This window comes from Notolabrus celidotus, chromosome 16 (genome assembly GCF_009762535.1).
Source record: "Notolabrus celidotus isolate fNotCel1 chromosome 16, fNotCel1.pri, whole genome shotgun sequence".
Taxonomy (NCBI): domain Eukaryota; kingdom Metazoa; phylum Chordata; class Actinopteri; order Labriformes; family Labridae; genus Notolabrus; species Notolabrus celidotus.
The window spans coordinates 351,354-474,642 of NC_048287.1; the positions used below are offsets into that span (position 1 = coordinate 351,354).

A 123,289-nucleotide genomic window follows, 5' to 3' on the forward strand; every position below is an offset into this window, starting at 1 on the left:
TCTCTCTAGTCTTTTCCTCACCTCCAAAGCTTGCTGTTCATCCAGCAGCTTCTCACCCTGTTGTCTCCATGGTCTGATTTCCTTCTGTTCAGGAGGATCATCTCAAAGAAACAGAATATTCAGGGTAAGTCTGGATTTTATATAAAAAAAAAAAAGCAACGTATGCATACATTAAAAAGCCACTGCAGTATGTGAATTACCTGTTCCTCATAAATATGAAGAACACTCTGTAAAGTATATTCCTTCCTCCCAGCTTCCTTGACGGCCTCCTCCTCGTGGGTCTTGAAGTCTTGGAGACGGCTTTGAGGATCTGGTCCCTCTGCTGTTCCAGGTAGTGCATCTTCAGTTTGAAAGGAGGCCTTTATTTTAAAGAGGTGGATCTCTTCTCTTTTCCTCTTCCTGCTCTCTTTCAGTATTCTCCTTTACTTCTTGGTCCGGTCTCTCCTTCTGCTGCTTCCTCTCTTCTCTCCCTATTCCTCCTCTGCTTCTCCATTCTCTCCTGTCTTTCAAATTCTTCACTGTCCTGTCAGGTTGCCAAGACTCTGGACCTCTCTGCGTTGAACAATAAAACAGTCCACATCCTTAGCTTCTTTTAAATCCTCTCTCAAAAACCCCAGAAGAAGGCTTTCCTGAATCCTTGAATCATGATCTGTTGCTGTTTTTATCTGCTTTCTTTTGTTTGGCTGCATTTTGCTGTGAAGCACTTTGTAACTTTGTGTAGAAAAGTGCTATATAAATAAACTTGATTATCATTATTGTCTAATCTTGATGATGAATTTTCTATTGGCTAGTATATATAAGAATATAAATCCACAATCTCAACTGGAAACTTTTAAACATTTGGTATAACGCTAAGCGTATCATATTTGATAAATCTGTTTTTGAGACCTCTACATCATCAGTGTGATAAATTCTTTCAGTAGAAACCTGATGTATACAATCAGAGACATGCAGTGCACAGATAATCCACCAGGTGTGAGTAATTCATGCACCAGAAGGACGTCACCTGAGACATCCAAAATGTCAGCTGTGGATCAGAGACCCACTCGAGGTTTTTCAAGGATATTTTTACCAAGTTTGAAAAAGTTTGAAATTGTTCCTGAAACTTCAAGAGGAATAGTTACTGGATTGATGCAATGTTAAATTAATTAATATTTCATTACTTCTTTTATAGTCAAACTGTGTTGAAAATGTGTGTATCAAAATAGATACAGCAGGTATATAAGGACATTTATTTACTGTCAATCATCATTTTATTACATTTCATACATTACCGGTCGAAAGTTTTTTCAAGTTTTTTATTGAAAATGATGCAGTTCAATGTTTTATTGTGCTCTGAAATGAAAATATCAAACAAATAAACAATTTCATTTCAAAAATAAATCATGGAATCAATTCATAAACCAAACTGTAGTCTAAACTTTTGACTCATGGAAGTAGCCACCTTTGGCAGATATAACAGCTGAACACACTCGTGGCATTCTTTCTACAATAGAAATCCAGTATTCTTCAGAAAGTTCTCCCCAGCTCTGTAGCAGAAGCTCCCATGAATGTGTGGCACTTGTAGCTTGCTTTGCTTTTACTCTTCTGTCCAGTTCATCCCAAACCAGCTCGATGGGGTCTAAGTCTGGAGACTGTGCTGGCCACTCCATGTTTTCAAGCTTATCATCTTCTTCTTTTGTCCTGAGGTAGTTCTGACATAGCTTGGACTTATGTTTTGGGTCATTATCTTGCTGTAGGATGAATCCCTGACCAACCTGGTTCATACCAGAGGGCACTGCATGGTGCTGCAGAATGTTATGGTAGCTGTTTTTGTTCAGGATGCCTTTCACTCTGTACAAGTCACCGACACTGGATCCAGCAAAACAACCCCAGACCATCCCGTGTCCTCCTCCATGTTTGACAGTTCAGGAACCATCCTTTCGCCTACTTGATGGCGTACAAAAATCCTGCGCAATGAACCGAAGATTTCAATTTTCATTTTGATTCATCCATAACACCTCCTTCCATTCTTCAGTGGTCCACTGGCGGTGTTTCAGGGCCCAGGCATGCCTCTTTTTCTTATTCTGATGTCTTAGCAAAGGCTTTCATGCTGCAACTCAACCAGTCAAACCTGGAGCTCGAAGTCTTCTCTTCACAGGTGAAACTGAGACTTGCTTACTATGACCACTATTCAGCTGTGCTTGAAGCTGTTGTCCTGTGAGCCTCCTATCACACAAACTGTTGACTCTCAGAAACTTTTCTTCTGATTTTGTTGTGGCTTTGGGTCTACCAGACCTCCTCCTGTCAGAGTTTCCCCCAGTTTCTTAGTGCCGTTTGATGGTGAAGGTAACTGTACTCACTGACACCTTGACTTTCTTTGCAATGTCTCTGTAGGAAAGCCCTACATCTTTGAGTGTTATGATGGTCTGTCTCTCTTCCATTGTTAATTGCCTTTTTCTGGCCATTTCTAAAGCAACACACTACTTTCTGGGGTTCAAATGAGGCTCACGAGGGTATGGTACCACAGTGTGTTCCAACACTACTTTTATGTAGAAAGAGGCGGGTTGGAAGTAATCAAGGAAAGTTGGGACACCTGTAAGTAATTGGTAGCACCAACTTTCAAGGCTTGACTAACCTCAATTGCTGCAGAACAGCAACCCATTTCTTGTTCCCTGAAAAAAGTATATTCGTATAATTCTGAAATGTAGATTATTTTTTCAGTTTTGGGTAATCTTACTTTTTTTTTTTTTTTTTACCTCTGGCAGTTCACCACTTACCCTTGTACCATTTCAAGCTATTTAATGGACTTGAACTGCTTTGATTTCAATCGAAAAAGTGGAAAAATGTGGGTGTTCTAAAACTTTTGACCGGTAGTGTACATTATTCCATAAAGCAACATGCAGTCTTTTTTATTATTAAAGATTATGTTTACATGAGATAATGAGGTATATTTAGAGTATAAATTGAGATATTTATAATGTATATTGTATTTTTCTTTATGTAACCTGCTGTATCATGATGATTGATGACTGGTTGAATGTTGCCATGGCTCCCTAGTAAATAATTATCTTTTGCTCATTGATTTCCACTAAAAACTGAACAATTCAGAGAAGAAATATACAATAAATTAGGTTATTTTTGTTGTGTAGCAGATACAGAATATGTATGACATTGTCGTGCAATATGGAAAAAAAGTAATTTCTCTTATTGAATTTTCTTTGGGAATAATTTTGAAACTCAAAGTTTAAAAGGCTAAAAATGTTGCTTTTATATGTTTTAGTTTCAAAAAGTAGAAACTTTGAGCAAAAAATGTGCACAAAAATGCCTGATGTATCAAATATGATACAAATTAAAACTTGTCTATGAAAAGTGCTATTTAATTTTTTTTTTTTTTTTTTTACTTGTCAGAAGGTCCAATAAACACTCCAAGAATTAGAATTTTCTGACACTTATTTTCTGGTTCAGGCTTTACAGGGTTCATACATGAAGTGATAAGCTCAGTGGCTTCCGAGATCCTGAGACAACTGGTTTAACTGTGTGAGTCCGACAGAAAAGACCAGATACAGGAGGAGGTGGTATGAGAAATGGGACAGGGCCTCTGGCTCACAAGCCTGACTCTGTGGAGTCATGGAGCTGATGTTATGAAGCTCTATCGCCCTCTAGTGGTCTTATGTGCCCATTACAGCGAATCCTTATGTTGCTGACCATGGTCCTGAATGTTTCCTACACTTAGCTCATTCATGCACATTTGTTCATATTAATCATCAAACAGAAGGTCCATTCAATGAAATCTGATAACTGTACTGACTGAGTATTCTATGGCAGACCATGAAGAGCTTCATAATAGATCGGCCTTTCCTAAGCTTTAGTGTAGATTATTTAAGAAAGGAAGAAAGAGAGAAAGGAAGAAAGAAAGAGAGAAGTGGAAAGGCTCCCGTAACAGTACTTAAATGTCCATGGCTCCAGCATTCATATAATAGTAATAATAATAACAATAATAATAACAATAATAATAATAATAATAATAATAATAATAATAATAATAAAATGACAGTAACAGTAATAATAATAATAATAATAATAATAATAACAATAATAATAATGGTAATATTAATAATAATAGAAACAATAATAATTAGAATAATAGTAACAATATTAATAATAACAATAATGACAATAATAATAGTAATAATAGTAGTGACAATAACAATAGTAACAAATATAATAATAATAATAATAATTATAATAATAGCAACAATAATAACAATAATAATATTGAAAAAAATTATAGTAATAATAAAAATAATAGTAACAATAATAATAATAATAACCATAAAAATAATAATAGTAATAATAATAGTGACAATAATAATAGCAACAATAATAATAATATTAATAATAATAGTGAAAATAATATTAGTAATAATAAGAATAGTAACAATAATAATAATAAAATAATAGTAGCAACAATAATAATAATAGTGATAATAATAGTGACAATAAAAATAGTTATAATAATAATAATATTAACAACAATAATGATAATAATAATAATAATAATAATAATAATAATAATAATAATAATAATAATAATAATAGCAACAATAATAATAATAGTAATAATAATAGTGAAAATACTAATAATAATAGTAACAAAAATAATAATAATAATAATAATATTCTCGCCCGCTACACTCAGCCTTCTCACCCGCTAAGGTCAGCCTCTGAAAAGCGCCTAGTGCTTCCAGCACATAAGGCCTCAAAATCACTAGCTCGACTCTTCTCTTCTGTTGCCCCTAAATGGTGGAATGAATTGGTCAACTCCATTCGATCTGCAGAGTTAATTGTTGATGATGATAATGGAAGGTCTTAAATTGTTTGGTTGCTTCATTGTAGAAAAAATAAATAATAATAATAATTCCTTATTTACTTTGCATTTGCTTTTGCATTGCCTTTACACTGCTTGGCAGTACCTGCACCCAAATGGACTTGAACAGTAGATGGCAGTGTTTATAAATGTAGGCACTGCAGTTCTGTCTTGTAAACACAGCCGCTGGGTCACTTTGAATCCACAAGAAACCCCTTTAGAGAAACTAACCATCAGAATGCTGTTTTCTGTTCAGGAGCCTTCACTAATGTCGAGAGGACAGGGTTAGTGTAAAGACTTAAACATGTATGCTGTGTGTGAAAATGACAATGTGTGTGTGCGTAAAGAGGCTGCCTCGTGTATGATTAAACTCCAAATAGTGACCTGCCTCGCCGTCATGCTCGACTAAGCCAAAGAGTATGAGCGCTGCTGACCATGTTGCTACAGCAACCTGCGCTGCAGCAGAAAGTTGTCAGCTCCTGTGAGTGTATCTGCTCGTTAGAGTGAATATCTGTGTTTATCGGTGTGTTTGGCATCCAGTTCTTGGAAGACAGCCAGACCAGGGAAGAGGGCAGAATTTAAATGAAGGAGTGTGTTAAGCTGATGTATTCTGTCTGAGTGACAAACACTGTTAGCATTGCACGGCACCACTTCAGCATTGGGGATGATAAATGGAGTTCACACACTCTTCTCCCTGAGGTGGAGTGCTGAGTGGGCGTGTGGAGGGCCGGGGCCTGCAGAGAAGGGGAGGCTGAGAGGTTCAACCTCATGGCCCACGCCAGGTGCACTCCAGTGGAAGGGATGGGCTCTAATGGCAGTCTGCATGGTTCACAAACCGGACTGTATGGAGGGGAGCACTTCAGGGACTCTGCATGAGTGTGTGTGTATGTTTGTGTGAGTGTGAGTGTATGTGGGTGTGTACACTTGTCATTCCTGTTTCTCCCTCTCCTTCAGGCCACTATAGACACTGAATGTACGCCGTGAAACACAAAGGACATGTCAACAGTCTATCTATCTATCTATCTATCTATCTATCTATCTATCTATCTATCTATCTATCTATCTATCTATCTATCTATCTATCTATCTATCTATCTATCTATCTATCTGTCTATCTGTCTGTCTGTCTGTCTGTCTGTCTGTCTGTCCCTCCATGTACTCTCTCTGCTCTACGTTCACACTCCTTTGAAATAAATCTTCCTGGTACAGCTGACCCATGCTGATGGAGTAAAGGCAGCTGAGTAAGGTCATGCCACAATCTCCCCAAAGAAGAAGAGGATCGCCTCGATGCAACTCCAGGACAAGGACCTCAGAACAAGAACGCTGTGACTGCTGCAGTCCGATGATGATATAGCCTCTGGGAGTTATAGTATGTGCTGGGGCTTCAGGTGTAGCTAGTGGTTATAGATAAGGGATAAAGCAGTTCCTAGTATCCCGTAGTCCTCCGGGATGTGCTGCTTCAGGTCTCTGAAGACAGCCTGCTGTGAATCTGATTGGTGTTATGTCCTTGGACCTCTCTGCTGGTTATGAATTGTACAGTGCAAACACAAGGTCCAAGCAAAGGGTGATCTATAGGTGTACCTAGTACCAAAAAAGCTAGGGCAACAATCTTCTTTATTATTGTTTCATCACATCGGGTTAACCTGAACATGAAGGGAGGGTTGAAGTGGGAAGTAGGAGGGTCACTAGTGTTACACGTTGAAGAACAAACACAACAATGTAATGCTAGCAGAAGTTACGCTGTTCAAATGTCCCTCCCCGTGACCAGATGAGCATTATGCAGTCAGTTACTGTAACTTTCAATCAATCAATCAATCAATCAATCAATCAATCAATCAATCAATCAATCAATCAATCAATCAATCAATCAATCAATCAATCAATCAATCAATCAATCAATCAATCAATCAATCAATCAATCTATATAACGCCAAATCCTAACAATTTTATCTTCATCTCTTTCCAAACAGAGCAGGTCTGGACCGTACTCTATGTTCTATTATTAACAAAGACCCAACATCAAGACAGGATCAGATCCAGTCCCCTCTTACAGACAGGACTCAGTCTGATCTCATCTTAATCCACCATGAGCAGAGCACTTTGCAGAATTTAGCAAGTTACAGTAGCAAGGAAAAACTTTCTTTAACAGGCAGAAACCTCCAGCAGGACCAGACTCACATCAGTTAGACACACATCTGCTGAGACCTGAGAGAGAGAGAGAGAGAGAGAGAGAGAGAGAGAGAGAGAGAGAGAGAGAGAGAGAGAGAGAGAGAGAGAGAGAGAGAGAGAGAGAGAGAGATGATAGTGGGGAGACTGATAGTAGTAGTTGTAGCAGCTGGAGTCTGGCACGTCCACAGCAGCAGAGATCCAGAGGAACCTACGAGACAAGGGAGCTCAGGGACTCCAGAAAGGTCTATGGTTAGTAACTTTAATGGGACAGGCAGAGTTAAAGGAAGTGATAGAAGGAGAGGGGATCCCAGTGTCAGTTCCTCCAGCAGTTTAAGCCTATAGCAGCATAACTAAGAGCTGGTCCAAGCCTGATCCAGCTCTAACTATAAGCTTTATTAAAAAGGAAAGTTTGAAGCCTACTCTTAAAAGTAGAGAGGGTGTCTGCCTCCTGGACTTTGACTGGTAGATGATTCCAAAGGAAAGGAGTCTCATAACTGAAGGTTCTACCTCCCATACTACTTTTAGAGACTTTAGGTACGACCAGCAGGCCTGCATGTTGGGAGCGTAGTGTTCTAGAGGGTTAATAGGGCACTATGAGCGCTTTAAGATATGAAGGTGTCTGATCATTAAGAGCTTTGTAGGTCAGAAGAAGGATTTTAAATTCTATTTTAGACATTTAATCATCATTTTCTGCTCCTCTGTCTAGATGTCTTTTTCCACTCTTCATCTGTCACTGAGTGATTTTTAGTGAGAAACTTTTGCAAAGGAATAACATGTGTGCTGCAAAGTTATTATAGTTTAGCATTTTTCTTTGTGTTTTTAGTTTCAGTATTGGTTGTAATTAGTTTTTAAAGCAAGTTTGCTAGTTTAGTTTAGTTTTTATTAGTTTCAGTATTAGTTTTCATCTTTTTTGTAATGGGGTTAGTTTTCAGGGGCAAGGCAAGGCAGCTTTAGCGCATTTCATACACGAGGGCAACCCAATGTGCTTTACATTAAAACATTAAAAGCATTGGAAACATTCAGACAGGCATAAAAGAACACAATCAAAATGACAAATATAATGAAACAGAAACCCGGAAACTACAAATATATTAAAAGTAAATTTAAAATTAGCATTTAAAGTGAGTTACTCTTTTTCTCAGTGGCTTTGGTACATTTCTCAGATCAGATTTGAAATTCTCAAAACTACTTGTTCAATCTTCACATTATTGGGTCACTTGTGCACATCAAAAAAGCAGTTTCTCATTTCTTTGAACAAGTTGCAAATGCTTTGGTACATCCATGCAAATGATTCTGTACAATTCTCTGCTGTTTCCTTCATTATCAAGTGCTCATGTCATGTTGATCAAAATGTATTAGAATGGGTCTCTATTGAATAGTCTCACCCTCTTGAACATGGTTGAACATGTTGTCAGACTATGTCAGTCATGTTTCTGTACATCTCCATCAGACTTTCTTTCTAACTCTGTCCTGAATTGGTAAATTGCTCCCAGGTGAATCTGGACTTTCTCTAACGAAGGGACATGTGTGAAGCATTAGATCAACCAATGATCAACCAGTTTTCTGAAATAGCTCAAAGGTGCATCTCATGAACCATCAACTGGCAAGTATATATATAGCCGGAGCACAACACAATGTTACAATGTCTGACAATGGAAGGACAAGGAATTAGACTGGGTCAACAGCCAGAGAGAAGAAGAAGAGGAAGAGGAGTGAGGCTGTATGGTGGAGGAGTTGGGAGGCAGAGGAAGAGGCAGAGGACATCTGCGTGTTCCTGATGAGATAAGAGCCACACTTGTAGACCACGTTCTCAATCATGGGCTCACAATGGCCGAGGCTGGTCGAAGGATGCAGCCAAATGTTGGGAGACCAACTGTATCCTCCATCATTCAGACTGGGTGCTGTTTTTTTCTTTCTGTGTTGCAATGACATGGTCTGTCAACAAATTCAAGCACAAACAAATCTGGCTTCAGCTGAACCACGGTGCTCTTCAGGTCTGGGTGAGTGCACGCCGGCGCGTCTTGAGCTGCCGCTGCTCCCTGGCCTCTTTTAAGTAATTTTAAGTAATTTTAAGTAATTTTTTAAGTAATTTTAAGTACTTTTAAGTACTTTGGACGGTGGAATTGCTGTCTGACTGTCTGTGTGATTAACGAATGGTGTGGACTATTCGTTAATCCAGTCCTCGTATTGCACTACACGAACTGACATCCGTGTCTGTGTGTGTTTGGGCTAAGATTAGCCTACCTGTTGCCTCTGATGCTGTCACCTCCGCCGCTGTCACAGCTCTCCACAACCATGTGGACTATCTATGTGTGGCTTGTGCTCGCCTGGACTGTCCTGTCTTTTGTCCATCGTCCATCGACAGCACAGCTCCAGTACTCAGCTGCTGAGCTTTTTAACCTCCGCTTACACCCGCATGAGCCACCTCCACCAGCTCTGCTCCTGCATCCAGACATCCTTCATCTGCCTCGTCGGAAATATATTCACCGTGGCTCCCGTTGGAACTTTCAGTATGACAAATCCAACTCCATCAAATCATTCTGGTCTACTGCTCGACGTCCACCGAGGAACACTGGTCGCCGTGGTGCTCACAGTGTGTTAGCCCGCCTGGCTAAGTCGGCTACCACGGCTGTCAAACACAGCGTCACTGCTGTCAACCTTGGTCTCCTCAACATCCGCTCACTCATGAGTAAGGGGCATCTTGTGCAGGATCTTCTCGTCGACCGTAAGCTTGACTTTTTGTGTTTAACCGAAACGTAGAAGCAGCCAAATGACTTTGTTCAACTCAATGATGCTACTCCTCCAGGGTTTGTTTACCTTTCTCAACCACGTGTGTCTGGCCGCGGGGGAGGTCTCGCGATGATTTACCGCGAGAAGTGGAGGATAGCACCTGTGACTGTTCCTGTCTGTCACTCATTCGAGGCCACTATATGTCAGCTCTCTGGACCTACTCCCACTATTGTGGCCACTTTATATCGTCCACCAAAGTCCACCAAGGATTTTATCTCTGACTTTGCTGCCTTTCTGACACACCTCTCCACACTCTCACCAAACATAATACTTTTAGGGGATTTTAATATTCATATGGACAATGTAAATAATACCCTCACCAAAGACTTCACATCCTGTTTGGACAGTTTTGGACTTCAGCAATATATCAACTTTCCCACCCACATCAAAGGACACATTTTGGATTTAGTCTGCTGCTCAGGTGTCACACCGGTTGACTGCAAAGCCGATCCCCTCCCTGTCTCAGACCATATGATGTTGTCTTTCAGTGTCAATCTTTCACTTTCCAAATCCAACCCTCCACGCACTATAACTTTCCGTAAAATCAAGGACATTAACTTGGACAATCTATCTGCTCATATTGACAGCCTACCCAGTGTTGACAGCCTCTCTACCCCTGATGAATTGCTCTCCCACTACAACAACTCCCTCCATAACCTTCTCAATAATCTTGCTCCACTCAAAACCAGATCCAGAAATTTGATACTTTTAACTTGATATACATACTGTTTGTTTGTTTGTTTGATTGATTGTGTGTGTGTGTGTGCGTGTGCGCGTGTGTGCGTGTGTGTGCAAGCAAGTGTTTTTACAATGTGATGTTTTAATTGTGACCTGCCAAGGGACTGCAGATGTTAATTAGCTTTAAGCTAACTCTGGTACAATGCATCAGATGGTGACATTTATGTTAAATATTGTACATGGTCCCTTTACAAATAAATTGAATAAATAAATAAATAAATCTGTCTCATTTAGTCACACTGCTCCTTGGTTCACTCCCACTCTCAGACAGCTTAAAACAAAAGGACGCCAACAGGAAAGACTCTACAAGAAAACTGGTCTCACTGTACACAAGGACATATATTCAAATCATATTCTCCACTACAAAGACTGCATTTCCAAAGCCAAATCCATCTACTACTCTGGTCTGATCAGTACTAATGAAGGAAACTCCAAGGCCCTCTTCTCCCTCCTTACAAATATCACAAAGCCACCGGACTCACTTCCTCCTCACCTGGACTCCACTGATTTCTGTAACACTATGATATCATTCTTCTCATCAAAAATCAAACTTGTCCACCAACAGCTCTTACCCACCTCTGTTCCATATCCACCTGACCCAGTTCCCTCTGCCCCTACCCATTCACTCTCAGCATTTACCCTACCCTCAGTCAATGAAATATCCAAACTCATTCAACAATCCAAATCCTCAACCTGCAAATTGGACCCATTTCCTACTGTCCTTGTAAAGGCCACCCTCCCCTCTCTGTCCCCTCTCATCTCTGACATCATTCACTCCTCCCTTACCACTGGAATTGTTCCTTCTTCCCTCAAAACAGCCGCTGTAACTCCAATACTCAAGAAACCTGGTTCAGATCCCACCGACCTCAATAACTTCCGTCCCATTTCAAATCTTCCATTCATCTCCAAAATTCTTGAAAAATCAGTTGCTGCTCAACTCCATACCCATCTACTCTGCAATAATTTATATGAACAATTCCAGTCTGGTTTCCGTCCCCTCCATAGCACTGAAATAGCACTTATCAAAATCACCAATGACCTCCTCCTTGCTGCTGACTCCGGTTCACTATCCATTCTCCTTCTGCTTGATCTGAGTGTGGCCTTCGACACTATTTCACACATCATTCTGCTGAACCGACTCTCCTCCATAGGCATCACTGGTTTCATTCATACCTTTCAGGCAGCACTCAGTTCATTCAACTTAAATCATTCACCTCCCATCCAGTCCCTGTCACCACAGGTGTGCCCCAGGGCTCTGTCCTGGGGCCCCTGCTGTTCATCATCTACCTCCTCCCCCTTGGTCACATCTTCTGTAAACATCATATTCACTTCCACTGCTACGCTGATGACACCCAGCTCTATCTCTCCACTAAACCTGACTCCTCACTTCCACCTTCTTCCCTCACTGATTGTCTCCTTGAAATAAAATCTTGGTTCACCTCAAACTTCCTCAAATTAAACAGCAATAAAACTGAACTTCTTCTAATTGGCACAAAATCTACATTAAACAAACTCCATAACTTCTCTATTCTCATCGACAACTCGCCCTACTTCCCCTCCCCTCAGGTTAATCGTCTGGGTGTCATCCTCGACAGCACCCTCTCCTTCACCTCCCATATCAACCAAGTCACCCGGTCCGCCTACTTTCACCTCCGCAATATTAACCGTCTCCGTCCTTCACTCACTCCCCACTCCACCGCCATTCTTGTTCACAGCCTCGTCACCTCCCGTTTGGACTATTGCAACTCCCTTCTGTTTGGTCTCCCCCACAAAACCCTCCATAAACTTCAACTGGTTCAAAACTCAGCCGCCCGTATCATCACACGCACCGCCTCCATCCACCACATCACACCCATCCTGCAACAGCTCCACTGGCTCCCCATCACACACCGGATCAACTACAAAATACTTCTCCTCACCTTCAAATCCATACACAACCTCGCCCCTCCATATCTCTCTGACCTCCTCCATACTGCCACACCCGTCCGTACCCTCAGATCCTCCTCCTCCATCCACCTCACTGTCCCCCCTGCTCGCCTTGTTACCATGGGGAGCAGAGCCTTCAGCCACCTGACCTCTGTAAAATACTGACTCACTCCCACATTTTAAATCCAAACTCAAAACCCATCTTATTAGACTGGCTTACTCCATCTGACCACAACTCCACTGTCCATTCACTTCAAACTTTTTAAAATGTGTTTTATTTACTGTTTGCTATTTAAACTCTGTTTGTTTTTAATGTTGTAAGGTGACCTTGAGTGCCAAGAAAGGCGCCTATAAATAAAATGCATTATTATTATTATAAACAGTAAAAGCTTAAATGTGAATCTTGTACAGTCTCTTGCAATCAATCTCCCACATACACTAAGGTGTAACTTACAATTTAACTGTCATCAAATCTTAGCCATAGTTTACATCAGAGCGTCCCTCCAGAGTACACTGTTATATTGAAAACATGACTCAGCAGTTTGTCTTATCTGTACACAATGACACAAGGACTTGTCACTCTGATGGCACTGACATGTTCATTGACACAGATGTTTACTTTTGAGAGATGAACTCAGGATTTTGAACAAGATACTGGCTTTTGCAGGTAATCCATGGTGTTTTGCTATTTGTACCAATTGTTTTGAGAAATGCACTTACTGTTTTGCAAATGTCAAGGATGATTCGAGAAATGTACCAAAGCGACTGAGAAAAACTGTAAAATAGGCTAAGATAGGAAGGCAAATAAAAAGGTCTTAGTCTTTGATTTAAAAGAGGTGAGAGTTGGAGCAGACCTACAGCTTTCAGGAAGTTTGTTCCAGATATGTGGTGCATAACAACTAAACGCTGCTTCACGATGGTCTACTTTTTTGGTCCTTTAGGTTAGGACTCGAGCAGCAGCATTCTGTATGAGCTGCAGCCGTCTGAAGGACTTTTTATGGAGTCCTGTAAAGACCCCGTTACAGTAGTCTAGTCTGCTAAAGATAAATGCATGGATGAGTTTTCTAGCAGGTAAAGTGTGGACGTGTGCTTGCTTGTGCAACTATGCCAACTGAAGTGAAACTGGCAGAAAACAAACAAACAAAAAATTAATATCCACTCAAAATACTGAGTATATGTATGAGATTGACAAAGGCGAACACTAAAGATATTTTCTCTATCATTTTAGTTTATGTTACTTAGTTTTGTAAACTCACAATACAGTTGCAGTTAGTTATCATTTTTATGTCAGGCCTCGTCTTAAGTTTTATTTCAGTTAATGAAAATGTTTTTCCACCTCTTGTTTTTGTTATTTCATTAATGATAATAATCTTGGTATGCTGTCAGAAGCGGCCTTCTAATGAAGGTTTTCTCCTGTTATTGCAAACTTTGCACATTTTGAGTCACTGCTGTGGTTTAAAGTTTGTCAGGTGTTGGGGGCTGGCTCGGGACCCCAAGCAGTTGCCCGGCTTTAACTGTTGGAAAGCAGTGCCTCTGAAGGGGACAGCTCTCTACTCCACTTTGAAAAGATGTTCTCATGAATCCAAAGGGAAGTAGGGAAAGTGGGACGTGAGTGATCCAAAATATTCAGGTACTTCTCTTTTTTTATGACATTTTTTTATCGCTGAAGATATTCCAAAATAAAACACTGTTTTGTGGAATTAATAACACTGTATAGGACACAATGATTACTGAATAAAGTTCAGCCCTCTTATCTAGGGTAATGAGCCCTCTGGCAGCAGGTGGCTCAGTAGATTTCATCATGAAGGTTGTCACTCTTGGGAGAGGTGTAATTTGTTTTCGGCTTCCGAGTACTATAATCAACAATCAACTTCCTCTGGTGTTGCTAAACCCTGAAATCAAGCTGTATGTTTTATTTCTGTACTGTTGTCTTTATGAATTGTTTTTGGACTAGAGGTTTAAACCATTCTTACTTTGTTAAAGTAATACCCTCCTCAAATGTTACATTTTTTTATTGGTGATTACAGGATAGCACACACACACACACACACACACACACACACACACACACACACACACACACACACACACACACACACACACACACACACACACACACACAAACACACACACACACACACACACAGTGGGCAGCCCTCGTGTTCTGGAGATTTCCCTTCATCTCTGAAAATTCTTCCATATTGAAAGTCGTGTACTGATTCTTGCCAAGGACAGCAAGAATCAAGAAAGGTGCTGAGAGAGATAACAAGTGAAGGTAGATGAGCTCTCTCTTCTGCAGAAGACAAACACACACACACACACACACACACACACATGGTGGACACCTGTGTGTGTCCTACCACCTGAGGCTTCTTTGATTCCCGGTGTGCTTTAATCTGTACTGTGCTCTTGCCTGCCTTTGAAGTGAAAATCCATGTCACCTTGGCCTCTGGCTCTCCCCCTTTCTCTCTCTCTCTCTCTCTCTCTCTCTCTCTCTCTCTCTCTCTCTCTCCTTACACACAAACAAACCACAAATGACCACCATCTGCTATCTTTGTCATAGCTCATACAGGAGCCTGGCGCTTATTCATATATTCTCCTCTATTCTGCTGTGCTGCAGCCTGCAGGCGAGCTGGGCCTAAATTTACCCCAGCAGTTATTTTGGGGGGAGCAACATATATCACCGTCTGTCCTCTGTTATATATTTATGTCTGCAGGAATAGAACTGATTTCTAACTTTGTTCTGCCACAGAGGTCTTTTTATGGCAGGGGGAGAGCAGAGAGAAGTTTGGGTGAAGAGGATGAGGTCCATCCAACCGTGCATTATCTATACTGCTTATCTGTGAAGGTTCACAAAGGGGTCAGGGCTGATCCCAGCTGTCGTTGGGCGAGAGGCGGGTTCAACATAAACAGGAGGCCAGTCAGTCACAGGCTGACACACAAACACACCTTTGGACAGATTAGACTCACCATTGAACCTAGAGGGCATGTCTGTGTTAGTGTTGTAGTACTCAAGATCCGTCTTGGTCTCAAGACCGGTCTCCAGACCGGTCTCAAGACCGGTCTCAAGACCGGTCTCAAGACCAGTCTCAAGACCACATATTTAAAGTCTTGGTCTCGTCTCGGAATTGAAAGCATTTTTACCTGGTCTTGTCTCAGTCTTGGACTGGGCGGACTCCGTATTTTAAATCAAGACCGGTGGAGACCACCACTGATGCACTCTGTGTCCCTGTCATTACTGTACGACCTCCTACCTCTCCTGAGATCACAGGCAATATAAACCCTGTTTTAACTCTGATCAAAAGCAAAAGTTAAACTAATGATGGCGAAAACAAAACTAAGGATTCAAAAGACTCTGAGCGTGTCAAAAGAAAGGTAACAAAGACAAAACCAAACCTTATTTGTTGCTGTCAATTGCATTTAAAGCAAACTTAAATAAAATAAACAGAAGTCTTTTATTTTGTTAAATCTCATGATAATTTTTCATTGATATATATGGTCTTGTTCTTGTCTTGGTCTTCCCCTGCCTTCATGTTGGTCTTGCCTCGGTCTCGATCCCTAAATGTCTTGGTCTTGCCTCAATCCCTAAATGTCTTGGTCTTGCCTCGGTCTCGATCCCTAAATGTCTTGGTCTTGCCTCGATCCCTAAATGTCTTGGTCTTGCCTCGTTCTCTATCCCTAAATGTCTTGATCTTGCCTCGGTCTCAATCCCTAAATGTCTTTGTCTTGACTCAATCACGATCCCTAAATGTCTTCGTCTTGCCTAGGTCTCGATACATAAATGTCTTGGTCTTTCCTCGATCCCTAAATGTTTTTGTCTTGCCTCAGTCTCGATCCCTAAATGTCTTGGTCTTTCCTCGATCCCTAAATGTCTTGTTCTTTCCTCGATCCCTAAATATCTTGGTCTTTCCTCGATCCCTAAATGTCTTGGTCTTGTCTCAATCCCTAAATGTCTTGGTCTTGCCTCGGTCTCGATTCCCCAAATCTCTTTGGCTTGCCTCGGTCTCGATCCCTAAATGTCTTGGTCTTGCCTCGGTCTCGATCCCTAAATGTCTTGGTCTTGCCCCCGTCTCGATCCATAAATGTCATGGTCTTGACTCGGTCTCGATCCCCAAATCTCTTTGTCTTGCCTCGGTCTCAATCCCTAAATGTCTTGGTCTTGCCTCGGTCTCGATCCCGAAATGTCATGGTCTTGCCTCGGTCTCGATCCCTAAATGTCTTGGTCTTGCCTCGGTCTCGATCCCCAAATCTCCTGGTCTTGCCTCGGTCTCGATCCCTAAATGTCTTGGTCTTGCCTCGGTCTCGATCCCCAAATCTCCTGGTCTTGCCTCGGTCTCGATCCCTAAATGTCTTGGTCTTGCCTCGGTCTCGATCCCGAAATCTCCTGGTCCTGCCTCGGTCTCGATCCCCAGATCTCTTTGTCTTGACTCGGTCTCGATCCCTAAATGTCTTGGTCTTGCCTCGGTCTCGAGCCCGAAATGTCTTTGTCTTGCCTCGGTCTCGATCCCTAAATGTCTCGGTCTTGCCTCGGTCTCGATCCCTAAATGTCTTTGTCTTGCCTTGGTCTTGATCCCTAAATGTCTTGGTCTTGCCTCGGTCTCGATCCCTAAATGTCTTTGTCTTGCCTCGGTCTTGATCCCTAAATGTCTTTGTCTTGCCTCGGTCTCGATCCCTAAATGTCTTTGTCTTGCCTCGGTCTCGATCCCTAAATGTCTCGGTCTTGCCTCGGTCTCGATCCCTAAATGTCTTTGTCTTGCCTCGGTCTCGATCCCTAAATGTCTTGGTCTTTTCTTGGTCTCGATCCCTAAATGTCTTGGTCTTGACCTAGTCTCGATCCCTTAATGTCTTTGTCTTGGTGCACTCTGGTCTCGGACAAGTCTTGGTGTGGGTTAATGTGGTCTAGACTACAACACTAGTATGTGTACTGTGAGACAAACACACCTGAAAGAACCCGCTCAGAAAACATTCAGATCCCACACAGCTCAGCAGATTTGAATGAATGAGTGAATGAATCAATCTTTATTTGTATAGAGTCAAATCCAAACAAACGTTATCTCAAGACTCTTTTACAAACAGAGCAGGTCTAGACCACATTATGTCAAATTATGAACAGAGACCCAACACCAAGACAGGATAAGACTCAGTCTGACCCCACCTTAATCCACCATGAGCACCTCGCAGTATTTAGCTAGTTACAGCAGGGAGGAAAAATTTCAAAACTTTCTGCTTAGAGGCATCCAGTGGGTGGGGAGGGGCCAACAGGAGCCAGTTCCCCTGAAAAACTGAACCTGGACCCCCCTGTGCCCCCCCCCCCCCCCCTCCACACCAAACAAATATTATACAATAAAAAAAGCTTCAGTATCGCGCCGATGTTACAGGAGGAACACATGCGTATGTGGCACTTGGTTCCAGTCCCTTAAAGCGCTAAGGGACTCATGTTGAGTGTAAACAGCCAAACAGCTGCTGTCAGTCTGTATTTTGATATAGTACACAGTAGTATATATATGTCTAGTATATAGGGATGCACTGATGTTTTGCCAGTTTGTTCTCAGCCGGTCCTCGCCCTTCTTTTGTCAGGATTGAATGTGTCCCTCTGACAACACCCTTGGATCCAGCCTGCCCCCCCACAGTAAAATTGGTCTAGAAGCGCCACTGGAGGCATCCTGACATCCTCCCCACATGCTCCCAATGAGGACAACATGACTTCAGATTTTCATAGATTCAGTTTAAGCCTCTTCCACGATGGATGTGTCATTTATCAGGTTAAAAAAATACATGAAGTATTTCTTTTCTGAACCTAACTTCTCCTCTTCCTCCTTTTCCAGTTTTTTCTCCACTACTCCCTCCATCTTTGTATCTTTTCATCCCTCCACCTTCTCCATCAGTCTCTCTACAACTCCTCCTCCACTTCATTCCTCCGTCTGCATCTTCCTGTATCACTTCAGCTCTCTTTGTGTTTGTGAAAAAAGGTGTGTCCAGGGGATCAGCAGCCAGCAGCCGACCCTGTCCCCGTCGCTATGGAAACAGGGTAAGCTTCATGATTGTCATAGCAGGGAAGTGTGTGTGAGTGTGTGTGCTTGTGTATATGCTGAGTTATGAGGGTGTCAGGTTGTGAGCAGGTTGGGGGTATTTTGGAAAGATATCCACAAACACAGAGAAGCTTAAACTAAATGTTTCCTCTCATTTAGGTTTCTCGTCTGCACGGATGCACAGCTTGCACGTGCTGGCAAACAGGAGCTATGCTAACTGTTAGCTCTTGTATTAGTACGCCTGCTGAATTGATTAATATAGCATAAAACTCCACTGTAATAAAAAGAAAAAAGAAGATGGAGTAAAGTCGATGAGGAGTGTGCTTTTCGTGTTTTCAATAAGTACATTAAGTGTAAAGCCTTTTTGTTCTTGTCAAAGTTAGACCCCCATTAACTTCCCAGGGAACTGTCCCATTATACACACTTGATCTAACTCCAACGATCCCAAGAAGTTTTCAGCAAGAGACACAAGATTGCAGTCGGATGCCAGTGAAGACATTTCCATGTAAGAAAGATGTTTCAAAGATGCAAAATTGCGAGTAGGATGGTCCTCCCTGTCGTCACGCAGGTAAAAACATTGTCATCTTTTAATCTATAAGTGCATCTTAGGTCTACTTCCCTCTTACCTCCTCACCTACATTGCACAAAAGAGCTCAGGATCTCATAATCTGCGATCTCAGGATCTCTTATTACGATCTGCTCCGAGGGTCAGGCTGAACTTGGAAAAAGGCCTTCAGGTTTGCTGCTCCCTCGACCTGGAACGCCTTACAAAAGGATCTGAAACTCTGTGGTCTGATAACTTTAAAAGCTTTTAAGCGCTCCTTAAATGACTTGGAAGCTGATGCATCTGTCTGCAGATGTTTTGTTGAAATGTAACTCATGCGGTTTTTCTGGAGGTATTTGTTGTGTAGCTGTTTTATGCATCTGATATTTGTGTATTGTCTATTTGTAACTCTTTAACTGTGCTGCTGCCTCTCTTAGCCAGGACTCTTTTGGAAAAGAGATTTTTAATCTCAATGAGCATTTCCTGGTTATATAAAGGTTAGAAGTAAATAAATATAGCCATATGTTTACAGTGAGCCGGCCCACAGCAATTAATAACGTTACAATCTATTTTTTTCCTTTTGGGAATTCTGCACCCTCAGCCTGAATGTATTGCAGAATAACATGAAACTCAAGGAGCTGGTATCATTAAATGTTTTTACATCTACAATGAAAGACTTTGAAGCAGATTCTTTAGGATGCTGCTGTTTTAACTGTACCTGGTTACAGAACTGCCTCCTAGATAATACTCTTTCAAGGCCTTTTTCGACTAGAGGAACTTTACCCCTGAACTACGTGCGTTTCGACCGGTGGACCCAAGGTTTAAATTTAGTTCAGGGGTAGATAATCTCCCCCTAAAAAGCCCCTGCTAGGGGGGTAGTACTCTTCAAAGGTCCCGGGACTTCCGGGGGCGGGGGCTGCAATGCTGAACGTGTCTGATTGGTAGATTAACCTCAGTGTTTTTATTCCACCCCCGTCCACAATAACATCACACACATCTGTGATTCACTTGATTTCTCTTTCTTTCATTAGTTTTTATTTGTTCTATCTTTTTTGTATGTGTGTGTACTTTTCAAAAGAAGAAGCTGTGATTCTCTTGATTTAGCAGCTTGTAACAGTAGTCTTCTCTCAGCCCACCGTGAATGCATCTCTCTTCCCGGTGTTCCGCTTTTAAAAGTGACCCTGTAAACTGGAGACCTTCAGCTGAACGTGTCAGTGTTTGTGGAGTTTACACAGCTGTTGAAACACAGAGGGAGTTCCTGGGAATGCAAACTAGTTTAGTTTTTATTAAGATTTCAAAATATCCTCATCAGATATTTAATGATCGTCTAAAGACGTTTATGAGGGATGCATCCGGCTGAAAGTCTCCAGTTAACAGGGTCGCTGTTTAAACCAAAACACCGGTCGATCTCTGCCACGGCTTTTTGAGTTCAAAAGGATTTTAAAGCCGTGTTGAAACGTCTTTGCTACTCGCGCTTATCTCCTCTCACGTGTTGATTCAGTGAATCCATCTGTGATGAAATACAGCACCATCTAAAACAGACCAGCTGAGTCTCTTCATGCTAACAGGCTAACTGTTGTGTTGCTCAGAATGATACCTGCCTGTCCGTCTGCTTCTGTGGTGTCATCTGTGATGAATGGCATTCCTCTTTGTTTTACTGCCCTCTACTGGTCTGGTGGTGTAGTGCATTTACTTTTTTTCTGTCCATACGTCACTGGCCTGATTTACACAATCTACCCGGGACTTCAGCCCGCGGTCGAAACATAGACAACAATGGGGGCACAGGAACCTTTTAGTTCAGGGTAAAGTAGTTCCGGCGGCTAAAAGACCCCGGAATTCTTGGTCGAAATGCACCTTCAGTGAGAAATGTTGTGTTTGTAAATTGTACTTTGGTAATAATAAAAGGACCATGTTTGAAACGTTCCAATCAATCAACCTGAGAGTAAAGAATGACCTTTTTACCTTTTTACTATGTAGTTATATCCCTTGTCCTTGATCTTAATCAGCTTGTGGCCACGTATGTATCACTTTGTTTATCTTGACATGCAGAGATGTTGTTTTTAATAATCAGTAGGAGCGTTTTATTACAGTCACAAACTGTTGATGTGTTAACAGAAAAACATCCCAGTGATCAGAGTACATATTTTGCTCTCTACACCTTCATGTTACCATTAATCTGGTGGCTCATCTTAAGAAACGATCCAAGCTGAGCGCCAGATAATGCCAGCAGAATCAGCTGCATTTTTTGTCTTCCACAATGTTATCCTGTCAATCTACTGCGTGATGAAAAGGGGGTCTGCTAGTGTGTTTCAACTGTTTTTTAAATCCCTGCATACTTGACCACTGAATACATGCTTACACACTACACACAAATGTTCCTTTAATGTGGCAAAACGTCACCAAAGTGTGTGCGTAACCGAGCGTACTCAGCTAAGAGTGGAGACATGGGATAGGACCAGTAACTCTAACTAACTAGTGTACATTGCTACCCAAACTGGCCTGAACTAGTCCTTAATGCCAGACAAAGGGTTAATGGTGTCACCCACATCCTCTCTGAACGAAAGGTGTAGCAGCAGTAATGCAGGAGAGCACTGTGTCTGCTTGGATAGTGTATGACACAGCCCCTCCCCCTCGTCTTGATCATCACCACAGATAATTACAGATGTGTTGGACCATGTCTTCCTCCACCCTTTCCCCCTCTTTTTGATCATCCCTGTTATTCCTTTCTTCCCATGTGAAGTCACTGGTGTGGAATCGTTGTCTGATTTGAGGTGATCGTCATGGTTGCTAACCCTCCCCACTTTTCCTCCTCTCCATCTCTCCCTGCCTACTCTCTTTTCTGTCTCTTTTTTGATTAAGCGGTTCAGTGCCCAAGGTGGTACATCCATTGGTCTGCTAAAAGACAAGGGTCATTAACACCAGAGAACTTCATCTACAGAGTCAAGGGTTATTAGTCGTCTGGAAAGAGTTCTTACAGTAATATGAATTACTAATCCAGGATGCCTGAGGTCATTTTCAATTTTAAAGCCAGTGCTAATATTAGTTATTGTGTCTGCTGGTGTGAATAGATAGTAGTTTGTAAAATGTGATGATCAATATAGTGGAAAACTCACTTCCTGTAGGGAAGAGGATTAGGGCCACCAGAGAAATAAAAAAGATAGAATTTTTGAGAAAGAAAACTCTGAAAAAAAAACTTAAAAAAAATTGAGATAAAAGATGCAAGGATATAGAATCTATATCCTTGCATATGCCCGCTGAGGTGAATTTCATGTTAGATAGTGCAATTACCTCCTCTGCAAAATTGAAACATGTTTTCTTTGTATTCTTTTTTTTTGTCCTTTCACCTTATGATTGATAAGTGAAGATTTTAAGCTAATGAGAAGAGAAGGTGAGAGTGAAGCCTAGTTTAACCTTCCTCTTGTGTTAGCTTGCTGTCACCATCTCCTATGTTAACGGGTAAGCTTTGACCCATGTCTTAGATCAGCTGTAAAATACACTAAAAACAATTTACTATCATCCAATTTGTTTCTCATCTCTTGGTTACCTTGTCAGGCTTCCTTATCCATGAAAATATTGGTTTTAATATTTTTGGTGTGGGCCCCTGGGCCTTTTGTTTCTCAGTATACCCCTTGATTTCCATTAAAAAAATGGTAAACTGAACCTCAAGAGAACCATATAAACAAATTAAAGGCTGTTGTGTTACCTGACTATTACTGAGGGGTATTAATACACATCCCTGAAATACATTTGTTTTCTTTCTTTTTCATTTTACTATTATTAACTATAGTAACATCTATGGTGTTGTGGGTCAATTTCGACCCATATATAATTATATGGGGTAAGACTACTGTCAGAAGATTTGTGTGTACACACATACAAAATCATGCATATTTTTAAAATGCATGCATGCCAGTCTGTAGTTGTGCATAAATAAAAAAAAGTGTAAACTTGTTTGAATCAAATCATATGCACAACAATGTATTGTGTGTTTTCTCTGTGAGAATACAACTTGTGAAATTACAACTAAACAAAATTACAAACACGGATTGCATTTTTGCAATTGCGTTTCCTTCATCATGAATACGAATCTGACAACCGAGACAGAACTGTCAAAACTACGTCACGAGGTAACAGGCATTATGCATCGAGAGGAAGATAACATCGATTCTTCACACTGCGCATGCGTCGTGAAACAGCGTTGTTTTGATGGGACGGCGGCAGAATGAACAGGGAGGAACGTACTCAGGTAAAGTTTATCCATTTTTAAGTTGTTTTAACAAAATGTCGAAGCGGTGGCACTAAAGTGGCTCTAATATTCTCTGTGAGCTAGTTTTTGTCTCTAGATAAGTAATTTCATCGATTTCTTTATGCTGTGCAGTTAGCAGATATCCTCAAGGCATGCATGCATTTTAAAAATATGCATGATTTTGTATGTGTGTACACACAAATCTTCTGACAGTAGTCTTACCCCATATAATTACTTCAAGAAAAAGGCAAAAAGGCATTTTTGCATGCTGCAAATTGTAGATTTGCATGCTGCAAGTCGAATGACCACTGAAATGAGTGAATTGACCTCACAAGTCTGGATATGCCCGTCTTTGTTTGTTTTGTTTTTGTGCAGGTATACTGGAAAACAATGCAAAATGAGAATCCCCTAAAGCTCATATGATTGGGAAATGAGCTGGCTGTCAGCGTGTTGACTGACAGTGCACTTAGGATTTCAGTTTGGGCTCTAATTGTTGCTTTTTAATCTTATTTTTATAACTGGGTCAAAACCGACCCTAACAACACAAAGGTCATAATTTCAACTAGAGCATTTTATGATTCAGTGAAATTTTTGTTTTATGTTTCATGTTGTTGAAATAGAGGTTCCTGACACAGTCAAAAAGCCTTGATGCTTTAATGGAATTTAGCTGTGAGAACTTCTATCAATGGGAGTCTTCTTAACTAACCTGACTTAAACCAGCTGTAGTGGCAACTTTTAGCAAACATCTAATCTGCCACTTCTGCAGGACGTGATATTTCTGACTCGTGCTTTCCAAAACAGGTCTACCCAAAAATGAAACGGATGTCCTACAAAATGAAACAAACTGAGAGTTTCTTAAAAATATCAACAGCTAATAAACAAAAATCACTTCTTTAGTCTCTTTTTACTGGTTTACTAATGAAAGGTACTTTTATTTTACTCAAAAGCAACAAAATTACGACAAACTAAACAAAGCTGCAGTCAGAAAATCTGTTGCCAATGCTGATCATCTCTCTCAGAGTAAGCAGAGGATCTACAGAAGCTTGTTGAGCTTTCAGGGAAAAATATGCAAAGAAATAATAAGTAGAATTTATCCAGTATGTGGGAATGAGCAGATCAATACACACACACACACACACACACACACACACACACACACACACACACACACACACACACACACACACACACACACACACACACACACACACACACACACACAATCAATTATCTCTTCAAACATACCCCCTCTACACATACATACTGTATGCTAAACAACAACCCTAATAAACACCCTCATCCATGGTGTTTAGTCAACATGCTGTTGTTGCAGTGCTTGAGTCCCAGCTTTCACTACACCTTCAAACAAATGGCAGATGACCTGAAATAGAGAAGTCATCACAAGACATTTCTCCTACTCTCATTAGATCGTAACAGATAGAGGAAAGGCAAGGAACCAGGGGGGTTGTAGTGGGGTGAAAAGTAGGACTGACTACCTAGGGCCCAAGTGAGGAGGAGGCCCTTCATGGGCCTGAAATAAAATGTGTTCTCTACTATGCTTTTCTTTTCTTTTGTTATAACTGTAATAAGATAACTAAAATTGTCTGAATAAATAAACAAACATTCAGAATTCCTTTCTGGAGTTTCTTTCCGGCTCTGTGAGATGAGCGTCTCATGCCTTAAAGCTGGGGTTGGTAGTCTCGGAAAACCAGCATGAATTTGAATGTAGCTTTTCCTCATGACTCCGTCTAACCCCTCCCCTCCTCCCTCGGAGCTCCTCCAAAACGACGCCCCCCCCCGCTCACATGCACGAGCGCCGCTGATTCTCGACCATATGATGGTGACTGATTCAAAACCGGTCCTCACCAAAACATTCTCATAGTGAAAGTTAAAAACACAAACAAACATGGCTGCTGTTAGTACTCACAACTATCATGCTAGCATTATCCAGTTGTACTGGTGACATGATATCAGGAGAAAAGTTATAACACATATATAACACTGTAACAACTCTACTGTTTATTAAACGTGTTCAGTGTCGATGTTCTTAATTCCTACAGTGTTGACGGTCAGTGAAGGCATCAAGAGAGGTGTAGAGTGTGCGAGTGGGAGAGAGGAGAGGAGAAGTTCTTCAATCATTCAAACATTGATTGTTGTTTTGTTGGTTGGCGTGATCACGGCCGACAGTGACCGGTTATTAAAGTTCAACGTGTTCACCAATCGGCTCGTCATCACTACAGCGTCCGGACGGACGCTACAATAAATATATATTTTCTGTAGGACTTACTGAACGTCATTAATTATTCTGCTTGTTGGTGAGAGCTTTTTAGACTCTGATCCGGACTACAGTCCTGAGCAAAGCACCTCATCAGGTCAGAGGGGACAGGCCCGAGGACGAGCGAGAGGGGCAGTAAATAGAGTCAGGGGAAGTAGAGGCAGGAGACGGGGACTCGGAGGAGTGCACGCCGGGGAAATGTACGCGCAGGAGGAGGGCAGAACGGCTGGACGGGATTTGATTGGTTTAAAATTTGGGGAGCCAAAAAACGGTGATTGGTTGGTGTTTTCCCAGGTTTACTCCGGCTGTAGATAGCAGCTTTTTTTCACTCTTTTTTAGGAACACATCATGTATTGATTGCCATCAGGACATAAAGATCATTTTAACCAGTATGACAAAAAGTGGATCTAAATCTGATTACCAACCCCAGCTTTAAGTGGGGAGTTGTTATATTTCCACAGCATCTAGTGTGGCTGAATCTGAGTGAAAGTAAACTGTAGCTTTCAGAGTTTGACTTCATGAGGTTAGATTATACCAAATAACAACTGTTGTTATTCAACAAGTCACTTGGCTTCAAATAATCTTGTTTACAGAGGTGGACAGTCTGAAGGTCAATATTGAGCAGTTACATTTGGAGAAATTGTAAAAAATAATAATATTGATATGTAGCTTAGATTTGAGTCAGTTAACCAGGATAGTTTTAAGCATATATTTTTGTTTAATGCAAATAAACCAGTATTATAACAGCAGTGTTATATTTTGTAGGGTTGGCTGTGGTGATGGGGCCCACTGAGATATCTTTCAGGGGGTCCAGAATTCCTGGCAACGCCCCTGCAAGGAACTACTAAGAAAGAAAGGGTGAGAGAAAGAAAAGAAGGGCTGTTAAGAGGAGAGCTGAGAGGAATCTCTTGGTCTTCTCTGAAAGGTTTCTTTTTCAGAGGGTGTGCAGGTTTGAAACCTGAAAAGTAAAAGAGTAAAACAGGTCCAATTTTGCTCCATAAGTCAGCAAAACTGAAACACATGCACATTGTTAGTGGGGTGAGTCATCAGTGGTGATATATAGCTACTGAAGCACATTCCTCCAGTCTGAAGCTACAGAGAGCTGGTAAAAAAAAAATGAACACAGAAAAGAAAGTAATAGAGGAAGATCAGACAAGGAGAAAAACTGTGATGAGTCACAGGTTGGACTCAGGGCCTCAGGTAACCAAGGAGAGTTTGGTTGCCAGACTGCTGTAACGATGTCATGCTGACTGAGGTCTTTGTATGGAAACAGCATGGAAATAAAAACACAGGTGGCTTAAAACTCTCCATTACAGCCAAAAATGTTCAACCCCTAATTCTAAAAAGGTTTGGACGCTGTGTAAAATCTTGTTAAAGACACAATTTGAAGGTGTTGAACATTTTTAACATTACATTTGACTGAATACAGTGAACAGAGTGTAGTGGAAATCACTGTTTTTAATGCAGTGATTTCCACTACAGAGTCATGTCTGATTTTAATGCAGTGATTTCCACTACAGAGTCATGTCTGTTTTTAATGCAGTGATCACCACTACAGAGTCATGTCTGTTCTTAATGCAGTGATCACCACTACAGAGTCATGTCTGTTTTTAATGCAGTGATCACCACTACAGAGTCATGCCTGTTTTGAATGCAGTGACTTCCACTACAGAGTCATGTCTGATTTTAATGCAGTGATCACCACTACAGAGTAATGTCTGTTCTTAATGCAGTGACTTCCACTACAGAGTCAAGTCTGTGTTTAATGCAGTGATCACCACTACAGAGTCATGCCTGTTATTGATGCAGTGACTTCCACTACAGAGTCATGTCTGTGTTTAATGCAGTGATCACCACTACAGAGTCATGCCTGTTTTGAATGCAGTGACTTCCACTACAGAGTCATGTCTGTTTTTAATGCAGTGACTTCCACTACAGAGTCATGTCTGTGTTTAATGCAGTGACTTCCACTACAGAGTCATGTCTGTTTTTAATGCAGTGACTTCCACTACAGATCATGTCTGTTTTTAATGCAGTGACTTCCACTACAGAGTCATGTCTGTTCTAAATGCAGTGATTTCCACTACAGAGTCATGTCTGTTTTTAATGCAGTGATTTCCACTACAGAGTCAAGTCTGTGTTTAATGCAGTGACCACCACTACAGAGTCAAGTCCGTGTTTAATGCAGTGATCACCACTACAGAGTCATGCCTGTTTTGAATGCAGTGACTTCCACTACAGAGTCATGTCTGTTTTTAATGCAGTGACTTCCACTACAGAGTCATGTCTGTTTTTAATGCAGTGACTTCCACTACAGAGTCATGACTGTTTTTAATGCAGTGACTTCCACTACAGAGTCATGTCTGTTTTTAATGCAGTGATCACCACTACTGAGTCATGTCAGTTTTTAATGCAGTGATCACCACTACAGAGTCATGTCTGTTTTTAATGCAGTGACTTCCACTACAGAGTCATGTCTGTTTATAATGCAGTGACTTCCACTACAGAGTCATGTCTGTTTTTAATGCAGTGACTTCCACTACAGAGTCATGTATATAGAGTTATGCCCGAAATCGCTAAAGATGAATGGGCAAAAATACCAATGGGGATGTGCAAAATGCTGGTCAGCAATTACAGGAAGTGTTTGATTGCTGTAAATAGCCAATAAAGGCTTTTCTATTTAGGGATGAGCTCCAACTCTTTCAGGTTGGAGGGTCTCCTTGCCATCACCCTGATCTTTAGCTCCCTCCACAGATTCTCAGTTGGATTCAAGTCAGGACTCTGGCTGGGCCACTGCAAAACGTTCATGTTTTTGTTCGCTAACCATTTCTTCACCACTGTTGCTGTGTGTTTTGGGTCTTTGTCATGCTGAAATATCCACTGGTGCCCAAGGCCAAGTTTCTCTGCAGACTGCTTGATGTTGTTGTTGTTGAGAATCTTGATGTATTGTGCTTTTTTCATGGTGCCATTTACTGTGATTAGGTTCCCTGGTCCATTGGCTGATAAACACCCCCTAAGCATTAGGTTCCCACCACCATGTTTGACAATGGGGATGGTGTTCTTAGGGTTGAAGGCTTCTCCTGTTTTTAATGTAGTGACTGAAGGATACATTATTGTGGCCAAACAATTAAATTTTTGTTTCATCTGACCATGAAACAGAAGCCCAGAAGTCTTTTCTTTGTCCAGATGAGCATTTGCAAAGGCCAAGCGGGCTTTTGTGAGCCTTATCTGGAGAAGTGGCGTCCTCCTTGGTATGCGTCCGTGGAACCCTGCAGTGTGTAGTGTCTGTTGGACTGTCTGTCTTGAGACGATGCCACCAGCAGAGCCCAGATTCACCAGGATGGCCTTGGTCATGATCTTGGATTCTTTTTCACCTCTCTCACTATCCTCCTGGCCAGCACAGGTGTCACTTTTGGCTTCCGACCACGTCCTCTGAGATTTTCCACAGTGCGGAACGTCTTGTATTTATTTATTTATCATACTTTTTTGGCCTTTTTGCCTTTATTTTATAGGACAGCTGGAGAGAGACAGGAAATGTGGGGAGTAGAGAGCGGGGGAAGACATGGAGGAAATGGTCGACCGGCCGGGAGTCGAACCGGCGACCCCTGTGACGAGGACTGTAGCCTCTGTATGTGGGGTGCTTAGACTGCTAGGCCACCAGGGCCCCACGTCTTGAATTTTTTAATAATACTTTGCACTGTAGCCACTGGAACTTGAAAACATTTAGATATGTCCTTTATTAGCCCTTTCCTGACTTGTGATCATCCACAATGCGCAACCGTAGGTCCTCAGGGAGCTTTTTTGTCTTAGCCATGACTGTCCACAAACCACCTGCAGAGAGCTGCTGTGTTTCACCTGTTGAGTTCATTAAAACAGCAGTTCCCAATGAATCAGGGTCATTAGGATGCTTTAGAACAGCTTGAACTGTTTGGAATGGTATAGAACTTTGGATTTTCCCACAGACTGTAACAGTTTGCAAAGGGTATGAATAATTTTGGACACTTTTTGTTCAAATGTAAATAAAGGCTGAGAAATAATTTTTTGCAATGATGCCTCTTGTACATCGTCTTATTATCTTCTGGGAGACGCCTGTGTCATTTCCAATCAAGAAAAACCTTGCTGGTTGAATAAAAGTAACTTTAAGTCAAAACTTGCCAGGGGTATGAATAATTTTGGGCTTAACTATGGGGCATAGGCTTTCTATATTTGCATATACTTATATACAGGCACATAACTTTACATTTATTCATATCCTGTCCTTGCTTTAAAAGACACCCATCTTTTTTCAAATAGCTTTTCATTTTTATTTATTCTATAAGTTTCTTTTTCTTTAAAGTAAAAGTTCTCCACTGTTCCTAACCACTTGTATACATTTGGAGATCATTTTTTTTGGAACTTGAGTTTTAAAAGAATTATACAAACAGAGAAATAATAATAATTGTGATCAAAGTAGTAATACGAATAAAGTCATATAGACTGCATTTGAGCCGTTTACTTTCATTTTGATTTTTGGTAAGAATCAAGGTTTAAAATGAGAGAGGACCTTAGAGATAGGAGGATTGGAAGTGTCAGTGGAAACTGGAAAAAGAGGAGGAGAGAAAGAGGAGAAGAGGGGAATAGCAGCCGGAAGAAGGCGGACAGAGGAGCCGTCCTTTGTGGGCTGGGGAAAGGTCAATTAGACAGTTTCCAGGCCGCCATCACAGAGAATTACACACCACACATGCGCAACCTCAGACACACACCAGAGCATGAATAGAGGTTTGAATTTCATTATCCAGCAGCCAACTTGCCCATCAATTAGCATGAATAAGATTGTATCACCTCTCGCTGAGGGAATGGGCCCGAAATCACAGCTTCATGCTGTTATCACACACAGTCTGCCTCCCAGCTCCGCTCTCATTTTTAAACTGCTCACTGAATATATATTTGTGAGTTTAAAAGGCAAACAAATAATGATCAGGTTCTAAAGAAGACATGAGACCGGGAAAGTGAAACACAGCAGTGCTGAAGTGTAGGTTATAATGGAGGGATGGTGACCATGGACAGGAGAGATGAAAGAGAGAGGAGAGGGATGAGAGGGCGAGGACAGGATAGATGGGTTGTCTCCCGTGGCAACCCTCTGTTGCTGATGGACACACACACACACACACACACACACACACACACACACACACACACACACACACACACACATACAACCACATACCTATAAATATTCATGGAGGTAAAAAGAAGAGAGCTTCATCCCACATTCATGCCTTCTCAATAAAGCATTTTTCAATTAGAGAGCCAGACTTTCATTTTACATCAATTACCGAGGTTTCAATTATACATATTTGAATTAGGACTGGCCGGGTGGAGTGAGGGTGGTGTGAGGTGCAGAGCAAACTGCTGAAAAGAAGAGATTCTGCTATAAAACTTGGGGAGTCTTACATTTTATACAATACACATTTTTATGGAAAGAGTGGACAAGGTTGTTTCTACTGCTCTGTGAGCTGAACCAGGCCATACCAACTGACTTCATATTCATGATAACAATAACTTATCTTATTTGAACAGTTTACAAAGTGCTCGACAGAGAGCAGGGCACATAGAAACAAAGACAGAGAGAACTCAACAGCAGAGAGAGCGTAAACAAGAACTAACATCAGATATCAAGAAAAACCAACACAAAGAGAATCAAAACATCGGTTTAACCGGACATCACAAGCAACACAAGAACCCAGGAAACACAAGAACCCAAGACACAAGGCAAATCAAGATCCCAAGACACCAGGCTACACAAGAACCCAACCAGACAAGGAAAACACAAGAGACATTTGCTGTATGTTAGTTACCATGGTAACCTAAGGTCAAGACCGGGGTCAGAGCAGAGTCATCTTCCTGCCCCGCATGCTGCTGGACCGAACGCAGGGAGAGCGTTTTATGTTTTATTTCTTTTCTTTCTGAAACGTCATATCTGAGTTATCAGGGTTCTCCCAGGGTCCTGGAGAACCTGGAAAACCGTTGACCAGTTTTCCAATACTGGAAATCGTCTGGAAAATGGGAGAAAAAGTAAAATGTCCTGGAAAATCACGTATTGTCCTGGGAAATTATTCCGACATGACTGCGTGTGACCTGACACGGTTAAAAAAAACAAATCCTTATTCATTGAAAGCTGAGTGCACACTGTGCTGGAAAAGACAGCAACACAGACCGCTCTGGATGCGCGACTTGTTTCACATCTTTTCTCCCTCACTTGGTCATAATCATGCATTTATAGAAAACAAGGGTCTATTGTTTATGGTTTATGGTAAATTAACCTTGTGAAGTGCTCTTTAGATTCAAAGAGTCTTATATTGAAGTTAAAGAGTGACCAGCAGAGTCGGGCAGAGAGCTCGGGGGTCTGTGCCTCACAACTTTCCTGCAGGCTGAGAGCTCAATTACTGTACTGTAACTAGTAGGAGCGCAAACTCCTGATAGTGAAAACAAACGGGACAAAAAGAGCGACACAGCTGCACAGAAACTGCACCATGTAGACATCGCCAGGCAGGTAGACAGTTTAAACTTTTTTAAATCTCTGTTAGAGTTCAAAACTTGACTGAAAATGTCCTGGAAAATGATCTTTGGAAAAGAGTGGGAACCCTGGTTATGCATACGCTTCACCTGCATAAAATAAATGTGCAGTGACGGTAAAGAGTTGTTTTGAGTTTTATTTGCATCTTTACCGACCTGTGGAGACCCCCCTGATCTCTACACAAGGCAACACAAGAACTCAATAAACCCAAGAAACCAAGGCAACACAAGAACCTAAGAAACTAGGCAACATAAGGACCCAATAAATCAGGTCACACAAGAAACTAGGAAACACAAGAATCCAAGAACCCAGCTAACACAAGAACCCAGGTAACACAAGAACCCAAGAACCCGGGCAAAAGAAGAACGCAAGAACCCAAAAAAAAGGCAACACAAGAACCCAGTCAACACAAGAGCCCATGAACCCAAGAAACCAAGGCAACACAAGAGCCCATGAACCCAAGAAACCCAAGAAACCAAGGCAGCACAAGGAACTAAGGCAACACAAGAAACCAAGGCAACATAAGGACCCAATAAATCAGGTCTCACAAGAACCCAAGAAACCAAGGCAACATAAGGACCCAATAAATCAGGTCTCACAAGAACCCAAGAAACCAAGGCAACACAAGAACCCAATAAACCCAAGAAACCAAGGCAACACAAGAACCTAAGAAATTTTCATAACCTCTGCCTTAACATCAGTAAAACTAAATGCATCATCTTTGACAGGAGGCGGAGGCTTGTATCCAACCCCCCCCCCCCCCACCCCACGATCAGCTGTACAGATAACTCCCCTGTGGAGTTTGTCAATTCCTATAAATATCTAGGCTTCTGGCTGGATTCATCTCTGTCATTCACCACACACATTAACAACCTTTAGTCCAAAATCAAAGCCAGACTAGCTTTTTCATTTTCCGCAATAAAGCCTCCTTCACTCATGCTGCCAAACACACCCTCGTCACTATGGTCACGATGACAATACTCTGGATTATAGTGACATCATTTACAAAATGGCCTCAAGTACAGCGCTCAAGAAACTGGACAAAAACTGGATCACTCAGCTATCCGCTTTTGGCTGTAATTCCTTTGGTTTTGCAGCAGCTAACGACTGGAATAACTTACAAAACACCCTCAAACTCTCAACTTTGACTGCCCTGAAGGGTGGACGCTGCAGAGTGGGGTGAAGGGCCAGCTGAGTATAAGATGGTATCATCGGCATACAAATGGATCCGAGAACTGCCAGCAGCTTTAGCAACATCATTTATGTAGATGGAAAATAAGGATGGGCCCAAGATGGAGCCCTGAGGTACACCTTTGGAGATGGTAAGTACGTCTGACAGGATGTTTTCCATCTTCACCTGCTGGACACGGTCAGTATGGTAGCTGGCAAACCAGTCACAGCAGTTGGTGGCTAGAAATCAACTTCTCCAGGACCTTGGAAAGGCATGGTAAAATGGAAATGGGTCAGTAGCAGTTGGGATCAGAACCAGAGCCACCTTTGAAGAGGGGGAAGATCGTGGCCGATTTCCAATCAGGAGGGAAGACAGCTGAAAAGCTGTAAAGACAGGTTAAATATTCTTGTGATCGGAGCAGCAATGATGTGAGCAGCTGATTTTAAAAACATGGGATCCAGCCCATCAAAGCCAGCAGATTTGTTAGGGTCCAACCTGGTGAGTTCATCCTGTACTTCAGCGATAGAGAGAGATTTAAAGGAGAAACCAGTATCGCAGGATAGAGAAAATCGAGCATCAGAAAAGGCTGTATCAGGGTCTGAGGTAGAGTATGCTTTAGTTGCATTACTTATCGGTGATAACAATGTCATTGAATACCATAGAGGATGGTAGGTGGGGAGAAGAAAGTTTATTTTCCATGGACTTGACTGTTTTCCAAAACATCCTAGCATTGGATCCACAGGCGGAAAATGTCTCCTTAAAATAGGAGATTTTGGCCTTCCTGATCGACTGGGTCGTATTGTTTCTGCATTGCCTGCAGGCAAGCCAGTCGACAGGGGACTGAGAGGAGTGGGCTTTCCTCCAAAGGGCATTCTTGTGATGGATAAGTTCTGCCAAGTCACGGTAGAACCACGGACTATGACGATTCTTGGTCCTAAATCTTTTCACGGGAGCATGTTTGTTGACGACAGGGACAAATTTGTCCTTGAAATAAGACCAGGCAACATCTAAGGAGGGGAAAAAATTTATTCTGTCCCAATTTACTGCTGCGACGTCTTGAAGAAAGGCCTGCATGTCAAAGTTCTTCAAAGAATGCTTGGTCACAATCACAGACGGCCGTTTAACTGAGCAGCCAGAACTCATACATGCAATGACAAGTGATCGCTCATTTGACTGAAGACTCCAGATTGATAGTTAGAAGGACTGTTAGTAAGAATGAGGTCAATCAATGTGCAGGATGAGGGAGATTTGAGGTTGGGACTAATAGGCTAAGATATAATTTGGAAGAGGTTTTAAGGCATCACATTGCTGCAATACTATGTCTGGTGGGTTGATCATATCCCAGTTTAAGTCACCCAGGAGAATAAATTCTGAAGAAATGTAAGGTGCTGAAAGTACACCAAGGGCGGTTAGTGTAGAGGCTGAGGGTGGTCTGTAGCAGACAGCAACATTGAGAGAAAAACTTGTTGAGAGTTTGAGCTTTAACACCAGTAACTCAAATTGCTTTGGGACTGACTTAGTGCCACAGTACAATGCATATGGTCTTTAACATACAAAGCTACCCCACCCCCCCTGGAGGCTCAGTCCTGTCGAAATACATTGTAGCCCTGTATCAGAATATCAAGATCAGTGTTTCTTTTCTTGAGCCAGGACTGAGAGATAGCTAGGACATCAGGATTAGCAGTATGCACCAATGTTTTTAAGTTATCAAAGTGCTTAGAATTTAGAAAACTGCAGATGTTTACATGTAAAAAGCATTTGCGATCACAGAAATCACTAAATAGCAATTGAAGTGGTGGGGTTATCTTAAGCAGGCCCAGGATTTGGGTGAACATTACCAGAAATAATTAACATGAGAATAATTACTGTAACACCTGAAAACTAAGCCAAAACAATCCTGCCGATTATGTTTCACAGACGATGTTACCACGAGCAAAGAGTGGGAGTCAAACAGCTGCTGCAGCAACATAAAAGAATGAAACAGAACAAGATGAGTTGTGTGAAAGGGAGGAAGACCAACAGTTTTGGTGATCCAGTAGGATGAGACATCTCTGGAGGATAGATTGAAGTCCAATGTGCCTCCTCCATGGGACACAATAGCAGCCCCAGGTAAAAACTTACTGACAGGCTCAAGAACAATTGGTCTGAGCAAGCAGCAAAGTAACGAAAAGAAGTGGCCAGTAAACCAGAAGAGTTTTTATGAGGAAATGCATGTCTGCAACAGTAAACGGTACATAAAGTCACCTGGAGGTAGTGAAGTAGTGAATGTGTCAGGATCCAGGTCCGGGCTGTAGCAGGTAGGAAGTCAGGTCCAGTCAGGCTAAGGCTAGCAGAGATCCAGGCAGGAGAAGGTGGAAGGCCAGGCCAGGCTGAAGCTAGCAGAGATTCAGGCTGTAGCAGAGATCCAGGCTGAGTGAAAGCTAGCAGAAGACAAGGCCAAGCTGGAGCTAGCAGAGGCCCAGGCTGGAGCAGGTGGAAGGTGGAAGGCCAGGCCAAGCTGAGGCTAGCAGGGATCCAGGCTAGAACTGGTTGAAGGTGGAAGGCCAAGCCAAGCTGAAGCTAGCAGGGGTCCAGGCTAGGGCTTGTAGAAGGCCAGGCCAGGCTGAAGCTAGCAGAAGACCCGGCTGGAACCGGTGGAAGGCCAGCCCAAGTAAAGGCTAGCAGAGGTCCAGGCTGGGGCAGGTGGAAGGCCAGCCAGGCTGAAGCTAGCAGAGGTCCAGGCTGTAGCAGGTGGAAGGCCAGCCAGGCTGAAGCTAGCAGAGGTCCAGGCTTTAGCAGGTGGAAGGCCAGCCAGGCTGAAGCTAGCAGAGGTCCAGGCTGTAGCAGGTGGAAGGCCAGCCAGGCTGAAGCTAGCAGAGGTCCAGGCTGTAGCAGGTGGAAGGCCAGCCAGGCTGAAGCTAGCAGAGGTCCAGGCTGTAGCAGTTGGAAGGCCAGGACAAGCTAAAGCTAGTAGAGGTCCAGGCTTTAGCAGGTGGAAGGCCAGCCAGGCTGAAGCTAGCAGAGGTCCAGGCTGTAGCAGGTGGAAGGCCAGCCAGGCTGAAGCTAGCAGAGGTCCAGGCTGTAGCAGGTGGAAGGCCAGGCCAAGCTGAGGCTAGCAGGGATCCAGGCTAGAACTGGTGGAAGGTGGAAGGCCAAGCCAAGCTGAAGCTAGCAGGGGTCCAGGCTAGGGCTTGTAGAAGGCCAGGCCAGGCTGAAGCTAGCAGAAGACCCGGCTGGAACCGATGGAAGGCCAGGCCAAGCAAAGGCTAGCAGAGGACCAGGCTGCGGCAGGTGGAAGGCCAGCCAGGCTGAAGCTAGCAGAGGTCCAGGCTGTAGCAGGTGGAAGGCCAGCCAGGCTGAAGCTAGCAGAGGTCCAGGCTTTAGCAGGTGGAAGGCCAGCCAGGCTGAAGCTAGCAGAGGTCCAGGCTGTAGCAGGTGGAAGGCCAGCCAGGCTGAAGCTAGCAGAGGTCCAGGCTGTAGCAATTGGAAGGCCAGCCAGGCTGAAGCTAGCAGAGGTCCAGGCTGTAGCAGGTGGAAGGCCAGCCAGGCTGAAGCTAGCAGAGATCCAGGCTGTAGCAGGTGGAAGGCCAGCCAGGCTGAAGCTAGCAGAGGTCCAGGCTGTAGCAGGTGGAAGGCCAGCCAGGCTGAAGCTAGCAGAGATCCAGGCTGTAGCAGGTGGAAGGCCAGCCAGGCTGAAGCTAGCAGAGGTCCAGGCTGTAGCAGGTGGAAGGCCAGCCAGGCTGAAGCTAGCAGAGGTCAAGGCTGTAGCAGGTGGAAGGCCAGCCAGGCTGAAGCTAGCAGAGGTCCAGGCTGTAGCAATTGGAAGGCCAGGACAGGCTGAAGCTAGCAGAGGTCCAGAATACAGTTTAGAGCCCAGGCTGAGGCTAGCTAGGTAGGAACCCAAGAACCCAAGAACCCAGACACGAGAAACCAAGAACCTTCGTGCTACAAAAGAACTTGACAATATGAACTGAGACCTCAGGGACCAAGAAAGTCAGATAATTAAACATATGAAAGGAAAGAAAGAATAAAAAGAGGCTCAATGCATTAAAAAAGGAATAAAGCACTAAGACAGGTAAAAGCAATAATGTTAAAAAAAAATAGAGATAAAATCATCAATATAGATAAAACATTTAAAGGATAAAAGTGATGAAATAAATTCAAATAGAACAAATGAAAGCTAAGAAGCTTACAGACGATAAGACGATAAAAAGAGATAAAAGCATTTAATGCAGATAAAACCAGTAAAATAAATAAATCAAAATGAATAAAAGCAATAAAGGCAGTAATTTAATGGATTAAAGAGCTGATCAAAAGTAAAATGATAATAATTACCTAACAACCTAAGAATGTTTTCTCTGTCTTCCTGTGCCAACACCTTGAGTCTTCTGAAATTAACTTCCGGCTGACGGTTATTATGTTTCATCTCAGTCTCTCTCTGGTGAGTGATGCTTGCCTTGGATTGAAGGACACACACACACACACACACACACACACACACACACACACACACACACACACACACTCACACACACACACACACACACACACACACACACACACACACACACACACACACACACACCATAGAGTCACCTGAGTGGGAGTTGCAGAGGTTCTTCAGTGTGATGGACGTTTACCTTGTGCTACATTATATAACACACAGAGGCCGAGGCTGACCTTTGAGAATCAGACTGAAACACATTTTTCCTACATTCAGCTAAAACACATCTGCTTTAGTTTGTCAAACAGGAACTCACACATATAACTCCATCAGCCTGCTGCAGAGAAAGATGCTTGGATAGCATGCAGTTTGGTGTTTAATAACTCACTTGAATAAAATGTCAGATAAAAACGATGCTATGCTAAAGCTGCTTTGTGTTCTCAGTGCTGTTTAGAAACCCAAATAGAGAATTGAGAAAATTACAGAAAACAAAACATCGAATCCATCGGTATGCATGCATCCTCTGCTCACACACAAACCTAATGGTTCACACATCATGGTAGTATTTTAGCTGCAAGTTAAACAGCTTGTTGAGACACTGCTAACGTAGGTATCTTATATAAACTCATATAAAGCAATGATGGGCGTTATGATCAATAGATTTTCCAAATAAAACCATGTCAGCCCAAAATAAATCAATAATGCAGGCCAGCTGAAATCATTGTATAACCATGGAGGAACTGATCAAAAGCTCTCATTGCAGAAGTGAATGGTGCAGAAGTGAATGGTGCAGAATAATTCCAATGAGGAGAAACTATTTCTTCCTTTAAATTGTTGTATTATTTAGAGAGTAATCACAGATAGTCTCTGTTTTCATATCACATTTGTAATGATGTAAATTATATAATATATCTGAGGGATGTACTTTTTATTTCTGCAACACAACAGAAAGGTTTTTCCTCTGCAGGGACCAAAACCATTCTCACCCTAACTAAAGCCTACCACAGCATACTGTGTGCAAGAACTGAAAACACCAACATTATAAAACACTGTCATTCAAATTTGGCAATACAGCAGAATCATCCTTTATTAACCTTCATGTTTGGTGATAAGATGTGTTAAGAGGCTTAAAAATCCCCTGGAGACCTCTCCAGGAAAATACTGTGATAAAAAAAAACACTCATTAAAAAGTGTTAACATCAGCAACCATTTCTCTCCCTCTGAAAATAAAGAAGAATAAGAGGTGAATGTGTTGTTATTTCTGCCAGTGTAATTAAAGATCAACACTTTTCTTCTTTCTTACCTTTATGATAAGACAGCTAAAGAAAGACAGGAAATGTGGGGAGTAAAGGGACATGCAGGAAATGGTTGCGGACGGGAATTGAACCGGCAACCTCTGCAATCAGGACTACTGATATGTCTGTATGTGCTGTGCTTAGACAGCTAGGCCACTAGCGCCCTGATCAACACATTTCTGATGTGTTTCTACTTCTATGGTGCCAAATCACAACACAAGTCATCCTCATAGAGTTCACATAGAGCAGGTCTAGACTTTGTGTCATATTTACAGAAAACTAATGTAATGAACAATAACCTGTACTCTGTGCAATAACCAAACAATAACTGTACAATACACTGTGCAATATCCCTGCCACTTAAACATCCTTGTATATATCTCCTTCATTCCCAGCGCTTCTGTTCATAACCAAATAACTATTCTGCAATTCTGTATATACTTTACTATTATTTTATTTTATTATAGTTTATTTGATCTTTATTTTATTTTATTTTTATTTCATCTTTATTTTATCAATCCATCCATCCATCTTCTTCCGATTATCCGGGTTGCGGGGGCAGCAGCCTCAGTAGGGAAGCCCAGACACTCCTCTCCCCGGCCACTTCCACCAGATCCTCTGGTACCCCTTTTCCCCCAACGCGAACCGGGTTTTGGTTCCGGGCTGGTGTTTGCGCTGGTTCGGAGCTGGTTCAACTCGCGAACCAACACGGCACCTGTGTGTTTTTCAACTCACTGGAGCCCTGACGGAGGCATTTCATGGTGTCAGATTTACGTGAGCGCTTTTACCAGCAGCGCTAGCGGGAACTTTCCCTCACAACAACAACGATGGCAGACAACGTAGCATGATTGCTGGTGTTGTTCCTGGCTTTCCAAAATCAGATGAGGGCCCGAAGAGGACTGACCCAACTGTATCCTGTGCTACTTGGCGTTCTCTGCGTGGACGGCCACTTCATACGAGAAGAAAGGTAATGGTTTTTAAGTCTGAACGTAGACTGTTGTTAGCCTCTCTGCTAGCCTGCTAGCCCAATTTAGCTTGTTGTTTAGCATAGACTGGTGTCTATTGAACAAATCAGTAATCAGTATTTCAATTTCTGTATTTATAGATAGTCTTCACGATGATGGCGAGGTGGAGGTCAACTGTTGTCTGGGCACATCACGTTCCTTGAGGCAAGTTTGTCAATGTTCCTAGTTTTGATTAAAATGCCATGAATCACACACAGTCCTCTTGTTTCATTTGTTAAAAAAAACCTTCTATACACATGTACAAGCTTTATACTGCATTGATGTTAACTGTGATAATAATGTTGGGCTGCCTAGTAATATTTTAAACCATTGAACAATTCATCTTTCATTCATTATAGTCATTTTCCTCACCTTTATCTTTCCAAATCTATTGTTAATAATCATATTAATAGTGTAATGTTGACATACTCCAACAGAAGGGACAGGTGACATTTTTTCTTTCTCAAAACTGCACAGCCTGGCAAACATATTACCCATTTCTCTTTTGATTAAAAAAGAACACTTCAGACAGATCTCTTTTTTGATTTTTATTGAAAAAGGGAAAAATATATATATACATAAATCATGTTGGTCTTCCCTGGGCTTCTATCACTGCAACCATTTGACTCATTAGCCCAGGGAAGGTGTCAGACTCAGCCTCCACCCTCTCCATCCGTTGCAGCAGCGAAGCATGCATCTCCTCACTCTGCTGCATCTGTCTCTCCTCTTGCTCATCCGCCCTCTCCAATAGACGCAGCAGCTCAGTGGTGCTGTCCCGCTTTTTTTTACCTATGTACAAAAACAGTAAGTAAAAGGGTTAGATAATTACATAGTGTCAATAATAAAAAGTGTCAGGATGTTGCAGAGTATTTATATTCATAATTTATTAACCCATGAAGGGAAACTTGTATGGGGTGATATGAGCACACCAAGATATATGCACAGTAAACCAGCATTACTTATGATCAGTGTAATTCCTACCTTGTCTGGGCCGAGGCGTTGGTGAGTCTATAGCAGAGCTGCTTGATGGTGAGGGTGATCTGCAGCTCAAAGGTGGCTGCAGCGTCACGTCCACCTCAGCATCCTCGATTGCAGACAACTCTGTAAACAACAAAATGAGAACACAATGAACAAAACTCTTCTATTACAATTTATACATTACTGGCCTAGAAGCCATATGTTGAGTAGTGAGTAAGCCAGTAGCAAAATGTAGCATACTAGTGCCAGCTATTGTTATTGTTAGCACAATGCTAGCAAGTTAGCTTATAAGCTGTTGGTGAGCTAACTTTACCCAAACATAACTACAGGGTTTAATGTAACATCGATCATATACAGTGAGTAGCACATATCATTTCTGTAAACAAGACAAACAACAACACAACTTACCATTATCAGTAGAGCTCTGGATGTTGAGTGACTCATCGACCATTGACTCTAGGATCACTATGGAGTTATTTGCCCCGGTGAGTCGGCATGACAGTCTTCTTCCTCAAATGAGGTTCCGGCAGGCTGTACACTGGGGAGTGTAATGCTGGTCCACAGGCTAGGTTTTAATACCTACCTATATTCTGGCATACAGCCCAGTTGATTTTAGAAACCATAAAACCGCCCGAGAAATTAGTGGAGACTGCGCAGGCATGACGGTCTGTCGCCTAGCACCGCATTGTTTGGTTTGTGTTTTTGGCCACGATAGCCCCGCCCCTCGCCCCTGAAGTAAGCGGTTCGCGGTTTTGGTCTAGCAAAGAGTTGGAGCCGCTCTGGAACCAGTTTTCCAGGCTGGGAGCTGGTTCACTGGCAGTCAAAACACAAAAATCGGTTCTCAATCGGGCACTGGCTCCGAACCGGCCCTGAAACTGCCAAGGTGGAAAAGGGGTATGGGATGATACCGAGGCGCTCCCAGGCCAGCTGAGAGATATAATCTCGCCAGCATGTCCTGGGTCTTCCCCGTGGCCTCCGCCCAGACGGACATGCCCAAAACACCTCCCCAGGGAGACGTCCAGGAGGCATCCTGACCAGATGCCCGAACCACCTCATCTGGCTCCTCTCGATGTGGAGGACGCCGCCCCGATCTGTCCGTCAATCTTGCGCTCCCTCTTCCCCTCACTCGTGAACAAGACCCCAAGATACTTAAACTCCTCCGCCTGGTGCAAAGACTCTCCTCCAACCCAGAGAGGGCAAGCCACCCTTTTCCAACTTAGCACCATGGCCTCAGACTTAGAGGTGCTGATCCTCATCCCCGCTGCTTCACACTCAGCTGCAAACCGTCCCAGTGCGAGCTGGAGGTCACTGATCGATGAAGCCAATAGGACCACATCAGCTGTAAAGAGCAGAGATGTAATCCCAAGGCCACCTAACCGGACACCTTCCGCCACTTGGCTGCGCCTAGAAATTTTGTCCATAAAAGTTAGGAATAGAACCAGTGACAAAGGGCAGCCCTGGCGGAGTCCAACCCCCACCTGGAACAAATTTGACTTACTGCTGGCAATGTGAACCAAACTCTGGCTCCGACAATACAGAGACTGAATGGCCCGTAGCAACAGGCCATCCACCCCATATTCCCGGAGCACCCCCCAAAGGATACCTCGGGGGACACAGTTGTAAGCCTTCTCCAAGTCCACAAAGCATATGTGGACTGGTTGGGCAAACTCCCATGCCCCCTCCAGCACCCTCCCGAGGGTGTAGAGCTGGTCCAGTGTTCCATGGCCTGGACGAAAACCGCACTGTTCCTCCTGTAACCAAGGTTCAACCAACAGCGGGACTCTCCTCTCCAGCACCCTAGAGTAGACTTTTCCAGGGAGGCTGAGGAGTGTGATCCCCCTATAGTTGGAACACACCCTCTGGTCCCCCTTCTTGAAACGGGGAACCACCACGCTCGTCTGCCACTCCAGAGGCACAGTCCCCGATGTCCATGTTGCAGAGGCGTGTCAACCAGGACAGCCCTACAACATCCAGAGCCTTGAGGAACTCGGGGCGGATCTCTTCAACCCCCCGGGCCCTACCGCTTCGGAGCTGTTTGACTGCCTCAGTGACCTCGGCCCCAGTGATGAACGAGCCCAGCACCAAATCCCCTGGCTCCGGTTCCTCCTCGGAAAGCATGTTGGTGGAATTGAGGAGATCCTCGAAGTATTCCTTCCACCGCCCGACTATACTCTCAATCGAGGTCAGCAGCTCCCCATTGACACTGTAAACAGTGCGAACAAAGGGCTGTTTCCCCTTCCTAAGCCGTCGGACAGTTTGCCAGAATTTCTTCGAGGCCGACTGAAAGTCTTCCTCCATGGCCTCACCAAACCTCTCCCACGCCCGAGTTTTCGCCTTGGCGACCGCCGGGCCACAGATCGCTTGGTCTGCCGGTACCTGTCAGCTGCCTCCGGAGTCCCACAAGCCAGCCACGACCTGTAGGACTCCTTCTTAAGCTTGGCGGCACCCTTTACCTCTGGTGTCCACCAACAGGTTAGGGGATTACCGCCACGACTAGCACCAGCAGCCTTGCGTCTGGCCCTACCAGGGGCAATTGCCCCCGACAACATAGCTCCTAGGATCATTAAGGCATTCAAACCCCTCCACCACCTTAAGGTGGCGACCCATGGAGGATTATATAATTTTATTTCATTTTATTTATATTTTATTTTTATTTGATCTTTATTTTATTTTATTTTTATTTGATCTTTATTTTATTTTATTTTTATGTGATCTTTATTTTATTTTTGTGTTCTTTATTTCATTTTTATTTGATCTTTGTTTGATCTTTATTTTATTTTATTTGATCTTTATTTTATTTTATTTTAATTTGATCTTTATTTTATTTTATTTTTATTTGATCTTTATTTGATCTTTATTTTATTTTTATTTGATCTCTATTGTATTTGATCTTTTTCGTATTCATATATTTTATTTTATTCCTTCTTCTTTGACTTTCTCACATACTGTGTAAAAGAGCTCTGTAATGCCCGAATTTCCCTCCCCGGGATTAATAAAGTATTTCTGATTCTGATTCTGAATCCACTTTGGGCTATAGCACTTTGCAGCAGTATGAAGAAGCTTAACTCTATTTTGAGCAATAACCTGGAGTACACAGCTAAAGTAACGGCCAGTTGATGTTGTCACCTTTCAGTGGAAAGACAATCAGTGTTTGTGCAATGGAAGAGTCAAGTTTCCCCAACACACCTTTAGTTCTTGGACCACCACTTGATTACTAAAATTACTTTAGATATCACAAAATCCAGCTCAACCCTTTGCATCCAGCACAAAGTATAATGAGAAAAAACACATTTATACGGTGGCCCTGAAGTGTAAATCACAACAGCAAATCAGAAAACACAACGGCATTAACCAAACCGGAAAAGGTAGGTACCCTCGGGCCATAGACATATTACGTAGATGCTGCATTGACTGGCTGAGTCGTACATCAATGTCGCCGCGATGTTGAATGTGGCAATCTGCAAAGTTGCATGCACACAGATACGTAGAAACATGCCTCCTGATTGTTGTTATATGACCACACCGGTGTAAATTTGACTTCTTACCATTAGCAGAGCTTTCCAAATATACGCCACAAATGTTTAGTAGAAGTCTCCACAGCCTGAACAATAACTTTTAAAAACCCCTTCACTGCTTATCAGTGATAAAAACCAGGACACCTGTTAAACGTACTGAGACTCATCCTTCTAAAAGTCCTGTGATTTTATTTCACATACAGCAGCTGTCTCATAAAAAAAAAGGTCAGTATAAATAAGTCATTTTAGATTTTAATCACTTTGATGTGTTTAGTGTTAATTCTAACAGTCCATCCATCCTGTATTTAAAAGAGTAAATCCCTTCACGTGTTCACTCGGTTAAAATGTCTCAAGCACTTCGTCCTCACGTGATATAAAACATAATATACGGACAACTGACCTTAATACGATGCATTAAAAAACGATATTCCTCAGTGTGGGCATTTAAAGGCCACAGAGCAGCGATATGATAAAGACAGTGAAAACAGGAACAAATAGCACAAACAGCACTGTCTGTGCACAACGGCAAGATATGAAATTAAAATGATGAAGTATTTGGAGCTCAACAGTGAGTGATGTGATCAAAATGAGTGAAGTGATCAGAGTGAAACAGTAAGACTTGTATGTTGAGCGTATAAAAGTAGCATAACTGAATAACAGTATACTGCACATTTTTTCACATGAAATGATATTTTATACAATTAAAAAATATCTAAATTTCAGTAATGAAGTATATCTATCATTGCACTGCCAAAAAAGCAGACTCCCTGCCAGTTGCTGCCTTTGATTAATTTGATGAATAGATTTCGTGATTTTTTTCTCTAAATAATTGTCGTTTTTAGTACTTACTATAATTGAGTCAGAGTCAGAGTCAGACAACTTTATTGATCCCAAGAAGGGCAATTCATTCATAGCTTACCATACAACAACCATACAACATTTAACATCTACAACACATCCATCATATATACATGCTACAAGTCACGCACCGGGTCTGTACACGGGACTAGAGGGTCTGTGGAGGATAGCATAAGGTAATGTAATAAATAAATAACAGTAAAATACGACAATGATTAAAAGACATTATAATCTCTTGTCATACCAAAGTTACTTAAAATGACTAGAAAGACTGCCGTCTAAGTTTAAAAGCCTGATAGCAGACGGGATAAAAGACTTTGAATACCGGTTAGTTCTCCTCACGGATGCATAAAAACGGCGAGCTGAAGGCATCAGTACAAACTCAGTATGAAGGACATGTAAGGGCTGGCCGATAATGTTTATCACTTTCTTCAGCACCTGGTTCTCCCAGAGGGAGCACAAGTCTCTCTGTTTAACTCTTCTTAAGATCTTGGAGCAGACTGTTACAATGCTCTGCAGGCTGTTCTTCTCTTTGATAGGTAAGCCCTCGAACCAGCAGATAAAAGAAAAGGTTAAAAGGCTTTCAATAAAAGAACAATAAAAGTTACTTAAAATCCTCTTACTGACATTAAAATAGTTCAATCAATCAATCAATCAATCTTTATTTGTATAGCGCCAAATCACAACAAACGTTATCTCAAGACGCTTTTACAAACATAGGAGGTCTAGACCACACTATGTCAAATTATGAACAGAGACCTAACACCAAGACAGGATAAGACTCAGTCTGACCCCACCTTAATCCACCATGAGCATTGCACATCGCAGTATTTAGCTAGTTACAGTGGTGAGGAAAAACTTCCTTTTAACAGGCAGAAACCTCGAGCAGAACCAGACTCATGTTAGACAGCCATCATGCCTCGACTGAGTTGGGTCTGGAAAGACAGATAGAGGGGAGTAAGAGAGAGAGGTGATAGTGATGAGACGAGTCGTAGAAGCTGTTGCCGCTGGAGTCCAGCACGTCCGTATCAGCTGGAGTCCAGATCGTCCACAGCAGGAGGACGTCAACGGCAGCTCAGAGGAATCTACGAGACAATGGAGCTCAGGGACTCCAGAAAGGTCTATGGTTAGTAACTTTAATGGGACAGGCAGAGTTAAAGTAAGCGATGAAGGGGTTGGGGGGAAGAAGGTGAGCTAGGATCCCAGTGTGTCAGTGTGCCAGTTCCCCCGGCAGTCTAGGCCTATAGCAGCATGACAAAAGCTGGTCCAAGCCTGATCCAGCTTAACTATGAGCTTTATCAAAAAGGAAAGTTTTAAGTCTACTCTTAAAAGTGGAGAGGGTGTCTGCCTCCCGGACCCTGACTGGTAGATGATTCCAAAGGAGAGGGGCCTGATAACTGAAGGTTCTACCTCCCATACTACTTTTAGAGATTTTAGGTACAACTAGCAGGCCTGCATGTTGGGAGCGTAGAGTTCTAGAGGGGTAATAGGGCACTATGAGCTCTTTAAGATACGAGGGTGTCTGATTTTTAAGGGCTTTGTAGGTTAAAAGAAGGATTTTAAATTCTATTCTACATTTTATTGGGAGTCAGTGTAGAGAAGCTAACACTGGAGAAATGTGCTCCCTCTTCCTAGTTTTAGTCAATACTCGAGCTGCAGCGTTTTGAACTAGCTGAAGAATCTTTAGACTTATTGGGGCAGCCTGATAAGAGGGAGTTACAGTAATCTAACCTGGAGGTAACAAATGCATGGACTAGTTTTTCTGCGTCGCTCTGAGATAGGAAGTGTCTAATTTTAGAAATATTGCGCAAGTGAAAATAGGCTGACCTTGAGATTTGCTGAATTTGGGACTTGAAGGATAAATCTTGATCAAATAGGACTCCTAGATTCCTAGCCGAGGTGCTGGATGCCAGACTAATGCCGTCTAAGGTACTTATATTATTAGAAAAAGTCTCTCTGAGGTGTTTGGGGCCAATAACAATCACTTCAGTTTTTCCTGAGTTTAGCAGTAAGACATTTCTGGTCATCCAGGTCTTTATGTCTTTTAGACAAGCTTCTTATTTAGATAACTGATTGGTTTCTTCTGGCTTCACTGATAAATAGAGCTGAGTGTCATCAGCATAACAATTAAAATTAATTGAGTGTTTCCTCATGATGTTACCTAGAGGAAGCATATATAAGGTGAAAAGAATTGGTCCTAGCACTGATCCTTGTGGAACTCCCTGACTAACCCTGGTCTGCACTGAGGACTTTTCATTTACGTGAACAAATTGAGATCGATCTGTTAGGTAGGATTTAAACCGAGCTAAAGCAGTCCCTGTAATGCCAATTTGTTGCTCTAATCTCTGTAACAGGATTTGATGGTCAATCGTATCGAATGCAGCACTAAGATCTAATAAAACAAGTTCAACTTCCTCAGCAGGTAAATCCTTTGCTGGCATCTTTTGACAATAGACACTGTGTTGACATCGAACTTCAGTTTGGAATCAAACACAGTTCCAAGATATTTATACGAATCGACAGTCTGCACATCTTCCCCATGAATGACACTAACTTTGTGTACATTATTGTGTCTAAAATCAATAATCATATCCTTTGTTTTGGATACATTAAGGTCAAGGTAGCTGTCATCACACCATGTTACAAAGTCAAATAAGGCAGGACCATGGTCAGACTCTGAACCATGGAGCAGCGACAACAGTACAGTGTCATCTGAAAACTTTACAAGGAACCTGTTCTCATGTAAGGACCTGCAGCTGTCGGTGTACATGATAAACAGCAATGGTGACAGCACACAACCTTGAGGTGAACCTGTGTTAGATATACATGTTTTCGACATATGTCCATTCACAAGGACCTGTTGGACTCTCCCAGTGAGAACATTTAAAATCAGCATTAGCAGCTGGTCCGGGAGCTTAAAATGGGACGCCAGACGCTCCATTAAGATGTGAGGCTGCATCTTATTAAAAGCAGAAGAGAAGTCTGCGAACAAGAGTCTGGCATGAGCTCCAGGTTTTTCAAGATGCTTCAGTACAACATTTAAGATAAAAAGTTCGGCATCGTCTACACCTTTGTCTGGCTGGTAAGCGAATTGCAAGGGATCGAGCTTCCCATTGATATAAAACATAATGAAATCCTTTAAAATCTTCTCAAAAATTTTCATGACGAGTGATGTGAGTGCCACAGGTCTGTACTCATTAAGTTCTTTGGATTTGTTTGATTTGGGGATAGGTATTAAAGTTGACATCTTCCATGTAATGGGAATCTGTCCAAAATCCGCACACCTTTGAAAGAGGTTGGTGAACACCCCGCTGAGCTGGTCGGCACAGTAGTGCAAAGTACGGCCGCAGATGTCATCAGGACCAGCAGCTTTCCTAGGATTTACCTTCTTAAGTAAGGCAGTGACACGTTCCTGAGATATCACAATTTCCTTAAGGGGGTTGAGGGGCTCAGTACATGAAGAGATATTCCCAAGAAGATCAGACCTTTCAAAGCGAGAGAAGAAGGAATCCTTTATTGTAAAAACAGTTGATCAAAAAGAGCGAAATGCAGTGAAACAAGGATTTAATTTTTTTTACAATACCCACAGTTTCCACATCTACTTGTAAAAGGTTACACTGTGCACCAGACACATTCAATATGGCGGTGACATTGACGTAGGACTCAGCCAGTCAATGCTGCGTCTACATATATATGTCTTTGTCCGAGGATACCTACCTTTTCCGGTTTCTGACTGAATAAACACTAACATTTTCTTACTGCTAAACTCAGGAAAAACTGAAGTGATTGTTATCGGCCCCAAACACCTCAGAGAGACTTTTTCTAATAATATAAGTACCTTAGACGGCATTAGTCTGGCATCCAGCACCTCGGCTAGGAATCTAGGAGTCCTATTTGATCAAGATTTATCCTTCAACTCCCAAATTCAGCAAATCTCAAGGTCAGCCTATTTTCACTTGCGCAATATTTCTAAAATTAGACACTTCCTATCTCAGAGCGACGCAGAAAAACTAGTCCATGCATTTGTTACCTCCAGGTTAGATTACTGTAACTCCCTCTTATCAGGCTGCCCCAATAAGTCTCTAAAGATTCTTCAGCTAGTTCAAAACGCCGCAGCTCGAGTATTGACTAAAACTAGGAAGAGGGAGCACATCTCTCCAGTGTTAGCTTCTCTACACTGGCTCCCAATAAAATGTAGAATAGAATTTAAAATCCTTCTTTTAACCTACAAAGCCCTTAAAAATCAGGCACCCTCGTATCTTAAAGAGCTCATCGTGCCCTATTACCCCTCTAGAACTCTACGCTCCCAACATGCAGGCCTGCTAGTTGTACCTAAAATCTCTAAAAGTAGTATGGGAGGTAGAACCTTCAGTTATCAGGCCCCTCTCCTTTGGAATCATCTACCAGTCAGGGTCCGGGAGGCAGACACCCTCTCCACTTTTAAGAGTAGACTTAAAACTTTCCTTTTTGATAAAGCTTATAGTAAGAGCTGGATCAGGCTTGGACCAGCTTTTGTCATGCTGCTATAGGCCTAGACTGCCGGGGGAACTGGCACACTGACACACTGGGATCCTAGCTCACCTTCTTCCCCCCAACCCCCTCATCACTTACTTTAACTCTGCCTGTCCCATTAAAGTTACTAACCATAGACCTTTCTGGAGTCCCTGAGCTCCATTGTCTCGTAGATTCCTCTGAGCTGCCGTAGACGTCCTCCTGCTGTGGACGATCTGGACTCCAGCTGATACGGACGTGCTGGACTCCAGCGGCAACAGCTTCTACGACTCGTCTCATCACTATCACCTCTCTCTCTTACTCCCCTCTATCTGTCTTTCCAGACCCAACTCAGTCGAGGCATGATGGCTGTCTAACATGAGTCTGGTTCTGCTCGAGGTTTCTGCCTGTTAAAAGGAAGTTTTTCCTCACCACTGTAACTAGCTAAATACTGCGATGTGCAATGCTCATGATGGATTAAGGTGGGGTCAGACTGAGTCTTACCCTGTCTTGGTGTTGGGTCTCTGTTCATAATTTGACATAGAGTGGTCTAGACCTCCTATGTTTGTAAAAGAGTCTTGAGATAACGTTTGTTGTGATTTGGCGCTATACAAATAAAGATTGATTGATTGATTGATTGATTGATTGATTGATTGATGATGATAAAATCAAAAGTACTACACAATTATGAAAACCTTACACTCAAGGAGCAAAACATTGTCCCAGATCTGCACCACTATAAGCACAATGTCAGCCTCACACATTTTAAAACAATACACACAGAGTGGGTCTCATTCATGAAACGTGAGCAGCACTAATTTGTGTGTAAACGGTGTGCAGAGGAAATTTCCGTGGATTTCTGCATTCATCAATCTTTTAGTAGAGCTGATCTGTGAGTAACTACTCACAACATCTACACCTGCTCCCGACTGTGTGTAGAGCTCTCTGTTATGTGCACAATACGCAGATGCCTTTTAGACACGTAATTTAAACATGACAAAATATTAAAAATATATATAACATATTTTTACAACAAATAAGTTGGCTATTAAAGCTTGAGATCTAGATTAGGTTTATTTAGAATGTGAACTACTTATTAAAAACCACAGACTAAATGTGCTGTCTACATTTTTAATGATACCAATAAGATAAATATATTATTATAATAATAAAAACCCCAAAAAGTTTGTGGAGCATTGTCACGGCCATGCAACATATTGCTCACCAGGTGGTGTCAATTATAATGAAATATACCACAGTATAAAAGGACTTCGGACTCAGACAATGGTAACAATGGCTGAACTTGCACTCCTGCATGATTTGGCACAAGGTGCTATCTGGAGAGAGAGGAAGTTCAGGGACCGGGCAGATTTGTTGGCTGAGAGTGATGAATGGTTGATTAGTCGTCTCTGACTACCAAGACCAATTGTGTGTGTGTGTGTTACAGTCCAGGAGGCAGAGGGGGGAGGTAGTGAGTGGAGTTCAGCATCCTGACAGCCTGGTGGAAAAAGCTGTTCAACAGTCTGGAGGAGCGGGCCCGGAGGCTCTGGTACCTTTTCCCTGAAGGCAGGAGACTGAAGAGGGAGTGGTAGGGGTGGGAGGTGTCACCAGCGATGCTGATGGCTCTGCTGGTGAGGCGGGTGTGGAAAATGTCTGTGAGGGGGGGCAGAGGAGCACCGATGATCCTGCTGGCTGTGTTCACTATGCGCTGCAGAGTCTTTTGGCAGGAGGCAGTGCAGCCACCAAACCACACAGCGACGCAGCCAGTGAGGACACTCTCGATAGTACCTCTGTAAAAGGAGAACATGATGGGGGGTGGGACTTGTGCTTTCTTCAGTTTGGAAGTAGAGCCGTTTCTAAGCCTTCTTGGCCAGCGATGCAGTGTTGTTAGTCCAGGAGAGGTCACCGGGAGCGCGCTGTTTATTTACAATGGGTTAGATGAGTGGAGTTTTAGTAGCGTGAGCTTTTATGTGCAAATCTATTTGGCAAACACAGTTAGTTAATGCTCCTGCATGGAAACAAATAGAACATATAGTACCACACATCAGGTGTGCCACTGGCTGGCATCCCCTACATTCGGTCGTACCATTCTCTAAAGAATGGCTCTAATAATCCATTTATCAAACACACATGGAGAATCTGGCTTGCCATTCAGACACACCTTAACAGTGTTATTGCATTACACAGTAATACTCCATTCCATACTAACCCTGCTTTACCAAGTGTACTCAGAGATGGCATAACTAAGATATGGCCCAACAGAGGAATTCAAACATTTGGAAATCTCTATGAGAAAAATGTTCTTATGTCTTTTGAACAGTTGTGTAAAATTTTCTGCCTCCCAAAAAATCTTTTCTTGAAATGCCTACAGTTAAAGCTAGGGTCTCGGAAAACCAGCATGAATTTGAATGTAGCTTTTCCTCATGACTCCGTCTAACCCCTCCCCTCCTCCCTCGGAGCTCCTCCAAAACGACGCCCCCCCGCTCACATGCACGAGCGCCGCTGATTCTCGACCATATGATCGTGACTGATTCAAAACCGGTCCTCACCAAAACATTATCATAGTGAAAGTTAAAAACACAAACAAACATGGCTGCTGTTAGTACTCACAACTATCATGCTAGCATTATCCAGTTGTACTGGTGACACGATATCAGGAGAAAAGTTATAACACATATATAACACTGTTACAGCTCTAATGTTTGTTAAACGTGTTCAGTGTAGATGTTCTTAATTCCTACAGTGTTGACGGTCAGTGAAGGCATCAGGAGAGGTGTAGAGTGTGCGAGCTGGAGAGAGGAGAGACAAGAGGAGAAGTTCTTCATTCATTCAAACATTGATTGTTGTTTTGTTGGTTGGCGTGATCACGGCCGACAGTGACCGGTTATTAAAACTCAACATGTTCACGAATCCGCTCGTCATCACTACAGCGTCCAGACGGACGCTACAATACATATATATTTTCTGTAGGACTTACTGAACGTCATTAATTATTCTGCTTGTTGGTGAGAGCTTTTTAGACTCTGATCCGGACTACAGTCCTGAGCAAAGCACCTCATCAGGTCAGAGGGGACAGGCCCGAGGACGAGCGAGAGGGGCAGTAAATGGAGTCAGGGGAAGTAGAGGCAGGAGACGGGGACTCGGAGGAGTGCACGCCAGGGAAATGTACGCGCAGGAGGAGGGCAGAACGGCTGGATGGGATATGATTGGTTTAAAATTTGAGGTGTCAAAAAACGGTGATTGGTTGGTGTTTTCCCAGGTTTACTCCGGCTGTAGATAGCAGCTTTTTTTCACTCTTTTTTAAGAACACATCATGTATTGATTAACATCAGGACATAAAGATCATTTTAACCAGTATAACAAAAAGTGGATCTAAATCTGATTACCAACCCCAGCTTTAAGACACTTCTTATTTGGTATTCAGAGTGGGAACTCTAATCCCCAAACTCCCCTTCCAGTCAATGAAATTCTAAAAAATATCAAATGCACTAAGGTGATACTATCCTTAACATGTAATAAAATGTTGTCACTGACAGAGACCAAAGCCTTACAGATAAAGTCAAAATGGGAGCAGGACCTCAGCTGTACTTTTGACGACAGCAACTGGGAAATGATATGTGAGAGGGCACAATCCTTTTCATATAATAGTCGCCATAGACTTTTGCAATTTAACATTATACACAGAACCTACTTTACAGATCAATCTCAGAGCTTTGTCCTAGGTGTCGGACAGAGACAGGAAACCTTGTGCATATGTTTTGTAATTGTAATAGATTAAAACACTACTGGGGTTCAATATTAGAGACACTGTGAAATTGCAGGGTTTGAGATCCCAAGTTCACCTAAACTTGTTCTACTAGGTGACACGTCTGACATCCCTGTATCAAGGTGTAACAAGGTGAGGTTTATCAAGTTGGCCATGATTGCCGGGAACAAATGCATTGCTCAAATCTGGAAAAGCTCAGATCACCCTACTCTCTCCATGTGGCTTAAAGAACTCTCCTCCTACACGGCTTCAGAGAAAATGATGTTGAATCTGAAAAGAAAACCACACCACCTTTTCAATAAATGTTGGTCTGATTTCAGGAACCACATGAGTAACACTTGACAGTCGTTAGTGAAGTGATAGCAAACATTTTGGTACAGGCACTATCACATGTTGACATACACTGCTGGACGTGTTTGGAGTGGATTGTACTCCTTTTTTTTTTTTCTTAAATGAACCTCTACTTTGCATTATGGCCCTTGTCTTGGGGTTGGAGGGACTGGTCATCAGGGTTTTTGTTTGTCCATTTGTTTGTTTGTTTGTCTGTTTGTACTTTCTTAATGTATTTTCATTTCTGTTTCTCTTTCATCTCATGGTTATTATCTCATTTTTGTATGTTCAAATTACTTCTGAACTTATTTGTTTTTTGTTCTTCGCTATCTATTTAGTTATTTATTTGTCCTTTTCAGTTGTTACATGTACACTAGTTAAGTGTGTTTATCTGTTTGTTACTCTGTCATAATTGTAAAAAATCAATAAATATATTGTAAAAAATATATATATACAGTGGGGCAAAAAAGTATTTAGTCAGCCACTGATTTTGAAAGTTCTCCCACTTAGAAAGATGAGAGAGGTCTGTAATTTTCATCAGAGGTACACTTCAACAATGAGAGACAAAACAAGAAAAAAAATCCAGGAAATCACATTGTAGGATTTTTAAAGAATTTATTTGTAAATGATGGTGGAAAATAAGTATTTGGTCAATAACAAAAGTTCAACTCAATACTTTGTAACATAACCTTTGTTGGCAATGACAGAGGTCAAACATTTCCCGTAAGTCTTCACACACTGTCGCTGGTATTTTGGTCCATTCCTCCATGCAGATCTCCTCTAGAGCAGTGATGTTTTGGGGCTGTTGCAGGGCAACACAGACTTTCAACTCCCTCCACAAATTTTCTATGGGGTTGAGGTCTGGAGACTGGCTAGGCCACTCCAGGACCTTGAAATGCTTTTTAGGAGCCACTCCTTCGTTGCCCGAGCGGTGTGTTTGGGATCATTGTCATGCTGGAAGACCCAGCCACGTTCCATCTTCAATGCTCTCACTGATGGAAGGAGGTTTTGGCTTAAAACCACACGATTCATTCTTCCCTTAACATGGATCAGTCGTCCTGTCCCCTTTGCAGAAAAACAGCCCCAAAGCATGAGGTTTCCACCCCCATGCTTCACAGTAGGTATGGTGTTCTTGGGATGCAACTCAGCATTCTTCTTCCTCCAAACACGACGAGTTGAGTTTTCACCAAAAAGTTCTATTTTGGTTTCATCTGACCACATGATATTCTCCCAATCCTCTTCTGGATCATCCACATGCTCTCTGGCAAACTTCAGACGGGCCTGGACATGTACTGGGTAAAGCAGGGGGACACGCCTGGCGCTGCAGGATTTGAGTCCCTCTCGGCGTAGTGTGTTACTGATGGTAGCCTTTGTTACTTTGGTCCCAGCTCTCTGCAGGTCATTCATCAGGTCCCTCCGTGTAGTTCTGGGATTTTTGCTCACCGTTCTCATGATCATTTTGACCCCATGGGATGAGATCTTGCGTGGGGCCCCAGATCGATGAGATTATCAATGGTCTTGTAGGTCTTCCATTTTCTTACAATTGCTCCCACAGTTGATTTATTCACACCAACCTGCTTGTCTATTGTAGATTCACTCTTCCCAGCCTGGTGCAGGTCCACAATTTTCTTCCTGGTGTCGTTGGACAGCTCTTTGGTCTTGGCCATGGTTGAGTTTGGAGTCTGACTGTTTGAGGCTGTGGACAGGTGTCTTTATACAGATAACCAGTTCAAACAGGTTCCATTAATACAGGTAACGAGTGGAGGACAGAAGAGCTTCTTAAAGAAGAAGTTACAGGTCTGTGAGAGACAGAAATCTTGCTTGTTTGTGGGTGAACAAATACTTATTTTCCACCATCATTTACAAATAAATTATTTAAAAATCCTACAATGTGATTTCCTGGATTTTTCTTCTCATTTTGTCTCTCATAGTTGAAGTGTACCTCTGATGAAAATTACAGACCTCTCTCATCTTTCTAAGTAAGAGAACTTGCAAAATCAGTGGCTGACTAAATACTTTTTTGCCCCACTGTATGTGCCAATCTACACACAGATGTACTCACATTTCATGAATGAGACCCAGTAATTTGCAAAGCACTAAACACACTTCTATACATTAGACACAGAAGTATATCATGATGTCACTTCCTGTCAAATGATCACATCCATGAGCCAATTGGTTAAACACAGTCATCAGATGTGTAAACACACATCTGCTTAATTGCAGACACACCAATCAGGTTTAAGCACTATAACAATGCAGCAGGTGAGTTCACCTGTCTTCAACTGGATCCAGTATTTCATGTTTGTCTGTTATTTGCTGAGCTTACAGTTATACACACACTACTGTGGTAGCATGAACACTAGGACCTGTTTTGTTGTGATTCTCCATGTTGACATGTTGACATGTTGACATGTTTGGGTATAAAGAGAGAAACAAATGATATTTTCATCAGTCTGCGGCGTTGGTCTTGTGTAGTGTTTGGTGAATTTATTATATATTTGCACTTTCTCTGTGTACTTCACTTACAGGACTCTGATCACTGAGAAGTAGAATATAAAGTGTTTTAGGTTAGCAGTAGCAGTGTGACTGCTTCAAACAGAATGAAGTCATATGAAACGTGTGTGTTTCATGTGGTAACAAAATATGGTTTTGATAAATTCGTGTTTTTTACAATTTTTTTTACAGTTTTTACAATAATTTTTACACAAGTGTTTCATTCTGCAACGGATCTTAGGTGTTCTGCTACTTGTGTGTGTGTGGTTGTGTGATTTGTGTGTAGGGTTTTGACAAAATGGGCCCTGTTTTCAAAATCGTGTTTAAGCAATCGAAAAAACTGTAATGTCGTAGTGTTTTCCTGATTTGTTGTTGTGTTTTCCTGATTTGTTGTTGTGTTTCTGATTTGTTGTTGTGTTTTCCTGATTTGTTGTGTTTCTGATTTGTTGTTGTGTTTTCTGATTTGTTGTTGTGTTTTCTGATTTGTTGTCGTGTTTTCTGATTTGTTGTTGTGTTTTCTGATTTGTTGTTGTGTTTCTGATTTGTTGTTGTGTTTTCTGATTTGTTGTGTTTTCTGATTTGTTGTAGTGTTTTCTGATTTGTTGTTGTGTTTCTGATTTGTTGTTGTGTTTTCCTGATTTGTTGTTGTGTTTTCTGATTTGTTGTTGTGTTTTCTGATTTGTTGTTGTGTTTTCTGATTTGTTGTTGTGTTTTCTGATTTGTTGTTGTGTTTTCCTGATTTGTTGTTGTGTTTCTGATTTGTTGTTGTGTTTTCTGATTTGTTGTTGTGTTTTCCTGATTTGTTGTTGTGTTTTCCTGATTTGTTGTTGTGTTTCTGATTTGTTGTTGTGTTTTCTGATTTGTTGTTGTGTTTTCTGATTTGTTGCTGTGTTTCTTATTTTCTTGTGTTTTCTGATTTGTTGTTGTGTTTTCTGATTTGTTGCTGTGTTTTCTGATTTGTTGTCATGTTTTCTGATTTGTTGTTGTGTTTCTGATTTGTTGTTGTGTTTTCCTGATTTGTTGTTGTGTTTCTGATTTGTTGTTGTGTTTTCTGATTTGTTGCTGTGTTTCTGATTTGTCGTGTTTTCTGATTTGTTGTGTTTTCTGATTTGTTGTTTTGTTTTCTGATTTGTTGTGTTTTCTGATTTGTTGTGTTTTCTGATTTGTTGTGTTTTCTGATTTGTTGTTTTGTTTTCTCATTTATCGTTGTGTTTTCTGATTTGTTGTTTTGTTTTCTGATTTGTCGTTGTGTTTTCTGATTTGTTGTTGTGTTTTCTCATTTATCGTTGTGTTTTCTCATTTGTCGTGTTTTCTGATTTGTTGTTGTGTTTTCTGATTTGTTGTTGTGTTTTCTGATTTGTCGTTGTTTTTTCTGATTTGTTGTGTTTTCTGATTTGTCGTTGTGTTTTCTGTTTTACCGTTGTGATTTGCATGTCAGGTCCACCGTACATTAATACATTAGGACGTGTTTTTACAAGGTCTGTAGTTTTATGTTGCTTTATTTGACAAGTTGCTGTGGGCATGTGGATCACTTTTGCTAAGAGACAGCAAACAAGTTAAGCAATATGTTGGCTGTAAGTACAGAAGACTGAAATGATTGTGTTTAAAGAACAGTTTGTTATTTCAGTTAATGACGTCAATAACCCTTAATCAACATTGTCTGATAGCACTAGTAGGCTGTAAATCAGGTGAATTTGAGGGAAAGGTTTATGGGAATGAGATTGATTACGTTACTGAGTAATCACCCTGAGCTTTCCTGTTGGTTCAGCTTTACAGCATTTCATTATTGCCATCATCTCCCTCCCTGTGCGCGCTGACGGCTGCGCTACAGAGAGGACGCGCGGGCACAGGAGCGCGCACGGGCACAGCTCGTTATTGACAGGTCACTTCGTCGAATCAGAAGACCAGGATCCACCTTGGAACAGCATCCCAGCGAATCGTTGCGCGAAGGAGGCGGCCTGTATGCAAATGTGTTGGCAAGGGAGACGCAGCGGTTCATTCATCTTCTTCCAGAGAGAGGTGAGTTAACACGAAGGTTATTTTACATGAGGGAGGAACTGTTTCTGACCCAAGCACTGCCGTGACAATATCTGCAAAGCAAAGAAGACACGTCTGCTTAAAGCTGTAAGGAGCTGGGCTAATTCTTCTTCCAAACATTACAGGGTAAGTAGAGGACATGTTGTATTTCTACATGCTCTCTTTGTACCATCATGTTAATGTGGAGCTACGGAGCGCGTCTGAACGTGTCAAGTATTCATCTGCGCACCTTTCATTCATCACTAAAGGAAACAATAAGTGAAGAGAGAGAGGGAGGGATGGACATTATTTCACTAGTCTATCAAAGTTGTCTGAAGCAGGAGGGTGAACTGTGCCCATCATCCTTTAACGCTGCTGCATCACATCTTTCTAATTCAGCCATCCAAAGATTCATTTCTGATCCATCTTGTTAAGCAGGGTGTTCACTGACTTGTTCAAGGACATTGTGGGCTGTCAGTCAGGTAGTTAACATGTAATCATGGTTTCCCATTTTAAAGGAGGGAGCACTTTGTTGAGCATGTCTTACGTGGAGGCAGGGGATGTAACATTCTTTCTGTGTTATTATTCTTTAGCTGTATTTCTTTCCTAAAGAAGGATCTTAACATATCAGGGCGATGAAGAAACTGTTGCCTTCAGCACTGATGTGAAAATGCAGCCGGGGAAGTCAGTCCTAGAATGTCCTTCATGCTTTGGGTGCAATCAATGGATGAACAAAATAAGGATACCTGTATTGCAGCACTGAAACTGAACTCTGGCTCTCTGTTCTGCAAAGTGGAGCTTGATTCTGATTGTTCAGCAGTCTGCTCAGATGGAGGCAATCACTGCCTCCTGACTGGCTGATATCTGGATAACTGTGTTTAGTGGACATTTTAGACTTTACAGGGATGTTTGCCATGAGAAGCCCTGCTGTGTGCAAATGAAGTTGTTTTCTGAGGACCCGTGTTAGTCGAGGGGAGAAGGAAACAAAAAGGGTAATGCAGCAGGCTAAATAAGTTGAGATATATCTGCATAATCTAGTCCTCTGAATGCCAGCAGGTCCTGCACAATCAATAGGAGCAGTTTCCAATGTGTGCTGTGTATGAGCTCGTTCCCATTACTGCTGGCCTTCATGGCACTCTGGGGTCACATCAGATGGGTTATTGCATCATAGTCACTGACCGTGTGTGTGTCTGCATACTTGTATTATTTGTTAAATCTTTACATAATGTAGTTTTCATTGATTATTGTTTGTATATGCTTGAAAGCAGCAGAGCAATGTAGCATGTTAATGGAGAGACACAAACACATGTGCACACACAGAGTGGACTGACTGAGTGCTGGTGATGGTGACAGGCTGGTTCAGTAACCTCAGCTGATATCCTTTAAAGCATCTAGGAACCCAAATCAACAAAATGTTCTACCTCTGATATTCAAGACCATATGTAAATACAAAAAAATATGTCAAAATAATAGAACTCAACTTCAATCCATTTTTCAAATATGTTCAATTACGTTATTTTAACACGTTTTCACACTGGGTTTTAATGGGGCTGGTTTAACCTGATATTTATTACGTAATAAATATCTAACCAATCAGAAATGAAACACTGAGTCACGTGCACACATGTTCAACAAAACTACTCCGCTCCTGCTCAGACCGTCTCCTGACGTCTCAGCCAGCTCCCCTCAGTGTTGTCTAAAGGCTGATTTATACCTCTGCGTCGAATCGAAGGCGTAGCCTACGCTGGAGGTCCACGTAGCTCCTGTACCTACGCAGAGGCCTACGCATGTAGCTGACGTGCACCTCCCCCAAAATGTAACTACACGTAGAATCGACACCGACAGCAAGCCCTGTGATTGGCTGGCTCGGCTGCATTGTATTTCCAGCATTTCCAGCACTTCCGGGATCCCCGCTCATCAGCCGTGTATTTCATCTCCTCCTCTCTATTCTTCATGTAATCATGTCTGTATGATAAACAGCAACATGTATCAGCTGTAGATTAACATAACACACTCTGAATCTCTGTGGAAAAGGAAACAGAAATCGTAGCGGGGCAGGAAGGAGGCGACTGGCTATCAGAGAGACCACACTGACCTCAAGCGCTTCGGCGGAGAATTGCTGCGCGACACATCAACACAAGTATGTGGCGATGTGTCCACGTCAGCCCCTGCTGCGTAGGGGAGACGCAGAAGTATAAATCAGCCATTAGCTGTTAGCTTGTTTGCTAATCACGTACTGTCTGTAATCTGTCTGTATAGCTGTCTCTCTGCTCTTTGCACCGCTGCGCTCGTGTGTCCCTGTCTGCACATCCACCGTTGAAGATGACAGCTTCTTGTCATTCTTCTATTTCATTGACTGTGGTGGATTTGGAGAAACTTTGGGACGCGGTTGAGTTGAGCGGTGGGCGAGTGGCTAAAGCAGTCTCGCATATGCTCATTTCACCAGGACCGGATCACTAACTTTCTCCAGGACCGGTTCACTAACTTTCCCCAGAACCGGTTCACTAACTTTCCCCAGGACCGGTTCACTAACTTTCCCCAGGACTGGTTCACTAACTTTCCCCAGGACCGGTTCACTAGCTTTCCCCAGGACTGGTTCACTAACTTTCCCCAGGACCGGTTCACCAACTTTCCCCAGGACCGGTTCACTAACTTTCCCCAGGACCGGTTCACTAACTTTCCCCATGACTGGTTCACTAACTATCCCCAGGACCGGTTCACCAACTTTCCTCAGGACCGGTTCACTAGCTTTCCCCAGGACCGGTTCACTAACTTTCCCCAGGACCGGTTCACTAACTTTCCTCAGGACCGGTTCACTAGCTTTCCCCAGGACCGGTTCACTAACTTTCCCCATGACTGGTTCACTAACTTTCCCCAGGACCGGTTCACCAACTTTCCCCAGGACCGGTTCACTAGCTTTCCCCAGGACCGGTTCACTAACTTTCCCCAGGACCGGTTCACTAACTTTCCTCAGGACCGGTTCACTAACTTTCCTCAGGACCGGTTCACTAACTTTCCTCAGGACCAGTTCACTAGCTTTCCTCAGGACCGGTTCACTAACTTTCCCCAGGACCGGTTCACTAGCTTTCCCCAGGACCGGTTCACTAACTTTCCTCAGGACCGGTTCACTAACTTTCCTCAGGACCGGTTCACTAACTTACCCCAGGACCGGTTCACTAACTGTCCCCAGGACTGGTTCACTAGCTTTCCTCAGGACCGGTTCACTAACTTTCCCCAGGACCAGTTCACCAACTTTCCCCAGGACCGGTTCACCAACTTTCCCCAGGACCGGTTCACCAACTTTCCCCAGGACCGGTTCACTAACTTTCCTCAGGACGGGTTCAATAACTTTCCCCAGGACCAGTTCACCAACTTTCCCCAGGACCGGTTCACTAGCTTTCCCCAGGACCGGTTCACTAACTTTCCCCAATACCAGTTCACCGACTATCCCCAGGACCGGTTCACTAACTTTCCCCAGGACCGGTTCACTAACTTTCCCCAATACCAGTTCACCGACTATCCCCAGGACCGGTTCACTAACTTTCCCCAGGACCGGTTCACTAACTTTCCCCAGGACAGGTTCACTAACTTTCCCCAGGACCGGTTCACTAACTTTCCCCAGGACTGGTTCACTAACTTTCCCCAGGACCGGTTCACTAGCTTTCCCCAGGACTGGTTCACTAACTTTCCCCAGGACCGGTTCACTAACTTACCCCAGGACCGGTTCACTAACTTTCCCCAGGACCGGTTCACTAACTTTCCCCAGGACCGGTTCACTAACTTTCCCCAGGACCGGTTCACTAACTTTCCTCAGGACCGGTTCACTAACTTTCCTCAGGACCGGTTCACTAGCTTTCCTCAGGACCGGTTCACTAACTTTCCCCAGGACCGGTTCACTAGCTTTCCCCAGGACCGGTTCACTAACTTTCCTCAGGACCGGTTCACTAACTTTCCCCAGGACCAGTTCACTAACTGTCCCCAGGACTGGTTCACTAGCTTTCCCCAGGACCGGTTCACTAACTTTCCTCAGGACCGGTTCACTAACTTTCCCCAGGACCAGTTCACCAACTTTCCCCAGGACCGGTTCACCAACTTTCCCCAGGACCGGTTCACCAACTTTCCTCTGGACCGTTTCACTAACTTTACCCAGGACCAGTTCACCAACTTTCCCCAGGACCGGTTCACTAGCTTTCCCCAGGACCGGTTCACTAACTTTCCCCAGGACCAGTTCACCAACTATCCCCAGGACCGCTTCACTAACTTTCCCCAGGACCGGTTCACTAACTTTCCCCAGGACCGGTTCACTAACTTTCCCCAGGACAGGTTCACTAACTTTCCCCAGGACCAGTTCACTAACTTTCCCCAGGACCGGTTCACTAACTTTCCCCAGGACCGGTTCACTAACTTTCCCCAGGACCAGTTCACTAACTTTCCCCAGGACCAGTTCACTAACTTTCTTCAGGACCGGTTCACTAACTTTCCTCAAACAGCTCAGAGTTTAGACAAACAGCTCCGTCTGACACCCGGAGCCGAGCTCCCCTGCGTGCACATACTACACTTCAGCCTCCTCTGCTCCGGGCGTCCCATGGTCCTGATGCCCCAGATTCTACGGAGTGATAAAACTAATAAATGATAGAAGTCCTGATTCTGAAGTATTTTGTGATTCAGCACTCAGAGACCATTGTAAATGAATAATTTTCAGATTCTGGAGTTTTGATGTCTTTAGATTCAGAGTCAGACGGCTCAAACATGCAGGCTGTGAACTCTCTCTTGACCTGTCAATCAAAGAGTTAGGCCACGCCCACACAGTCCTGAGAAATGCTCCGACCTGTAAAATAAGAAGTTTTTGAACAGAGTTTTTTCAGAGTTGTGGATGTTTATTTTCACTCAGATTTTTGTTGAAGCTTGATTACACATTACATTTTGATATTCTATGTGAATTTGAAATATTACATTTATGTTTCAGGGCCTTTAACAGGAACAAATTTAACACTCCTCTGCATTTTAATCCCTGTTATTGACACTAAAACAACGATGTGTGATTTAGTTATTTAGTCTGAAAGTTAAAAACACAAACAAACAGGCGGGCAGAACGACAGGATGGGATTTGATTGGTTTCATCATTTGGCTCCTGATGGCAGGGATTGGTTGGTGTTTTCCCAGGTTTACTCTGGCTGTAGATAGCAGCTTTTTTTACCTCTTTTTTAAGAACACATTATGTATTGATTACCATCGGGACATAAAGATCATTTTAACCAGTATAACAAAAAGTGGATCTAAATCTGACTACCAACCCCAGCTTTAAGAGCATCTTAAGCAATTGTAACGTTAAATGATCATCCGGCTGCTGATCCGTTGGCCTTTCCAGTGACATTTTCATAGTCCTCTGTTATTGACAGCAGCAGGTGGAAAGAGGCTGCTGTAACAGACATCAGCTGACTGACTGACCGCTGGATGGGAAAACACACGACTATAGCTACTTCCCCTGAACTGGAAAGACCTATTGATCCATATTCTGTAGAGTACAATAATATCAGCTTGGAGCAACATGTGACGCTTCAGTTTAATGTGTGTGTACGTGCTTGTGTGTTTTTCCAGTCACTCCTTTTATCTTCTAGCAGCAGCGGTAGATGAATGATGCTCTTGACATGAACAGCTGACCCTCTTTTTCTCTGTCGCTGCCTTTGCATCACTTCCATTTTGTTTTGTGGCCAGGTGTACTGTGCGTCTCTCCTATGCATCACCGGCGCATTGTGTGTTTGCTTGAGTGTGTGTTTCTAGGCTGATTGATGCATTTGTACCTGTCACACGCTATATTATACGGGGAGACAGATGCTGGAAAATAAGGACGGTTGTGTGTGGTTGTGTTGGACACGCACGCATGGAGCAGCTGATAGTGGTTGAGCAACAACAAAGGGTTGTTGAGTGATGGATTTTGGCATTAGTAGAGGATAACTAATGAACGTACACACTTATCAGTGGATGCCATTGATAGGGTAACTTCACGTGGCTTGGTAGAAACAAAGGAGATGTAATGCACACCGGACATGGCAAGAAGAAGAAGTGAGAGTGAGAAGTCTCAGTTTGGTCATTTAATGTAACATTTTGTAAAGCTTTAGAAGCAAAGAAGACTGAAGCATATCAAGCTAAAGTGTTTGACGCAGACAGAATAAGATTTCAAAGTGTTTACTGTTAGAAAGCCATGACTCAATTGTGGGTGTGCGTCCATCAGTTTCCGTCTTGTGAACCTTCCAAAGGTGTGAATGTGAGTGTGAATGTGTGGGTCTATATTCTATGTGTCAGTCTGACAACCTGTCAGGGTTCTCCCTGCATTGGCCCGATGCATGCTGGGATAGTCTTCAGTCCTTTCTGGGCAGAATAAGCGGCTTACAGGAAATGAGCAGACGATTGAATTGAAAATTGGTTATAATATATATTTACATGTGGAGAGAAAGAAATTCCATGCTAACCTTGACAGATCATGTGAAATCCACTCGATAGATATGTTTACTCAGCTTCCTTTATCTGTCCCTGGTAGTTTTAATTAATGCCATAAGATGTTGGCAAGACTGACAGACAGCAAGTGTCAGCAGACTATCATGTTTTACAGTGTCTTTATGAAGGCATATTCAGCACTGTGTTTGTTAGCTTCTTAGCATGTTGCAGAGATGGCTTTAATGGCTTGGAGTTAGTTCCCTTATAAGTTGAATGCATCAATGCATTTGCATTTGGACCAAGAGTTCCGGGGTCTTTTAGCCTCCAGAACTACTTTCCCCTGAACTAAAAGGTTCCTGTGCCCCCATTGTTGTCTGCATTTCGATCGCAGGCTGAAGTCTTTAGCTGTAGATTGTGCAAATCAGATCAGTGACATATGGAGAAAATAAAAGTAAATTCACTACACCACCAGACCAGTAGAGGGCAGTAAAACAAAGAGGAATGCCATTCATCACAGATGACACCATGGAAGCAGACGGACAGGCAGGTATCATTATGAGCAACACAACAGTTAGCCTGTTAGCATGAAGAGACTCAGCTGGCGCTGTTTTAGATGGTGCTATATTTCATCACAGATGGATTCACTGAATCAACACGTGAGAGGAGATAAGCGCGAGTAGCAAAGACATTTCAACACGGCTTTAAAATCCTTTGGAACTCAAAAAGCCGTGGCAGAGATTGGCCGGTGTTTTGGTTTAAACAGCGACCCTGTTAACTGGAGACTTTCAGCCGGATGCATCCCTCATAAACGTCTTTAGACGATCATTAAATATCTGATGAGGATATTTTGAAATCTTAATAAAAACTAAACTAGTTTGCATTCCCAGGAACTCCCTCTGTGTTTCAACAGCTGTGTAAACTCCACAAACACTGACACGTTCAGCTGAAGGTCTCCAGTTTACAGGGTCACTTTTAAAACCGGAACACCAGGAGAGACAGTGGGCTGAGAGAAGACTACTGTTACGAGCTGCTTAATCAAGAGAATCACAGCTTCTTCTTTTGAAAAGTACACACACATACAAAAAAGATAGAACAAATAAAAACTAATGAAAGAAAGAGAAATCAAGAGAATCACAGATGTGTGTGATGTTATTGTGGACGGAGGGAGGAATAAAAACACTGAGGTTAATCTACCAATCAGACACATTCAGCATTGCAGGCCCTGCCCCCCGAAAGTCCCAGGACCTTTGAAAAGTACTACCCCCCTAACAGGGCTTTTTAGGGGTGAGATTATCTACCCCTGAACTAAATTTAGACCCTGGGTCCACTGGTCGAAATGCATGAGGTTCAGGGGTAAAGTTCCTGGTTCATGGGTAAAGTTCCTCCGGTTGAAAAACGCCTAATCACTTGCACTCCCAAGAGCAAAATTAAAAACACTAAAGAAGAACTTCATGCTTTTGTAAACAACTTTGACATGTTGTGAAAAACTAAACCATAAATACATTGGATGTATTAGCTTCATTTTTAAAACTAGTATCTCAGTTCAAGATACCTACACAGTGTTGCAGCTCATACCTGACTCAGTAGCAAACATTTGCATTAAACATCCAGCAAATCAGCAGTTTTGAGCTCACTGCTGCTGCTCTTCAGAACAGGAGCAGACTTCAGTGCTGCAAGGGCACTTCTTGTTTCCTTACTTCACAATAAACACACAACTAGTGTATGTGTGTGCTTCCTTTGTTTAGACTAGGACATCCACCCGTCCTATCCTTATTCATACTAGGGTTGTGGGGTGGCTGAAGACTACACCCTGGACAGGTCACCAGCCTATCACAGGGCTAACACTAGAGACAAATCCACACACACTCACACCTATGGACAATTAAGAGTCACCAATTAACCGAGCAAGCAGGTTTTTGGTCTGTGGGAGGAAACCGGGGTACCCAGATCCGTCTTTTCGACCAATGCGAACCGGGTTGTATTTCTGGACTGGTGCTCGTGCTGGTTCGGAGCCAGTTGAACTCGTGAACCAACATGGTACCCGTTTGTTTTTTTTGCCTGCTTGAGCCCGTGGAAGAGGCGCGTAATGATGTCAGATTTAAGTGACTGCTTTTCCCAGCAGCGCTAGGGCGAACTTTCCCTCACAACAACAACAACGATGGTGGACAACGGCAGCTTGTCTCCTCGGCCGACCCCTGCTTTGCCTTGGAATCCATTAGTCCCTTTTATTTTTTCACTGCAGGACAATGGAGGAAACATGTTTGGTTTGTGGATTTGATCAAGCCAACTGCCCCTGGCCACTGACGGAAGCGGTTCACGGTTCTAGACCAGCAAAGAGTTGGAGCCGCTCTGGAACCGGTTTTCCTGGCCGGGAGCCAGGAGTTCTCAATTGAGCGCCGGCTCCAAACCGGCCCTGAAACTGCCTTGTCAAAAGGGGTAAGAGAGAACCATTGAATGCGCAGGGAGAGCATGCAAACTCCACACCCCCTGCCGGGGTTCGAACCAGGAACCATCTTACTGTGTGAGGCGATTGTATATTTAATGGGCACAGTCTCTGTGACGTCACCTGTCTGTTCATGAAACCCTGTTTTGAGCTGATCGTCAGCGGGAGCCATATTGTAAAATGCTGAACTCAACCAAACTTCTGTCGAGCTAGTGTGAGGTAAAGAGGCGGGCCTTTAGCCTCCTGGCTAACAGCTAAAGTGTCCTTGCCTGTCAATCAAGTCAGCTGTGCCTGTCGTGATGGAATCTTGAAAACTTTGAAATAAAATTCACCCTGTACAGTGTGTGAAGAAGGGGTGTGATAATAACTGGGTGATGGATTACTTGTATCAGTAATTTGATGTCTAAGTAATAGACGTAAAATTACAAGTGTATGTTTTTGAATGTATACTTGTGAATTAGTTGGGCTGTAGGTTTGTTTGTGTGCGTATATGTACAGTCATGGCCGAAAGTTTTGAGAATGACACAACTATTAATTTTCAAAGTCTGCTGTTTCAGTTTTTATAATGGCAATTTGCATATACTCCAGAATGTTATGAGGAGTGATCAGCTCAACTGCAATTAATTGCAAAGTCCCTCTTTGCCTTGAAAATGAACTTTATCACCAAAAACACATTTCCACTGCATTTCAGCCCTGCCACAAAAGGACCAGCTAACATCATTTCAATGACACACAGGTGTCACACACATTAACACAGGTGTGGGTGTTGATGAGGACAAGGCTGGCGATCAATCTGTCATGATTGAGTGACTGGACACTTTAAAAGGAAGATGGTGCATGACACCATTGTTCCTCATCTGTTAGCCATGGTTACCTGCAAGGAAACACGTGCAGCCATCATTGCATTGCACAAAAAGGGCCTAACAGGGAAGTTTATAGCAGCGAGTAAGATTGCACCTCAGTCAACCGTCTATCCAATTATCAGGAACTTCAAGGAGAGAGGTTCAATTGTTGCCAAACAGGCTCCAGGGCACCCAAGAAAGTCCAGCAAGCGCCAGGACCGTCTCCTGAAGGTGTTACAGCTGCGGGATCGGGCCACCACCAGTGCAGAGCTTGCTCAGGAATGGCAGCAGGCAGGTGTGAGTGCATCTGCACGCACAGTGAGGCGAAGACTTTTGGAGGAAGGCCTGGTGTCAAGGAGGGCAGCAAAGAAGCCACTTCTCTCCAGTAAAAACATCAGGGACGGACTGATATTCTGCAGAAGGTACAGGGACTGGACTGCTGAGGACTGGGGTAAAGTCATTTTCTCTGATGAATCCCCTTTCCCATTGTTTGGGGCATCTGGAGGAAGGCTTGTTCGGAGAAGACGAGGTGAGCGCTACCATCAGTCCTGTCTCTTGCCAACAGTGAAGCATCCTGAGACCATTCATGTGTGGGGTTGCTTTTCGGTCAAGGGAGTGGGCTCTCTCACAATCTTGCCTAAAAACACAGCCATGAATAAAGAATGGTACCAGAACGTCCTCCGAGAGCAACTTCTCCCAACCATCCAAGGGCAGTTTGGTGGTGAAGAATGCCTTTTCCAGCATGATGGAGCACCTTGCCATAAAGCAAAAGTCAGAACAAAATGGCTCGGGGAACAAAACATTAAGATTTTGGGCCCTTGGTCAGGAAACTCCCCAGATCTTAATTCCATTGAGAACTTGTGGTCAATCCTCAAGAGGCGGGTGGACAATCAAAAACCCACAAATTCTGACAAACTCCAAGCATTGATTATGCAAGAATGGACTGCCATCAGTCAGGATTTGGTCCAGAAGTTGATTGACAGCATGTCAGGGAGAATTGCAGAGGTCTTGAAAAAGAAGGGTCAACACTGCAAATATTGACTTATTGCATGAATTCTGTGTAATTCTCCATAAAAGCTTTTGATACTTATGAAATGCTTCTAATTGTATTTCATTATACCATAGAAACATCTGACAAAAACACCTAAAAACCCTGAAGCAGCAGACTTTGTGAAAATGTAATATTTGTGTCATTCTCAAAACTTTTGGCCATGACTGTATATGCATATGTTTACATTTGTATGGATATGTATGTATGTGTGTATGTGTGTATGTATGTTTGCATGTATGTTAATGTATAGTTATAAACACAAAAAAAGGAGTATGGACAATCTTTAAAAATAGATGAATATTGGATATGTTTGTTTATAAAGGGAAGCTTACTTGATTATTAATTACTAATTCATGTCGGAGAAGGGGTGGGATTAAATAAGTGTTATTTCTTCCCACTCCTTTTCGGACATGTTACAGAATTCATATTAGTGATGAAAAAGCTTTGTTTTGATTTTTTATTTTTTTTGCATTGTTTGTGATGTTTGCATTTTTCTTTTTTGGGGTATGTCTTTTTTGTTTATTGTATTCATTTTTTGACATGTCCGAAATAAACACTTTCAAATTCAAATCAAATCAAATATATATTTGTTGTAAATATAAATGAAATTATGACAATAATCTCAACCTGAGAAATATAAGAATCTACAAACTAAAACTTCACAAAAATCTTGTTCCAAGACAGCGCCACTGACGGTCGCCCTGGTACTGCGCTCTCTAGTACTTGTTGCGTTTTTCTCTTTTTTTGTATCTTTATGCTCCGCTTCTCTGGTTTCTTTTACCAGAGAAGAACTTATTAACACTGGACAGTCCTCTGCTGAACTTTTTACACCGGTTTTCATTGAACCTGGAAGTTACACAGAGATTCTTGCTGGTGGAGCCGCAGCTCTCTATGGTCTTTACCGGATACACTGGCACCGGGGCAAGCGAGCAGGCGCGCTCGTCAGACTGAGACAGCGGGGGTTACGCAGTGCGCTCCCGTCCATTCACCTGGCGAATGTCCGCTCCCTGGCAAACAAGATGGATGAACTGCTGCTCCTCAACTCAAGAAACACGGACCTTTGCAGATCCGCCGCCCTGTGTTTCACTGAAACCTGGCTCAGTGAACACATCCCAGACAGCTCACTGCACTTACCGGACTTTCAGCTCCACAGAGCGGACCGCGTAAAGGAACTCTCTGGGAAGACGAGAGGAGGCGGAATCTGTTTCTACATAAATGAAGGTTGGTGTACAGATACCACAGTGTTAAAGAAGTCATGCAGTCCAAATCTGGAGACTCTTTTCATAAACTCTAGACCCTTTTATTCTCCGCGGGAGTTCTCCTCCTTTATTCTGGTCGGCGTCTACATCCCACCTCAGGCCTGTGTAACGGAGGCGTTACAGCACCTGGCTGACCAGATTACAGACGTGGAGAAAAAACATCCTGACTCTCTGCTCATCATTCTCTGGGATTTTAACAGAGCAAATTTAACCCACGAACTACCTAAATACAGACAGCATATTAAGTGTCCCACCAGGGAGTCTAACACTCTGGACCACTGCTACACAGTAATAAAGGACTCATATCGCTCTGTCCCCCGTGCAGCTTTAGGACTATCTGATCACTGTCTGATTCACCTCATCCCGACCTACAGGCAGAAGTTAAAAACGGCTAAGCCTGTAGTTAGGACTGTGAAGAAGTGGACCGAGGAGTCAAAGCAGGAGTTACAAGCCTGCTTTGATTGCACTGATTGGAGTGTTTTTGAAGCTGCATCAGGAAACCTCAATGAACTCACTGACACTGTGACTTCATACATCAACTTCTGTGAGGACATGTGTGTGCAGACCAGGACCTTCCGCACATACAACAACAACAAGCCCTGGTTCACACCTCAACTGAAGAAGCTGCGTCAGGCCAAAGAAGAGGCCTACAGGAGTGGGGACCGGGACCTGTTCAAGCAGGCCAGAAACAAACTGACGAGGGAAATCAAGGTAGCTAAAAGGAGCTACACTGAGAAGTTAAAATAGAGCTTCTCTGCCAACGACCCCCTCAGAAGTTTGGAGAGGCCTGTGTGAAGTTACATGCTACAGGAGACCCTCCCCCCACCCTGAAGGTAACAAAAGACTGGATGACAACCTGAACAGCTTCTACTGCAGGTTTGCACACCCCACAACCGAACACTGTGATCTAACTGGTGGTGGAAGGAGGTGGAACAGCTGGCTCTCTGGTTTAGTCAGAACCATCTAGAGCTGAACCCGCTCAAGATGGTAGAGATGACAGTGGACTTCAGGAGAAGCCCCCCCCCCCCCAACCATCCTGAACAGGTATTTATTTTTATTCTTGTACAAAGAGAGAACAGCTTACCAAGTCAAATTCCTTGTGTGTTCAAGCATACCTGGCCAATAAAGCTGATTCTGATTCTGATTCTGATCCTACATTAAAGACCTGCTTCCTTTTAGCACCATCAGAAATGATGGCTTCAAGAAGTTCATCAGAAATCTAAATCCAGATACAAACTAACAGTCTGGTTTCTTCAACTTTCACTCAGAAGCAAAAATCTGACTTTACATTTATATGAAATAATAATTAGATTTTTATCGTGATTATTATCGATATCGACTGATATGAAATATTTTATCCTGATTACACCACATTCAATATCGCCCAGCACTAGTCAAAATACATGTTACATTTCTTTCTTCTCAAACATGCTTTCTGTCATAGTAGGTAGATTGTATCTGCTGATTTATGTGCTCATTTTGCAGAGAAACATTGTTCTGATAGGTATTTGATGCTAATCTTTACCAGATTAGCAGAAGGAAGAAGGAACAGCGAGGGAGAACGTTAACTTCCATAACTCTGAGCATTGAGTCTGTTCTGCTGTGGACTGTGCTGAAGTGTGAGCAGATGGGGTGCGATGTTAAATCTGCAGCTCCAGCAGCTAGATAGCTTCTGTGCATGCCCTGGCTCCAAAAGTATTGGCTTCACTTTTTTAACACGAGAGGAGATAGAGGTGCACCATCCATGTCAGTATACAGTCAAGCCCTGCAACAAAAATAACAACTACTGCTTATGCTAATCTACACAGGTGTGTGCTTATCCTTTTTTAGTGTGTGTGTGTGTGTGTGTGTGTGCGTGCGTGCGTGCGTGCGTCTCTGCATGCTGGCATATTTCCATGTCTGGCAGAGTACAAAGGTATCACTGGAACATTATTTGTCACAACCCGGTGCAGGTTGGGTAAAGCACGGACAGAAACAATAAGGGACCATTACCTGGACATGAGTCACCTCGGCTTCAGTTAGTCTGTGCTAATTGTGAGAATGAATAAATACATGACTTTTTGGAGATGTGAGACATAAAGGTTAGCTGAGAGTCTGACTCATAAGGGGACACACACACACACCGCGGTTTTGTCCCCCTGTGTTTCTCCTCAGGCTCAACATGCTACATGGTCTTAAATTAGAGTTTGAACTGCACAGAGGTGAGCTGCGTTTCTATAGCAATGCATCCTTCTCAGGGTAGTCACCATAGAAATATGTAAATTTTAATAATATGGAGATCCTATTAATAGCGTGCGAGTCGTCAGCTGTAACCTTTCCTGTCACTACTGTGTTTTAGCAAATAAATATCCATTTCACTTTAAATGAACAAAACCTACTCTTTATCAAAGGGAAAACAATGTGAAGAGTTCTGTGTTGCTTTGTGTAACTTCATTGTTTAAAGCTAGGGTTGGTAGTCACAGAAAACTAGCATGAATTTGAATGTAGCATTTCCTCAGGACTCCATTTAACCCCTCCCCCCCTCCCATCGGAGCTCCTCCAAAACGACACCCCAGCTCACATACACAAGCGCTGCTGATTTATGACCAAATGAAGGTGACTCACTTAGCGGGAAGAAAACACCGACACATTCTCATAGTGAAAGTTAAAAACACAAACAAACATGAAATGTACGCTCTGCAGGAGGCGGGCAGAACGGCAGGACAGGATTTGATTGGTTTCTTCATTTGGCTCCTGATGGCAGGGATTGGTTGGTGTTTTCCCAGGTTTACTCCGGCTGTAGATAGCAGCTTTTTTTACCTCTTTCTTAAGAACACATTATGTATTGATTACCATCAGGACATAAAGATCATTTTAACCAGTATAACAAAAAGTGGATCTAAATCTGACTACCAACCCCAGCTTTAAGTGCTTGATCATTTTATTTATTCGCATTAAAGGAACACAAGGCAGATATTGGTGCAGCTTAAAACAAATGTTTTGGATGGATGGACATGTTTGATAGTTTGGTTCAGTGTGTATGGGTATATGTTTATGTTTGGATATGCATGGTGAGGGATAGGAGGGGCTTGGAAATATTGTCATTTCCCAAAGAGGGGCCCAGCAGAAGAAGTTTTGTAACCATTTTACAAAAGTTTACCCTATGTAAAGTGACTTTGAGAACTAAGAGAAGCGCTATATAAATTCTATGAATTATTTATTATTATTATCAGTGTCTCAGATAGGGATGTAAGGATACACTCATCCCATGATTCGATTCGAATCCTGATTTTTGTTTCATGATACGATTCACTCACGATTCTCTAACGATTTTCAAGAAAACTGGATTGAACTCAAAATGTAAATAACTATTATTTTATATAAGTCCTCAGATATGGACAGTTGGGATATATATTTGTCTCTTATATTTCTTTGTAAACAAAGTCATCCTTTTTCATTTTTAAGGTGTGTTGTAACTCAAATAAAATCACTGCACACTTTTTTTCAGCACCTTCAACAAAAACTCAAAATGAGCGTACAAAAATATCTCGTTTGAAAATTTCAGAATAATTCTAAAGAAATGTAAAGTGAACGATTCCCAAATGAAAGTATGAAATATTCAAACAAATAAGGTAACTCTCTTTAACCCTCTGTAAGCCCTAGGAAAACGTAACCTTGAAGGTCTTAAGGCGATCAAAAATGAGCATTGCTTTAAACTGATATAAATATGTCATATATTGATGGATCATTCCAATTTTTTTTTAAATCTTTTAATTAACTTCAGTTTTAATGTGACATACTGAATGTTCACTAATATTATAATTAACCCTTTAGTTACGACGTGTTTAAGAGCCAGAGAGAGGAATTTAGGGGAAGAAAAAAACACCAAAAATGGATCAGCTCCTGCATAATATAATGAAAACTGGAATTCTTTTTTTGAGTCAACACATTTTGACATATGTTGATGACTTACAACAACACTTTTTTTATCACTGCATTATTTTTCATGTAATGTCCTATGTTTAAAAAAGTTACGTTGAAGGTCTTAAGGCGATCAAAAATGGGCATTGCTTTAAACTGATATAAATATGTCATATATTGATGGATCGTTCCAATTTTTTTTTTAATCTTTAAATTAACTTCAGAATTAATGATACAAACTAAATATTCACTAATATTATAATTAACCCTTTAGTTACCACGTGTTACAGTGCCAGAGAGAGGAATTTAGGGGATGAAAAAACACTAAAAATGGATTATCTCCTGTATAATACAATGAAACTGGAAATTTTTTTGGGGGGTCAACACAATTTTAACATATGTTGATGACTCACAACAACACTAATTAAATAACTGCATTATTTTTTTGCAAAGTCATGTTTTTTATCAAAAAGTCACAATTTTGGCCTCAAATTGACCAAAAGTGGGCAGTCTAAACTGTTATAAATATGCCATACAATAATATATTTTTTCAAATTTTGAAAAAAAATCTTTCAATGGAAGTCATTCATCACTATCAATTGAAACAAATTTTATTTTCAAAAGTTTAACCCTTCATATGCCAGTCTGTGACTGATCCTTTGTTATGAAAAAACCCATGAAAAGCGAATGAGCTTTCTCTATAGGTTTTTGGCTATAATTTGATCCCCCCTACACACTCACACACATTACTGTCACCATGCACATATACATACATCAATCTTGAGGATCGTTGTCAACACACAGAGACCTTCCTTGGTTGAATCTAATTTCAAAATTGCATGGAAGGCTCCAAAATGTAAAACTATAGCAAAAATTCCCAAAAAGAGCCAAAAAAATGATAATCAAAACCTACATGAAGTTTGGCCCACAGTGGAAACATGAAAAGTGGTTCATTCAGCTGAAAACCCTGAACATCATAGATTTTGAAGGCAAACCTACAATGTCAAAGCTGTTTTGAAAAAAAATATGATTTTTTCCTGCAGAATAATGGCATTCAAACTTTGAGTGTTTTATGCTTTTAGGTGGGGATTTAATCAGGGCATTTTTCCCATAAGGAATTCATTACTCCAATTTTGGCTACAGATATTCCCACACACACAAAATAATTTCACTAAACACACACATACACCACTTCCAGACATCTCAAGGTATGCAGTGAACTCAAAAAAGTCTGAACCCATTTGCCCTTTGGTACTCTAGAGCAGGATTTGTGCCCCTAGTGGACAAAGGGAGAGTAGCATGAATTTGGCAAAGGGATGAAAACTAAGAAAATGGCGCCATCTGGTGTTCTATGGTAAAAATCAAAATTTTGGGTCCCTGTGGTTTGGTTCACAACAATGAGTAACTCAGAAGCTTTTTTTCTGATGTAGTAATTCCAGGATCAAAAAACGTGGTTTGAATGGGTTTCAATGGCTGCCATTTTTGGCTTAAGAGCACGAACGTTGGTAAAATGAGTACACTGGAGGACATTACACTTACCAAATCATATATGTAAAAATTTTGTAAATTGACCCAAACAACTCCACTGTCTTTAATATCATGCCCCAAGCTTAGAAAAAAACACCAAAACACAACAGGCGAATATTGTGAATGACCAAAAATGGGCAATGGCTTACAGAGGGTTTTAAATAAACTAAAGTGCAGCTGATGCTCCTGGCTGTGAATTGACATGTTGTTCTTCAGGAATATCAGGGAAAGACAAAATGCTGCCGTACCTCAGACTGGAAACACAAAGGTGCATCCTGACCTGCTCGTTCTTCACCTGCTGCCTCCATGTCTGTTACACTCCACTCAGCGAGTGACGAGAGAGCAGCGCAAGAGACTTCATGATGTTGAACAAGCGGAGTGAAACGCAGATAGCGCCCTCTACTGTTTAAAAACAATATCGCAATACAAATTTTGTTGAATTGATTTTAATCCACCCTTATTTGTACTGATTTTTTTACCGTCTTGTGATATATCCTTCCATCCCTAGTCTCAGGACATTTCTTTTGGGTTGCCTCGTTTTTCTTTTTTCTACTTTTACCTTTTCTTCAGCTTTCTCTTTCTGAACTGAGAGGTGATGTATGAATATGGCAGGGATCACATTTAGAAAGTAGAGGCTGATGTTGCAGGAGTCACTCTGGCTGCAGTTGATTTAGGTTTAATGTATCCAGCACTGTAAAAATATAAAAGATCAACAAAAAAACACATTTAAATATTGTTTTAATCAAAAATAAAAAACTTTAGATTATACATGACTCCCCAAATGTGTTATCATCTGCTGCTGTCGCACAATCAACCAACCAATTAATCAGTCAATCAATCAATCAATCAATCAATCAATCAATCAATCAATCAATCAATCAATCAATCAATCAAACAAGCTTTATTTATATAGCACCTTTTACACAAATCAAATGCAGTTGAAAGTGCTTTACAGCGACTGAAAAGAAGCAGAAATAAAATAATTCTAAGACATTAAAAAACAAAAATGGATTTTAGAATAGAAACAACAATGAAATATGTGCATTTAAATTAAGTTAAAGCATCAGATTAATATTAAGAATATAAATAGTTCAAATAAATAACTAAAAAAGGCGTAAGGATAAGAGTTTGAGATAAAATAAAGGCTAAAAACATCAATACAATTTAGTAGATAAATAAAATAAATAAATAAATACAAATAAAATACTTTCAACAATAATAGTGTTTTTTGGTATTATTATTTTTGGTAACACTTTACAATAAGGGTCCTTTAATTAGCGTTAGTTAATGCATTATTAAGCATTAAGTAACAGTTTAATAATCGTTATAATGTATTACCTAACATTAACTAACACATTAGTTAATGCATTAATAAGCAGTTAATTAATGTCCACTGCTCAGAGTTAATTAATACATTATTAAGCATTAATAAAAGTTACAAAACTCAATTAGTTAACCATTAGTGAATACTTTCTGGACCCTTATTGTAAAGTGTAACACATGTATCCCTTAGGTAACACATTATAAATGCTAAACTGCCTCATAAGCATTACTTAACCATAATTAAGCATTAGTGAATGCTTTTTGGACCCTTATTGTAAAGTGTAACACATGTATCCCTTAGGTAACACATACGCTGAAGCAAAATGAGTTGAAATGTAGTTGAAGCAACACATGTAAAGAATTCAACACATTTTATTTAGAATAAAACAGATAATCACAGATAACATCTCAACTGGCACAGAGAAGTACGGTGGCCCTGAGAGCTCACAGCACTGCAACTTAAGAAAACACATGCAAAAAGACAAAACACAAGAAAATTAAGAAAACATCTTCATCAATTTGACAACACATGCGCAGCATTTAGAAAACGCGATGCAAAGACCACAACACAATACATTAGAAAAACATGCTGCAAATAGACAGCAACACAACAGAAGTGTTTCCAGAGGACACTTAAAATTGATGCACACGCTTATGCTTATGCTGATGCTGATGCTTATGAGTCAGTTTAGCATTTATAATGTGTTACTTAAGTGATGCATGTGTTACACTTTACAATAAGGGTCCAGAAGGCATTCACTAATGGTTAACTAATTAAGTTTTGTTACTTTTATTAATGCTTAATAATGTATTAATTAACTCTGAGCAGTGGACATTAATGAACTGCTTATTAATGCACTAACTAATGTGTTAGTTAATGTTAGGTAATACATTGTAACGATTATTAAACTATTACTGTTAATTAATGCTTAATAATGCATTAACTAATGCTAATTAAGGGACCCTTATTGTAAAGTGTTACCTTATTTTTTGTAACATAGCATCAGTCATCACATTATTATGCATCGTGTTGAGGACACCTGCCAGTAGAAGCAAGTTCTATTAAAACCTCCATGTGAAGCCCAGGTGTCAATCATCCAGGTGGTCAGGGGTCAGGTCCTAATGGGACAGCTTCTTCAGCCTCTCGCCTAACCTCTGCTGAACGTCTGTTTGGCAGAGAGCTCAGCTACAGATCACTCTATTTCACTCTGACGTGCAGCAATGAAGACCACAGAGCGGGGTTTATCATTTCATATCTCACACAGGCCATCCACCGCTCATCAGAGCTCTATAGAAATATTCTCTATTATTTCCCTCTTTCTCTTTGTCCGTCTGTCTCTCTCTGTCTCTCTGTTATGCACACACACACACACACACACACACACACACACACACACACACACACACACACACACACACACACACACACACACACACACACACACACACACACACTTCACAGCACAGAGTGGTTCATTGCAAGGCCTGGTATTGGACTGGTATCCCATTGATTGCTCCTCATATTGCTGCAGCAGTCCATTGTACTTTTTCCACTGTCACAAAGATTATTGTCTTTGCAACCACACACATCCTCATACACTCACATAGCCGAGCACTATATGACAGGACCAGCATCTTTTTTTCACCATGTTTCCATCTCACTCATATTTTACCATCAATCACATTCAGGGTCTGGGGACACCAACAAATTCATCTCTTGGCTTCACTCAGTTCAAACCAGAGTCTGTTCCTGATGATAATGACTGTGTAACCCTCCCTGATTGTAATGCTGTTTTATTTATTTATCTAATCATCTATTTTTGATGTAGTTCCCCTTTGATTCAACAAGGCTTTTTCAGTCCACGTACACGGACTTCAGATAAGACAGGTTTATTTCACAGGGCTCTACTGTACACTAACTTTTCCACTGGTAGCACTGGTGCCTACCAACATTCTCAGTTGGTGGCACCTGCACATGATTTGGTTGCACCCTTTTTGGGTGTACAGCATGACCATGCATGCTGATGAATAGTTATCTAATTTGGCATACTGTAGTTTAGTATGAAGTAAAGATTGACAATGACTCGAGTTATGATATTTGCAAAATATTTTACTGTGAATATGAACTTTGTCTGGTTACTGCTAAGACATTGTGGTTGAAAGCAGATTTTTTTTTCCTTCACCTGCTGCTCGGCCGGTGTCTCCCTGTCCTTGTCATCATCAGTACAGTCTGATTTGGCACTTTTTTCTGGCAACAGCGAAACGCTTGTTGTCTGAAGTTCTGTCTGTCTTAGGTGTGTGATGCGCGTATGTCAGGGTTCCCACGCGTCCTGGAAAACCTGGAAAACAGTTGACCAGTTTTCCAGTACTGGAAAACACCTGGAAAATGGGAGAACAAGTAAAATGTCCTGGAAAATCACAGATTGGCCTGGAAAATTATTCCAACATGACTGCGTGCGACCTGGGAAGGTTAAAAAAAACACATCCCCATTCAACATTTGTGGCCACTTTTGTCATTCAGTTCTACTTAGGTCATTAATGCACTGATCCTCTGATTATTATTATTATTATTTAGTTATTTCAGTAAGGCAGCTTCCAGAGTCCTTTGCTTGCTCTTTTGTTTTTTACTTAGCTAACTTTATATTTTTTGAGAAAAAAGAAAACTGAGATGAGAGTTGCCCATCATTGTTGCTTGGTTGCACTAATAAAGTGCTGTACATCTGTGGTTGCATTGTTCTATAATTAATTTGCCATAATTTTTAAGCATGTAAGAGATGATTTTTTGGACAGCCATAGACTGCATGGCTCTTTCAATGTAGACTTCCACTGAGAGGAACATATTAGACTATTTAGGAACTAAATTAGGAACTCATTTTAGACTGTCATACCAGCTTGATCATCACTGAAAATGTCCTGGAAAATGATCTCTGGAAAAGAGTGGGAACCCTGGTATGTCTATTCAGAACAGGAGAGAGTGCAGGTGGAGGAGACTGACTAAGCCAGTGAAAAAGACTTTCAACCACAATGTCTAATACAGTGCCTGTGTTAGAGGGAGCATTAAAACATATTTACTTGCATGAAGATAAGATAAGAGATTCCTTTACTCATCCCACACGGGGAAATTCAAGTTTCACAGTAACAGTAGTAGAAATATACAGTGGGGCAAAAAAGTATTTAGTCAGCCACTGATTTTGCAAGTTCTCCCACTTAGAAAGATGAGAGAGGTCTGTCATTTTCATCAGAGGTACACTTCAACTTTGAGAGACAAAATGAGGAAAACAATCCAGGAAATCACATTGTAGGATCTTTAAAGAATTTATTTGTAAATGATGGTGGAAAATAAGTATTTGGTCAATAACAAAAGTTCAACTCAATACTTTGTAACATAACCTTTGTTGTCAATGACAGAGGTCAAACGTTTCCTGTAAGTCTTCACCAGGTTTGCACACACTGTAGCTGGTATTTTGGCCCATTCCTCCATGCAGATCTCCTCTAGAGCAGTGATGTTTTGGGGCTGTCACTGGGCAACACGGACTTTCAACTCCCTCCACAAATTTTCTATGGGGTTGAGGTCTGGAGACTGGCTAGGCCACTCCAGGACCTTCAAATGCTTTTTACAGAGCCACTCCTTCGTTGCCCGAGCGGTGTGTTTGGGATCATTGTCATGCTGGAAGACCCAGCCACGTTCCATCTTCAATGCTCTCACTGATGGAAGGAGGTTTTGGCTTAAAATCTCACGATACATGGACTCGTTCATTCTTCCCTTAACACGGATCAGTCGTCCTGTCCCCTTTGCAGAAAAACAGCCCCAAAGCATGAGGTTTCCACCCCCATGCTTCACAGTAGGTATGGTGTTCTTGGGATGCAACTCAGCATTCTTCTTCCTCCAAACACGACGAGTTGAGTTTTTACCAAAAAGTTCTATTTTGGTTTCATGTGACCACATGATATTCTCCCAACCCTCTTCTGGATCATCCATATGCTCTCTGGCAAACTTCAGACGGGCCTGGACATGTACTGGTTTAAGCAGGGGGACACGCCTGGCGCTGCAGGATTTGAGTCCCTCTCGGCGTAGTGTGTTACTGATGGTAGCCTTTGTTACTTTGGTCCCAGCTCTCTGCAGGTCATTCATCAGGTCCCTCCGTGTAGTTCTGGGATTTCTGCTCACCGTTCTCATGATCATTTTGACCCCACGGGATGAGATCTTGCGTGGGGCCCCAGATCGAGGGAGATTATCAATGGTCTTATATGTCTTCCATTTTCTTACAATTGCTCCCACAGTTGATTTATTCACACCAACCTGCTTGCCTATTGTAGATTCACTCTTCCCAGCCTGGTGCAGGTCCACAATTTTCTTCCTGGTGTCCTTGGACAGCTCTTTGGTCTTGGCCATGGTTGAGTTTGGAGTCTGACTGTTTGAGGCTGTGGACAGGTGTCTTTTATACAGATAACCAGTTCAAACAGGTTCCATTAATACAGGTAACGAGTGGAGGACAGAAGAGCTTCTTAAAGAAGAAGTTACAGGTCTGTGAGAGACAGAAATCTTGCTTGTTTGTGGGTGACCAAATACTTATTTTCCACCATCATTTACAAATAAATTCTTTAAAAATCCTACAATGTGATTTCATGGATTTTTTTTCTCATTTTGTCTCTCATAGTTGAAGTGTACCTCTGATGAAAATTACAGACCTCTCTCATCTTTCTAAGTGGGAGAACTTGCAAAATCAGTGGCTGACTAAATACTTTTTTGCCCCGCTGTATAAAGCAAACAAGAGCTTATAAAGTAACAATTATTAAAAAGTTATTAGCAATTAAAATTAAAATTAAAATTAAAGAGGTAAAAAAATGAGCATTTCTAACACACATATATATATATATATATTATTGGTTATATAGTCTGACCACTGCAGGAAGAAAAGACCTGTGGTATCTCTCCGTGAGACACCGTGGGTGAAGAAGTCTGTCCCTGAACGGGCTACTTAGTGTTGTTATGGTCTCCTGGAGGGGGTGTAACCTAGCGGCAACCTCCGGTCTAAAAATATGAGTCAATGTGGAAGTGATAAAAGCTGCAGTTCATCGAGGATCCGCTAGCTGGCTCCAGAAGTACCAGAAGTCACATACACATGAATGGGAAAAAGACGATCTTTGCAGCATTAATAAACATGTTTACAGTCTGGTACAAAAGATGAGTGTAGTCTGGATAGCTCATTTCTCGATGTGCTCTCACTGTGAGGGGGTGAATTTTTTTGTAACGCAGCAATTTCGAAGATACTGAGATTACTAGTCTTCCAATGAGAGGCACAGCTGCCTGTGGGAACACTGCAGCTGTTGGCTAGGAGGCTCAAACTCCGCCTCTTTACGTCACACTGGCTCCACGGAAGCAATATGGCTGCCGCTGACGATTGGTCTCAAAACAGCTCTTCAGAAACAGAAGGGTGACGTCACGGATACTACGTCCATATTTTATACAGTCTATGGGTGTGACGTGTTGTCCATCAGAGAAGATAGCTTTGCTATCATCCTCCTGTCAGCCACCACCTCCACAGGGTCCAGTGGGCAGCCCAGGACAGAGCTGGCCTTCTTCACCAGTCTGTTCAGCTTCTTCCTGGCCAGTCACAGCCACAGTAGGCAATGGGTGTTGCAGGACTGGGATCTGGGCAGGGGGAGGGGTGGGTGACTGTTCAAATCTGTTGAAGAAAATGTTCAGGTCGTTCACCCACTTTAGATCCCCCTCAGTCTGGCTGTCAGGCTCCTTGTACCCAGTGATGGTTTTCAGGCCCCTCCAGACTCCACTGACGTTGTTCTGCTGCAGCTGTTCCTCCATCTTCCTCTTGTATTGGTTTTTGCCCTCCCTGATCTTCCTCCTCAACTCCCTCTGAACAGTTTTCAGCTCCTCTTTGTTGCCTGACAAAAAGGCCCTCTTTTTGTCCTTAAGCAGAGCCTTAATGTCAGGTGTAATCCAGGGCTTGTTGTTAGAGAAACACCTGATAGTCTTGGTGGGTACGATGTTATCCACATAGAAGTTTATATAGTCCGTTATGCTGTCAGTGAGGCAGTTGATATCCTCCCCATGAGGGTCACTGAGTTCTTCCAACAGAGTTGTTTCAAAACAGTCTTTCAGAGCCTCCTCAGACTCCTCAGACCATCTCTTCACAGTGCGTTTGACCACAGGCTGTCAGTGAACAAGAGGACACAGGCAGGACACATACCAGGTTGTGGTCAGATCTTCCTATAGGGAGAAGGTGAAGAGCTGTATGCTTCCTTGGGGTTAGCATACAGTAAGTCCAGTGTTTTATTGACTCCGGTGCAGCATGTGACATACTGGGTGAATGTGGGCAGAGTGGAGGACACAGAAGCATGGTTAAAGTCCCCAGAGATGAGAAGGAGGGCATTAGGGTGCTGTGTCTGAAGTAGGGCTGAACGATTAATCGAATTCAAACCGACATCGCGATCTAAATAGAATGCAATTTTCAAATTGCAAAGGCTGCGATTAAAAAAAAAAAAAGAAAGTTGCATGTTCACAGACGCAACCTTACGTGACATCATGCAGTGGGTGTCCGTAATGCACCTTTCAGCTGGTTTGCCGACGGCCAAAAATCTCTGAAGAACGAGACACGTGCGAGCGAGGGATGAATCAATCAATCAATCAATCAGTCTTTATTTGTATAGCGCCAAATCACAACAAACGTTATCTCAAGACGCTTTTACAAACATAGGAGGTCTAGACCACTCTATGTCAAACTATGAACAGAGACCCAACACCAAGACAGGGTAAGACTCAGTCTGACCCCACCTTAATCCATCATGAGCATTGCACATCGCAGTATTTAGCTAGTTACAGTGGTGAGGAAAAACTTCCTTTTAACAGGCAGAAACCTCAGGCAGAACCAGACTCATGTTAGACAGCCATCATGCCTCGACTGAGTTGGGTCTGGAAAGACAGATAGAGGGGAGTAAGAGAGAGAGGTGATAGTGATGAGACGAGTCGTAGAAGCTGTTGCCGCTGGAGTCCAGCACATCCGTATCAGCTGGAGTCTGGAACGTCCACAGCAGGAGGACGTCAACGGCAGCTCAGAGGAATCTACGAGACAATGGAGCTCAGGGACTCCAGAAAGGTCTATGGTTAGTAACTTTAATGGGACAGGCAGAGTTAAAGTAAGTGATGAGGGGGTTGGGGGGAAGAAGGTGAGCTAGGATCCCAGTGTGTCAGTGTGCCAGTTCCCCCGGCAGTCTAGGCCTATAGCAGCATGACAAAAGCTGGTCCAAGCCTGATCCAGCTCTAACTATAAGCTTTATCAAAAAGGAAAGTTTTAAGTCTACTCTTAAAAGTGGAGAGGGTGTCTGCCTCCCGGACCCTGACTGGTAGATGAAGAAAACAACTTCAGCCACATTGAGTTTTGATTTGTTGTTTTGTTGTTGACATCTTTAAAAATGTCCTCAGCGGAAGAACCGATCATATTGAGGCGTACAAAATCATCCATAACAGTTTTGGTGTCTATGGCCAACAAATGAGTCGTTAAAAGTGATGACAGGCTCCAAATACAACAATAACTAAACAGATATGAAAATAAGTTGAAAAAAGAACAATGAAGAGAGAGCTACTGCAACAAGCTGCCACTCGAGCGGTGCTTAGCAACTAAAAAAAAAGAACATGACCAGATTAAATTCTTACTCGCACACGCTGAAAAAATGGTCACAAATGCGACCGTTTTGGTCGCAGTCTCGAGCCCTGTTTCAGTTGCTCTGTTGAGTTTGGAACACCAGGTTGTGCAGTGGGTAGCGTTGTTGCCTCACAGTGAGAAGGTTCCCGGTTCGAGTCCCTGGTCGGGCAGGTGCCTTTCTGTGTGGAGTTTGCATGTTCTCTCGGTGCATGCGTGAGTTCTCTCCGGGTCCAAAAACATGCTCTCCAGGTTAATTGGTCACTGTAAATTGCCTGTAGGTGTGAGTGTGTGAATATGTGTTTGAAGGTTAATTGATCGCTCTAAGTTGCCCGTAGGTTTGAGTGTGTGTGTGCGTGAATGGTTGTCTGTCTCTCCGGGTTTGCCCTGTGATGGGTTGGCGACCTGCCTTCAGCGCGAAGTCAGCTGGGATTGGCTCCAGCCCCCCTTGACCCCGAAACGGGATAAGTGGTCAAGATAATGTATGGATGAAACACAATGAACAAACTAAACAGACCAAACCATGACGTGGACTCGGTTTCATCTAGTAGGTTTGAATTAAAAATATAAAACATGTAACTAATAAATTTGAGTTGGGGAAACTTGAAAATAAGAAAAAGAAAGAAAACAATTGAGTAAACTGAAATCACATTTTATTTTTCAGTTATACTCAAAAATGGTATTCCCGCTCCTTAAAAACTCATGTAATCCCAACTCTTATGTAATCAGTTACCACAAACATTTGGAGTCATTTACACTTGTTCAGGTTTACAGTATAGTTTAAGTGCAGCAGAAAACAGTGGAGAGACTCCATGCTAAGACTTTAAACCTAATAATGCTGTTGGGAAACAAATGATGAGGAATTTATCAATCGTGTGAAGATAAACCACATTCAGACAAACACTTATTTATCACCTGTAACTGCTGCCTTCAGTGTTTCACTGGGATTAATACCTGTGCCAGTCCTGTTTGGAAAGGAGACCCCTGGTAAATCTGTCAGGTTTAAAGTCCTCTGAATGATGGACACAGAAGGAATCTCAGAGGAAACAGACTCTGCTCCCAGAAACAAGTAAGGGATAATCTTCTGTACCTCACACTTTGGCATATCTTCAGAGAATGAAAGTTTGACAGCTGAAGACAAAACAATGTGGTTTTCGTTCTGGAGAACTCCATGGCCAATTATGAGAATATGTGATGATTGTGCCAGAGCTGTCACTGGCTTTATTTCCAGATCAGTCACTTACACCATTAATATACTATATGCTGAGATTAAGTTTCTATGGCTCCGTACAGGCATGGGAACAGATATCACTGCTGGTGTACATGTGAGGGATAACGTATGGTTAGCAGGTGGTTATGACAAGACCCTGTGTTGGGGTCTCAGTGATATCTGTTCCCATGCCTGTACGGAGCCATAGAAACTTAATCTCAGCATATAGTATATTAATGGTGTAAGTGACTGATCTGTGGACATAAAGCCAGTGACAGCTCTGGCACAATCATCACATATTCTCATAATTGGCCATGGAGTTCTCCAGAACGAAAACCACATTGTTTTGTCTTCAGCTGTCAAACTTTCATTCTCTGAAGATATGCCAAAGTGTGAGGTACAGAAGATTATCCCTTACTTGTTTCTGGGAGCAGAGTCTGTTTCCTCTGAGATTCCTTCTGTGTCCATCATTCAGAGGACTTTAAACCTGACAGATTTACCAGGGGTCTCACTTCCAAACAGGACTGGCACAGGTATTAATCCCAGTGAAACACTGAATGCAGCAGTTACAGGTGATAAATAAGTGTTTGTCTGAATGTGGTTTATCTTCACATGATTGATAAATTCCTCATCATTTGTTTCCCAACAGCATTATTAGGTTTAAAGTCTTTTAGCATGGAGTCTCTCCACTGTTTTCTGCTGCACTCAAACTATACTGTAAACTCTAACAAGTGTAAATGACTCCAAATGTTTGTGGTAACTGATTACATAAGAGTTGAGTTTACATGAGTTTTATGGGTGGTTATGACAAGACCCCGACACAGGGTCTTGTCATAACCACCTGCTAATCATACATTGTCCTGCTTATTACCCGGCTAGGCGAGGACAAACCTCGAGGAGAATCAGACTCATGTTAGACAGCCATCTGCCTCGACCCAGTTGGGTCTGGAAAGAGGGATAGAGGAGAATAAGAGAGAGAGGGAGCGGAGATAGTGATGAGACGAGTAGTAGTAGCTGTTGCTGCTGGAGTCCAGCACGTCCGTATCAGCTGGAGTCTGGAACGTCCACAGCAGGAGGACGTCTACAGCAGTCTTGAATAACGTCATGGTCATCTTATACATATCATGTTCATGTAAAATAGAAAACAGTGAAGTGAATTACTATATTAAAGAACCCTTTAGACCTTCATGTGCCATCTGCTTGGTCAGTCTTCAAAAGTCAGATGTCTTTAAAGTTTGAATGCTTCATGAAAATGTCTTGAGTTTGGTAAATAGCCAACAAAACAAGCGTACGTTTAACCAGATGATCCAATTAGCTAGATTACAGTCAAGCTAGACTCAGCGTCCACACATCTACATCTCAGAATAGACTTTGTGTTCACTATGAGTCTGACAGCTGGAGTGAACATGTGTTACAGCCCCTTCAGACTCAATGAGCAACACGTCTTTCTCTTCTCAACGCCTGTTGCAACAAATTTCCTCAGGCTCTGCTGCCTGCAGCCTCCCATCGTTCTCAGTCCTGCCATCTTCATCATCATCTTCTCCTTTGTCTCTTTTCCTGTTTGTCTGTTTGGCTTACCCCTGAAGGTGTGATCCAGACGGAGTCCTCTTCCCATCCCCAGTTCTCTGTCCACACCCCCCTTCCTCTCCTCGTGTCCACTCCTCATGACATTTTCTTTCATGTGTGAGTTTGTCTGTAGCATGTTGTCCCCGTCTGAAGCTGCCGTGTTGTTGTTTGCTTTTATATGAATGTGTTGGGGTCCCTCCTGCGTGTCGACGTGAATAGACTGTCAAAGACGTCAGTGTGCACAATAACAGCATGTTGCCAGGCCGATTGATCCCATTTGGGGTGTTGAGCTCAAATGTAATCACTAGGGGAAATAAAGCTTTTCATGTTTGCACTATCTGAGGCGACGTTCAATGCTCAATGAGTATAAACAGATTTTCAACTAGAGTTTGATTCTGTGTGAAGATGCTCAGGTTGAATCGAGCCCACAACGTTGATTAGAGATGTTTTAATCAAGCTAATGATACAATAAAGATTCATTATTCAGAGAGCTTTTTACGCTTTGACAGACTGATTTAGACTTCATGATGCTGAACAAGAGGAGTGAAAAATGCAGATAGCGCCCTCTACTGTTTAAAAATAATATCACAATACAAATGTTGTTGAATTGATTTTAATCCACCCTTATTTGTACTGATTTTTTACCGTCTTGTGGTATATCCGTACATCCCTATTGATTATAGCATAGGGCTGGGTGGTTAATAATTATAATAATAATAACACATTTGATTTTGGGCGCCTTTCAAATCACCCAAGGTCACCTTACAGATAATAAAAACAGTCATCATTAAATCATCATAAAAACAGACAAACAAACATGCTTATTCTTTTACACATTTCTCTAAAGTAGCTTTGCCTTTCTTTCCTTTCAAACACAGAGCAGTTTGGGGTCAGTGTCTTGCCTGAAAACAGCTCAGTATGTGGATGTTGGAGCATGTGGACTGTTGGGGAATGTGAATCATAACCTTTCAAGTAAGAGACGTCTGGCTCTATCAATGACAGCCAAATTCCACCAGATCCGTCTCCGATCCGTCATCGTACCAGATCTGAGAGGTTTCTATTCTCGTCAATGTGTTAACTTTCTCTGGATCCGCCGCGTCTGATCCGTGTTGCATTCTGAAAATGCAACTGGTGGGTGTTGACGGACGAGAGAGCACGGAGACAGACCGCAGCGGATCGGAGATGGACCGGGCGGGGATCAGGTGGAAGTCCCGTGTGAGTGTCAGTCGCCCCCACCTAATTATGAACCTAGATCCAATCTTCTAAGGATCTAGAGAGAGTTGTACATGCCTTTATTACGGCTAGGCTTGATTATTGTAATTCTTTGTATGTCGGCTTAGACATGGCGTCTATTCAGCGCCTGCAGCTTGTACAGAATGCGGCAGCTCGCCTCCTGACTGGCAGGAAAAAGAGGGAGCACATCACACCTGTGCTGCGTGCTCTCCACTGGCTCCCAGTCCGTCACAGGATTGATTTTAAAGTTGCACTTTTAACATACAAGGCCCTAAATGGATTGGCACCATCCTACTTGGCTGATCTTCTCCATGCTCACAACCCAACCCGAGCACTGAGGTCAACAAACCAGCTGCTCCTGGATGTGCCTAAAAGTCGCCTTAAAACCCGGGGAGACCGAGCCTTTGCAGCAGCGGCCCCCAAGCTCTGGAATGGCTTGCCACTCCAATTAAGATCGGCCCCAACTGTTGAATGTTTTAAATCTTTGTTGAAGACCCATCTCTTCTCTTTGGCCTTCTACTCGTGAAGAGGACATTAATATCCTGTTATGTTGTTGTTTATTGTTGTCTTCATGTAATTTTTACTTTTTACCTTGTAAAGCACTTTGGCCAACACTGGTTGTTTTTAAATGTGCTATATAAATAAAGTTGACTTGACTTGACTTGACTTCTGAATGTAGACTTTAGTTGTGCATGGGCTGCAACCTAATGCAACACTTACAAAGTGAACTGACCTGAAGACACTCCTTGTCTCTCAGTTTAATAACATACACGCTCCTCTATCAGGCTGACTGAGCCTCATGTCGTACGTGATGCACATAGCATTAAGGAAAGCATGATTTTTGCACAGTCAGCAAAAGTCAAGGTGGGGGTCCATTTCATATTCAGCCAATCAGTGTGGACAGCTGCAGAGCAGGTAATGAACAAATTCAACTTCCATCTCTGCAGCAGAGAGCAGCCTACACACGCCCCTGCTTCTATCACTCCTCTTCCTCCATGACAAATTCTTAGCTGACATTAAAATTCACATTAATTTCTCTGTATCCCCTGTACAAGAAAAGTAGACCATCAGCATAAAGATACACAGGGTGATACATTCGGCTGCTGAAATGTTCCTGTGTGAGATTTTCATCAGAAACACAGCTTAGTGCACAAGACGAGATAAAAGGAAGGAGATAAAAGGAACTGCAAATTTAGCAGAAACAGAAAGTTCCTTACAGGATCTTTGTGGTTTGTGTGCACGAGGAGAATAGGTTTGTAGATTGACTACTCAAGCCTTGCTCCTGCATCAGTCTCTGTGCCATAATGCAGCTAAAAAGAAGAGCACTGGTTTGACTTCTGCTTTAAATCAGTTTTATCTGTTAATGATTTTGAGACAGTGATACATCCTTTTATTTCGACTCGTCTGAAAAAATGTAATGCACTTATATCGGTGTTAACCAGGCCTCCATGTCACGCCTACAGTTAGTCCAAAATACTGCTGCTCAACTTTTAACAGGCACCTTTAAGTTAAGAGCACATTACCCCCATCCTCCCCTGCAGTGTTAATTTCGTTAACAAAATTATGATGTTAAATGTTCGTCAACGACTCATTTTTTCATGACGAAAATAATAAATGTTAATAATATAGTATTACATTCAAACTTGGTTAGCAAAAACAGACGTCTTATTGTTTTTATTGTTATTGTTAGGTTTATTACGGTCTGCATCAACAATCATCAATTTCCTCCACAACATAGAAGCCATGCAAAAATCACGGTAACACTTTACAATAAGGGTCCCTTAATTAGCATTAGTTAATGCATTATTAAGCATTAATTAACAGTTTAATAATGGTTTAATAATCGTTATAATGTATTACTTAACATTAACTAACACATTAGTTAATGCATTAATAAGCAGTTAATTAATGTCCACTGCTCAGAGTTAATTAATACATTATTAAGCATTAATAAAAGTTACAAAACTTAATTAGTTAACCATTAGTGAATGCTTTCTGGACCCTTATTGTAAAGTGTAACACATGCATCACTTAAGTAACACATTATAAATGCTAAACTGCCTCATAAGCATTACTTAACCATAATTAAGCATTAGTGAATGCTTTTTGGACCCTTATTGTAAAGTGTAACACATGTATCCCTTAGGTAACACATACACTGAAGCAAAATGAGTTGAAATGTAGTTGAAGCAACACATATAAAGAATTCAACACATTTTATTTAGAATAAAACAGATAATCACAGATAACATCTCAACTGGCACAGAGAAGTACGGTGGCCCTGAGAGCTCACAGCACTGCAACTTAAGAAAACACATGCAAAAAGACAAAACACAAGCAAATTAAGAAAACATCTTCATCAATTTGACAACACATGCGCAGCATTTAGAAAACGCGATGCAAAGACCACAACACAATACATTAGAAAAACGCGCTGCAAATAGACAGCAACACAACAGAAGTGTTTCCAGAGGACACTTAAAAGTGATGCACACGCTTATGCTTATGCTGATGCTAATGAAGCAGTTTAGCATTTATAATGTGTTACTTAAGTGATGCATGTGTTACACTTTACAATAAGGGTCCAGAAAGCATTCACTAATGGTTAACTAATTCAGTTTTGTAACTTTTATTAATGCTTAATAATGTATTAATTAACTCTGAGCAGTGGACATTAATTAACTGCTTATTAATGCACTAACTAATGTGTTAGTTAATGTTAGGTAATACATTGTAACGATTATTAAACTATTATTAAACTGTTAATTAATGCTTAATAATGCATTAACTAATGCTGATTAAGGGACCCTTATTGTAAAGTGTTACCAAAATCACAAATAAAAACAAAACAATCACTGAGGGATTCAGCAACCAATAAAAGAAACATAGAGACATATACTGTACATATACACTAACATATCCACACATACATGCATACATAAAATGGACACTACCAATCGAGTTTGGAATCACCTTCTCATTCAAGGGTTTGTATTTATTGTAATGATTGTAAACACTGTAGATTAATACTGAAGACATCAAAACTATGAAAGAACATATATGGAATTATTGAATGAACCAAAAAGTGTTAAACAAAGCAGAATCTGTTTTATATTTTAGATTCTGTAAAGTAGTCCCCTTTTTCCTTCATGACAGCTTTGCACACTCTTGGTATTCTCTCAGTCTGCTTCATGAAGTGGTCTCCTGGAATGGTTTCTAACATGAGGCTTGTCAAGAGTTCATTTGTAGAATGACTTGCCTTCTTAATGTGTTTGAGACCATCAGTTGTGTTGTTCAGAGGTAGGGTTAGTACACAATGGATAGCCCTATTTGACTACTGTTGTAATCCAGATTATGGTAAAACCAGATTATTTCATAGTTTAGATATCTATCGTAGATAGGTCTCACATTCCCCATAATGGTGGGTGGAAGGACAGGTCGATGTTGTCCCTTCCTAGATTGCACCTCAATACCAGCACGTTGTCCTTGCCTCCTTCTCCTCAGCTCGCAGGGAACATCGTTTTCATTTCACATACACGCCCCTCAGGCAGAGAACAAAGCCTGAAACAAAGAATATCCAAATCTGGCCTGAAGGAGCCCACTCTCAGCTGCAGGACTGTTTTGAGCTGACCTTTTGGGATCTATTCAAACACCATAACCCCCAGGAATATACAGACCCTGTACTTTCCTACATCAAGAACTGTCTGGACAATGTCACTGTCAACAAAAGGATCTGGGTTTTTCCAAACCAGAAACCCTGGATGACCAGCTAGGTCCAGACTCACCTCAAGAGCCACAACACCGCCTTCAAGTCAGGGGACAGGGCCCTGTACAGCGCGGCCAGGTCTGACCTGAAGAGAGGCATCAGAGATGCAAAGACAGCCTGCAAGAGGAGAATCGAGGACCACTTCACAGACAACAACCTGAGGAAGATGTGGCAGGGAGTACAGCACACCACCAACCACAGAGGCAACAACCATGTGACTGTTAGTGCTGATGCTTGCTGGCAGAGGAACTCAACAACTTCTTTGACAACCAGCTTTGAGACTGAAAGGCCCCAAACAATCACTGGACTTCCACTTCCACCAGCCTCCAGTACTGGCACACTGACACAGCTGCTGGCCCTGACGGAGTACGTGGAAAGGTACTCAAGGGTTGTGCTCATCAGCTGACTGGGGTCTTCACAAAGATCTTCAACCTTTCCCTGTCACAAGCGACCATCCCATCATGCCTCAAAACAGCCACCATCATCCCCGCCCACAAAAGGACAGCCATCAATGATTGCAGGCCAGTGGCACTCACTCCTGTAATCATGAAGTGTTTTGAGAGACTGGTCTCCCAGCACATCAGAGACTGTCTACCTCCCCCCTTCGACCCGCATCAGTTTGCGTACAGAGCAAACTGATCCACAGAGGACGCCATCAGCATAGCTCTCCACACTGTGCTGAGCCACCTGGAACACCAGGGGAGCTATGTGAGAATGCTCTTCATAGACTATAGCTCAGCCTTCAACATCCTCATCCAGGGCATCCTAGTTGAGAAACTCTCTCACCTAGGCCTCTCCACCCCCATCTGCACCTGGATCAAAAACTTTCTGACAGACCGCTCACAGTCTGTCAGACTTGGCCCCCACCTCTCCCCCACCTTAACACTCAGCACTGGTTCCCCACAAAGTTGTGTACTGAGTCCACTTCTGTACACTCTGTACACACCATCATAAAGTTTTCAGATGATACCACCTTGATCGGGCTCATCTCAGGAGGAGATGAGTCAGGGTACAGAGATGAGGTTGGGAGACTGTCTGCGTGGTGTTCAGTAAACAACCCCACACTGAACACCCCAAAAACCAAAGAACTGATCCTGGACTTCAGGAAGAACAGAGCAGACCTGGCCCCCCTCTACATCAACAGGGACCAAGTTGAAAGGGTCCACTCCATCAGGTTTCTGGGTGTGCAGATCTTGAATGATCTCTCCTGGTCTGTGAATACCGTGGCTGTGGTGAAGAAGGCTCAGCAGCGACTCCACTTCCTGAGAGTGCTCAGGAAAAACAACCTGGAGAAGGAGCTGTTTGTGGCCTTCTATCGAGCTACCGTGGAGAGTATTCTGGCATACTGCATCTCGGTGTGGTACGCCGGCTGCACCGCAGCGGACAGGAGAGCTCTGCAGAGGGTGATCAACACAGCCCAGAGGATCAGCGGCTGCTCTCTGCCCTGGCTGGAGGACATGGCGAGCTCTCACTATCACTGCAGAGCCAGCAACATCATCAAGGACTCATCCCACCCGTCACCACCTGTTCAACCTGCTGCCCTCTGGCCGGCACTACAGGTCACACAGAGCCCAGACAGACAGACTCAAAGACAGTTTCTTCCTGAGAGCCATCACAACACTAAACATCCACAAAACAGCTGAAATTTAAAAAAAAATCCCCTCAAGTGCAATATGCATTACTGTGCAATAATATTCATGTCAAGTGCAATACCAGAAACTGTTCATATAATGTGCAAAACCAAAAACCTCTTCTGAACCCCGACCTGACTGTACAGTCATGGCCAAAAGTTTTGAGAATGACACAACTATTAATTTTCACAAAGTCTGCTGTTTCAGTTTTTATAATGGCAATTTGCATATACTCCAGAATGTTATGAGGAGTGATCAGCTCAACTGCAATTAATTGCAAAGTCCCTCTTTGCCTTGAAAATGAACTTTATCACCAAAAACACATTTCCACTGCATTTCAGCCCTGCCACAAAAGGACCAGCTAACATCATTTCAATGACACACAGGTGTCACACACATTAACACAGGTGTGGGTGTTGATGAGGACAAGGCTGGCGATCAATCTGTCATGATTGAGTGACTGGACACTTTAAAAGGAAGATGGTGCATGACACCATTGTTCCTCATCTGTTAGCCATGGTTACCTGCAAGGAAACACGTGCAGCCATCATTGCATTGCACAAAAAGGGCCTAACAGGGAAGTTTATAGCAGCGAGTAAGATTGCACCTCAGTCAACCGTCTATCCAATTATCAAGAACTTCAAGGAGAGAGGTTCAATTGTTGCCAAACAGGCTCCAGGGCGCCCAAGAAAGTCCAGCAAGCGCCAGGACCGTCTCCTGAAGGTGTTACAGCTGCGGGATCGGGCCACCACCAGTGCAGAGCTTGCTCAGGAATGGCAGCAGGCAGGTGTGAGTGCATCTGCACGCACAGTGAGGCGAAGACTTTTGGAGGAAGGCCTGGTGTCAAGGAGGGCAGCAAAGAAGCCACTTCTCTCCAGTAAAAACATCAGGGACAGACTGATATTCTGCAGAAGGTACAGGGACTGGACTGCTGAGGACTGGGGTAAAGTCATTTTCTCTGATGAATCCCCTTTCCGATTGTTTGGGGCATCTGGAGGAAGGCTTGTTCGGAGAAGACGAGGTGAGCGCTACCATCAGTCCTGTCTCTTGCCAACAGTGAAGCATCCTGAGACCATTCATGTGTGGGGTTGCTTTTCGGTCAAGGGAGTGGGCTCTCTCACAATCTTGCCAAAAAACACAGCCGTGAATAAAGAATGGTACCAGAACGTCCTCCGAGAGCAACTTCTCCCAACCATCCAAGGGCAGTTTGGTGATGAAGAATGCCTTTTCCAGCATGATGGAGCACCTTGCCATAAAGCAAAAGTCATAACAAAATGGCTCGGGGAACAAAACATTAAGATTTTGGGCCCTTGGCCAGGAAACTCCCCAGATCTTAATCCCATTGAGAACTTGTTGTCAATCCTCAAGAGGCGGGTGGACAATCAAAAACCCACAAATTCTGACAAACTCCAAGCATTGATTATGCAAGAATGGACTGCCATCAGTCAGGATTTGGTCCAGAAGTTGATTGACAGCATGCCAGGGAGAATTGCAGAGGTCTTGAAAAAGAAGGGTCAACACTGCAAATATTGACTTATTGCATGAATTCTGTGTAATTCTCAATAAAAGCTTTTGATACTTATGAAATGCTTCTAATTGTATTTCATTATACCATAGAAACATCTGACAAAAACACCTAAAAACCCTGAAGCAGCAGACTTTGTGAAAATGTAATATTTGTATCATTCTCAAAACTTTTGGCCATGACTGTATATATTTGACATTTGTTTTAAATTATTCTATATTTATATTGTCTTTTATACATATTTCTACCTGTTTTTATTTTATTTGTATTTATAACATGCACCTTCAGGAGCAGCGCTTCTAATTTCATTGTACACCTGACAATGACAAATAAAGGCTTTTCTTTTCTATTCTATTCTATTCTAAAGTGTCCTCAGTTTGTGTTCAGATGTTCCATTAGTACATTTCTTAAAGTTCAAACTGTTAGGTGAAAAATAAGCAGGAGCCAAAAGGGACTTTGAATTTCAAGATACAAGATAAAATACTTGACAATGATTTTTACTTCATTTCAGTCCTACCCAGATGGCTGTGATTGGTTGAGATTTGCAGCTAATATTGAGCCGCAAAAGATTCTTAGTTGTTCTCAAGTTATGGGCTAAGAACCGGATATATGAAAGTCCAGATTCAATTTAATCAACAGACTTTTTATCTTTGTTTCTATGCACAACTAAGCATTTCTAGTGCATGCATGTTTTTATGCACAACCTCCCTGCACAGCGTGCAGAGTGAGTAAACGGTAAAGAAGCCAGCTAATCAGTGTTATGAATACATCTCAGTGATTCCCCACGGGCTGAAATTACTTGCTCTGAAAGGCATACAAAATAAAACAGCCAGGGTAATCCGCAAATAACCTCTGAGGAATCCTCCTGTACGATAGGTTTCTGCCTCAGTAAGATGAGCTGGCAAAGACTAAAGCACATCACTGATTCGGGAACCGTACCTACAGGTGGCTAGTTGTTGTTGGCATGAGCAGTGATATTGGGATTCTTTCAGATGGGATAAGTTTCCGATATGTTTGCTCGCCTGGCTGCTCACGCCTCTCGCTGTCCTCCACAGGAAACTCCATTACTCGCTACATTTCCTTCCCTAACAGAGGGATAAATCTCATCTGCCTCAGTCACAAGAAATACACTGCAGCCCTGTGATGTGTGATTGTGTGTCAGAGTGTTAAGGGTACTGTTTGCCCAGGAGAGTAAAAGTTTGACTGTGGGGTTGATGCAGTCAGTGATTCACAGAGGAGCTGAGGTGGAACTGTCAATGATTCAGGGACAGTTACACGTTCCTGTGAAAAAAACACGCTTCATAGTATTAAGGTGCATTTCCACCAAGAGTTCCGGTGTCTTTTACCCCCAGAGCTACTTTACCCTGAACTAAAAGGTTCCTGTGCCCCCATTGTTGTCTTTTGACCACAGGCTGAAGTCGATTGTGTAAATCAGGCCAGTGACATATGGAGGGAAAAAAAGTAAATGCACTACACCACCAGACCAGTAGAGGGCAGTAAAACAAAGACGAATGCCATTCATCACTGATGACATCATAGAAGCAGACGGACAGGCAGGTATCATTATGAGCAACACAACAGGTAGCCTGTTAGCATGAAGAGACTCAGCTGGTCTGTTTTAGATGGTGCTATATTTCATCACAGATGGATTCACTGAATCAACACGTGAGAGGAGATAAGCGCGAGTAGCAAAGACGTTTCAACACGCCTTTAAAATCCTTTTGAACTCAAAAAGCCGTGGGAGAGATCGACCGGTGTTTTGGTTTAAACAGCGACCCTGTTAACTGGAGACTTTCAGCCGGATGCATCCCTCATAAACGTCTTTAGATGATCATTAAATATCTGATGAGGATATTTTGAAATCTTAATAAAAACTAAACTAGTTTGCATTCCCAGGAACTCCCTCTGTGTTTCAACAGCTGTGTAAACTCCACAAACACTGACACGTTCAGCTGAAGGTCTCCAGTTTACAGGGTCACTTTTAAAACCGGAACACCGGGAGAGACGCATTCACGGTGGGCTGAGAGAAGACTACTGCTACAAGCTGCTAAATCAAGAGAATCACAGCTTCTTCTTTTGAAAAGTACACACACATACAAAAAAGATAGAACAAATAAAAACTAATGAAAGAAAGAGAAATCAAGTGAATCACAGATGTGTGTGATGTTATTGTGGACGGAGGGAGGAATAAAAACACTGAGGTTAATCTACCAATCAGACACGTTCTGCATTGCAGGCCCTGCCCCCCGAAAGTGCCGGGACCTTTAAAAAGTACCCCCCCCCCAAGCATGGGGCTTTTCAGGGGGGAGATTATCTACCCCTGAACTAAATTTAGACCCTGGGTCCAAACGCACGTAGTAAAGTTCCTAGTTTCTGATTAAAGTTCCTCTGGTCGAAAAACGCCTTTACACCTGTTTGAGAGAGGACCCCCTCCTCTCTCAAACAGGTGTAAAGGCGTTTTTCGTTCATTCATTAAACACAGTTACGTGATTGGTGGCTCCTCCCCAGTGACTTCACACCACAACCCCTGTTTGTGATGCTTATTAACACTGATGCACTGAACATCTGTCTGCATCCATCATATCAATTAACCTCCTGAAGCTGTTTGCCTGCTGGATGCAGATCTCACTTCATCCATGTCTACTTAAATCAATTACTTTTTATAATCATTATAATGATCAGTGAAGCTCTCGTCACAAGGACACAGACACAGGGTGGTTCTTTAAAACAAGCGTTTAATTCCGGAGCGGTCTTGCATACATTTCAGAATAAAGTAAATACAAAAATATGCTTGGTACAATCAGAAATAAAGTGCATTTTGATAATCTATGATACAATACCTTGCGGGCCGCTTGTCTTGAGAAGATGTTCTTGATTCTTCACAATGTTTCTCACAGTTTTCTTAAACTCTTCATCTGCATGACGGCAAAGCATGGGAGTTAACGAGCATCTGCCTTTGTATGCAGTCCATCCCTAAACTCCGTCATAGCGGAACCAAAAAACTGGAACTTTAGTTCCACTTTAAAATGTAATTATTTATTGCCTTTTAACCTTTTAACTCTTCTTCCACTAACTCTTATTTATTTATTTATTCAAAACATGAAATTATTTACAACTTTACAAATATGGAACAAATGAAAGTAACAGCACTTACAATCAGTTTGATGTATTTTTTTAATTATGTATTAAATCATACCAAAAATAACACTTCTTTCTTTCTTTCTTTCTTTCTTTCTTTCTTTTTTCATCCTTTCTTTCTTTCATTCTTTCTCCTTTTCATTTCCTTCTTTCTTTCTTTCTTCCTTTCTTCCTTTCTTCCTTCTTTCTTTCTTTCTTTCTTTCTTTCTTTCTTTCTTTCTTTCTTTCTTTCTTTCTCTCTGTCTTTCTCTCTGTCTTTCTCCCTGTCTTTCTCTCTGTCTTCATTGCTAATTAAAGGTGACATATCATGCAAAATTGACTTTTTAATGGTTCTTTAACTGAAATATGTTTCCCTGGCATGTCTACAAACCCCCCAAGAATGAAAAGAATCCATTCTGCCCCTGTTTTGATTTCTACACCTTTCTGTAAATGTGTGTGAAACCAGCCGTTTCAGACTTCAGTGTTTTTGTTACGTAACAACAATATCCGGTCTGTCACGGAGTCAGAGCTCGGAGCTTGTTCAGCCCATAGACTGTATAAAATAATACTGAATCCCTCCCCCGTTTTTCATTACCTGCACAAATGTGTGCTAACAGGGAGCTTAGGAGGGAGGCATGCTAGTTGTAGGCTGTCTTAATAAACACAAAGGTCGGTTTTACTCCCCACGTCTGCAGATTTGAAGATCTAGTGGATGATTTTTATTTGTCATGGATAAGTGCTAGCGCTAATTAGCATAGCCACATAGCTATATGTTCATAGCTGTAGCTGTAGCTGTAGCTGTGTACCAAGACACACGTCTACATACTGATAAATAAAACAACAAGAAACACTAAATCTGTGACCAATCCTTCAGAAAAGGTCCTGCTGCCTTTCTGGTAGAGGTCGGTTTTACTCCCCACGTCTGCAGATTTGAAGATCTAGTGGATGATTTTTATTTATCATGGATAAGTGCTAGCGCTAGTTAGCATAGCCACATAGCTACATGTTCGTACCTGTGTACCAAGACACACGTCTACATACTGATAAATAAAACAACAAGAAACACTAAATCTGTGACCAATCCTTCAGAAAGGTCCTGCTACAGGCGCCTCTCCGTCAGGATCAGATTCAGAGGGTTGAAGTAACGCGATCTCTGAGCAGCCGTGTATATTCAGCCAACATGTAAACATTAGATCAACGTGCTGGAGAGCCGAGGCACATCCACTTCCTGAGGGGGCGTGGTCAGAGAGAAAACAGAGTGTTCTCATGAGGACTGAAGAAGAGGACTTTTCAGGCAGACCAAAATCTGATTTCAAAGTGTTTTTTTGAGCATAAACTTTAAAGACATGTTTTGGGGACCTCTTAGACCAATATATATTGATGAAAAAAGCGTGATATGTCCCCTTTAAAGCTGGACTGGCCTGTCTCCATTCATTGCTTCTCCTCTGAGCTCTTGGCTCTTCTTCGGTGTCCCCTTGTTGTCACAGGAAAACAGAATCCAAACTGTTTTTGCAGTTTGCAGAGGCTTGGTGTTTTGTTGCATGTCTCTGGATGACTCACTCGCCATACAGCAGGGCAGGATGATATTTCAGCATTTAAACTGTCCCCAATCTCCCTCTGCAATTATGAAGAGGATTTGTGGCTGCTTGACGCAGCTGTGTCGGCTGTGTCTAGGTGACAAAGTGCATAAGAGGTCAGACAGGACGGTGACTCAGGGATGGCGTCATGAAGGCGGTGCAATGGTCTTTGGACATGAAAATGTGTGTGGTGAGGAGCCAGGTTAATGGGCCGTTTTACAGCCTGAGGAGCAGCAATGCTATCAAGAGTTATAGTCAAACAGGAAGATAATGGAGGGAGAACAACACAAGTCATTATGGCAGTGGAAAGAACTTTTACAGCATGGACATTTTTAATGTTGCCTGTGTGTATGTGTATGTGTCAACTCATACAACTCAACTCAACTTTAATTATATAGCACCTTTCTTACATATAAACATGCAGCCCAAAGTGCTTCACTAAATAACAGAGAGACAGAAAACAACAGCAATGGTACAATTATAAAAGGCATGATTATAAATAAATTACTCAAAAAAAAAAAAAAAAAATCAATACAGTAAAATTAATAAAATAAGTAAGAGTGGAAAGAAAAAATAAGGCAGAGTTAACAGGATTAGATGAATACAAGAAATAAATAGACAAATAATTAAATAGATAGATAGATAAATAAATAAACAAGATAAATACATGTTGATGAAGCAATCACATTCACCCATTCATACTCATTCACTCACTGATGGTAGAGGCTGCTAATGTAAGGAACCATCAGTATTAGCTGGTCTTTGTACACATTCACACCGCTGAACAACAGAGGGAGCAATTTCAGGGTTCAGTGTCTTGCTCAAAGACACTTCGGCATGTGACTGCCTGAGCTGGTATTGAACCATCAACCTTCCAATTGTAGGACGACCGACTCTACCCACTGAGCCACAGCCGCCCTGTGAGAAATGTAGTGTTAAAAAAACAAAACAAAGTTTGCCTGAAAGTGAAGCTGCTTTAAATTAAGAGAGATTTTGAAGGCTGTCAGTGTTTTTAAATTGCTTTGGATTGAACCAACAGTTTGGATGTGGACCTTTTCATTGATCATTTGTAAATGAATATATTGATATAGTTATTACTCTTGTGTTTACAGCCTCATGGCCATGTGTTGACTCAAAGCTGATGATTAAAGTTAGATAACTTTGACTGCAGGGTGAGGAGTGAATGATGTTCAGAATCAGAAATACTTTATTTATCCCGGGGGGAAATTGCGTCTTTAAAGTTGCTCCGATACACAATAATTAAGAATATCAAATAATATTAGTAGAAGAAGTAATTAATAAGATATAAATACAATACAATGAAAAGAATGATAATAAAAATATGAACAGAAGACAAAATATGCTCTGTATAAAATAAATCCATGGTTACATCACACTACAAAAGTTTTTAGACTGCTATGTTTGTAATATTGTTTACAAAGACCCAACTCAACCGTCAGTGAGCACAGACTTTGCTCTCTTTAACTCTGGATTCAAATAAACAGAGCAGAAACAGACTCTTGGTTTAAGGCCGTCTGATGTGAGCGGGTTGGTAATGATGGGACAGAGAGAATGATGCCTATAGAGAGAGATGGATAACAGTGAATACAAAATAGTATCTGAAATGAATGGTTTGTTGTGGATTTGTCCTGTTCGGGTTAGGTCAGTGAATGTAGAGAAAAGAAAGATTGACCTGCTCGAGAGCCTCCATGTTGCTTTAAACAAAAGCCTCAGCTAGAATATGTTACAACTGTTTAACATTGTAAAGTAACCGTGCAGGCTGCTGTAGTAAATGTGTCTAAATGTTTTAAACTGCCTTCATACACACACAGGCAGATGACAGAGTGCTGCTCTCTATGCATGTGTCTCCCTTCAGGTTATTCAGTGTTTGCGTACGTCCTCAGAGACCTATGCCGCTCTGACATCACGGGGGAATTACTGCTGTTGCTGTTGTTTGTCTAGCAACCCCTCCAATAGTGTTAACCCTGTCTCTCTCTGTACCCACCCTCCCTCCCTCCCTCCCTCCCTCCCTCCCTCCCTCCCTCCCTCCCTCTCTCCCTCCCCCATAGAGGTGAAGCACCATGGGGAAACACAACAGCAAGCTGGCTCCAGAGGTCCTGGATGACCTTACCAAGAACACTGAATTCAATGAGGCAGAGCTGAAGCAGTGGTACAAAGGCTTCCTCAAAGACTGTCCCTCAGGCATCCTCAACCTGGAGGAGTTTCAGCAGCTCTATGTTAAGGTGAGGGGCAGGTGAGAGGCTTCAATCAGAGGTGAACCAGAGGAGGGGACACTAGAGCAGCTTTTATAAATGAGTAAATGTATGCCACAGTTTCCTGCATTACCTGCTGTGACAATCATACTCATTGTTGTTTTCTCCACTATAGAAAATGGAAAGACGTGATTTCCTCTTAGATGACTCATGATATTATTGTTGTTTTTTTTTACATAGAAAGCTTATGTAGGCCTGACTGATCATCCTCTTACCGAATTACGTGGTAGGACTGACCCCGTCTGCAGACACTGTAGCCTAGCTTGCATTCCAGTTCTCCCTGCAGTTTCTCATTACTGAGGGGGCCGAGCTGAGCAGCATCCGTTGTGGCAAGTACAACTACTAGTGATTTAAAACTCATTTCAAAAACACTGAAATATCCCTTTAAGGATAGCTTTGCCTTACACTTGAGGAATGACTCTAGCAGTATGCATAATCACGCTGTGATATCAGACAGTAAGGAAGCCTGGCTCAGGATGAGCAGCAGAAAAAGAAGGTTTGTTTGAAATTTTGATCTGCATTCAGGAAACAAAGCGTCTTCAGTTGCCGATCATCACTAAAATGTGTCTAAAAAGAGCAACTTGAACTCTCTTTTCATAATCACAATTCAGTAACCCCCCCCATAGAAATGTGTCTGGTACCTCTCTCTTTGACATCTTATGGCCAAATTCCACCAGATCCGTGTCCGGTCCGTCTCTGATCCGTCACAGCACCGGATCTGATAGGTTTCTGTTCTGGTCAGTATGTTAACTTCCACTGGATCTACTCCATTGCGTTTCGTCTGTGTCTCTGATCCGGCAGGTTGGAGTCCTCCGGATCAGATACACAAGACTTTTTCTGCCGGATGCTGGAGCACGACGCATCAATCTCAACAGAGCACATGGAGCGGGACAGGAAGTCAGGTTTCACCAAAACAAAATGAAAACATCCGGTTAATTTTCAGAATCAAACACTCTGTGTTATCACCAGATCGTATTTCACTTAACTACAACAACAAACCAAAGTCATGATGAGCGGAGCCAGGCCTGGAGTCAACAGGTCAGAGGTTTTCAGAGGACCACAAAGACAACATGGATGAGGAGAGGAGGAGGAGAATCCTTGATTCAGTGATTACTGTGGGAAAACCTCAGTCACATGAATCCAGTTGTCCGGAGGTCCTTCTATGGATTGGAAACGGGCCGGACACGGATCTGGTGGAAGTCCCGTGTTACTGCTTGTGACTCTGTTTCCCCCTGAGAACATTGAATTGGTCTTTAAAATGGCACAGTGTCAGTAAGGGTCTGACCAATTCATGTTGCCAAAGGAGTTGGATATATATTTAGATCATACTAACCTTTGTAAATTGAAAGTGCATTAAAGGGATATTTCAGTGTTTTTGAAGTGGGGTTGTATGAGTTTTATATCACTAGTAATTGTACTAGTCATAACAGATGTCAGTTCGGCCCCTTTAATTAGGAAACAGCACGCAAGCTAGGCTACCGTTTCTGCAGACCAGGTCAGTCCTACCAGGTAATTTAGCTAATGTTGAAAGACTCTGACCCGAGCACTCACTTCTGTTAAGGTGTTCGCTCTACTTGTGATTTTTTTCAGCACTTCACTTTGACACCAGAAAGCCTGTTCATTTTAGCAGAAATAACACAGACATGCCCTTCTGCCTGCAGCGCACTGATCATCTAATCCGATCTATGATGTACATCACTGATATCAAGTCAATTATTGACATGTTTACATCTCAGTTCTGCACCATGTGAAGCAGGGAATGCCTAAGATCAGCTGGCGGATACAGTGTGTAGAGTGTGTTATATCAGCTCAGTCTTCCCCTTCAGCAGCTCACACAGTTTATTTTGATCATGTAAACATGTCGTGTAGATCATGGGTTGTGTCACTGTGCAATGAAAAAACAGTGATAGCCGAACACTTGCTTTGAAGACGAACTTGCATTCAGCTTTTCAGCTTTTCTGATTTAACTCCTGAACATTGAAGAACGTCAGAAACAAACTTCAGTTCAGTTCGGCAGTGGACTCTGGTTGGTGAGCGTCACAGACTGCAGCCCTGTTTGATCTGCTGGTTTATCTTTATCTTTATCCTAGCACTGTTGCTACCAAGTCTTACTCGTGACAGCAAGTAGGTTTCTGGGTTCGTCAGCATTAGCTCACAGTTTACACACCAGCCCCACCAGGTAACTCGGGCTCTCTCCTGCTCTCCAGTGTAGCTCAGAACTTTCTCCTCTTTTTCCTCCGGTGCATTGAATCATTTTTTCCTCGGTACACTCATAAAGGTATCCACGTGTGTCCGCAGTAAACAGCATGACATCGGCGCGGTCACAATCACTCAGTATTAAGTTTAGTTGTTTTTTTGTCTCTTTGAAGCTGCAGACCTGAACAGTGCACTGCAGGCAGAGGAGCGCGTCTGTGTTGCATCCGCAGATAATGCAAAAACAAACAGGCTCTCTGGTGTCAAAGTGAAGTGGTCCCATTTTCTTGGGAGTAACAGGAGTTTGTCCTAAAGTTTGCTGCTGAATCTGATCCCCCGACTTTAATGAAGGGTGTTTCATTCAGCTGTGACTCCAAGTTTAATGTGCAGCCCCAAGGTCGGCACACAGGCTTTCAATTCAAAACACGGCAAACAGTCCAAAAGGGGGAGACAAATATACGACTGAGGTGAAAACACAAGGAACAGAAGTCACAAGAAAGACAGCTGGAAAAAGATGACATTAAGGAAACCAAGGAAGAATCATAAACACAAAGTACTTCACATTATAAAGGATATATTTCTCAAGGGTTGCACTCTAAAAACACTGCATTGATCCTGCATTACCCATAATGCACCTCATGTAGGTGTCTTCAGAGGAGGGAATGTGCAGTAGAGTGTGCATCACCTTGTTTCTCTCTCTCTCTCTCTCTCTCTCTCTCTCTCTCTCCCTCTCTCTCTCTCTCTCTCTCCCTCTCTCTCTCTCTCTCTCTCTCTCCCTCTCTCAGTTTTTCCCGTATGGTGATGCTTCCAAATTCGCCCAGCATGCGTTTCGGACATTCGACAAGAACGGTGACGGGACAATCGACTTCAGAGAGTTCATCTGTGCCCTGTCCATCACCTCCAGGGGCAGCTTTGAGCAGAAACTCAACTGGGCCTTCAACATGTATGATCTGGATGGAGATGGGAAGATAACCCGTATGGAGATGCTGGAGATCATTGAGGTACAGTATAGGTGCATTTCGACTAAGAGTTCCGGGGTCTTTTAGCCCCCAGAACTACTTTACCCTGAACTAAAAGGTTCCTGTGCCCCCATTGTTGTCTGCGTTTCGACCGCGGGCTGAAGTCCCGGGTAGATTGTGTAAATCAGGCCAGTGACATATGGAGGAAAAAAAAGTAAATCCACTACACCACCAGACCAGTAGAGGGCAGTAAAACAAAGTGGAATGCCATTCATCACAGATGACACCATAGAAGCAGACGGACAGGCAGGTATCATTATGAGCAACACAACAGTTAGCCTGTTAGCATGAAGAGACTCAGCTGGTCTGTTTTAGATGGTGCTATATTTCATCACAGATGGATTCACTGAATCAACACGTGAGAGGAGATAAGCGCGAGTAGCAAAGACGTTTCAACACGGCTTTAAAATCCTTTTGAACTCAAAAAGCCGTGGCAGAGATCGGACGGTGTTTTGGTTTAAACAGCGACCCTGTTAACTGGAGACTTTCAGTCGGATGCATCCCTCATAAACGTCTTTAGACCATCATTAAATATCTGATGAGGATATTTTGAAATCTTAATAAAAACTAAACTAGTTTGCATACCCAGGAACTCCCTCTGTGTTTCAACAGCTGTGTAAACTCCACAAACACTGACACGTTCGGCTGAAGGTCTCCAGTTTACAGGGTCACTTTTAAAACCGGAACACCGGGAGAGACACATTCACGTTGGGCTGAGAGAAGACTACTGTTACAAGCTGCTAAATCAAGAGAATCACAGCTTCTTCTTTTGAAAAGTACACACACATACAAAAAAGATAGAACAAATAAAAACTAATGAAAGAAAGAGAAATCAAGTGAATCACAGATGTGTGTGATGTTATTGTGGACGGAGGGAGGAATAAAAACACTGCGGTTAATCTACCAATCAGACACGTTCAGCATTGCAGGCCCTGCTCCCCAAAAGTCCCAGGACCTTTGAAAAGTACTACCCCCTAGCAGGGGCTTTTCAGGGGGGAGATTATCTACCCCTGAATTAAATTTAGACCCTGGGTCCACCGGTCCAAACTCACATAGTTCAGGGGTAAAGTTCCTTTGGTCGAAAAACGCGTTATGTGTCATTCAAGGAGTAGACAGAAACCCTCTCGTTATACATTTGAAGTAAACGTCTATCATTCCCCCGTTGTTCTCTCTTTAGGCCATCTATAAGATGGTTGGAACTGTGATCATGATGCGCATGAACGAGGACGGGCTGACCCCCCAGCAGCGTGTGGACAAGATCTTCTCAAAGATGGACAAGGACCACAATGACGAGATCACCCTGGAAGAATTCAAAGAGGCCGCCAAGTCTGACCCGTCCATCGTGCTACTGCTGCAGTGTGACATGCAGAAGTAGAAAGAGGGATGGGTAGAAAAACGGAAGGAGGGAGGGGAGGGAGAGTTGAACTGGATGGAGGATGAGAGAAAAAGAATGGCTGATGCTAAAAGGGAGTGATTCAGTCAGGGAGAGAAGGAGGTAGGGAAACACTTCTGTATTTGAGGCAGTAAGATGGGAAAACAGCGGACACTCCGTTGATGCCATTCTTTGTCTCCAGCCGTCCCACTGTGAGACACACTCCTGCAGCTCTTTTGTTCTGGACAAAGTGTCTTCACTAATCCAATCTGGTTATCAGCAGAAACTCCTTCTGCTGCTTTGGCACAGACATCAGAAATGTTTCAGGATCAGTGTGGAACCTTTGTGTCTCGGATGTAAGATTCTTAGACACATGGTGACCGCAGTGAAAAGGTTCTTATTTCTAAAACCATCAATTTTAGGACTTCATTGTTATCCCAATGAAAAACAATAAATATCAGTATGCTTATTTGTTGATAAATCAGTTTCCTCTTTATACTGTAGAAAGATTGGGACCACTCATATTAGTCCAAAAATGAATATGGGACCAAGCTAGCATAGCTCAGTTCAGTGGTGAGGAAGCCTGCTACATGTGAAACCAGTTTAAAAGTCCAGTTTGATGCAGAGCCGAGTGGGAACCTGTCAAACTAGCAGACACTATACTCGAGTATTTATCACAGCAGCTGAGATACCATACCTTACTCTAGCTTCATACAAAAATAAAAGGGACAGGTGCCAAACTTTTCTGATGATATCCAACTCCACTGTAAATGACAGAGATTGGATTGTGTGCACTATGGCAGGGGTTCCCAGAGTAGGGGTGCAATGACACAAATGGGTGGTCGTGAGATTTATTCCAGAATGTTTTTTTTTTTAATTATCTAAAAATAGTACATTTTACCCATTATAGTAAAGAATAGTGACAAAAATAGTAGCTAACCTTGAAATCAAACCTTGAAAATAGAAAATGTAATGAGTTTTCTGCCTTTCTTTTCTCCAGATGACTCCTAAGTTTAGGGTTAGTGAACAATTAATCATCAAAAGCATCAGTATCAGCAGGTTCATTCATAACAGCACAGGAAACACAGACACATGCTCATGTAGGTAGGGTCATTTTCTGCAGACCAGCTAAATGAAGCCACATTAAATCACTTTGAGGGACAGTGGGGGTTGCGAGTCTTTGGCACCTATATTTTGGGGGCCGCAGGCTGAAAAGTTTGGGAACCCCTGCACTATGGGATGGCTTGAAGAAAGGAATGGCATCAAAGTGATGGTGTTGTTTGTTCCTAACAGGCCACCTAGAGATACAGGAGAGGAGCAGACGCTGGCAGAGAGATGTTTACGCAAATGAACAAATCCATGAGCTGTGATTGAGTCTGTTTATTGATGTTTCTGAGAATGAATGGGAAATGTATGTGCAAATGTTTTCTGGGTAAAATGCTCTCCGTGTACTCAGATCATCCTGTGTGTGTTGGACGTGTGCAGTTGCATCCTTTAGTCTCTCAGCAGCCACTTGAAGATAGCGTTTCCGACAGATTACAACTCGTCGTGTCCGGAGGAAGGCAGGTGATGAATTTCTCAGACGGCTGCCTCCAGCAGCGTGGTCAAGCATACTGATGTGCTGCTCAGTGACTTCAGGCTGCACCCAAAGCGTTTCCACACATGCTAACAAATCAATATTTAATCAAAATAATTACATTTTTAAAAAAGGACATTAAATTAAGTTAAATAAAGCTTTGTCCTCTACATAATGAACACCAGGCTATTTTAAGTCAGTGAGCATGTTCTGTGCACAGCTGTCTTCACGTTTATTCATCTCTTTCTAATGTCATCCATACATTCAGGACGGAAAATTCACATTCAACTTTATTTTACTGATGTTATTTATAGGGGTGTACCGATATCAGCCCGAATCATACATACTTTTACTACTTATTTACAACACTTTATATTCTACTTCTCAGTGATCAGAGTCCTGTAAGTGAAGTACACAGAGAAAGTGCAAATATATAATAAATTCACCAAACACTACACAAGATCAACGCTGCAGACTTATAGAAAAATCATTTATTTCTCTATATATCCAAATCGGTCAACATGTCAACATGGAGAATCACAACAGGTCCCAGTTTTCATGCTGCTACAGTAGTGTGTGTAACACTGTAAGCTCAGCAAATATCAGACACACATCAAATACTGGATCCAGTTGCAGGGGAACTCACCCGCTGCATTGTTATAGAGCTTAAACCTGAGCTGCTGCCACGGGAAACGTGTGCATGACGAGTTTTGCACTCAGCTATAACGTCTTTTTCAGACTTTAACTAAAAACACTGCCACACGGCAGACATCACTCCTACTCCTTGCTACTTTGTTAGCACCTTAGCACACGCTGTTGTTGTGATCACGTGGGCTCTGCATGCTGGATCCGGGCGCTGCTGGATAGAAGTGCTGGAGCGAGTCTGGAATGGACTACTTGTATGGGAGTGGCTATATCAGAGATTTTAGATGCAGGCCAATATAATCCCATACTTGTTTTTTTGCTGATATCGGACCGATATCAATATAGGATCGGGACACCACTAGTTATTTAACCTATGTTATAGTATAAAAAAAAGTCACTCCCTATTATTTGCATTTATGAGATTAACAGAAGGACACTGTGACTAAACGAACAGTATTACTGAAGGTGTATGCGCACAGTCCTCATTGACAACACAAATCCACACGAGCAGCTCTCTGCTCATCGTGAAGTGAAACTCTGTAAAGTGTGACATGTGTATGATTTGACCGGAGGCAGGAACAGGGGAACATACAGGATGTTATGACACATGCAGTCTGAGCAGAGAAAGGAGGCACTCAAGCAGCGTGGAGTGGGATAATCAGGACCGTAATTACAGGCCAAATGACAGAACGAGCATTTCTCTGAAAGGCCAGAACTACCTCTATGATTCATTGTTGTTTCTCATAGAGGGCTGAAATCACCGTCCCCCCTCTGTCCTGTTCTTCTGCTTTTTCTCGTCCTCCGACCTAAATGTCAGAGAGGAAGCGCTTTGATAACGGGTGGAGGTAGAGGAACTTTGCTGAACTCAGCTCAGATCTAAAATCAATTGGAAAAAGAGAGAAAGGTTGAGAGGAAGCCTTGGTGGTGTGTACCTGCGCCTGCTTGTGAATGTGAAGTAAAGCAGATACGTGGAGAGAAAGATGCTACTTATGTGTTAAATTGAAAGACGTCAGTCATCGTTGTACTTTAAACATCAACCTTGGAACAGAAAACTAATGCCAGGCGAACAACACGTCAATCAATCAATCAATCAATCAATCAATCAATCAATCAATCAATCAATCAATCAATCAATCAATCAATCAATCTTTATCTGTATAGCGCCAAATCACAACAAACGTTATCTCAAGACTCTTTTACAAACAGAGCAGGTCTAGACCACTCTATATCAAATTGTGAGCAGAGACCCAACACCAAGACAGGATAAGACTCAGTCTGACCCCACCTTAATCCACCATGAGCATTGCACCTCACAGTATTTAGCTAGTTACAGCGGAGAGGACAAACTTCCTTTAACAGGCAGAAACCTCGAGCAGAACCAGACTCATGTTAGACAGCCTTCTGCCTCGACCGAGTTGGGTCTGGAAAGAGGGATAGAGGAGAATAAGAGAGAGAGGGAGCGGGGATAGTGATGAGACAAGTAGTAGGAGCTGTTGCCGCTGGAGTCCAGCACGTCCGTATCAGCTGGAGTCCAGAATGTCCACAGCAGGAGGACGTCTACAGCAGCTCAGAGGAACCTACGAGACAAGGGAGCTCAGGGACTCCAGAAAGGTCTATGGTTAGTAACTTTAACGGGACAGGCAGAGTTAAAGTAATGAGGGGGTTTGGGGGAAGGGGGTGAGATAGGATCCCAGTGTGTCAGTGTGCCAGTTCCTCCAGCAGTCTAAGCCTAAAGCAGCATAACATAGAGCTGGTCCAAGCCTGATCCAACTCTACCTATAAGCTTGATCAAAAAGGAAAGTTTGAAAGTAGAGAGGGTGTCTGCCTCCCAGACCCTGACTGGTAGATGATTCCAAGCGAGAGGGGCCTGATAACTGAAGGCTCTACCTCCCATACTACTTTTAGAGACTTTAGGTACGACCAGCAGGCCTGCATGTTGGGAGCGTAGTGTTCTTGAGGGGTAATAAGGCACTATGAGCTCTTTAAGATATGAAGGTGTCTGATCATTAAGAGCTTTGAGGACTACATGCAGCCAGCAAACTCTCCTCCGGTGTTAAATGTGTAACTTGGAGCTGCAGGTGGAGACAATATCCAACCTTTGCATGCCGCTAAGTAGCTAGCTCACCTTCCCTGCTTCCAGTCTGTCCTCAGCATGCTTCCTGGCTGTAGCTTCATACTCAGCTCCACAGCGGTGTCAGTCTTAACAGTAAGTCACAGGAAGAGAATAGTTTTTGTTTTATTTGTAAGGGACTTCTGTACTCCAGGACGCCTAGGGCATCAACCCTCTTGTCTGGAGTTGTGCGCTTGAGTTTAAGCATCTCTGTTGGCAGTTTGAAAATGTGCGTTGCTTGGATCTCAAGGCCGATAATCTTAATTCGAAACCCCAAACTGAAACAAGACCTTGAGTTGTATCATTATGGTCCTTCATAAGTGACGCTGGCTCCTACAAGGAGACCCAAGCAATTTCCTCTTGATCTAACATCTCGTTGAAGATTCCTAACATCAGAACAGCTTCATCCTCTCCTTTCAGAATGTCAGATTATTTTCTCACCCAACCAGTGACAATGCTCCCTCCCTGCAGTCAAAGGAGACACCTCCCTGTGTGATAATGTAATGACAAGACGACATGTATATTATGATAGGACTGTAATCATATTTCTGAATATAAACAGATAAGAAATGTAAATGTACATGTACCACTAGCCTAGATATAATTTCATAAAATGACACATCCACGATGTGTGTGTGTGTGTGTGTGTTTGTGTGTGAGAGAGAGAGAGAGTGTGTGTGTGTGTGTGTGTTGAGCATGAGTGCTTGTGAAAGCTTGGTGTGTGCTGTATATCGAGACACTTCTGCGAGTGTTTTGTACGTGGTGTGTTACATGTGTTTTGTATTTGTATCATTTGTGTAACAAGAGATGCCTCAGTCTAGTTTCAGTTTGTCAAACTTTCAGAGTTCACCCTCACACCGAAGCACTGAGTATTATTACCCTCACAAACACTTGCTTTCGTGGTCCGCTGGTGTACAGTAGCCTATGTACTGTCTCCAATATGGGATGTGTTGCTTTGTTTGCTATAGCTTAATTGTTGCAACTCTACAAATAACGCTCTCGCATACTAATGAGCTCAGTGGGCCGCAGAGGGTCTTTGTGGGATGGAGGATGGAGGCCGAAGAAGCCTGAGGTGTGAGGAGAGGGGTATCAGTGGTAAAACATACAACTGTCCTGTGTCACAGTGTCACCCAGGGGATGGAGGTATAACCCCATACCTCACACAACTACACTCAACTACTGTACAGCTGTTTATTAGTTCATTATCATGCCTCAAGATCAAAACTTGCAATGTAATCTGATGTGATCAAAATGTTCAGTCGTGAGAGCTTTCTATTCCTGAAAATATGTGTAGACATCTGAGAGTGGAGGGTCGTTGGATTGGATTCTTTAAAAGCCTGCAGCAGAGAAAGAAAACACAACACACTGATTAATGCAGGGGTTTGTTATCACTCAAATGCATAACAGATTATAAAGCCACACTGATTCTTTTTTCATAGTAACAAATTACAAGAAGGCATAGAAACCCACAGAAAGTGATCTAGAACTGCTGCAGAGCCCTTTGTGGGGCAGTTCTCTTGATCCAGCTGAAACTGTCAGCTGTGAGCAGAGCCTACAACCTGCACAGCTCCAAACAGTGAGCCTATGAAGTGAGCTGCTGGCTAGTCCACACAGTGGATGATTTAGCATCTAAAGAGTTAAAAATGTTCTTATAAAAAACAAAGTTAAAGCATGATGTTTCTTTTTTTATGTCCAGGAGATACAAACATACGAAGGATTAGCCTAGCTTAAGCACTGGTTAGCTTAAACACTGGTTAGCTTAAGCACTGGTTAGCTTCAGCACTGGTTAGCCTAGCTAAAGCATGGGTTAGCTTAAACACTGTCAGCCTAGCTTAAGCACTGGTTAGCCTAAGCACTGGTTAGCCTAGCTTAAGCACATGTTAGTTTGAGCACTGGTTAGGCTAGCTTAAGCAATGGTTAAATAAAGTACCTTTCTTCTTCTTTCTTAGCTTAAGCAATGGTTAGCTTAAGCGCTGGTTAGCCTGGCCTAAGTGCACGTCCCACATCGAGACAGTTAAAAATGTTCTAATGAAAACTTAAGTTAAAGCATGATGTTTCTTTTTTTATTCCCAAGAGGTAAAGACATACAAAGGATTAGCCTAGCTTAAGCATGGGTTAGCTTTAGCACTGGTTAGCCTTGCTTAAGCACTGGTTAACTTAGCTTAAGTGCACGCCCAACATTGAGATTTTAGCATCTAAAAAGTTAAAAATGTTCTTATGAAAACTAAAGTTAAAGCACGATGTTTCTTTTTTTGTTCCCAAGAGCTAAAGACATACAGCTTAGCTTAAAGCACTGGTCAACTTAAGTACTGGTTAGCCTAGCTTAAGAACAGGTTAGCTTAAGCACCGGTTAGCTTAAGCAATGGTTAGCCTAGCTTAAGCACAGGTTAGCTTAAGCACTGGTTAGCCGAGCTTAAGCATGGGTTAGCTTTAGCACTGGTTAGCCTCGCTTAAGCACTGGTTAACTTAGCTTAAGTGCACGTCCAACATTGAGATTTTAGCATCTAAAGAGTTAAAAATGTTCTTATGAAAACTAAAGTTAAAGCACGATGTTTCTTTTTTTGTTCCCAAGAGCTAAAGACATACAGCTTAGCTTAAAGCACTGGTCAACTTCAGCAATGGTTAGCCTAGCTTAAGCACAGGTTAGCTTAAGGACTGGTTAGCCGAGCTTAAGCATGTGTTAGTTTAAGCAGTGGTTAGCCGAGCTTAAGCACGGGTTAGCTTAAGCACTGGTTAGCTTAAGCACTGGTTAGCCTAGCCTAAACACTGGTTAGCTTATACACTGGTTAGCTTAAACACTGGTTAACATAAGCACTGGTTAGCCTAGCTTAAGTGCACGCCCTACGGCAAGACTAAAGTCCTTGTCACAGCGGTCGCTGGTTCAACTCCGGACCATGACCCTGTGCTACATGTCTTCCCCCGCTCTCTACTCCCCACATGTCCTGTCTCTCTTCAGCTGTCCTTTCAATAACGGCCAAAATGCCCCAAAAATATAAAAATAAATCTGCAGCTTTAAAATCCTGAGTGGAGAACGGTTCCTCACAGAATAACAGCAGAGCAAGTCTGCTCCTCTGACAGATTATTTTACTCATATTACAAGAATAAGAGACATGCAGATTAAGGCTGATGTAACCATAATGAATGTAAATGATTTGTAGTGTACATACAGTGACCCTTACAGCTCAGTATACTTAGTAGCCTCATGCTCACACACTGTATTATTACGACATGCTTGGTCCTCATCCTGTCTGAGGTGACGCAGTAAAGCAGTTAGATTAAAGCTCACTAAGTGGCTTCACACTCCTCTGCGTGTAGGCTCTGTCAGTCCTCGTTAGCAGGTTTAGAGTCTTTGGTTTCCAGTGAACTCAAAAGGTTTTGTGTCATTGTTTGAATTGCCTTCTGATGGATGTGTTTTCATGATTCAAAATGACATGCACAAAGTTGAAATGTGCTCTGTAATATTCTGTGCCAAAGATGGGAGTTTGTCGTGAGAGGGGAGTTCTGATTGTATCAACTGGAGTCAAAAATAAAGCTCTATTGGTTCCACGTGATTCTGTTCATCTGCTGCCGGTCTCTGGACAAACACTGAGCTTTGTGACATGAATATCAACATGGATATTCTCCTTGTTTCTTCTTTAAAGGGGATCATTTGTGCTCGGTGGTGCAGTATAATTCTACTCTTCAACATTTCTCTATAATGTTCATGTTAATGTCTGCCGTCTCGTCTCATGACTGCTTTTTGTTTTTGATTTCAATATTAGGATCCTAGAACAAAGACGATGTAATTATTTTTGTTACATAGAATAAAACACATGGATGTCCAGAGTGCCTGCTGTTGTTGTCTTGCCTCAGCCAATGTGTTTCCTCCTACAGCATCTTCACACACACACACACACACACACACACACACACACACACACACACACACACACACACACACACACACACATTTAACAGTGAGCCAAGAGTATGAGTCACCGTCTAGCAATGATGTCACATTGCTGCAGTGAGGTCACCATTCATGCTGTTCTCATGGTAACCACGCCAAGGCCATCAGACAGGGAGACGGGTACATAAACACACACAACACACACTCTCACACCTGTGTAATTACTCACATTCAAACAAACACACACACACACACACACACACACACAGACATATCTCACTATTAAGTGTAGTGGCTGTGGAAATTAATTTAGCTTCCAGCTTCAGCAGGTTTTAATTTATTCATCTGGAGAGCGATGGAGGAAAGAATGCCCACAATGAAACAGATTGAGCTCTGACTGACAAAGGAATGTGACACATGTGAAACTGCAAACACTCCCAGAGACATGGTGAGAAGTCAAACACATGTCCTCGTTCTGAAAGGCTCTGCTAAAGCTCTTAGTGATCGGTCCAATATCCCCAAAACAAAAGACTCATACTTCACATGTTTTCAATCTGGCTTCACTTAGGTCCTCAGTTTAAAGTGTGTGGGCGAAACCCTTGTTTTCTACCGCCCCTCCCCGAGCTGTCCGTCAGGGATCAATAAAAACCTATTCTAAGCTTCACAGTATCAGGCTTCAGCTCAGTGGAAAACCACACATCACAAATGTGCACACAGAGAAACAGTGAATCACACTGCAGCAATAGAGGTCACGCTGAACGGGGGCAGTTTGCAGAGCGACCACAAGATGGGGCTGTAAGCTCACGACCTCAGTGAAGACTCCTCTCGACAAAGCTGTGCCCATGTTGAAAAGGGAGAGAAAACTCAAGACGTTACCTGATACATCTTCAATCAATCAATCAGACTTTATTTTTTAAAGCTCTTTCATACAAGGACATTGTAATACAAAGTGCTGTACATAAAAACAACTTCAAATAGAAGTCATTAAAAAAGAAAGATATGTAGAAAAATAAAAATGAAAAGAACCCCCCCCCATCCCGATCCCAACCCCAGCCCCGACCCGAACCCACCCCACAATCCTAAAGTTAAGAACACAACATATGCAACAATGATAATAATAACAATAACAATAACAATAAATACATAATAAACACATAAAAAAGAAGTTGCTGAGTGAAGTGAGGAAACGCTCTCATGATATCTTAATGGGGAAACACTGGAGGAAACACACAGGAAATTAAACTCACCAAAATAAAATTCATTTCTAAGATAATAAAACACTAAAATATTAAACCAGTAAAAGAAAATAAGATGCTTTACTTAAAATGAATACATTAATGAACTAATGAAATAAAATAAATACAATAAAATACATTAAATAAAAAGTGACTCAAATTTGAACTAGATAATTAATAAATAAATAAAGTAAGTAAGGTGAAATAAAACTGTTATAAGAATAAAACTTAGTAAAAAGCGTGACTAAAAAGGTCGGTCTTGAGTTTGCTTTTAAAAATGTTTGAGTTATTTGAGTTATTCGGTGAATAGCATACTACAGAAGATGTTGTTCTGCTACAAACGGCACATCATAGCAAATCTGTTTTCATGCTGAGGATCGGACAAACTGTGTGTGGTCCAGTGGAGAGAAGGGTGGACAACTCTTAACCCCTCAGCAGCTCAAAGGTCTGACAACGTTAGGAGCTAGCTAGTCACAGGAGAGAATTGAATACCTTTCATGTGAAATATTAATGACATAACACTCTACCCCACATAGGTGCACAAACCTTAACCGGGTGTAAGTTCAGCCAGAAAACACACCTGACTAAATTACATCAGCATAAATAAATCAGTGTTTTAATGTTGTGGTTCAGGAGGGTTTGTGCCAAGCAAAGAAGATCAACATAAATCAAAGCTAAGGGCTTACAGTTGATATATTGGCCTCATCATTGCCAAAACTGCTGACTGTCTATTTCAGTACAGGACTCCAAAAGGTTTATTTTTAGCCGTGAGTGCTGTGAGAGTGTCGTTATTGTTGAAGCTTTGATTCTGAAGTGTGCTGCAAAGATTAGGAGGATGAATCTGTCATTCAGAGAGACAGTGAAGGGAAATACATATTCTGAATAGTGCAGACATTAGATATCATCATGGGCCCTCCCAGAAGGTCTCAGAAGCATTCACCGTCTTTAAATTAAAAGACATGTTTATTTGCAAATGCACCTTTCAAACAAGACATTAAACAGCTAGTGCATGTTTCTGTAGGAGGACAGGTCACTGTGCTGCGCTGCAGGAGTAAAGACACTAATGGCCCTGTGTTTAAATTGGAGTACAACCTTGGTTTTAAATGAAGGTTACATTGTCCATTATCTGCTACCTTTAGGCTAGTTTAACTCCCCATTCCTCCATCACCTACACTCTCATCTTTCTCTGCCTACGACCCTCCCAGCAGACTCTTTCAGACTCCATTCAATGACATTTAAATCAAATGTCCAAATGTCCATGCACGATTGCATGCGGCTAACTGTGACTGAGAGAAGATCAAGGAAAAACACTGTTTTAGTGGAAGAAGAAATGGACATTTGATTAGAAGAATATAGAATGAGCAAACAGCTGTTATCAGCAAGTCAATCCTCAAAGAGAACAAACAAGGAGAAAGGGAAAGTTTGGCTTCAGATCTTGAACCGGGTAAATGCGTGTGGTGTTTCTGAGCGCACAGTAGAAGACCTACAAAATAAAATAAGCAACATGAAAGCGGCTTTGCGCAACAAGCACCGCCACCAACATGGTCCAGGTGGAGGACCACCTGTCCCCCCATTGAAAAATGAGGACTTGATAACGGAGTTGTTTGGGAAGGATTCACTTCACAGTGTTGCTGGTAGGTTACCTAAGAATTATGTGGCGTCTCCTCAATCTAAATCTGCTGTATATTTCAACATCGTCACACTTTTCCAAATTATTCGTTTGATCCCTAAATATCCGTTGCCTCTGCATATTTGGTCTTAAAGCTGGTGGATTAAGAGTCTAATCCTGTCTTGGTGTTGGGTCTCTGTTCATAATTTGACATAGAGTGGTCTAGACCTGCTCTGTTTGTAAAAGAGTCTTGAGATAATATTTGTTGTGATATGGCGCTATACAAATAAAGATTGATTGATTGATTTGCATCACTTAAAGCTGGGGTTGGCAGTCGCAGTAGCATTTCCTCAGGACTCCGTCTAACCCCTCCCCCCCTCCCTCGGAGCTCCTCCAAAATGACGCCCCCCCCCAGCACTCACATGTACGAGCGCCGCTGACTTGCGACCATATGATCGTGACTGATTCAAAACCGGTCCTCACCAAAACATTCTCATAGTGAAAGTTAAAAACACAAACAAACATGGCTGCTGTTAGTACTCACAACTGTCATGCTAGCATTATCCAGTTGTACTGGTGACACGATATCAGGAGAAAAGTTATAACACATATAAAACTGTAACAACTCTACTGTTAAACGTGTTCAGTGTAGATGTTCTTAATTCCTACAGTGTTGACAGTCAGTGAAGGCATCAGGAGAGGTGTAGAGTGTGTGAGCGGGAGAGAGGAGAGACAAGAGGAGAAGTTTTTCATTCATTCAAACATTGATTGTTGTTTTGTTGGTTGGCGTGATCACGGCCGACAGTGACCGGATAATAAAGATCAATGTGTTCACGAATCGGCTCGTCATCACTACAGCGTCCGGACGGACGCTACAGCACATCTACATTTCTGTAGGACTTACTGAACGTCATTAACTCTTTTGCTTGTCAGAGCCCCCGTGGTGAGAGTTTTTTAGACTCTGAGTCAGACTACAGTCCTGAGCAAAGCACCTCATCAGGTCAGAGGGGACAGGCCCGAGGTGGAGCGAGAGGGGCAGTCAGTAGAGTCAGGGGAAGCAGAGGCAGGAGACGGGGACTCGAAATGTACGCGCAGGAGGCGGGCAGAACGGCAGGACGGGATTTGAATGGTTTAAAATTTTGGCACCCAAAAAACGGTGATTGGTTGGTGTTTTCCCAGGTTTACTCCGGCTGCAGATTGTGTCTTTTTTTACCTCTTTTTTAAGAACACATTATGTATTGAATGCCATCAGGACATAAATCATTTTAACCAGTATAACAAGAAGTGGATCTAAATCTGACTACCAACCCCAGTTTTAAACAGTAACACATAAGCACGATGTCCTCCATCCTTTAAACAGCCTCACAGGTGAGGTAATCCTGCTGTTAGCACCTGTAATGGTGAGGTCTATCTCCATTAAATGTAATGCTTTGTTGGGGCGTTAACCTGGCTCATGCATACCACTAATCCATTTCGTTTTCATCATTAGTACAAACGGCCCATTTTCGTGCATTTTTTTCGTGCCTGGACGTCCAGCCATTACACAAACGGGACCATTAGTCTTACAGTCGGTTATGGAACGGCCCATAAACAAGGAGAAAGGGAAAGTTTGGCTTAAGATCTTGAACCGTGTGGTGTTTCTGAGCGCACAGTAGAAGACCAAAAAATTATCTTAATAATTGTTATCTTTGACAATTGACGTGCTGATAATAGCTGTTTGTTCATTCTACACTCTTGTAATAAAATGTCCATTTCTTCCACTTCCGGGCGCGGCAGTAGCTCAGTCCATAGGGACTTGGCTTGGGAACCTGAGGATCGCCGGTTCGAGTGCCACTATGGACGAAGTTTGGCAAGTGGACTGGTGGTTGAGGTGCTGCTGGTTCACTTGCCTGGGCACTGCCAAGGTGCTGAAGTTTGCAGACGACACCACCGTCATCGGTCTCATCCAGGATGGAGACGAGTCTGCTTACAGACAGGAGGTGGAACAGCTGGCCCTCTGGTGTAGTCAGAACCATCTGGAGCTGAACCCGCTCAAGACGGTAGAGATGACAGTGGACTTCAGGAGAAGCCCCCCCCCACTCCCCCCCCTCACCATCCTGAACAGCACTGTGTCTACTGTGGACTCTTTCAGGTTCCTGGGATCCACTATTTCCCGGGACCTGAGGTGGACCTCCCACATAGACACAATCAGAAAAAAGGCCCAGCAGAGGATGTACTTCCTGCGTCAGCTCAGGAAGTTCAACCTGCCTCAGGAGCTGCTGATCATGTTCTACACCTCCATCATCCAGTCTGTTCTGTGTACCTCCATCACTGTCTGGTTTGGCTCTGCAACCAAACTAGACAAACACAGACTGCAGCGGACTATAAGGACTGCAGAGAAAATCATCGGTGTCGACCTGCCCCCCATCCAGGACTTGTACCGGTCCCGGGCCAGGAAACGGGCAGGGAGCATTACCGCTGACCCCTCACACCCTGGACACAAATTATTCAAACTCCTCCCCTCCGGCAGGCGCTACAGATCACTGTGCGCCAAAACAACCCGCCATAAGAACAGTTTCTTCCCCCAGGCTGTCACTCTGATGAACACTAAACCATAACAGTGTCATACCTGTCAGATAAATACTCTCTGTAAATATACATGTAGATATACAATGCAACAATTCTCAAGCAGAATTCCATATTTCTATTTTTTTTATTATTTAACTTCTATTTTATAATGTAAAACTACCTCTGCAACTCACCACTGCACTTTATCATATTATTTTAGCCTGTACATATTAGTCAAGCTATTTGTTGTTTCTTTGTATTTATAGCTAAGGTTATTGTTATTATATTTTCATTTTTATTTTTTATTGTAGTTCTTATTCTTATTCCTATTCTTATGCCTTGTACAAAGAGAGCACAGTTTACCAAAGTCAAATTCCTTGTGTGTTCAAGCATACTTGGCGAATAAAGCTGATTCTGATTCTGATTCTGATTAATTGGCCAATTATTTGCAGTCGTGCATGCGGCTAACGCTACGGCCAAATGGGCCATTCCATAACGGTACTTTAAGACTAATGGTCCTGTTTGTGTAATGGCTGGACGTGCATACAGGCCCAGCTCTATAGTCATAATCTGACTGAACAACTTCACTTGTATTGGAGTATTGTAAAGGACTCATCAAAATCCACTTTGATTGATTTCATTTTTAAAAATAGATTAGACAAAATGACTGATTCTGGAGTGTTTGAACTTGGTTTCATTGATCATCGTCCGATAGCTTGTGTCAGAAATACAAAGTTACAAAAACAATGTCCTCGCATGGTGGTAAGCCAAAATTTTAAACACTTTGTTGAGCAAGCCTTTCTCTCAGATCTTTGTAATAGGGACATTAATGCTACTGCTGACATATCTGATGTTGACTTAGCTCTTAACCATTTTTGAAAATCTTTTAATTCTGTGGTTGATAAGCATGCAACCTTCAAAAAACACAGTGCAAAATAGGTCCTCTCCCTGGTTCTCTGCTGAAATGGATTCACTGCCGAGAGAGAGAAATAGGGCCTGGGTCATTGCTAGGCGCTCTGGTGAACCCAGTCACTGGGTTACTTTCAGGCATCTTAGAAAGAAGTGCACCTCGACTATAAGGAAGGCTAAACAGATTTTTATTTGCTTTTAATCCCCAACCCTCATTAAAATCCATCAAAATTCTGGAAGGCAATAAATTCTATTAATCGGATGTCCTCCCCCTCTTTACCCTCCCTTACTTCATCTGATGGAACATTAATTAAAACCAGAAAAATATCTGTACAGCCTTTAATGAACATTTTCATGCTGCTGGTAACCAATTTGAAAAAACTTACACAGGTCCCCCTCTGCCTATTATCGACAGTACTTCTCAGACGATGCAAAGACCAAGATTTATACTTCAGCCCATTTTTTCTGGTGACGTCTTCAATGCCTTGCTGGCATTAGACTTAAAATAGTCAATTAGGGAGGATAAACTTGAGCCCTACTTCTTGAAGCTTGCAGCCCCTATTATAGAGAACTACATAACATCCATTTTCAGCCTTTCAATTTCATGTGGTACAGTTCCATATCACTCCATTACATAAAGGTGGTGAGACAGGTAATGTACACAACTACAGGCCTATCTCTAAACTGCCATGCCTTGCAAAAATATTAGAATCTCTGGTGAATGATCAACTTAAATCATACCTTTAGCTAAAAAATGCTGGTTTTGATAAAAATGCATACAGCTGGTTCAAGAGCTATCTCATGGGCAGACAGCAGTGTGTGGCCCGAGGAACTGTACAGTCAGGACTGGTTGGAATTGCAAATGGTGTTCCACAAGGTTCTGTCCTAGGACCTGTTCTTTTTACTGTTTACATAAATTACATTGTGTCTGCTGGTTCAGATTGTAAAATCCACCTTTATGTTGACGACACTATTTTGTATTGCAATGCTGCTAATGCACAGTCGGCTGTGCGTTCTGTCCACTGCTGCTTCTCGGAATAAGAAGCTGCACTCACCAGACATAGGTTAGTCTTAAATGCAGAGAAAACCAAATTCATGATCGTCTCCAGGGTCAAACATATTGATCTGAGAACATTCACCATCACTTCTAATGCAGGCACCAATATAGAAAGGGTGAAGGTCTATAGATATCTAGGTATCTGGATTGATGAAAAAGTTACTTGGACTAAAGATTGTCTTTTTCTACAGGAACAAATCCTGCTTTCCTCTGCACTGCAGGAAAACCCTGGTGGAGGCAACTTCTTTTTTTTTATCTGTGCTTGATTATGGTGACATTTTGTACAGGCAGGCTTCAGCCTCCACCTTAAAACCACTTGATGCAGTT

General features: G+C 42.2%; 1 protein-coding gene across 1 annotated transcript; it reads left to right on the forward strand.

The window, feature by feature from the left end:
* The first annotated feature begins 58,492 nt into the window (after positions 1-58,492).
* LOC117827595 (hippocalcin-like protein 4) lies at positions 58,493-107,811 on the forward strand. The gene is made up of 4 exons (XM_034704194.1): positions 58,493-58,612; positions 102,598-102,771; positions 105,780-105,995; positions 107,191-107,811. The coding sequence occupies exons 2-4, from the start codon at positions 102,610-102,612 to the stop codon at positions 107,386-107,388; spliced, it is 576 nt and encodes a 191-aa protein (XP_034560085.1). The 5' UTR covers positions 58,493-58,612; positions 102,598-102,609; the 3' UTR covers positions 107,389-107,811.
* The last annotated feature ends 15,478 nt before the right edge of the window (positions 107,812-123,289 follow it).

Bases quoted from the DNA above. Each gene is read 5' to 3' on its own strand.
- LOC117827595 (XM_034704194.1), top strand. From the start codon at position 102,610: ATGGGGAAACACAACAGCAAGCTGGCTCCAGAGGTCCTGGATGACCTT. The intron at 102,772-105,779 runs GTGAGGGGCAGG...TCCCTCTCTCAG, and splicing joins TTCAGCAGCTCTATGTTAAG to TTTTTCCCGTATGGTGATGC. The intron at 105,996-107,190 runs GTACAGTATAGG...TTCTCTCTTTAG, and splicing joins AGATGCTGGAGATCATTGAG to GCCATCTATAAGATGGTTGG.